General features: G+C 37.1%; 9 protein-coding genes and 1 long non-coding RNA gene across 14 annotated transcripts; 6 read left to right on the top strand and 4 right to left on the bottom strand.

Moving 5' to 3' along the window:
* The first annotated feature begins 25642 nt into the window (after nucleotides 1-25642).
* LOC149621112 (uncharacterized) lies at nucleotides 25643-32619 on the top strand. Its single transcript, XM_089854702.1, has 6 exons — nucleotides 25643-25689; nucleotides 26018-26069; nucleotides 26162-26266; nucleotides 26621-26752; nucleotides 27412-28291; nucleotides 30206-32619. Exons 1-6 carry the CDS (start codon nucleotides 25643-25645, stop codon nucleotides 31066-31068), a joined length of 2079 nt encoding a protein of 692 aa, XP_089710828.1. The 3' UTR covers nucleotides 31069-32619.
* A 3948-nt stretch (nucleotides 32620-36567) lies between these two features.
* On the top strand, nucleotides 36568-46639 carry LOC149621111 (uncharacterized). The gene is made up of 4 exons (XM_089855862.1): nucleotides 36568-37068; nucleotides 37402-37483; nucleotides 37553-38355; nucleotides 45137-46639. Exons 3-4 carry the CDS (start codon nucleotides 37629-37631, stop codon nucleotides 46147-46149), a joined length of 1740 nt encoding a protein of 579 aa, XP_089711988.1. The 5' UTR covers nucleotides 36568-37068; nucleotides 37402-37483; nucleotides 37553-37628; the 3' UTR covers nucleotides 46150-46639.
* A 1680-nt stretch (nucleotides 46640-48319) lies between these two features.
* LOC149621109 (uncharacterized) lies at nucleotides 48320-85533 on the top strand. The gene is made up of 14 exons (XM_089854701.1): nucleotides 48320-48748; nucleotides 48817-48888; nucleotides 52000-52131; nucleotides 52222-52358; nucleotides 53560-53648; nucleotides 53744-54400; nucleotides 69735-70668; nucleotides 73598-74304; nucleotides 75060-75064; nucleotides 76017-76133; nucleotides 79078-79975; nucleotides 80985-81021; nucleotides 81078-81114; nucleotides 84153-85533. The coding sequence occupies exons 1-14, from the start codon at nucleotides 48710-48712 to the stop codon at nucleotides 84732-84734; spliced, it is 4443 nt and encodes a 1480-aa protein (XP_089710827.1). The 5' UTR covers nucleotides 48320-48709; the 3' UTR covers nucleotides 84735-85533.
* Nucleotides 50189-50923, bottom strand: LOC149621110 (uncharacterized). 2 transcript variants are annotated; one of them, XR_016375563.1, is made up of 2 exons: nucleotides 50675-50923; nucleotides 50189-50570 (listed from the first exon to the last, which is right to left on the bottom strand). It is a non-coding gene; the product is annotated as an uncharacterized LOC149621110 (long non-coding RNA). The 2 variants fall into 2 exon arrangements; XR_016375562.1 differs by having other exon boundaries at nucleotides 50189-50566.
* LOC149621108 (uncharacterized) lies at nucleotides 85298-87457 on the top strand. The gene is made up of 2 exons (XM_089854700.1): nucleotides 85298-85305; nucleotides 86389-87457. The coding sequence occupies exons 1-2, from the start codon at nucleotides 85298-85300 to the stop codon at nucleotides 87038-87040; spliced, it is 660 nt and encodes a 219-aa protein (XP_089710826.1). The 3' UTR covers nucleotides 87041-87457.
* Nucleotides 87458-87572: 115 nt separating this feature from the next.
* Nucleotides 87573-92277, bottom strand: LOC149621107 (uncharacterized). The gene is made up of 3 exons (XM_089854699.1): nucleotides 90820-92277; nucleotides 88716-90747; nucleotides 87573-87870 (listed from the first exon to the last, which is right to left on the bottom strand). Exons 1-3 carry the CDS (start codon nucleotides 90983-90985, stop codon nucleotides 87573-87575), a joined length of 2496 nt encoding a protein of 831 aa, XP_089710825.1. The 5' UTR covers nucleotides 90986-92277.
* A 22248-nt stretch (nucleotides 92278-114525) lies between these two features.
* On the top strand, nucleotides 114526-120373 carry LOC149621106 (uncharacterized). 3 transcript variants are annotated; one of them, XM_089855650.1, is made up of 7 exons: nucleotides 114526-114553; nucleotides 116735-116816; nucleotides 116884-116946; nucleotides 117075-117206; nucleotides 117270-117406; nucleotides 117479-117522; nucleotides 118918-120373. In XM_089855650.1, exons 2-7 carry the CDS (start codon nucleotides 116742-116744, stop codon nucleotides 119853-119855), a joined length of 1389 nt encoding a protein of 462 aa, XP_089711776.1. In that variant the 5' UTR covers nucleotides 114526-114553; nucleotides 116735-116741; the 3' UTR covers nucleotides 119856-120373. The 3 variants fall into 3 exon arrangements, with proteins under 3 accessions (XP_089711776.1, XP_089711774.1, XP_089711775.1); XM_089855648.1 differs by lacking the exon at nucleotides 114526-114553 and adding an exon at nucleotides 114714-115396 and having other exon boundaries at nucleotides 115436-116816; XM_089855649.1 differs by lacking the exon at nucleotides 114526-114553 and adding an exon at nucleotides 115416-116607.
* A 4820-nt stretch (nucleotides 120374-125193) lies between these two features.
* On the top strand, nucleotides 125194-127674 carry LOC149621105 (uncharacterized). 2 transcript variants are annotated; one of them, XM_089854174.1, is made up of 2 exons: nucleotides 125194-125455; nucleotides 125539-127674. In XM_089854174.1, the coding sequence occupies exon 2, from the start codon at nucleotides 125766-125768 to the stop codon at nucleotides 126876-126878; it is 1113 nt and encodes a 370-aa protein (XP_089710300.1). In that variant the 5' UTR covers nucleotides 125194-125455; nucleotides 125539-125765; the 3' UTR covers nucleotides 126879-127674. The 2 variants fall into 2 exon arrangements, with proteins under 2 accessions (XP_089710300.1, XP_089710301.1); XM_089854175.1 differs by having other exon boundaries at nucleotides 125194-125467.
* A 1527-nt stretch (nucleotides 127675-129201) lies between these two features.
* LOC149621104 (uncharacterized) lies at nucleotides 129202-130198 on the bottom strand. The gene is made up of 3 exons (XM_089854698.1): nucleotides 130055-130198; nucleotides 129290-129844; nucleotides 129202-129213 (listed from the first exon to the last, which is right to left on the bottom strand). Exons 1-3 carry the CDS (start codon nucleotides 130196-130198, stop codon nucleotides 129202-129204), a joined length of 711 nt encoding a protein of 236 aa, XP_089710824.1.
* Nucleotides 130199-135426: 5228 nt separating this feature from the next.
* Nucleotides 135427-137333, bottom strand: LOC149621103 (uncharacterized). The gene is made up of 2 exons (XM_089854697.1): nucleotides 136725-137333; nucleotides 135427-136677 (listed from the first exon to the last, which is right to left on the bottom strand). Exons 1-2 carry the CDS (start codon nucleotides 137331-137333, stop codon nucleotides 135427-135429), a joined length of 1860 nt encoding a protein of 619 aa, XP_089710823.1.
* Nucleotides 137334-144179: the final 6846 nt, after the last annotated feature.

Here is a 144179-nt window from a genome sequence, read left to right as displayed (position 1 = left end):
ACCCCCTTCCTTGCTTATCGCGCCATCTATTTATCCACATGCATACTAATATTTTGTTACAACAATTGTGATTATGCAAGTACGCGGAAGTGTCATTTGATCCCACATCAACGCATTCACAGTGGTAAAAAACCCTTCAAATGCAATCAGTGTGATTATGTTAGTACCCGTAAGAGTACTTTAACCGCACATCAACGCATTCACAGTGGGGAAAAACCCTTCAATTGTGATCGGTGTGACTATAAAGGTACGCAGAAGGTTCATTTGATCAAACATCGACGCATTCATAGCGGTGAAAAACCCTTCAAGTGTGATCATTGTTGTTATGTTTGTTCTTGATGAGATTGACTTAACACGTAATTAAAGAAACTTAATTTGAGCTTTAATGTGAACTTCAATATGGTTACATTGACAGAGGTGATTCGTGAACCGCGCCCGTCTTTCTACCGAGCTCTCTCTTTTTTTTCCGCTCTTTCTTATTGTCCTTTTTCTCAGAATCAAGAATTTATGGTTGTATGGTATGAGAATGGGAAACAGAGTAAATATATATTTTTCGGAGTGAATGTACAACGAGTAGAATGTATACATGACAATATCCCCGTGTAAAAAAAAAACAAAAAAAAAGTTCAATGGTTACATGAGTGCCAAGAGACGTTGTGGTGCGTGACGTATGCGCGTTGAGCGGCGCAGCGGTGGAATAACCTGAGGAGACGCAGGGCGCTGAACAGGTGGTGGTGCGGCGGTGATGGGCGGGGACGCAGGAGTGTCGAAAAACGACCAATGAAGTGGAACCGTTGAGGCGGTAGTGTGGTCAGTGGAAACGGCGGGGTTGTGGGAGCGGTGACTTGGTAAGCGTTGGCGAAGTTGATTGAGGTGTCGACGAATACGGCCGAAAGGGGTGTCAATCTCGAACATCAGATTCCCGACGATACGCACAATGTGACCTTCGAGCCATTTAGGGCCTTTACCGAAATTGGCAGCATAAACAAAGTCGTTGAGCTGGAAATGACGCGAAGGGGTGTGAATTGATGACTCCATCAGAGGTAGACGATGGTCGGGATGAAGTAAATCCAAGCTGGTGATAAGCGGTCGACCAAACATCATTTCGGCCGGTGTTTTACCGTTAGCAGTGGGGCTGCGTCGGTGGTTGATTAATATGCGAGTGAGACGTGTCTCCAGAGGGCCGGCTGGGAACATGCGTAGGCCTGAATTCAGAAGGTCAACTTCTGGAGATAATCCACCCGAAAGCTTTTTCAATAGCGATTTCACCGAGCGGACGCTACGTTCGGCCTGACCGTTGCTAGCCGGGTGATATGGTGCCGTGCGAATATGATTGATCCCTTGACTTCCGACGAATTCTTGAAATGCGGCGCTGGTGAAACATGGGCCGTTGTCAGTAACCAATACAGCCATTAGACCATAACGCGCTATGTTCTCACGGATGATAGGAATGATCGTGTCGGTGGACGTGGACGACGTAACTTTTAGTTCAATCCATTTGGAGTAAGAATCGACCATTAGAAAAATGAATTTGTTCTCGATCGGGCCAGCAAAATTGGCATGCACACGGTACCAAGGTTTATTGACGACTGGCCATGGTTGATATTGTCGTGCGGGCATGGGCATGTTCTCTTGGCAAATCTTGCAAAGTCGGGAAACGTTTTCGATATCAGAATCGATGTTTGGCCACCAAATTTTGGCACGAGCAATTGCCTTCATTGGAACTATTCCTTGATGGGAGCTATGTAAGTCTTCCAATATTGGCTTTCGATATATAGTTGGTATAATGACGCGATTGCCTCTTAAAAGAATGCCACGTAGGTTTGAGAGTTCATCTTTGCTGTTTTTGTAAGGTGTCAGTTCAGGCTTAACTTTGGCAGGCCATCTGGTTATTAAATAGCGTTTGACCGTCGCCAACAGAGGATCATCTACGGTTGCCCGTTCGATGTGATGGGCCGTGAGAGGGCCTTTGTTTAGCTCGGATAGTAGGAGAACGTATTCTGTAGGAATTGGAGTTTTTGTTGTATCTGATATTGATAAAGGAAGACGACTGAGGGCGTCTGCATTTGAATTGTCGCAACCTTTTTTAAATTTAATGGTGTAGGAGTATGCCGCCAATGTTAAAGCCCAGCGCTGTAATCGTGCGGCTGCCATTTGTGGCACTGGTTTCTGTTCCGAAAAGATTGACACCAGTGGTTGGTGGTCTGTTATAAGCGTGAAATGCCTGCCCAGAAGGTATTCACGAAATTTGGTAACTCCAAAAATTATGGCCAATGCTTCTTTTTCTATTTGCGAATAATTTCGTTCTGGTTTGGTTAAACTTCGCGAAGCAAAGCAAATGGGCTGTTCCACGCCCTGGTGATAGTGTGACAACACGGCGCCCACGCCGACAGGCGAAGCGTCGCATGCCAAATACACTTCCTTGTTGACATCATAGTGGGCCAAAATATTCGATTCGGTTAAGGTGTCTTTTGCGTCTTGGAATGCTAGACTTTCCCGTTCTGTCCATCTCCATGGTACGTCTTTATGTAATAACTGATGTAGGGGGTCGAGCCTAGTCGAGTTGTTTGGAAGGAATCTGCCATAGTAATTGAGCAGGCCTAAAAATGCTCTGAGTTCTTCGACATTGTTTGGCGGAGGTGCTTCTTTGATCGCGGCTAATTTGGAAGGGTGTGGGTGTAACCCTTCAGCGTCCAACAAAAAACCCAAAAAATGGATAGATTTTTGAAGAAAGGCGCATTTTTCTTTCCGTAATTTCAGTCCGTTCTCTTGAAAGATGCTCAATACTTTATCGAGACGGTGTAGATTATGATCAACATCTTTTCCGCCAATGAGCGTGTCATCTTGAAAAGGGGTAACATCAGGTAGTCCTCTCAAAATGGTTTCCATCGCTCGTTGAAAAATCGCCGAGGCTGAAGAAACGCCGTAGGGTAAACGGTTATATTGATACAGGCCTTTTGGCGTATTGATTACAGTGAGTTTGCGAGATGCTTCATCTAGTTCAATTTGATTATAAGCTTCTTTCAAGTCTATTTTTGAGAAGTATTTACAGCCAGCAAGTGTGGTAAAAATGTCCTCGGCTTTTGGTAGCGGATATGTATCGATCTTGATAGCAGGATTGATGGTAGTTTTGTAATCGCCACAGATGCGAATCGAACCGTCAGGTTTCACTACTGGTACTATGGGTGAGGCATAATCGGAATGCGCAACACTTGAGATAATGCCGTTAGCCTCTAAACGATCCAATTCTTGCTCTACTTTGCTTTTCAGGGAGTAAGGTATGGAACGTGCCTTGCAAAATTTAGGCTCAGCGTCTGGTTTGAGGCTGATATGAGCTTGAAATCCTTTTAAATGTCCTAACCCCGGTGCAAAGACTTCCGCGTGTTTTCCCAATAGTCGATTTATTTTTGACGCTGCATCCTTTGGTTCTAACGTGTTGATTGATGTAGTTGCCTGAGGGTTCGGAAGGATATTCAATGTGGAGTAGATCCACGTGCGACCGCAAAGATCTGGTCCCCTACCATGGTAGACCAGTACTGGTAATTTGCAGGACATTCCGTTATATGTAACCGTTACTTTGGTTTCACCCAAAATGTTAAGAACTTTATGACCCGTGAAGGAATTCAAGTTAACGGAAAATGGCTTCAAGTCGTTAAGGTCGATTATCCCGTGAGCAGTCTGCTCTGATAAAAGCGTGGTTGCTGAACCAGTGTCTAATTGAAGGGATACGTCAAATCCATTAATTTTGCACTGGACCTTGATTGCCGGTGGCAAACTCTGATGACAGTTGCTAGGAGGATTTTCATTCTGGGTTCCATGATTTGCCTCCAGAGCATCTAGACTAGCAATTAAATTATATTCGGCTAGGAAGTCATCGTGAGATGCTCCTCGTTCGATTTCCGATGGGGCTTCTAAATGATTGACTCGTGAATTGTTTTGTTGATGTGTTGACCTTGACCCTTTGTTATCAAATTGTTTTTTGAGACAAGCTCTTTCTAAATGGCCTCTCTTACCACAATACTGACATGTGGCATGAATGTGTGCACATTGGTATTCTAAATGACCAAAATTGTTGCATCTTATACATGGTGAAATTCGTTGGTAAGAAGGTAAACGCTGTTCACGTGTTGAAGATATCCTGGTTGAATCAGATACATTGTTCGTCATAGGTTGTCTTGTGTAATTTCGAAATTGATGCGTGTTATTGTTTGTAGAACTAGGATGTCGCGGTTGATTATTGAAGCGAATTGGTTGACCTCTTGATTGATAGTTTGTGGGATTCCCTTGATGGAATGATTGATGTGGGTATTGGTTGTGGTTATGTTGTTGATAACTTTGTCCATTCCGGGTTTGATTATTATTTTGTGGACGTCGCGTGTTTTTTGAGCGGTTTATCTCATTAGCTCCTTTTTGTGTTGATACATAGTTGATTGTTGGTGCCTCTGGTTTGTGACCCTTCAGCTCTAATTGATTGCGCGTAGCTGCCTCCATGTTAGTTAAGATTTCCACGGCCTTAACATAGGTAAGGTTTGGTTCCGCAAACAAACGTTGCTGCATTGTGTCATTATTGACACCGCAAACGGGTCTATCCTTTAACCGATCTTCTAAATTTTGATTGAATTGACAAAATTCGCTTAAACGTTTTAGTTCGGCAATATATTCTCCAATCGTTTCATTGGGTTTTCTATTTCTTGAATCAAATTTACTTCTTTCCACAGTTACCGCGGGTTTTGGTTGATAATGTTGAGTTAAGGCGTCGATAAGTTCATCATACGTTTTGGAAGTTAATTTGCTAGGGCTGACAATGTTTCTTAATAACATATACGTTTTCGCGCTTAATACCGTTAGGAGAACAGCTCTCTTTTTATTTTGCGTTGTAATTTGATTTGCTTCAAAATATAGTTCTAATCGTTCAGCATAAATTGGCCAAGAATCACTTTGTTCATCAAATATATCACATCGCCCAAAAGTACCTACTATTTGGGGCGCGGCTTCCTCTCCGGCGTCAGCCATGCTTCCTTCAGTGCCTGTATTGCAAAGTCTGATTGACTCGTTGATAGTCTTGCTTGATTATGGATGCGAAGTTGATTAATTGCGGCTGTATCCCATCTCCGTCGCCATTTATGTTATGTTTGTTCTTGATGAGATTGACTTAACACGTAATTAAAGAAACTTAATTTGAGCTTTAATGTGAACTTCAATATGGTTACATTGACAGAGGTGATTCGTGAACCGCGCCCGTCTTTCTACCGAGCTCTCTCTTTTTTTTTCCGCTCTTTCTTATTGTCCTTTTTCTCAGAATCAAGAATTTATGGTTGTATGGTATGAGAATGGGAAACAGAGTAAATATATATTTTTCGGAGTGAATGTACAACGAGTAGAATGTATACATGACAATTGTGACTATGTTAGTACCCGTAAGAGTACTTTAATCGCACATCAACGCATTCACAGAGGTGAAAAATCTTTCAAATGCGATCAGTGTGATTATGGCAGCACTAATAAGAATGATTTGATCAAACATCAACGCATTCATAGCGGTGAAAAACCCTTCAAATGTGATCAGTGTGACTATGCAAGTACGCGGAAGTATGATTTGATCAGACATCGTTTCATTCATAGTGGTGAAAAGTCCCTCAAATGCGATCAGTGTGATTATGGCAGCACGTATAAGAAAGAATTGATTAAACATCAACGCATTCATAGCGGTGAAAAACCCTTCAAATGTGATCAGTGTGACTATGGATTCACGCAGAAGAGTAATTTGATCAGACATCAACGTAATAGTCACTTGGACTAATAAAATGGATTGTATTCAAGCATACTCACTAATTTAAAACTTGGCAGGGTTCGTTCGGAACCTGGATAACCTGGAAAACCTGGATAAGTCAGGGATATGGAAAATAGGGGAAAAAGTCGGGGATTTAAAACATTTTCCTAAAAAGTCAGGGATATGTCAGGGATTTCGTTTGGTATATCAAACCATGCTTCGAGCAATGCTAAATATGAGCCAGGTGTGAAAAGTGGGCTCTGGTAAATACCTTAAAATGGTCAGCGATATTGCGAAATTTTGGTCAGGGATAACCTGGAAAAGTCAGGGATTTTGAATGTAAAAATTTCGTACGAACCCTGCTTGGAAAGAACCATTTCAAAATGTGTTAATTCGCAACGTGTTTTCATTTTAGTTTCACATATTACTGTTTTTGACAACTGTAGTAGATGCTCACTAACAAAATGTTTTCGTTCATAGAAAAATTATAAAAAACTAAAAAGCTATCGCGACGGAATAGTCACAGGGCAGGCCACATGGTTTTACAAAATTGTGGAATGTAACAAGCCTAACGTCTTAACGGAAAACTGGTAGTAATACGATGTTTGTGTTAGTTATTTATAAAACCTTCACGACAATATTTAATGTAACCTTTTTTTTAAAACTATAATTCACAATATTTTATATGACAAATAGTTTATCCTGTCAGTAATTATATCTTTGCTATTAAAGAATGATATTTTTACCATAATAATTGATTAATGATAATTTGCTTCTTTCCTTATTTACTTCGTCATCACTTCTTATCGTATTATAAAATTGTGAAATGTAACTAGCCTAACGTCTTAACGGGAAACTAGTAGTAATACTATGTTTGTGTTAGTTATTTATAAATCCTTCACCAAAAATATTGAATATAGCCCTTTATTTGACTATAATTAACAATATTTATATTAAAAATGGAATATCATCTTCGCTATTAAAGAATAAAAATGTTACCCTAATAATTGATTAATATGTTATTGCATTGAATCTTAATTTGCTTCTTTAATAACTTCATCTTTGTCATCACTTCTGATGCTAGTTGGTTTCAGCAGAAACATCAGGAGAGACAGCAAAATTGTCGATAATTTTAACTTTACCTTTGAATTCGTACTTGTGTTTTTTCACTAGTTTGTAGGTGTTATCATGCACCTACAGAGGTTTAATGGCAGAATATGGCTGTTCATATTGTCACGTATATTTTATTATACGTTTATTACGGGGAAGTTTGCATTCTGTATTACACAAGTGTCTAACGTGGGATCAAGTTTGAATCTTCCACGTTCTCAACGCGTATATTAGGTTTGGTAAGGTCAAATCTTTGAAAACCGCTATTTCGACTCGGACATCGATTATTGTTTCTGAACTAGTTTTGTTTGCCTTAGTGTCTTTTTAAGCCTAAGCATAACCTGTTATATCAATTGCCTTTGAACATTGAAATGTTTGTGATTCGAGGTGTTTGATATCATATGAAGTTTTAATTTATTTCCTTTCTGTAGGAAAATCCAAGAAAAAATGTTCAACTCGATACAAATGTTCACCTGAAAATGAAAGGGAGCTCGAACTTGACATTCGAAAGGATATCAAAGAAAAACGCTTCAAATGTGATCAGTGTGACTATGCTAGTACGCGGAAGGATGATTTGATCAGACATCAACGCATTCATTGTGGTGAAACACCCTTCAAGTGTGAACAGTGTTACTATGGTAGCAAGAACAAGAGTAATTTGATCAAACACAAACGCATTCACAGCGGCGAAAGACCCTTCAAATGTGATCAGTGTGATTATGCCTTCACGCAGAAGATTAATTTGATCACACATCAACTCATTCACAGTGGTGACAAACCCTTCAAATGTGATCAGTGTGACTATGCAAGTACGACGAAGAATGATTTGACCAGACATCAATGCATTCATACTGGTGAAAAACCCTTTCAATGCGATCAGTGTGATTATTCTTACACACGGAATAGTGATTTGTTCAGACATCAACGCATTCACAGAGGTGAAAACCCTTCAAATGTGATCAGTGTGACTATGCAAGTACGTGGAAGAATGCTTTGAAAAGACATCAACTCATTCACAGTGGTGAAAGTCAAATGTGATCATTGTGAATATGGCAGCGCACGGAAGAGCCATTTAATCCGACATCAACGTAGTAATCACTAGGAATAATAAAATGGAGTATAGTTAAGGATACTCAGCAAACTTGGAAAGAACATTTACTAAATGTGTTGTACTACAAAATGTTTTTATTTTCTGAATAAATATTGTTCTTTACAATTGTATTAGGTAATCTCTAAGAAAACTTTCCATTCTTAGAAATGATGTAAGCACCCTTAATAACCGAATAATTGCCATACGGCTCTATGGTTGTGTGCTTTAAATATACTGCAGTATATTAAAATGGCGGCCGGAACTAACCAAATGTCTTAACGGTCAACGCCGACCCTTTTTTCTAAAAGTAGTAATAATAATATGATTTTGCTAGTTATTCATAAAACCATTGCGAACTGATAGTAAAATTTATTAGTAACAATATTGTCTCAAAGGCTTTATTTAACATCAATTAATATTACAACTGAAATTACAGTAATTATATCTTCCCTTACCGTAATAATTGACTAATTTTATTGTTCATCTCCCTTTTAAATTTCTCCAAGGTATTATTTAGTTTCGTTGCTTCCACGGCAAAACTGACAGAGAGTAAGGACGGCCTTATAACCCAGGTTTTACCCCCTTCTTTCCCCCCCTTCAGGGGGGGGGGGTAAAACCCGGGTTATAAAGCCATCCCTGGGGTGGGGGGTTGGGGGGGGGAATTGATGACGTCACGTGATGGTGTTGGAGGGGGGGGGGAAGATGGGGGAGGGAAATTGATGACGTCACGTGATGGTGTTGGCGGGAAATTTGAATTTTGAGCCACCTGGTGGTGGTTTTCTTGATGACGTCACGGCTAAATTTTTGATGACGTCACGTGGCTGGTACCTGTAGGGATAGGCTTATGCTAGGCTTATGCTATGGTAGATCCTGAAAAACATAGGCTTATGCTAGGTTATTCTAGGCTTATTATTATTATTAAGAATCGAATTTTAGTCAAAAACTTTTAATGAACACAATCAATTCCAATTAATTCGCGAATGTACGCGTCGTTATTTAAGCAAATGTAGAATAAATTATATAATTGTAGTTTACGCGTCAAGTTTTTGTCACGAACCAAGTTACAAAAATCTTCGAAAATGCTCGAAGGAACTATACACGCCGCTAGGAAATTTTTTACACGGTCGTAATCATTGTGAGACATAGTACCGCGACTTACATAATATTTTTGATATATATCATTCATGCGTTTTACAATAGCTTCGTACATGCATTTAATAACTTCGGCTTGATCGTTTAAGAGCTTGAAGTGAAATCTCATAAAACTAAATTTCTCGTTCAGTTTCCCTGCCTCGGCCTTTGTTAGAGTGAATACGCTGCCATCGTCGAATACTATACTCCCCTCCATAACGGTTATTTTTATTTTCAAGTTCAAGTAACGATAATTACCCAGGTCGCCAGTCTCCAAAGCTGAATAGATCTCCGTCCACTCCTCCATAAATTCCTTCAAAACGTCTTCCGATATTATAACAATAGCACCGTCCTTCTTTGTGAGAAGTAAGCTTGGCTCGAATCCATTTACACCGAAAACGGCATAGCAATCAGCCCCAAGTCTAACACGGGCGTTCACGCGGTAATCTATGATCTTGGTGGGCATTCTTACGGCAGGTCCTTACGGTTTAAAAGCTGACGACTGAATGATTTTTATTGCGTGATTTTCTTGAGTGCGTACTTGATAATTAGCCTGAGGGTATATTGACTGGTGCTTTTCTTTTTTTATTGCCCTTTATGGGCTACATACCACCCCCTAAAGTCGCGATGGTTTAGTACCTTAAAGGGGGGGGGCGAGGGTAAACCTTTTGTATATCAATGGAATCTGAGTGATTTATGACTCACACAAACGTGTTAAGACATTCCATCGGCTTTTTATTTATACGTAATATTTATACGTAACCATGGTCAGACGGGTCTATGGCCATAAAAAGGGGCAGAACTTGAACAAAAGAATTTATCCCCATCCGTTTTTATTTTTACTATAAAGACGTGTTTTAATGGGTTTAGGGGTATGGTCGAATCAGTTGTATTGTTATGAATTCAATCTATTTTCGGATTTATTGCTTTGTTAGTCGGTGACTCTTCCTACCACGAAACATTTAATTGTTTCCAGGTGTTTGCCCCTAAGGCATCTTGACAAGCCTCAACATGTTATGTCTTTGTTGCGTTACCCGAAATTAAAGTAATATTTTTAAAATACCAAAATGCAAATTCAACTAGGAATACAGTTACGAGGATGAAAGTAACGGCCACTATTTTCCCTGGCTTTGAAAGAGCTTCGCGAATTAACGTCTGCTTAGTAACAGCATCCATTACAATCTAACCTTTCATCCCCTTATTTGGGATATAAATAGCGTCTGATTTGGTCCGGACCTCATTTGATTGTTAGACACCGCCAGGATAAGATGAATCGTGAAATTACCCGTCTAGAAACGTTTGGCGCATTTGCGAGTACGTTTGTAAAACCGTCAGAACTAGCCCGTCATGGGTTTTACTATTTAAGTTCGGGGACGGACGCTGTTAAATGCCATTTTTGTGACTTAACGCTACGAGGATGGGAACCTAACGACAATGTTTTCGTAGAGCATCAGAAATTCAAGGCAGACTGTCCACTACTTCAAGGATTACCAACTAATAACATGCCTATATTCATCCAAAACCCATTGTCTGAAGATATACCACCAAACAGAAAGTACAGAGATGTCCCTCAAGAAGAGTGGGAGAAAGAAAAAGTCATTCCGCCAACTCAACCCATACCAACAACACTTACTACGAATGACGATATTGTACTAAGAATTAAACGCGCGAATCTCGAGAAAGCTATAATTGAAATGTTTATTCAAGAACTTTTGCGACATGAAAGTTAGATCCTATTATTGTAATATATTCCATACCTTATTACGTTTCTAAATTATAAAAGAACCAATCAAAAAACTTGAAATGTAACTTGAAATAAATATAATTTTTTCCTTAATTTGTTCTTTGTATTGCTATTATACCTACTACAGTCTTGACAAAACCTTTTCAGTGGTGATAGTGTAGGGTGTTACTTAGCTTTTATCAACACATTTCGTGTTAAAAGTAAAACGTTTTTGAACATTTACATTGCCAAAGACCAAAGCGAAACGCGTCATTTAAAATTTCTAAAATCCCATAGGAATACATGGGGAATTGAATAGACCATCTGAACGAAAACAGTCGTATACATTACATTTTAACAACACGAAACGCGTCATTTGAAAAAAAACCATTTCAAATGTTTAAAGCGTTGAAAGAAATTCTAACTAAATTTATCAAAATCATTCCTATTTTCAGTCTTGAGAGTTCCTCAAAATTATTTATGGCTTTTAGGGATGGGGGGGGGAATGACCTCGGGTCCCTGAGATGCGTGGGAATTTATTTTTCTTTGATTGGGCCACCCCACAGGTTGGTTTATGACCTTGAAAAGGGGGGCTGAACTTGAACAAAAGCATCTATTCCCTTTGTCTTTCTGGGTCATTTCAAGACTTCTATGGCCTTTAAAAGGGGCTGAACTTGAACAAAAGAATTTATTTTGTCAATTCTTTAATTGGACCCCACACCAGGTGCTTTAGTACCTTAAAAGGGGGCGTGGTCGAAACAGTTGTATTGTTATCAATGGAATTTATATTTAGAGTGTTTTATGACTAGCCCAAACGTGTTAAGACATGTTTATGACATTGAGGGGGATCTATTTTTTTTCTTATTGTATCACGAAAGTATAAAAGGGCGGATCAGTCTAGGCTACTTATCAGTTTACTTCTGACCGCTGTTGATGCAAGCCAAGAAATCTTCTGCTCCCAAACAAAACTTGTGAGTTATTCCGTGCCCATATCCTAGTGCTTTAGTATTTTTAACTGTTAGTATTGGTATTTGACTCTTAGTATTTTAACTTAGTTTTCACAAGTGTTTTCAATTTAACTTAAATTTTTCACAAGTATTTTTTATAAGTATTTTCATTTTTTTTTATATTTTTTACAAGTGTTTTAGTATTTTTTTATAAGTATTTTCAATTTTTTATATTTTTTACAAGTGTTTTAGTATTTTCATTTAGTTTTACAAGTATTTTCAATTTTTTTACAAGTGTTTTAGTATTTTTAACTTAGTATTTTACAAGTACTTCAATTTTTTATAAGTACTTTAAATTTTTTTATAAATACTTTCATTTTAACTTAGTATTTGACTTTTATAAGTACATTACTGTTTTAGTATTTTAGTATATTTTTGTGTTTTAGTATTATTATTTAGGCCTATTCAGATTTATTATTAGTATTTTGTGGTATTTGTATTTTTAAATTATCGCAATGGCCAACTCTAATGTAGAAATTGAACTCCCTGTTGAAGATGATAGTTTTTTAGTCGACTTTCCAGACTCGTTAGAAATAGCCTTTTTAAATGCCGATGACACGTTTATGGCAAACTATTCTACACCCCCGTCTATGTTTAACATTACCCCCGGGCAGTCTAGGGCTAACAATAGCCCTTCTCCTCCTCCTTTATCGCCTCTGGAAGAGGCGTTTCAAAACGACGATGTTTCTTTTTTAGACGGCTATTGTACTCCCCCCATATCTCCATCTCAGAATGAGTCAATGGATCAAGGGGAAGGACAGGTAGGGGGTGGGGCTCTTACTCCTCCACCTCCACCCCCATCTCCGCTAGTTGCACCACCAGGTGTAAACGTACTTTCTAGCGGGGTAGTGTCCTTCCCCAATTTTAATCTTGATGGATGGGAAATGGAGGTACAATTCAACAACAACATCGTCGAATCTGTAAGCGACTTCCTAGAGTACGTTTTGGACGATTGTTTACCCGATGACATGATTGCAATTTCGATGACAAGCATTAATAATCCAGGCATTCAAACCGCGGACTTTAGTTTTAGAAGAAGGGATCAAATAGATATTGGATTTATATTAGAAGTAGTGGCTGATAAAGCCTATAATTCTGAAGGGGGTTCAAAGTTTTTTCTCGGTCCTATAGGAATAAACATACAGCGCGTGAGGTTGCCCCAAGGCGCTCGCCGAGGAAAGGCTATTGGAATCTGTAGTTTCGAGACTTTTGCCAGGGAGAAGAAATGCATTATACAAATCAAAAATAACGATCGGCTATGTCTCCCTTATTCTCTAATTTTTGCTAGAATACATAGGGATCATACAATGCATCCCCTTGACAAAAGCCTCGAGGCGGATTTCAAAACACTATGTCGCACCGATATTAGTAAAAAATCAGGAGAGAGGCTTAGGAAGATGGCAGAGGAATTAGTCGTGGCGGCGGAAATACCATTGGACGAATGCGCGGGGGCGGGTGCTCTACCTCGATTTCAAGCGTATTTGTCTGATTACCAAATAATAGTATTTACAGTTAGAGCAAACGTCCCCCACCGTATTTTCGGGGAAGCAGATTTCATTGTCGGTGCCGATGGTAATCCAAAGCCGCGGCTATACCTTTTCAACTATCAAAATCATTTTGACGTCATCACTAAACCTAAACCTCTCTTCCATTTTGATTTTTTCTGCGAGAGGTGCCTTGTGGGGTACAACAACTTAGATTTTAACCACGCTTGCAACAAGTATTGTTATTCCTGCCAAAGGGCCGAGGAATGTGAGGGGGGAGAAATTAGATGCGGTACTTGTCATCGCGACTTTAGGGGGCAAGAATGCTTTGACGCCCATAAGGCTAGTGGAAGCAAAACCCTATCAGTCTGCCAAAGGGTTTTTAAATGCCCCCGTTGCGCAAAAACAATAGATATGGGGAAACGCAAGTCACTTCACAACTGCGGGGAAGTCTATTGCGTAATCTGCAATAAATTCAACCCACACCCCCACTATTGTTTCATGCAGGTTACCGACTCTAAAGCCCACCCTGCGGCTAAAAAAGCTAAGACCCATCCTTCGGTTACTATCTTTTATGATCTCGAATGTGTTCAAAATACCCCAGACCCTTCAAACCCTAATGCTTTCCTACACACTCCTATCTTATGTATTTCTCAAAAAATCTGTGATCAATGCATTCTCGAGAAATCCGATCAATTTACTTGCGCCACCTGCGGGCCTCGAGAACGGGTGTTTCTCGGGAATGATCCTGTTCTGGATTTTTTAAATTATCTTCAAGAATTCCACAATTCTCCCAAAATAACCGTTATAGCACATAATGCGAAGGGTTACGATTTACAATTTCTGTACAAAGCCATGTTAGCCATCAAAGCGTGGCGCCCTCAAGTGATAATGACGGGAACGAAGATTATGCAAATTCGATATGAGAATTTGACATTTATAGATAGTTTAAATTTCATCCCATCCCCCTTATCTAGCTTTGTTTCCACTTTTGGCTTAGACCCTAGTTTAAATAAGGGATATTTCCCGCACTTGCTCTTCAACTTTGTTCCCGAACACGTGTTTGATCCAAAAGATCCTACGAGTACAAATTATGTCTTGAGGGAAAGCATGCCTCTTTTAGAATCTTACGCGCCAGACAGGCTAACCGAAAAACAACGCTCGGTTTTAATTTCATGGTACAACGAACAAGTTGAAGCCAAAAAAGGTTTCAACTACGTTGAAGAATTGATACATTATTGTCGTTTGGACGTTAGGATTTTAAGAGAGGGGTGCTTAAAGTACAGGGAGATTTTTGAGAAGATTGCGGACGTTAACCCTTTTAACACTGCCGTGACAATTGCCGGGCTTTGCAACGCCGTTTTCAGGAAGGACCACCTAGCGCCAAATTCAATTGGAATTGTTCCACCTCACGGCTATAGAATGAAAGACCCTCAATCTAAAGTAGCCATCGAGTGGCTGAGGTGGGAAGCCCATAAGCGCGGGGTCATAATTAAGTCGGCTTTTAACGGTTCCGAACCTAAAATTTTGAACATTAAAGTCGACGGGCTTCTAGTAGACGATCTTGGCGCAGATCAAAAGGTCGTCTACCAATTCCAAGGTTGTTTTTGGCACGGGTGTAGAGCCTGTTTCCCGGTAAACAGAGACCTGGTTTTGCACGGTGACGTCACCCAAACTTTACACTCCCGCTATACTGATACTTTGAACTGTAATAAGAGGCTTAGGGAGCTGGGGTATAAGGTAATCGAAATGTGGGAATGCGAATTCCACAAATTGAGGGAGCAAAAGCCCGAAATTAACACCTTTCTATCTTCCATCCATATCCAAATCGACGCGTGGGAACCACTTAATCCCCGTAACGCATTTTTCGGGGGGCGTACTTCCGCTCTTTGTCTTCATCACAAGGTTAAGCCGGGAGAGGAGATTCGATATGTTGACGTCACTAGTCTATATCCATGGTGTAACAAATACGGTAAACTACCTTACGGCCACCCTACGATCTTGACAGACAACTTCCCACCCATTAACGAGATTGAAGGTTTTATTAAACTGGATATCCTGCCCCCTCGTAACCTCTTCCACCCCGTTTTACCCCAAAAGATCGGGGGGAAATTGTGCTTTGCCCTATGTCAGCTGTGCGCTGAAAACAAATATCAGGGGGATTGCACACATTCCGACGAGGAAAGAGTTATTAGGGGGACGTTTGTGGCGGACGAAGTCCATTTAGCAGTTAGAAAGGGTTACGTGGTTGTTAAAATCCACGAAGCCTGGTCGTACAAAATATCTCAGTACGACCCCTTAACAAAAAGTGGCGGGCTTTTTAACAATTACGTCAACTGCTTTCTGAAGCTAAAACAGGAAAGTAGCGGCTGGCCTTCTGACGTAGTAACCCAAGCGCAGAAAGATCAATACGTAGCCGAGTACTACGAAAAGGAAGGGGTAAAACTTGATCATAGCTGTATCGAGAAGAACGCTGGAAAGCGTACCATCGCCAAACTGTGTTTGAATTCGTTTTGGGGCAAATTTGGTGAGAGGACTCGCCTTGACAAGGTAGAAGTCTTTGATGATCCACAGAAGTTCTTTAACTTGTTCTATGACCCAGCAATTGAGGTCAAGACGTTGATACCAGTTAGCGACGACATTTGCGTTGCTAAGTGGTGTTATATCAACGAGATTGACCCAATTCATAAAAATGTCAGTGTTCCGATCGCGGCGTACACCACGGCCATAGCTCGGATTAAGCTTTATTCCTACTTAGACCGCTTGGGTGAGTCTGTTTTATATACAGACACTGATTCGATACTGTACGTTTACACACCAGGGGGCGTAGAAATCGAAACTGGGAATTTCCTCGGTGAAATGACCAATGAGCTTGAAAAGTACGGACCCCAGGCCTACATCGAAGAATATGCGAGTGGTGGATGTAAGAACTACGCATACCGAGTTGTGAACCCTGATACCGGATCGACAGCCGTCGAGATGAAGGTTAAGGGGTTCCGACTTAACCATACCACCAAAGATTTGGTTAACATGGATAGGTTAATGGGGCTTATAGGCATTTACGAACCGCCGGCGGAACCAATCCAAGTACCAATCCCCAAGCAAATACGCCGAAAGGCTGATCACACTGTTATAAGTGTCGACCAGTCCAAGGTTTACAGAACTGTGGTGGATAAGGTCAGATTGATTGAAGATTTCCGCACGCTACCTTACGGTTATCGAGTTTGAGCACATTCGACAGTATCTGTTTCTGTGAGGGGTCTCTTCTTTTTTTATTTATTTATTTATTTATTTATTTATTTATTTATTTATTTATTTATTTATTTATTTATTTATTTATTTATTTATTTATTTATTTATTTATTTATTTATTTATCTAGTCAGTCCCGGTGATATTTATTTATATATTTATTTATCTAGTCGGCATGTATATAAAGTCTAGCCATATTGTTTTTTTTATCAATATTATCAATTAGTCATTTTCGTCTCGGTGAAATGTCCTGTGATTAACTAATTTTTTCGTCAATGCTTCCTTAAATATCCCATGTATTTTCGAAATTGCAATTGTTCATTTTCGTGTCGATCTCTTCTATATATATATATATATATACAAACACTTTACAATCTTTATCTCATTAGTTCGTTGAAAGTCAAAGTGTAAGGTCATGTATCCTTTCTACCATCCTTTTAACATGGTGATAGCAGGCCCGTCTCAAAGCGGGAAAACTCAATTAGTTTTAAAAATATTAGAGAACAGGGAAGCCATGTTTGCCCCTAATATAAGCGAAATACATTGGTTCTACGGTGAATGGCAACCTTTTTTCGAAAGTTTGAGAAAATTTGTGGTTTTCAAACAAGGTATGCCAGATTTATCAGAATATACCGGCGGTAAGCCTTGCCTTTTAATCATTGATGACTTGATGACCGAGAACAAAGGAGAAGTTGGTTCTCTTTTTACCAAGGGAACGCATCATCGCAACTTGAGTGTAATTTATATCGTCCAAAACGTATTCCATCGATCCAAAGACTCTAGAGATGTTTCTTTGAACGCTCATTATCTTATTCTTATGAAATCCCCTAGAGACAAATTGCAAAGTTCAATAATAGCTAGACAAATGTTTGCCGATAAATGGCGTTTCGCTGTCGACGCCTACCGTGACGCTACTAGTTTACCTTTCGGATATTTATTATTCGATCTACACCAAAGATGCCCCGAGAATCATAGACTTAGGACAGGAATATTTCCCGACAACCCTTGCGAAGTTTACATCCCCAAATAATTATAATAGTAGATGGGTGTTTAGCCATCTCTTCATTTAGTCACTATGCCTTATGCCGTTCGGTCACAAAGAAATTTGCTCTCCGTTATTGCCAAATCCCCTCGAAAACAACGTAGAATCATTTTACGTAACGCCAAGAAGCCCTTAATTGACGCAATCGCAGAGTGTGTTGAAAATACTTTACACGGTAACGTTAAATTAAATAAAAGTCAAAAAGCTAGATTAGCTAGGCATTCCGCAAAACTTAGAAAAATTGCTAATAAGAGAATATCTTGGAAAACAAAACGTGATATATTAGTTCAGGAAGGTGGTAGTTTCTTTTCTTTCCTTTTCCCTCTAGTTTCCTCTATTATCGGCGCTATAACAGGAGGTAGTCAGTAAAATATGCAGTACGCTCAGAAAATGCTCCTTGTCCCTAGCTCTACCTTTAAAAGCGACCCCTTTCCACACCCCCAACAACAGGTAGTTTCGAAATTGGACAATGAAATGAATGTTATTTTAGCTCGTAAAGATTTAGACGAAGCTTCAAAATGGCGCTTATACGAACAGACTGTACAGAGATATAATAATTTACATAATATCGCTAGGCAACCTATACCCACGGCCCCCCAACCGACATCCAACTATTTTAACTTGGCTTGGTTAGACGATATCCCCCTTAAATATATAGGGCATGTACATAGTATCGTTGATCAGATTTCAACTAACCCTGAAAAGCTTAGGTGGACAGATAGTGGGGAAGTTATAGTTAATGATTCATTAATACCCGGCTCGAATATTAGAGATATAGCTTTAGAATTTGTCAAGCCTTCCTCTAACAAAGACCCAAAACCTAGAGGTTTTTATGCATTTACAAACCTACTTTCTAGTTTTTCCCCTCTAACTTCGTATACAATACCCCAACAAATTAAAATCAAAAGAACTAGAGCTCCCAAAGTTAGTGTCAAGGTAGCAGCTAAAAAACTTAAATCTGAGAATAGTCTTGAGGCATCAGCTAAAAAACTTAAATCTGAGAAAAGTCTTAAGACAGCAGCTAAAAAACTTAAAACTGAGTCTCCGAAATGGGTAGCGTACGTAAAATCTCCAAAATTTTAGAAGGTATCTACTTTAACCCTTCCCACCCTGCCAGTTTCGGGGGTGCTGAAAAATTATATTTAGCAGTGAAATTAAAGGGTATTAGTAAGAAACAGGTACTAGATTGGTTAAAGGGAAAAAGACGCGTACACTCTACATAAGAGAGTTTTTAGAAAGTTTAAAAGAAACAAGGTGGTTGTAACTAACATAGGAGATCAATATCAGGCGGATTTGAACGATATGCGTTCTTTGAGTCAGTACAACGACGGGTACAAATACATATTAACCGTAATAGATTGCTTTAGCAGAAGAGCCTGGGCCGTACCTTTAAAATCCAAAAGCGGTGTTGAAACGGTTGAGGCTTTTAAGTCTGTCTTTAGAGAGAGGGTTCCTAGGAAATTACAAACGGATAAGGGTACCGAATTTAGAAATTCCCAATTACAAGGATACTTGAAGGAGAAAGGGGTTATATTTTTTACAACTGAGAATGACGATATAAAAGCGTGTATGGTAGAAAGATTAAATCAAACTTTAAAGTCACGCATGTACAGGTATTTTACAGAAAAGAATACCAATAGATATATAGATGTTTTAGATGACCTGGTAAATGCTTACAATAACTCGGTGCATTCCGCGATAAAAATGACTCCTTTGGAAGTTACTGGCACCAATGTCCTTCAGGTTTTTAAAAATGTATACGGAAAGTACTTTAGCGAAAGGAAAGTTTACGGGAAAAAATTAAAGGTGGGCGAATACGTCCGAGTAAGTAGGAATAAGATGATTTTTGAAAAAGGGTACGAGCGAACTTACACAATAGAGATTTTTAAAATAGTGGGAAAAATTGACAGACGCCCTCCTGTATTCAAACTAGAAGATTTAAACGGGGAACCAATAAAGGGGGTGTTTTACGGGATGGAACTTCAGTCGGTAGTTAGACCCGAGACGTACAAGATCGAGAAAGTAATTCGCAAGCGCACTAGTAGAGGACAAAAGGAGCTCTTTGTAAAGTGGCTAGGCTATCCCCCTTCTATGAATTCTTGGATTCCGGCTAAAGATGCAGTCTCCCTTTTACCTAACGCTCCCCAGCAACGCTAGCATGAAAATTTATGACAACAACAAGACGTCTTCGTACACTACCAAGTTGCCCCAGGCTATAGAGCTGATCGGGGATGACTGGGAGGTTGCTCTTGTAGAAGTTTTGTACCCAATGTCCTTTTTTAACATACCCAATGAGGAAGGTCACGTGCAGGTGGTCTCGCATGAAAATAAAAAAGGTCGGGACGGAAAATCACAGCCTATTGTTAAAGCCGAGGCCTTTATAGTTCCCGGGGGTTATTACAAATCATTAGAAGCCCTACTTAAACAAATAGCTTCAGGGTTAAACGGCTTTCAATACGGTTCAAAGTTTAAATTTGATTCGGATCCCCTCTCTGATTACATTTCTTTAACTATTCAACCTAACGGTATCTTGGCTCTTTCTCCCACTTTGAAAAGGATATTAGGATATAAAACCCCAAAAGGCCAAAGTACGTCTTTCTCTTGCCCTTCAGATAAAACCAGCCAATCGTATAGAAGCTCTGTTCCCGCTAATTTAAATTATTATATTCCCGACCAATTGTTTATTTATTCCGATATAGTAGCTAATGAATTTATAGGCGATACGGTAGCCCCGCTACTTCGTATAGTAGGCGTAGACAGCGAAAAACCTCACGGTTCGACTATAACTAAATCATTTAACTCTCCCCATTACGTTAAAGTTGCTAAACGTTACTTTGATACTATAGACATTGATATAAGGAATAGTTTAGGCCAAGCCGCGTCATTCGAGTTTGGAACGTCGACCTGTAAACTACACTTTAGACCATGCCAAAACCCCAAACATTAGAGTCTCGTTGCGAGTATAGGAGGTATTATTTAGATCAGGTAGGGGGTGGAGGGGTGTCAAAAGTATTTGTCGGGACACCACACCAAAAAGGACACGGAATAGGAAGCGCCCTGAAAGGGTTATTTAGATGGGCACGCCCCTTATTAATTAGAGGTGCAAAGTATCTGGCACCTAGAGCCATTAGTACGGGACAAAAGATTCTTGGTGACGTAATGCAAGGTCAGAATGTGAAAAGTGCAGCGAAAAAGAGATTGCAGGAAACTTATGAGAACATGACTGCTGCTCAGCAAGGTTCAGGATTAAAGATAAAGAGACGCAAAGTTAAACGCCTGTCAGTTTATCACCGTCATTCAAAGCAGACGCCACGCGATATATTTAGCTCCTGAAAAAATCATGTTTTCTCTCCAAGCTCTTAAGAGTGAATTGGACATTTTTGCCCCTGTGCCGATTCAAACTAGTGTCGAACATGCTCAAGGTGTATGGGCCAAACCCTTGGCGGCCATTGGTGATAGCTCTACCCTCGAATACCTCATCTCGGGCAATGGAGATAACTACATCGATGTAGCCCACACCATGCATTACAACAAAGTCAAAATCACCAACGAAGATGGAAGTGATCTTCCTGATGCCGCCGTGGTAGCTTTCGTGAACAACGCTGGCCACGCATTGTGGAGAACTTGCGATGTTTTCTTGAACAATACCCGAGTTTCTTCAGCCGCTCAAAACTACGCCTTCACTTCTTTTATCGAAACTGTCTCAAATTACGGACCCGCGGCTAAAAAATCTCACCTCATGATGGCCGGATGGGAAAAGGACGAAGCCGGAAAGTTCGACGACTTTTCAAATAAAGGTTTCGTCGCCCGAATGGCTAAAACTGCTAAATCGGCCGTGATTGAATTTTTTACACCAGTGTTTAGTGACGTGTTTAATATTCCCGAATATCTCTTAAACGGGGTGGACCTTAAAGTCGTGTTTACTCGCAACAAGGACGAGTTTGCCTTAATGTGCCAAGAAACAGCCACTCTCAAAAACTGTAAAGTCAAGATACTAGACGCAGCACTAGCGGTACGTAAAGTTAAGCTCAGTCCTAAAATATTGTTAGCGCATGAAGCCGCGCTTAATAACGGTACTGCCAAATATAATTTTACGCGCACCGAACTTAAAACTAAAACTATCTCTACCGGAAGTAGCACCGAGAGTTTTAACAATATATATCTAGGCCCTCAGCCTAATCGCGTCATTATTGGAATAGTTTCCAACGCGGCGTTCAAGGGCAGTTACGCTCTGAATCCCTTTAACTTTAAAACTTGGGATTTAAATTTTTTGTCTCTGTACCTCGATAACGAACAAATACCCTCGAAACCGTTGACTCCTGATTTCGGTAAAAACTTGTATATACAAGCTTATCAAACGTTGTTCGCGGGCACGGGTATTCATTATAAAGACGACGGTAACGATATTACTCCCAACGAGTTTGCCAACGGCTTAACTCTGTACGCTTTTGATCTGACACCGGACCTATCTGCTAGCGAAACAAACCACTGGAACCCCGTTAAGCAAGGACAATTAAGATTGGACATGGGATTCGCTAAACCTTTGTCGGAAGCCGCAGTCTGCATTGTATACGCCGAATTTCAAAGCATGATTCAAATCGATAAAAATAGAAACGTAATTGTAGATTATTAAAATGTCAGCAACCACCACCGTAGACTTGATTCTCGCTTTATCAGATACGCCCAACTTTTTGGGTGTTTTCGCGTCAAATAGGTTACCTAAGGTTACCAGATATCCCGCATCGTTAATTATAAATTTAGATCAGCACTATGAAAAGGGGTCTCACTGGGTATCGGTCTTTATAGACGGAGCTCGTGTAGGCTATTATTTCGATAGCTACGGTTTGCCACCATTTCTGCCTAGTATAAGAAGATTTTTATCTTTAAACTGCAGAAAATGGACTTTTGGTAAACGACAACTTCAGAGGTTAGAAAGTAGCGTATGTGGGCAGTATAGCGCCCTCTATCTTATTCATAGAAGTAAGAAGAAAAGTCCGAAAGCTTTCCTAAAAGGTTTTACCGCAAATCGAAAAATTAACGATATGAAAATTGCTAAACAATTTCAAAATCATGTACGGCGACTAAAAAAAGTGTAAAAGGAGCTTATTAACAAACCGTGTGGTTGCCTGGTGGTAATGCGTCCAGCTCTGTGTTGTTTCAACAACATTTGAGTTTCCATTCCAGGGTTCGACTTCCTACCAACGGCGCTTTATTAGTCCGGTATAGAAAAAAAAAAAAAACATCTTCAGATACGGCTTGAATCAAGTTTAAGGAGGAGGTTTTTTTAAATATTTAACTAATTTATTATTAATTTAACTTAATTATGTATGTTATTATCACGCTAATTAAATGCTTTTTGATTTAAAATCCGATTCATAATAATAATAAGCCTAGAATAACCTAGCATAAGCCTATCCTTTTCAGGATCTACAATAGCATAAGCCTACAATAGCATAAGCCTATCCCTACAGGTATCAGCCACGTGAATCATAAAAAAATTAGCCATGACGTCATCAAGAAAACCACCACCAGGTGGCTCAAAATTCAAATTTCCCGCCAACACCATCACGTGACGTCATCAATTCCCCCCCCCATCTCCCCCCCCTCCAACACCATCACGTGACGTCATCAATTCCCCCCCATCCCCCCCCACCCCAGGGATGGCTTTATAACCCGGGTTTTACCCCCCCCCCCTGAAGGGGGGGAAAGAAGGGGGGTAAAACCTGGGTTATAAGGCCGTCCTTACTCTCTACTGACCCTCATACCGGAAAGTTGTTTCAAATTACGTTCAATATTTTTCTCAATTCTTATCAATCTCTTCTCAAATTTTTTCATAACCTTTTCCTGGCGATTTTGGATACGTTTTTCGAATAGTTCCAAGCGCTTTTCCAAACGTTTGAGCTTTTCTTCTTTCGAACGAGTTCCATTTTTGCCACCAGACTCCTCGGAACTTTCATTACCACTGTCTGAAGTTTCTTCAGGTTTTGGCGTAGTACTTGCTAAAGGTCCTGGATCGTCATTTGCGTCTTTAATTACTTTAACTTCGTCATCAGCTCTGGTAGTAGATGATTTCAAAAGAAACAAGAGAGACAGGAAAATTGTCGCTAATCAGAAAACCATTGAATTCATGCTCTTGCTTTTTCAGTACTTAGTAGGTGTATCACCAATCACGTATAGAGGTTTAATGGCTGAATATTACTGTTTGTCACGTATATTTTATCATACGTTTATTAGGATAAGTTTGCATTCTGTATAATGTCTTAGTACCGTTTCAGTGATGATTCTGATGAAATTTTAATCTAAATATATTGGCTGCCTGGTTTGATTGAGTTCTTCTATAGACTGGTAATACAGTGAACCCGTAGCCTTTAAGCCTGTTAAGAACGTCCTATTCTGGGCCCGTAACAATTTAGTTTTATGATTAACCACTCTTTAAGTATTGTTACACTGAATTTGAAAGTTGTAAAAAAATTTAAACAATATCACGAAGATATTTCATAGAGGTGGTCTGCAAGTCTATTTAGTGTTTATTGTCTACACAGATACAGGAAAATTGTCGCTAACTTTACCGTTGAATTCATGCTCACTTTTTTTTAGTACTTAGTAGGTGTATTCACGTATAGAGGTTTAATGGCTGAATACTACTGTTTGTTCATATTGTCAAGTTTATTTTATCATACGTTTATTGGGTTAAGTTTGCAATCTGATGATTCTGTATATAAACTAAACAATGAAAGCTTTTTTGTACCTTAAAAAACATGTTTAGAATTAGAATGACCGAGTTGCAATTAACGAGACAAGGATAATTCGAATGTGGAGCTCAATTAGTATCTTTATGCTAAATTTCAAGGTAATTCACCGTTGGGGGGGGGGGAGATTTAAGGTTTTTTCCGCTCAAAAACCTGTATTTTAGTTAGCTCTGTATTGTAATTAGTTCTTTATTGGAACGAGTGATTTGTGAGTGATAACATATGAATTGATTTCATCGCAAAATACCTACTTTTACAAAAATATTTAGTTTGCTTTTGAAAATTGTCATAGATAGTTTTTGCGGTCCAAGTCTGGCAGAATCTCCGATATTTTCTCGACATGATACTGCTACTTCTAGAGAACCACAGTTCACTCCACAGCAGTGACAGCAGTCTTCAGCACACTTCCTCTGGTTCAAAACCAGTTTATTAATTGCTTGGACTAGTTTTAAAATTTAAGAAGTGAGGGTTACTGGTCCTCAGGACCAGTTTATTAAGAACAAAGGTGGGGGCCAGTCCAGAAACCAGTTTATTATTTCGGACATTAGGGGGGTCACTAGTCCCAAGCAGCGTGGGATATAAGGCGGCGGCATAGGGCGAATGACCAGTTTAAAAATTGCTTGGGCCCGTTTAAAAATTAAATCGGAGGGGGGTCAGTGGTGTACTTGACCACTAATAAAATTCAAGGGTAACTGGGTAACCAGAGTCCAGTTGTTATCTCAACTATTTTAATTATCCACTGCTTCATTTTAGCAGACGACTCGTACTGGTCAATGGTTATTGTTCAATTTATTTATTCCAGACCAGGGGGTGGCTGGCCCAATGTCCAGTTTAAAAAATCCTTATTTCCCACCCTGTACTCCAAGGACTAGTTTAAAAAATATCCTTATTTCCCAGACTGATTGACGGCGGTTAGGAAAAAAGCTGTCTGCTAGACGTTCTCTTTTTTTGGCGTTTGTACTTTGTTGTGAATTCCTTTGTTACGGTAACGGCTCCTCCTTTAAAGGCTTTAATGTATTTTTATTGATTATTAAAAAGAGTATCTATATACAAGAAAAGCTCTTAATAAAAGTTGAAGCTTTTTCTCTTTTTTAACCCCAAAAACAGAACAGTGTGAGTAACTGTGAAAGCAAAACAACGTTAATATAAGCCTTGCCTTGTAAGAATGTATATTAAACTGAGGGGAAACGCCCTTGGTAACATTAAATCTTTGTTTATGGCCATACTTTTTATTATTATTAAAATATTACGTATATTATGTTAACAGGGAAACTGTACAAAAAGTGATGGAATTTGTTAAAGAATGTCGTGTTATGGTGGAACGTTTAAGCTGGTAAGTGATGAATAAAATGCAACTTGGATCATGTCAACCAGGCATAACGGATCCAAACCTATTGAAACTATTGTACCTTGAAAAGAAATAGATCTTTCTTGCTATTTAAAAAATAAAAAATGCTAGCAGAATAAAAATTTATACGAAGCTAGTTGTAGTTGTATTCAGAAAATGTGCTTGAGAAAATCCCTAGTCTTGAACAAAAGTGTCACAATTTAAGCATTGCTATGTTTTTCTTAGCTTTTTATAGCGAAAGCTACAATGTATGGGGAAACTTTCCTTGTCCGTTTTTGATTTACCTTCAGTTTGAAAAATTATTTTATTTTAGGGAAGATTTACAATCTCACCAACTCTCGTTACAAAATTCCGAAATGAGTTTAGTAAATCTTCAAAGGTTGGCGATTAAAGAGGTATTTTGCGAAATTATTATTTATTTAAGACAAACTGAAGATGACGAAAACTTTGTTTTTAGGAAATGGACTACGAGGAAGAATGTAACTATGATCACTTGAGCAAAGCTGATCTAATCAATGAATTAAAAGCTAGAGATGATCGAGTTAGGAAACTGGAAGCCAAGGTATTTTCAAAGCATAGGGGTTTTTTAGCAGTGTGAAATTAAGTACAGAGATATGAGAAACTTTAAATGGATCAGTTGTTGAATCAGGTGTCCCTTAAAATAGAACCAAACTCTATGAGTGGGTTAATTAATTAAGGTTATTGGTGAAAACACCTATCAGGATTGGCACAAAGCTAAGGGGATTGGCAACACGTCCTTCGTTTCTTTATTAACAAAGAAACCCGACGAGGGCCTTTGTTGCTGATCCCTTCTTGCGTGTCATTATCTTCCCCTTTTTCTCGCTTGCCCCTTTAAAATACGTTTAGCCAAAGTAACTCCGAAGATTGTTTTGTAATGGAATCTCTTTTTGTTTAGTGTAATGTTTTAATTTCAAAAATGGCAAAAGAGAGAGTGAAAACATCATTAACGATAAATAAGCAAATAGACGAAATTGAAAGACTCAATAGGGTCATTAAAGACTTGGAAAATAGAATCAAAGATCTGATGGTATGGGCTGCGTTCAGTAACACTCATCAGGAAAAACATCGATGTTTGGGAAAATGAAATCGGTGTTCTTTTGACGTCATGATGACGTTGAAGTTGTTGAACGGGAAAATTTTAAGTAATCGATGCTTTTCAAAATGGCGACTATATTATAATAACGTTAAACCGAACTATTTACAAATATATTATACTTCAATTTATCAATTAAATCAAAACGCCTAGCTCTTAAAATTCTGACATAATCCTTTTTTAACGAAATAATACGTTACTTTTTAGTATTATCATACCACTTCTGGTATTATTATCCATAAATATAATATTTGCCAATTCTTCATTATTAAAAATTGCGGAAGATAGGGATGAAGTTCCCTACTATTTTTTTGTCGCGGCGCAAAATGACGAAAATTACGTCATGAATCCGATGCTCATCAAAAAAACCTCCTATCACAGCTGATTTTTCTGATGGGCATCCGATGAGCATCATGACGTCACGCCCAAAGACGCGAAAAACCGTTCAGTAAGACATCGATGTCATCATTTAGCCATCGATGTTTTTGATGCCGGTTACTGAACGCAGCCATGGAACATTCTTCACTTTCATACTCGATTGGAAAGATAATTACTTTTAGAATGAAAGTTATTGTTAATTGTTTAAAAAATAGGAGAAAAGTGGAATAATTCAATTTCCTAACGATGAATACGTGAAAACTGAACCCGTTGAAGATGATTTGGGAAATAATGGCCAGGAGTTAACCCTTCCAGTTGCGATGCACAGTGTCCAAGCTGTCAATGTCCAAGGCATTCTGTCTAAAGAAAATATTAGTCAAGAATCACCTGGTTCTGAGGTTGGCTATTCAAACCCTGAAACTACCTTGAAAAATACTGAAAATATGGGGTTTATAACACGAATTACGAATCCATGTGTCCCTAAACCGAACTACAGTGACAGTTTGCCTCAAAGTGCGCCTTCACCTAAAATTAAGGTTGAAAACCCATTCGAAATGACTCCTGACACTAACACGGAGAGCGATTCTCCACGAGAACCTTTTGAAAACAATATTAACAGTAACGATTCTTATCGTAAATCGCCAAGTGTCTCGACAGAGGGGGACACTGAGGATAATTCAACTCCATCGAAGAAATTTCGTGTTCCTGAATTGAATGTTGAATCCGAAAAACATTTAGATCTTTCTCTTGATGCAAATGTCGAAGGCGATTCATTAGAAGGAGCCCCAGAAAACGAACTTGATGAAAATCAATCCGAAATCGCCGTGACAGATGCAAAGAAAAGTGATGGACGAAATCAAAGTGTGGAACTGTTTGTCGATCCGAGTTCATTGAGTGTTCCAGTGTTTGTTCCTGAAGTAGAACGCAACCCAATTGAACTATCAGAATTGACCCCCGTCTCTATGGAAAGCGATTTGCCCGAAGTTGCAATTGCAGTTCAACATAATAGTTCGGTGTCCAACTCGGAGACATTAGAAGATGTCGCTCCAAAGAATCCAGAAGGTAAAACCTCATCGCCTCGTTCGGAAATTGCAGGTAAGTCATTTTAAGCTTTTATAGTTTTGAGTGCCTAGATTGAGATATCATATTTCTAAGCAACTATTTCCGCCTTCTCGGTATAAAGTCTAGTCGCGTATTTCTTTTAACTGCTCGTAATACAATCCGAATGTATTTTTTCCCCCTCCGAAAAACGCGAATGATGGAGACACGGCCTCCCTAATCCCGCTTTAAACTTAGATGAAAACTAATCTTGGGTCGAAAGCCCCCTAAGCGATGCTCATCTTCAATCGTTGTGGTTGTAAATACTTAATAACAGTGGCATGACGCCATATTCTTGCGCACTTTTGTGTAGTTATACTGCTTTTATTATTGAAGCGTACGCTGATTCACGTGATCAAAGCCTTTACTTTTCTTCGACATTGCTTCTTCGTACAACTTGGCATTCTGTTCTTTTCAAATGCGTCTACATAATTCTACGTATTTAATGCCTTTTTTGCAATCTTTATGTGATGAGTACATCGTTAAATCTACCGTGAAAGGTTTTTCTTCATCCAGGCTAAATTAATTAGTAAGGATGAAATTTATAACGTCCCGTTAAAACGCGAACCAGAAAAACCCCTCAAATGAGATTACTGTTAATTTGGAAGCACGCAAGAAATTAATTTGATGAAAATCAATGCATTTACAAATTACACTAAGAAGCTTCACATTTCTAGCCGCCATTTTTCAAGATGTGCGCGGATTAAAACCAATTTCTTTAACGTCCCTACAACATTTATTCGGGGACGGTTAGGCCGGGGCATTGAGTATCAATCAGGTACGACTTTTACTTAACAACACCAGGGTGCCTATTCTGTAAGCTTCGAAAGAGAGTTGTCGGTCTCGAAGATCACAAAAATGGTATTCTGTCAGAAGTTGTCGAACTAGATATCGACAGGGTTTCGTTTCGAGTAACCCCTCTTGCATGTGTTTTAATCTGAGAGTGAATAGCTGCCCTTCTACATTTATCTCGCTTTGAGTTAAATAATCTGGCTAGGGAAATTATTCGGTGAGTTTTACGAAGACAACGTTCTATCAGAAGTAGAAGAAGAAGATGTAGTTTTACTCAGGGTGCCTTTTGCTAGGCAGAGAAACAAAGTGCATACTATATGTGACAACAGAGAGTGGGTGCCAGAACGAAAGAAAATGGTAGCTTGTCTGCACGCAGCTAGAATTTGATTCTCCGAACACCCGTTGAATTTGAAAATACGTCCTTTCGAGCCAAAGTTTCTCTTGCAATTCAATTTATGTTCATCCCCTTTTTACCTCTCCGTTTGACGATGTCGTCACGGAGAGGTATTACAGTGGACAGTCTGTCGCCGCGTTCACGCACTTGCGGGTTTTCTTATTATTTATTGTGAATCAATAGCCTTATATACCCAGGGTTCGTACGGAACCTGGATAACTCGTTCACAGTTCCATTATCGTTGTTAGGGTAAAGATGTACGCGGCGATCACCTACGAGAAATGTCTAGCCCCCAATGAATGGCTTCCACCAAAGGTTCACGCAATTTCGGGTTTTCTTATTATTTATTGTTAATCAATCGCCTTATAAACCCTAAATTTCCTAAAAATTGTCAAAGAGGCATACGCTTGAATTCAAACGTCAACAATAGCTATGTTTAAAATGATTTTAGGAATAACGTTTCTTAGAATGCCTAAACTAATATTAAGCTAAATTACTGACGATAAAAATAATCAATATAAATTATATTTAATTAAGAACAACGTCTTGAGTCGTAGAGGTCTATTTTGGTTTCCCAACTTGTTGTTTTTAAGGTCGTTTACTCATACTTTAATAAAAAAACAATGAGTTTTCGTAGTGCGCTTGAATGCTACTGTATTTTTGATACTATATTGTAAATGACGTTGTGTCGTTTTTATATTTCATTATATAATAAATTTCTGTAGGGAAATGCAGGAAGAAACGTGCAACTCGGATCAAATATTCTGCTGAATATAAAAGGGGTCCACAACGTCACATTAAGAAGGGTAACGAAGAAAAACGCTTCAAATGTGATCGGTGTGACTATGCAAGTACGTGGAAGATTTCATTAATCAGACATGAACGCATTCACAGAGGTGAAAAACCCTTCGTATGTGATCAGTGTGACTATGCAAGTACGTGGAAGATTAATTTGATCAAACACCAACGCATTCACAGTGGTGAAAAACCCTTCAAATGTGATCAGTGTGACTATGCAAGCACGCAGAAGGTTCAATTGATCGCACATCAACGCATTCACAGAGGTGAAAAACCCTTCGTATGTGATCAGTGTGACTATGCAAGTGCGTGGAAGAATGCTTTGATCAATCATCAACGCATTCACAGAGGTGAAAAACCCTTCAAATGTCATCAGTGTGACTATGCAAGTACGTGGAAGAATGCTTTGATAAATCATCAGCGCATTCACAGAGGTGAAAAACCCTTCGTGTGTGATCAGTGTGACTATGCAAGTACGTGGAAGAATGCTTTGATCAATCATCAACGCATTCACAGTGGTGAAAAACCCTTCAAATGTGATCAGTGCGACTTTTCAAGCACGCAGAAGGGTAATTTGATCGCGCATCAACGCATTCACAGAGGTGAAAAACCCTTCAAATGTGATCAGTGTGACTATGCAAGTGCGTGGAAGACTCATTTGAAAAGACATCAACTCATTCACAGTGGTGAAAAACCCTTCAAATGTGATCAGTGTGACTATGCAAGCACGCAGAAGAATGCTTTGAAAAGACATCAATTTATTCACAGTGGTGAAAAACCCACAATTTAATTAGTGCGAATATGCTAGTAATCGTTTGAGTAATTTGATGATACAATGGCGAAAAACGCCTCAAGTGTGATCGGTGGGACTATATATATGCAGACAGAAGTGTCATTTGATAGTACATAAACTTAGAAGTCACATGAATGAATAGATGAATTTACATTTTAAATGTGTAGGACAATAACCAAATTTCATCGTTTTGTGTAATGAATGGGCCGAAACTGTGTATGTAACAATCCATTAAATTTCTCTATTATAAATTGTATTAACGGAAGTGCGGCTCATTTTCAGCGGAGCCTCCGAGATGAACTAGGCCCATGCTTGTCGCATAGCGAGAATATTTTTTTAACCAATTTAGTTCGCCGTGGTTTTACGCTTGGGGCGCTTATATTACCGTAAAATAAACAAAGTTTAACCCCGTGACCCTGTCGACTGCTTAAAGGAAAGCGCGGCTCCATGATCACCCCTAGCATTCTGGCTAATCTTCTGGACACGAATTTTACCTTGCCAAAGGCAGGAACCAATCAGACCTAATGCACGAGGTCCCATTGGTTCCTGCCTTTTGCTTAACTAGCCTTCAGCAAGCTTAGCCACTGTGTAGCAGAAAAGCCATCTATAAGGGGCATCAACGGAGCCGCGCTTCCCTTTAAGTATTTGGGCCAAGGTCGCGGTTTGTAAATATACGTTTTTATTACTCTTACTGAATTATTTTAATTGAAATAATTTATTTTGTTGTCATCAATACAATCTAACCGAAAGATTCAATAAAAAGTGAATAGCCCCAAAAACATTTACGTAAATTTTAGGATGAAACTTTTCTCTATCATAAAAATTTTATGACTGACCCCTAAAATATCAACGATAATTTAAGGAAGACCCCTGTCACAACGGTAATATAAGCGCCATCTCGTACACATATATGGTGAAAATATTTTCCTTAACAAACTGGAAATTTCCCCACATAAAATTTGACATGCATGGGCCTAGTTCATCTCGGAGGCTCCGATTTTCAGAGACAAGACTCTTGGGCACTATACCCAGTTGTAACACCGCCATTTTCGGAACTAATTTTATATTAAATGGAATAAAATTCACATAGACGATGCTAAAATAAGCCATGATAAATTTTGGATACAATGTAAAATTTCTTTTTAATCTTAAAATGAACATTTTAAATTTGTTGTGCAAAAACCATCTTTCACCCTCTTTTGTAATGAATTTGACGAAACTGTTCACGTAAGAATCCATTAAATTTCTCCTTTCTGAATTGTATTAACGGAAACTTTGCGCATTGTCAAGGACAGGACTCTTGGTTCACTAACCGCCGTTTTCAGAATTAATTTTAAATTAAATGACGTTACTAAAATAAAAAATAAAGAGACGCCTCTTCATTTTGTTTTGGGTGCTTCTCTCCAGGCTAGAAAATTGCCAAACGGGCAATCGAGAGCGAATAAATATTTGTAACTTGTCTTCTCCAACCTTTTTTTTTGTTGCAATTAATTCCAAGAATATCTGTTAAACATTTTGAGTGAAAAATTAAACGACCGTTTGACCAAAGGTATGTACTTCCTTTTTATTTAATGTTCATCACGTTTATATCCATAACGTTTATTCGCCGGGAACGTTATGCTATTGAGAGTACTGTCAGGGACGTTTCTGTGTCTGGCTTTCTGTGCTTTGTTACAATAGAGCGCGTTCACAGGTTTTACATGGATGTAAACGCGTTACCCATTTCTGAACCGCGTACGCTTTTTCCCCTAATTGGGGGAAGTTATATTTCGCTATGTTAACTATTTTACTCGTGTACCGATCCACCCTTTAAGTGGCCACTATTCCTTTATTTGCCTATAGTCTCTCGTCCATTCCACATAAACCGAATCTGTCGCATTGGCTTCTAACTCCACCACCTTCTGTTATCTATCTATTCCTTATAAAAAAATCTTTCAGATTACCTTCTACTTCAGAAAAATCGTTAGGGGTACGACATGTAACGAGTAACGTATAGCCTCCAAATGGCGGGGCATTCACCAAATGTTCACGCTATTGATTTGGGTTAATTTAAAATTATCGTTCAGTAATAGACACCCATTATCCGTAAAATAGGAAACATTTGAGGCTGTAAGAACACCAGGCTAAATTGAAGAATAGCCCCTGCTCTTCCAAACTTAATAAATCATATACCAAAAGAAAGCTTACGTCTTCCTCTATCCATTGCATATCATTAAAAGTTGCGCAAACAATAATTAATGCGAATAATTAATAATATTTATTTAGCCTCGTCGAAGGCACGGCTTTATTGAATGGAGGGTTAAATAAAAAAACCTTGATATAGGAGCAAGTTTTGAATGGCCGAAATTTTGGCTTAATTGCATATGGTTTTTTTGGAAAAGGAAATAACAAAAACATGTGAAAATGGTTTTCAACCAAGAAAACCATAAACTACCTCCTTTTCCAGAAATTTGCCTTATTTATTTCGTTGTCTAGGTTAGATTAGGTTAGGTTAGGTTTGGTTAGGTTCGTATTTTTGAAACTCCGACTCTAAAAATCAATTTTTTTTAAACTTCCCTTTATTTGCGCCGAAAAATTTTAGCACCATATTTTTTCTCACATCAAACTCCTCTTTAACATCTTAATAAACTCAATGCCATCAGTAGTCCAAAATTCTTCTCTGATCCTCTTTGCCGATGACGCGAAACTTTATCGTCGGGTTAGTGTTCCGGCTGATCGCGATGCCCTCCAGGCTGACCTTGATGCTATCGTTAGGTGGGGCTCATCTCATGGGCTCAGTTTTAATATTGGCAAGTGTAAGACACTCCACCTTGGCCGCAGGAACCCCTCTTTCGATTACTCCATTAATTCGGCTCCCTTAACTAAGTCTCTTTGCGAACGTGATCTAGGCATCCTAATAGACCCCCTTCTCAAAATGTCGACCCAGTGTTCAAAAGTCGCCAAGCGCGTGCGTAGCATCACGGGTATGATCCGCCGCAACCTTAATTTCCGGTCCTTACCCCTTATCAAAACATTATACAATTCTCTGGTCCTCCCCATATTCGATTTTTGCTCCCCAATATGGTCTCCCAATCTTAAATTGGATCTTAATGCCTTACAAAGGGCACAAAACGCTTACACTAAGCTTCCCAACAAACACAGTTCTTCTCCAGCATCCCACCGCCTCTCTTTACTCAATATTGACCCGGTCCACATCCGACATAAAATTAACAACTTATGCCTTGTCCATAACCTTGACATTGACTTCTCCCTCTTTTTCACCAGAAATACGAGCGCGAATACCCGTGGTCACTCTCAAAAATTGGTCAAACCACGAGCCCTAACCACCTTTCGACAGACCCATGTTTCTAATACTGTAATTAACGATTGGAACTCCTTGCCCCCTAGCATTATTGCCATTACCAACAAATCTCTGTTTCGAATTAAACTCTCTGAACATTTTAACGACCTAATTTAAACCCTGATGCATCCCCGTATTTAGTTATTTTTTTTTTTTTTTCAATTATTTTTTCACTCAAGTATTCTCATTGATATTTTAGTCCTCCTAGTCATTATATACTTTCTTGTCACGGCCCCCTCGCTATTACCGCCGTCTGCTCCTAAGACACCAAGTTGTCTTTGCGGATGTTGTATCAAATAAATAAATAAACTACATCGGAAAAAAAACAACAATAAAAAAAAAACACGAGCAGGGGCTATTCTTCAATTTTGCCGAACACCATGTAAAGTTTACTTTTACAGATATATTAAGTTTGCTTTTGAAAAGTGTTATAGATACTTTTTGCGGTCCACGGACCACGTCTGGTAGAATCTATATCTATATAAATCAAAGTCCTGACTGACTGACAGACTGACTGATAATCAACGCCCAGCCCAAACCGCTTGCCCTAGAAGGCTGAAAATTTGCAGGAACGTTACTCATACGTAGTAAGCGCGTACTAAGAAAGATTTTTCCAATCCGCCGCCATCTTAAAAAATGGCGACCAGAAATGTAAAAAATCTTCTCTATGCAACAGAGTCCGCGCGTTTCAAACGATTTCGCAAGTATTTAGTACACTGGTTTTCTTTGACCTATAGGCGGGTTGAATGGTCTTTCGTGTTCGATTTGTTGCCATCTTTTTAAATGGCGGCCAAAAACTTAAAACCGTTCTTTATAGAATAATGTCCGCGTGAAAAATAATAAAAAATGTCCCGACGAGCTGACGGGCAACGCCGATTGCCCTCGCTCCTAGGGTGCTACAAAAATATCAGTCATCAGTAAAATCTACCCATTTTTCATATCATTTTGATGGAAGTTCTTATTACACGCGAGCGACGCCGCGGGTAACAGCTAGTCTCCGATATTTTCTCGACATGATACTTATGATTTAATCGCGAAATACCTACCAACTTTTACAGATATATTTAGTTTGCTTTTGAAAATTGTTATAGATACTTTTTGCGGTCCAAGTCTGGCAGAATCTCCGATATTTTCTCGACATGATACTTCTAGAACCACAGTTCACTCAAGTCCACACTCCACAGCAGTCTTCAGCACACTTCCTTTGGTTCAAAACCAGTTTACTAGTAGCTTGGACTAGTTTTAAAATTCGAGGGTTACTGGTCCTCGGGACCAGTTTATAAATTAAGAACAAAGGTGGGCGACTGGGGGCCAGTCCGGAGACCAGTTTATTATTTCGGACACTAGGAGGGGTCACTGGTCCCAAGCAGCGTGGGAAATAAGGCGGTGGCATATGGCGAATGACCGGTTTAAAAATTGCCTGGACCAGTTTTAAATTAAATCAGAGGGGGGTCAGTGATCCACTTGACCATTAATAAAATTCAAGGGTAACCGGAGTCCAGACGTTATCTCAACTATTTTAATTATCCACTAAGTGGATTCCACTTCTTCATTTTAGCAGACGACGCGTCCTGGTCAATGGTCATAGACCAGTTTATTTATTCCAGGGGTACGTTCAGTAACGAAAATCTCAAAGAAATCGCTGTTTTCTTGATGTTTGGTTGATGGGCTCGAGACGTCACAGTGACGTAAAAGGTTGTTGAACGGAAAAGTCACATTTTGAAGTTAGCTCTGTTTTCGAAAATGGGGTTGGGGAAATGTCTTACTGGCCCTCAAAACGTTACGAAGCACAAATGGTTCTTGTCCACTATTAACGAACTCGCAAATAATGAAATTTTTTAAGAAAAGTATGTCCATTTGAATGGTAGAAGTATTTTTGTAAAGAAAACTAATACAATTACTGTTGGAATAGCATTATTGGAATTTAATTTTTAAATCCCGCGCCAACAACAGTCAAGCACTACGTCACGCCATCAAAAAAACCATATCGATTAGATGGTTTTTCTGATGAGCAAGCGCTGAGCATCATGACGTCAAAACCGGAAACGCGAAAAAGCGTACAGTAGTGAAAATCTGACATCGCTTAGTAAGCGCTGTCATCAAAGAGGGTTACTGAACGTACCCCAGACCAGGGGGTGGCAGGCCCAATGTCCAGTTTTAAAAAATCCTTATTTCCCATTCCCACCCTGTACTCCCAAGGACTAGTTTAAAAAAATATCCTTATTTCCCAGACTGATTGGTTAGGAAAAAGCTGTCTGCTAGACGTTCTCTTTTTTTGGCGTTTGTAACTGTACTTTGTTGTGAATTCCTTTGTTACGGTAACGGCTCCTCCTTTAAAGGCTTTAATGTATTTTTATTGATTATTAAAAAGAGTATCTATATACAAGAAAAGCTGTTAATAAAAGTTGAAGCTTTTTTAACCCCAAAAACAGAATAGTGTGAGTAACTGTGAAAGAAAAACAACGTTAATATAAGCCTTGCCTGGTAAGAATGTATATTAAACTGAGGGAAACGCCCTTGGTAACGCTAAATCTTTGTTTATGGCCATACTTTTTATTATTATTAAAATGTTACGTATATAATCTTAACAGGGAAACTGTACAAAAAGTGATGGAATTTGTTAAAGAATGTCGTGTTATGGTCGAACGTTTAAGCTGGTAAGTGATGAATAAAATGCAACTTGGATCATGTAAACTAGGCATAACGGATCCAAACCTATTGAAACTATTATACCTTGAAAAAAAAAAATAGATCTTTCTTGCTGTTTAAAAAATAAAAAATGCTAGCAGAATAAATAATTTATACGAAGCTAGTTGTAGTTGTATTCAGAAAATGTGCTTGAGAAAATCCCTAGTCTTGAACAAAAGTGTCACAATTTAAGCATCGCTATGTTTTTCTTAGCTTTTTATAGCGAAAGCTACAATAAATGGGGGAAACTTTCCTTGTCCGTTTTTGATTTACCTTCAATTTGAATAATTATTTTATTTTAGGGAAGATTTACAATCTCACCAACTCTCTTTTCAAAATTCCGAAATGAGTTTAGTAAATCTTCAAAGGGTGGCAATTAAAGAGGTATTTGCGCAATTATTGCAATATTCCTTGTTTTAGGCAATCTGGAAGTTATTGAAACTTTGTTTTTAGGAAATGGACTACGAGGAAGAATGTAACTATGATCACTTGAGCAAAGATGATCTAATCAATGAAGTAAAAGCTAGAGATGATCGAATTAGGAAATAGAAACACCGAAACTACCTTGAAAAAAACTGAAAATATGGGGTTTATAAAGCGAATTACGAATCCATGTGTCCCTAAACCGAACTGCAGTGACAGTTTGCCTCAAAGTGCGCCTTCACCTAAAATTAAGGTTGAAAACCAATTCGAAATGACTCCTGACACGAACACGGAGAGTGATTCTCCACGAGAACCTCTTGAAAACAATATTACCATTAATGATTCTTATCGTAAATCGCCAAGTGTCTCGACAGAGGGGGACACTGAGGATAATTCAACTCCATCGAAGAAATTTCGTGTTCCTGAATTGAATGTTGAATCCGAAAAACAATTGGATCTTTCTCTTGACGCAAATGTCGAAAGCGATCCGCTAGAAGAAGCCCGTGAAAACGATCTTGATGATAACCAATCCACGATCATCTTGACAGATACAAAGAAAACTTATAATAAGCAAAATCAAACTATGAGACTGTGCTTGCCAAAACTGAAGCGTGTTGATCCGAAGTCATTGAGTGTGCCAGTGTGTGTTCCTCAACTTGAACGCAACCCAAATGAACTATCAGAATTGACCCCCGTCTCTATGGAAAGCGATTTGCCCGAAGTTCCAATTGCAGGTCAACATAATAGTTCGGTGTCCAGCTCGGAGACATTAGAAGATGTCGCTCCAAAGAATCCAGAAGGTAAAACCTCATCGCCTCGTTCGGAAATTGCACGTAAGTCATTTCATTCTTTAATAGTCTTGAGTGCCTAGATTGAGATATCGTATTTCTAAGCAACTATTTCCGACTCTTCGGTATAAAGTCTAGTGGCGTATTCCATTTGAATACTTTAAGATCGCTCTCGATTTGCTCAATAAAATCCGAATGTATTTTTTTTTTCTTTTCATCTTTCAAAAACATATATAAATGTGTTGGACAAAACGTTCACACTTTTTATGTTATTTTTAAGATTCTACGTAACGTATATTTGAATTGTAGCACTTAACGACCTTTCAGCCTCTTGAATAATGAGACTTTCCCAAGGGTGTTCACTCTTTTCTTATCATCGCTGGTACTTATTTCAGCCAAAAATACTTTGACAATAGAGAGTGGGTGCGATGACGAATTAAAGGGGTAACTTGTCATCATGCAGCGTCACCTAGCACTTGATTCCCTAAAAATCCGTTGAATATTTTGAGAGCAAAGCAGTAGCGTCGCTAGGGTTTGAAATTTGGGAAGGGGGGGCTAAATCTGGGCAAACTAGTTATTATAAGAACTTAATATAAAAAATTTAATAATGGGTTCATTGGAAAATGTGTAGACCTTTAAAACTCTTAGTAAATTTTTGTGAACGTGAAATTATTCGTATTTTAAAGATATACAACCTTTTATATATAAAGACTACGGAATCGATTATGTAGGATTTTCACTCGTCTTAGGTTTATTTTTAGTTGTGGTTAGCTTTTAGAACACACTACTGGGACTCCCTTCGAAAGAACATGAAACATTTTTCTTGTCTCCATCTGTTTTTTTTCTTCAAAATTTTGCTGTTTGATGTTTAAAAATATTTATATATTGCTACAGAATTTTACGTTGCTAACAGCAATTTTTTGGTAGGGTTGGGTTTACGGATTATTTTGTGGGGGGGGGCTTAGTTTGGAATTTGGGGGTTATAGCCCCTCCCCCCCCCCCAAAAAAAAGGCCTAGCTTATAAAACCTGATTATAAAAGGGGTGTACAAAGTCATATTTCAAAGGGTAACGAAGAAAAATGGTTCAAATGGGATCAGTGCGAATATAGATTCAAGCGCAAGTTTCATTTAATCGCGCATAAACACATTCATAGCGCTGAAAAACTCTTTACATATGATCAGTGTGACTATCAGTGTTTTTAACTTTTTCCCTCGGTAAACATTAATCAACGCTACTATTTACCTCTCCAAGTGACATATGTCATAGAGAGTTACTGTCTGGGACGTTTCAGTGTCTGTCTGTCTTTTGTTACCATAGAGCGCGTTCACAGGTTGCGTATGGAAGTAGAAGTGTTCACGTTTTCCGATGGTCGATAAAAATTGTATATCACTATGTTAATTTTTCTATTGAGTACCAATCCACACTATTCCTTCATCTGCCTAGTCTGTCGTCCATTCCACATAAACCGAATCTGTTGCATTGGTTTCAGACTCCACCGCCTTCTAGTGTCCATGTACTAAGTATATTAGAGATTAGCTTCTACTTCATTGCCATCGTTAGATTTAACGAGGAACGTCTAGCCTCCAAGGGGCGGGGCTTACGCAAAATGTTCACGGAATTTCGCTATTCATCATCAAATGATTGCCTGCAAGTCTGCAACTCCATTATAATCGTTAGGGTAAGATTACGGGAACTGTCTAACCACCACACGGAGGAACTTACGACAAATGTCATAACAATTATGAACCTCTTATTTTAGTAATTAAATCAGTCCTACATTCTTAAACATAAGTTAGATCTGGCAATAAGTTGAAAGGATTGAACAAAAATTATTTTGAGAGCAAAGAAATGTTAAAAGTACAACCTTTCGGGTTTCGAGCCAAGGTGATGTTTATGGTTTATATTTTTTGTAGGGAAATTGAAGAAGAAACGTAAAAAGGGCTTCAAATATTCAACTGAATATAAAAAGGCTCTACAACGTCGCATTAGAATGGGTAAAGAAGAAAAGGGCTTCAAATGTGAACAATGTGACTATTCTTGCAAGTATAAGTACGATTTCATCAAACATAAACGCATTCATGGCGGTGAAAAACTGTTCAAGTGTGATCAGTGTGACTTCGCAAGTACGCGGAAGATTGATTTGATCAGACACGAACGCATTCACAGTGGTGAAAAACCCTTCAAATGTGATCAGTGTGACTATGCAAGTGCGTGGAAGAATGATTTCAAAAGACATCAACTCATTCACAGTGGTGAAAAACCCTTCAAATGTGGTCAGTGTGATTATGCCGGTAGAGATAATAGCAATTTGATCGCACATCAACGCATTCACAGTGGTGAAAAACCCTTCGTATGTGATCAGTGTGACTATGGATGCACTCAGAAGAGTAATTTGATCAGACATAAACGTAGAAAACACATGTATGAATAGGTGGATGTATTGGACAAAAACCATATTTGCTCGTCTTCTGTAATTAATGGGCCGAAACTGTGGATGTATCAATTCATTAAATTTCTTCATTCTAAATTGTATTAACGGCAGCGCCTCTCATTTTCAGATAAAATAATCTTGGGGCACTATACCCAGTTGTAACAACTCCATTTTCAGAAGTAATTTTATATTAAATGTAATAAAATTCACGTAGAGGATGTTAAAATAAACCAGGTACTTTTTTCGAATTGATCCAAACGTATGAGCTTTTCTTCTTTCGAACCATTTTCATTTCTGTTACCAGCCCACTCGGAACTTTCATTAATTTAGAATAAAAACTATCAATATAATATCTTTTTTGAATTTTGGTAAATTACGGTGTAATTTACCATTTTTCTAAATTACCGTTATTTTTGATGGATCTTCGTTTGCGTCTTTAATTACTTTAACTTCTTGATCAGCTTTCAATAGAAACAACACAGACACGAAAATTGTCGAATTATAAACTTGTTTTTCCAGTACTGAGTAGGCGTAGTTGTTTGTTTGAATTTATCTTCTTTCCGAATATGACCAAGCCGCCTGGTTTATATCGGTAACACTATTGGGAAGTTTTAAAACTGGTTTGATTGAGTTCTTCTCTACACTGGTAATGCGACGAACCCCTAGCCTGGACCCGTAACGTATTTAACAAAACGTTCACACTTTTTTATGTTGCTTTTAAAATTGTGCATAACGTATATTTGAACTGTAGCACTTATGACTTTTCATCCTCTTGAATAATGACAAGTTGGGAAAGCCAAAATATTACCTCTCCGAGTGGAGATGACTATCACTACCCCTTAAACAACCTAAATATATGCATCTTTCGCTTTTTTTAATTCTTTGCAAGTGCAGGAATTCAATTTTAAAATAGTCAATTGTTCAAGCCTTTTCAATATCTCTCAATTGCTGTGGAAACTCTACTCTCTCGCTATAGCTCAACCGTATTCTTAGTCTACCAGTATGATTTGTAACATTTGTCCATATCAAAGCTGAATCATACCTCGCCACACAAAAAGCAAATGTCCCCAAAACATGGAAGGCACAACCCAATAACACATAAGCTAGGCTCCCACTTAACCAAAATAATTATTAAACAGTTAAATACTCACAAAGATTGGCAAAATCAATCTCCTTCAGTAATACGTAGCGCTTAAATATATTATTTTCCGAACAAAATTAATCGAACAAATTTAACGCTTAACTTCTTCTCTTGAAATTCAATCGAAGAGTGATTCAACTGTTTAAAAAAAGGTTTTTTTCGCAAATACGGCGCTATCATATCAACCGCAATTCCGTCATATTTAAAAAATATACATTGCCAGCACTTTTTTAGACACAATAGTGGAAGTTTTAGTCTCATTTAAAACATGTAAAACAATTATCTCATCTACAAATAGCTTACACATGTCTTTTTTACCAATACCTAGCCGTTTGGATTTTTCTAAAGCAATCTTAGCACCGAAATATTTTTTGATACAAAATAAATGTTCTATATTCTTCATTTTTGAAAATATATTTTTAAGCGTTTATAATGATTACTCTCTACACCTACACTAATCTTACACAAACAAGGAGTATAAATCCACTAGTGGAAGCTGTGTTTTTATTGAAAATATATATTTTTAAGCGTTTATCATGATTACGCTCTACAGCTACACTAATCTTACACAAACAAGGAGTACTATAAACCCACTACTGGAAGCAGTATTTTTATTCAAACGTAAAACAATTTCGCTTAAGTTTATCATCTCTAGACATCGGTAAAAATGTCTCAATCACTCCTAGGTAACTGTATGCAGAGGATTTTACGGCATTGTAACTCAAATTCATCTGATTATGTTTTAACAAGGTTAAATCTAACTGGGAGTAAGATGAAAGGAGTAGAAGCTTATCTGTCTTAGGAAATATGAAATTTTATCTTCTCAGTTCGTTAAATCATAAGTTTATAACGAAAAAACGCGGAAGGGGAAACCGAGCAGACAAATACGATTTTTGGGGGTAGACGGTCAAGAGCGCCATCTGTCGTCCGTGCCAAAGTTGAACTTCCTCTCGAAACGCAATGAGAAAGTGCATAAAATTATGCCATCAGCTATTTAACTGCGTCGATATATTTAACGACTTGACCCATGACATGCCCTTAACACTGGCTTCTATGAATCCTATTTATTCTTGGATGCTAGGAAACTTGGTAGACGTAATAGTCTGTACCAAGTACCCAAGCATCCTTCAATAAACGCCTGGCAACATTGCGGTACGCATGGTACAACTAAAATATAGGATGTGTATTTATCTTTCGACTCACTCAATCGCTTCAACACTTACAGAGAGACGAAGTATTGAAATCCATATTATGTACCCTATATATAAATGTAGTAAAGCTGAATTAAAAAGTAAACACCAAATTTTAAATGTTAATATCAAAAGATGTTCTTGGAATATTGAGATGAAACAGAGCTTTATAGCTACACAACTACTAAAAGAATCGTAATGCCGAAAATTATTTAAAATATTTCCATTTAATATTCTGCAAAAAGGAAATGTTATCGTTTTGTAAGAGATCTTATCATCCTACTCGCTTTATATTAACTTTGATATGCGTGTAGTGTTTCGATTCAGATGTAATCTTCATTACTCGTTCTATATAAACTCTCACTTGTGTCACTTCAAAGAAATAAGTTTATCTTAAATAATTAATTAAATATAAATGATATTAATTATTTTAATCGCCAGTAAATAACTTTAAAAATAGTTAAATCGTTTAAAATAAAGTTGTTCTTTTTATCTTTCGAAACTTTGCTAATATTGACGTTCAAAGAGTAGGGTACCCCTCTTGCCCGCTTTCTTCAAATTTCGGGGTATATATACGATTCGTTTCCATTATAATAATAGATAAAAACGCATTCGCGTGAACCGATGGTGGAAGCCCTGCCATTGGGAGGCTAGACGTTTCTCGTAACCCTAGCCGATCGCCGCGTATATCTTGAAACCAATAATAGATAAAAACGCATTCGCGTGAACCGATGGTGGAAGCCCTGCCATTGGGAGGCTAGACGTTTCTCGTAACCCTAGCCGATCGCCGCGTATATCTTGAAACCAAACGATGACGAAGGAAAAGAAGCCGGAATGGACAAAGACCTGAAGATGGTGGTGCGTAGAAGCTGGTGTCAATGTGGAATTGACGAAGAACAGAAGATGATAGTGTATAGAAGCTGGTGTCAATGTGGAATTGACGAAGAACAGAAGATGGTGGTGCATAGAAGCTGGAGTCAAGGTGAATTTGACGAAGAACAGAAGTTGGTGGTGCTTGGAAGCAAGCACGTACAGACTAGTGTCCATGTGGGATGGACAAAGACTGGCAGATTGTGGTCCTTAGAAGCCAGTTAGTAAAGACTGGTGTTGGTAGATGAATGACCAAATTTCCGTGAACCGCGAACGCGTTCCGGAAATCGGGTATTTGTTTGCTCCGATTTGGAAACTGCGAACGCGGTCACGTGGGGTCTGACAGACAGACAGACACACACACACACAGACAGACACGGCCGGTGTAATACCTCTCACGTGACATACGTCACTCGGAGAGGTAAAAATTATAAAATGGCCCTCTTTCCCAAGGGTCTTTACTCATTTCTTATTATCGCTGGTAATTATTTCGACCAAAACTAACAGAACGCGATAAATTGGTAACTTGTCTTTAAGCGGCGTTACCTACCATTTGATTCACTGAAAATCCGTTGAATATGGTTAGAGCAAAGAGAAGCTTAAAATACGGCCGTTCGATTTTTGAGCCAAGGTTTCTTCTCCGTTTAAGTTGATGTTCATCCCCTTCTAATTGATATGCTCGTTTATTTATCAGTTAACGTATTTTATGAACGACGCTTCTTTTCATAAACACTGTGTTTTCGTTTTATAATCGTTAGGGGTAAGATTAGGGGAACTGTCTAACCTCCACATGGCTAGACTTACGACAAATGTTCGCGCATCTATTCTTATCCCGCTCCCTAATGATTCATAACTACTATGAACCTCCTATTTTTGAATTTAAACAAGTCCTACATACTTTAGAATTAGTTTCATCGCGCAGAAAGTTCTAATGAACCTATCTTAAAACGATTTAACGAAAATTAATTTGCGAGCAAAGAAAAGTTAAAAGTACAACCTTTCGGATTTGCATTTATTTAAGTTTATCTTCATCCCCCTTTTTGTTGATATGCTCGTTTACTCTAGGCTAACGCCTCAACTGATCAACTCACCTTTTTTCTGCGTTTTCGTGCGCATTACCTTTTTTTATGAAATTCGCTTGAATGGAAATGTATTTTTTGATACTAAATTTGTGTTTTTTATATTTTCTGTAGGTAAATTCGAGAAGAAACGTATAACGGGGACCAAATTTTCAACTGAATATGAAAGGGGTCTGCAACGAAAGGGTAAAGAAGAAAAACGCTTCAAATCTGAGCAGTGTAACTATGGATACTCGCAGAAGAGTTCTTTGAACATTAACCAACGCATTCACAGTGGTGAAAAACCCTTCAAATGTGATCGGTGTGAATATAAATGTACACAGAAGAGTACTTTGATCAGACACGAACGCATGCATAGTCGTGAAAAACGCTTCAAATGTGATCAGTGTGACTATGCCAGCACAATGAAGTATAATTTGATCATCCATCAACGCGTTCACAGTGGTGAAAAACCGTTCAAATGTGATCAGTGTGGCTATGCATTCACGCAGACGAGTTCTTTGTACGCTCATCAACGCATTCACAGTGGGGTAAAACCCCACAAATGTGATCAGTGTAAATATGCCAGCACTAAGAAGAATAGTTTAATCATACATCAACGCATGCATAGCGGTGAAAAACCCTTCAAATGTGATCGGTGTGAATATAGATGCAGTCGGAAGAGTCATTTGATCGCACATCAACGCATTTACAGTGGTGAAAAACCCTTCAAATGTGATCAGTGTGAATATAGATGCAGTCGGAAGAGTCATTTGATCGAACATCAACACATTCACACTGGAGAAAAACCCCACAAGTGTGATCAGTGTAAATATGCCAGCACTAACAAGAATACTTTAATCATACATCAACGGAGGCATAGCGGTGAAAAACCCTTCAAATGTGATCAGTGTGAATATAGATGCAGTCGGAAGAGTCATTTGATCGAACATCAACACATTCACAGTGGTGAAAAACCCCACAAGTGTGATCAGTGTAAATATGCCAGCACTAACAAGAATACTTTAATCATACATCAACGGAGGCATAGCGGTGAAAAACCCTTCAAATGTGATCAGTGTGACTATGCGTGCGCGCGGAAGTATCATTTGACCTTACATAAACGTTACAGACACGTGTATGAATAGATGGATTTACATTTTAAATATGTTGGACAATAACCACATTTGATCCTCTGAATGGGCCAAAACTGTGTATGTAACAATCCATTAAATTTCTCCATTCTAAATTGTATTAACGGAAGCGCCGCTCATTTTCGGAGAAAATACTCTTTGGGTACTATATACTGTTGTAACACCGCGTAATTTACCATTTTCCTAAATTACCGCAATTTTCTTACCCTAGTCCTGGATCTTCATTTGCGTCTTTCATTACTTTAACTTCGTCATCGGCTTTAAACAACAGAGATAGGAAAACGGTCCAATGCAAACTTGTTGTTTTTCCAGTACTTAGTAGGTATATGACGTAAAGAGGTTTAATTGGCTGAATTTTACTGTTCAATCATATTGCAACGTATATTTTATCATCCGACTCATAGCCCAGCATAGACCCCTCCCTCCAACACGTAACGAAAATTTTAAATTGTTCTGTTGGTTCACTTAAACTACGTTTTGATGACGTTGCTGATGGGGGCGTCGAAAAATACGTAATTCCTTTTTACCTCTATCTTCGGGGCTTTGACGCGCGCCCACATTACTCTGTTCTCCATTCCTACTTCTAAAATTAAATCTATCCCTGATATGGCAAAATAGAATGTATTGCAACACATGTCTCAATGAAATTTCTGGTCATTCGAATCAACAGAATCGTCCGTGGGCGTATGATCGAGTGGGCTATGACTTTCCTACTTGGAGAAGAGAGTGGGATGGGGACCTCATCTCTTTACCTATAAAGTAGCCTCTATATTCACATCTATGGCAACTACGTTCTCCGAGCATCCTCGATTCCTCGCTGTATCGGTATGGGCACAAGTAGCATAATCTTACACCAAGTTCCTATGTAAGAGTTTTTGCCGTAGCCTCTGTGTCTGAAAGTTCTGACGTTAAGCTTTTTAAAGTTTCCAACGGAGCTCGCGTGAATGAAGAGATAAAATTTCTAAAATATCGGCCACGACCGAAAACGAGCTTTTGAAGCAGCGCTCCACAGCGGTGGAGAGTGAAGTAAAACAGGCGGGGTTAATTTTTTTATCCGAGTAAGTTCAAGCATGGAGGGTTCATCCAAGTGCACTGTGTTTGCGTTTTTTATGGCGTGTGGTGTGCAAACGTTTTTAGAGAAAGCCGACGGAATTATATTTTTCTGGCGCGGAAATACTCTGAGTTTATTTTGAGAGCCTTTTATCCATTTCTAAATTAATACATTTACACCTAACTTGCTCCGCCATAACGTAAACTCCGATCGCCTTAGATCTACGCGAGCGGATCTACGTCTCTCTATTGGCCGAAAAGCTCATCACAAGCGGACCCATCCTCCCATCGAAAAATTGAAGTTTCGTATATTTTTAAGGGGGGTGGAATTTTTTTAGCGAGACCCAGCTTTCCGCGGCTGATGTTAGTTGGCGCCGAGAAAAAATGTTAGTAGAGAAAAACTTTGGGTGTTCAACTACCATTTACTCTACAGTAAATACATTCGGCCTAGCCTTGGGATATCACGTTTTAGGAACACTCGAGATGAGACGTTCGTTAGAGATAACCTGACACACATTACCCTCATTCCTAGGCTGGAAAGCTATGTCCTTTGGATCATCTCCTTTTGGTATGGGGTAATACGATACGAAAACGTCAAAGATGCCCATTATGTCTTAAAAATAGAAACTACTCTCATACAAATACAATGGTGCTACACGTCATCAACTATGGAAGGGTAGTGGCGTCCGCAAGGTACTCCTGGAGACTTCCATTGCCGCACATGTTCCACCAACATTTTACTCCAGCCCACTAACTCCTCCAGCCCCAGGGCCGGAAATAAGCACAGGACACTGGACATTGTCCAATAAAATTTTAAAATGTCCCATAACTTTTTAAAAAACTAAGGGGGTCACTGGACATTTTGACCAATAAATTTTCCGAAGTTTTGATAGCTTGACTATGAAGATGCGACACTATTTTTGCACACTCCAGTGGACAATGTCCAATAAATTTTCCAGTCAAATGGGGGGTCACTGGACACATGTCCTATAAGATTTTTTTCTTATTTCCGGCCCTGCTCCAGCCCACTGTCTCCTCCAAGTTAACTCATTGAGCTTCCATGGAGCAATGAAAATGGGAGAAGTATTTGAGGCCATCAGTTAAAGACCGTTTCTGCAGAATCAAGGTCTGCAATTTTTATTGTTCCTTGATAGCGCTCATTCGCCTTGAAAAGTTCATATTTAGAATTGAATAATTCTCTCTTTGAAGCACTTTATTTAAAATTTCAAAAGGGAAATTAGGGAATGCTGGCAGCGTGCCGCCCTTATACCGTCGTCTGCTACCGTGACTGCTACACAATTTAAACCGAAATTGGCCCCAACATGAAGGGGTTCTGAATTTTCGCATTAAATTTTAGTATTCTATAACTTATAGCCTTTCTGTCTTCTCTCTCTATTTATTTGGCAACATTGGGGGAATGATTTTCGTAAAAGATTTGTTGTTTGTATTTGATAAAATAGCTCGTGTTTGAAAAGTTACGTCTTTAGAGTCAGACATTTCGGAAATGAGTTTAAAAAGTCTTCAAAGTGTGGCGCTTAAAGAGGTACTTGAGAAATTATCCGTGGTTTGCACAGGAATTTTAAATTTCAAAAAACTGGACTTTGTTTATAGGAAATGGAGGCGAATGATTGTAACTGTGATCACTTAAGCAAAGATGATGAAATAAAGCAACTAAAAGCCAAGGTGAGTTTCAAAGCCTATAGCGTTTTGGCCAGTACAGCATGAGCCATCCAATCTAGTATCCCTTTAAAGCGAGTCTCGGCTGTGACTGTGGTTTAGTATAAAAAAAACGGCACCAGATGCTCCCATAGTCGAGGGGTGGAGTTGACTGACCCAATAAGCTTATCAAAGCTAGGTCTAGCTCCGCCCTTGAGGACGATTTCTGATTGGTTCCTGCCTTTGGCTACATAAAATTGGTGTGTAGTAGAAGGTTAATCAGTGTGTTACGCCATGGCCAACTTAGATACTCGACAAGCTCGCCAATGAGGCCAGCCAAGTTTGATCGCCCTCTATGTTAACGAGCATATGAGAAAAAACCTGAAAAAAATATGAAGCCGGGACAAAAAGAGACGAGCTAAAAATTTTTTATAATGTTAATCCTATGGGGCATGGTCCCGAGAGTGGATTCTATCAGCAATTAAGAGTCCTTTTTAAAATGTTTCCAATTTTTGACAACTCTGGGTATTTTATGAGGCGTGAAGTAAGTTTTGAGCTTCATTTTGAACCTAATTTCATAATTTTACATAAATTATTTCGCTTTCAATAAATTATTGTTCCTAAGCCTTGGTCATGTTTTTGTTTAAGCAAGCCGGGACAACTCGGGACGAGCTAAAATAAGATTCTAATGCTATTCCTATGGAAAATGGTTTCGAAACTGGATTCTACCTTTAATTAGGAGTCGTTTTCAAAATGTTCCCGATTTTTATCAACTCTGGGGGTTTTATAAGGCGTGAATCATATTTTGGGCTTCATTTTGAACCTAATTTAAAAAATTTATATCCATTGTTTCACTCCCAATAATTTTCTAAACTTGAACTTCAATTTGAAGGCAAGTAATTATGAAGCCTGGCTTCATTTCCCGGGCCGCGAAATTTGAATTTGTAAATATTGCAATGTCAAAACTCAATAAATTTGAAAAATAATTTTTTTGCCGTTTTATTTTATCACAAAAATTCATCTTATGTGTAATTTAATAATATAAATACTTGTCAAGCTTCTAAAGGAAATCTTCGGTACCCAAGCAGAACTTTTGTAGCGAACCTTCGAAATTATGTTGAAGCTACAATACCAGACTTGTCAAAATAAGAATCCTGCCAAAAGTAAAGTCTCTGTTACTTCTCAAGCTTGAAGACTGCGGCAATCAGCAACACATCCAGAAAATGGCATAACATTTCCCAAAAAATTTAAATGTTACCAAAGACCTCACGAATAAACACATTAGTCGTAAAGTTTTGAAATTCTAACTACAGTCATATGACAAACATTCAGTTTAAACATTGTTTATTTAAATGCAATGCACTATTTAACATCCACTGTTCCACAATACATACATTTAATATAATATTAAATCTTATTCCATAAAACAAACAATTCCGTAGTGTAATATTTTAAAATAACACAGAGACGAGCCAAGGTCCAAGTTTGGAAAATTATTGGGAGTGAAACAATGGATATAAATTTTTTAAATTAGGTTCAAAATGAAGCCCAAAATATGATTCACGCCTTATAAAATCCCCAGAGTTGATAAAAATCGGGAACATTTTGAAAACGACTCCTAATTAAAGGTAGAATCCAGTTTCGAAACCATTTTCCATAGGAATAGCATTAGAATCTTATTTTAGCTCGTCCCGAGTTGTCCCGGCTTGCTTAAACAAAAACATGACCAAGGCTTAGGAACAATAATTTATTGAAAGCGAAATAATTTATGTAAAATTATGAAATTAGGTTCAAAATGAAGCTCAAAACTTACTTCACGCCTCATAAAATACCCAGAGTTGTCAAAAATTGGAAACATTTTAAAAAGGACTCTTAATTGCTGATAGAATCCACTCTCGGGACCATGCCCCATAGGATTAACATTATAAAAAATTTTTAGCTCGTCTCTTTTTGTCCCGGCTTCATATTTTTTTCAGGTTTTTTCTCATACGCTCGTTAACATAGAGGGCGATCAAACTTGGCTGGCCTCATTGGCGAGCTTGTCGAGTATCTAAGTTGGCCATGGTTACGCGCGCCACAGTAGCTGATATTTGCTTTAAAGCATAAATCGCAGTAGAAAAACCTTAAGTAAACCAATGTTCATTGGTGGGTGATTAGAAACACCATAAGCCTATGGTGATAGGCTTATGGAAACACATCCCTCGACCATGGACGAACCAATACTGAAGGACCGATGGCAGCCCATAGAGTCCCATACTAAGCGACTAAACAACCAACATTAAGCTTACTTCCCCCCTTTTCAGCCCCAAAATGTTGGAGGGTTATGAAAAATACTGAGTCAAATCCCAGAAAAAGCTAGCGCCATCTAGACAAAATAAGACGTTAGCTGCTTCCCTCTCTAGAACGTTGATTCCCCCATAAGCCCCCCACTATCCGGTTTGCTACTATCTGCCGCTAGAAGGTGAATTAACAAGTATTTTCAACTTTCTCCCTCTGCCATCCGTCCTTCAGTATTGGTTCGTCCATGCCTCGACCATTTATAGCGTTATTAAAGGGCACCACAAGAGCCTTGTGGGAGCTGTATGCCCACACACACAAACTGCAGCCTTGCTTATAGTTCTTGCAAAGCTACCGCGCCCCAAACCATGGATTAACTAACGCTAGGGATTGTTCACTAACTTAGTTTTCCATGTAATGCTATCGCCAACTACATGTTCTGAATCATTCCTTGATTCCCCTCTTCATTCCCCCAATTTATTGAACCAAAACGGATGTAGATAGCGCCATCTCTCGGCAAAATAAATCGTTTTTTTCCCCAATTTAGGCAGTATTTCAATTTTGACGTCATGGACCACGTGATATTTGGTCCAATTTTCTTATATAACATCCTGTTAAGGATAGTAGTTGCTGCTAGGGGGCGTTTGGAACATGCATGCGTTATCTTTTTGGGGGAGCGACATATCCCTAGCATTAGTTAATCCATGCCCAAACCTCTGGTGGCGCCCTTGACGAAATAACCCCTTCTGATCCCCCCGCTTGTTGACGTCACTGGTTTCTCTGTTTTCTTTCTGGACACTTTAAAAGACATTCTGCAAATAAGAAAGTCCTATTTTGTAACGCAGACTATTTCCTTTTCAGTGTAATGGTTTAATATCAAACATGAAAGAAGTGAGAATGACAATTTTATTTGCGATAAATAAGAAACTGGACGAAATTGAAAGGGTCAATGGGGTCATTAAGGAGTTGGAAAGTGAAATCAAGGATCTGATGGTATGGAACATTCTTCATTTTCAAAGTTGATGTGAAAGAGAATCGGGTTAAAAGTATTAGTTCAATTATTGTTAACTGTTTATAACGTAGGAGGAAAGTGGAATACACGAAAGAGCCAACATTGAACGCGTGAAATCAGAACCTGTTGAAAATGATTTAGGACTAAATGAACAAGAATTACCTCATCCTGTTCTGATAAATCAACAAACAGAAGAGCAAATACAAAGGTATATAAAGCAAAAAACCAATGAGAACTTGTCAACGAGGGCGGAGCTAAAACTAGCCTTTGCTAAGCTCAGCGGGGCTGTCAACTCCACCCCTCGACTATGGGAGCATCTAGTGTCATTTGTTTGAACTAAACCATAGCCAAGTCTCGGCTATGGTTAAGTTTAAGCTCAAGTATAATATTTTATTTGACTGACTAATTCGCGTCCATAAAACTTGATTCGTTAAGCCTTGCCCTGAGAATCGTGAATAAAATCAGAAGTATGCAATACTTCGAGGGAGAAGTGGGGTAATTGTAACATGATTCTTCCCAACATCATTTTATATTTGGAGCAAGGTTACTATTAAACCAAATCACACGCGTTAAATAGTTCCCTCATCATTACTCAATTAGTGCTTAACTATTTGCCAAGGCGCATGCGCTTGTGGTCATTTTTGTCCCACGTCAAGACAATCACGGTTTGTGCAGGGTTCATTGCTGAGGATTTAGCAAATTCCAAACAGTTATAGAATTCACCCCACGTTGTGATGGCCAGGGTTGTTTGATTTAAATCACTGATTTAAATCATGATTTAAATCAAGAATATATTTTTATTTTTAAAAAATGTTTTCTAAGATTCCAAGAAGTAGTTTAAGAAACTCGAAACTAAACTTAACTAGAAAAGACCTAAAATTAAAAATAATCATGGTTTTGGTATATTTCAATGTAAGTTTTTCCCAGAACTCCAGTTTGTCTTGCTGGAAAGGCTAGGAAATGAAATAGCGGTCAAGCTAGACTTTTTATACAAGCATTTGAATAGTAACAATATCCAATAGCTGCTGAAATGTCATGATTATTTTGCTTTTGGTTAATTTTGACTCAAAAGTTTTAATCTTGGTAATTTACTATCTATTAGTTCAATAAAAATCAAAAAAATCAAATAAATCAATTAAAATCAAAAAAATCCGATTTAAATCAAAAAAATCGATTTTTTTGATTTTTTTGAAAAAATCAAAAAAATCAACAACCCTGTGTGATGCCCATCTGAAGTTTGTTGAGCAGGACAGCAAATGTTCAAAAAGGGGTCCTTCGCCTGGGAAGAATCATGTTACATGATATAACTAAAGAGTGTCATCCTTTTTCTATTATCCCCTTCTGATAAAATGGATTAATCTTTTATTGCTGTTGCTATATCAGTTTTTAACGATTTTTTATTTGGATAGTTCGCAAAGTATACCAGCTGAGATTACCAACAACATTTACCAAAGTCTGCTTAAAGTGGAAGCCACGAACCTCGAGCAATTTGGGATAGGTATGGTGTCACATTATTGTGATTCTGACACGCAACCTGATGTAGTTCCAGTTTGATGAAACTATTTGGGTTATTTTTTCGTTTTGATCATCAAGGTTCGTTGGTAAAAGCCGAAGGTGCTTGCAATATCGAAGGCACGCTGACTGAAGAAGACATTAAGGAAGAATCACCTGAATGTGATGCGGAGATTGGCAAAGGAAACACGTCCCAAACTAAGACTACCTCAAAAAATGCGCGTTTTACAACGCGAATTATGAAACTATGTATTCCTAAACTCAAATGCCGTGACGGTGTTCCTTTACTTAACCTTGAAGGCGAAGCGCAGTTCGAAATGTCTCCTGTCCCAACGACAGATTCGCCTCCCGAGAACAATCTTAGCGTTAACAATTCTTATCCCAAATCACAAATTTCTTCGACCAAGAGAGGAAATGAGAGAATAGCAACTCGATCCAAGAAATTGTGTCTTGAAAAACATGGGGAATTGTCGTCGCTTGACGCGAATAAGGAAGGCGATTCTCAGGAAGAAGCCCTTGAGGAGAATCTTGATGATGACCAGTCCAAAATCACCTTGACCGATTCAAAGAAAACTGATAATAGACAAAATGAAACTATGAAACTGTGCTTGCCAAGCGATTTAGCAAAAGAACTGATTGAAGTTGAAGATAATACTTCAGTGTCCGGCTCTGATACATCCGAAAGTTGCTCGTCAAGTAGTTCCGAAAGTAATACAACTTCTGCCAGTTCGGAAATTGGTAAGTCATTTTACGCTTAGGGTCAGCAACGATTTTTGGGACTGGAACATAAGACTCAAAAATCGTCAAAATTGAGCCACTTACAGTAGAATTTAGAAACCTCACCAAAAACAGAGGATGTTTCGAAATTTTCTAGTGGTAGTTCCCCTAACCATGCATTAACTACCGCTAGGGATTGTTCACTAACCCTGTTTCCCATGTAATACTGTCGCCAACTACATGTTCCGAATCATTCCTTGATTCCCCTCTTCATTCCAGGGCCGGATTAACCACTAGGCAAGTTAGGCAATTGCCTAGGGCCCGGATAGAAGAGGGTCCCGTAATCAGCTATTTTTCAAAAATTGATAAAATGAAAAACCAAAAATATATATTTCTCCCCCCCCTCACTTTACGGAAACATAACGTCACTTCACTGACACCATGGAAAAGCCCGGTGAGATATAAGGGCAGGCTAATGTTGAAAAACCCGTTACCCAAAAACATTATGGCCACCTATAATCAGATAAGTGCCAATTTATAAAGGAAGAAAGGAAAAGACTAAAAGAAACTTAGAGATTCAATGGAAATGTATCTTCAGAAGTTGCAATCCTCTTACAAAGAAATTTCATTTTGAATTCGTGTTGTTACTGACCGTCATTAAACACTGGAGTTGCATTGTATGATTCCTTGATAAGCTTTATTCAGGGTGTTCGTGATAATTTGAAAAATTTTAAATAATGGCTCAGCTCACAAAAGACATAATGGCAAAATTTAAGAATAGCCCCTGCTCTTCCAAACTTAATGAATCATATACCAAATGAAAGCTCACGCCTTCCTCTATTCATTGCACACCATTATAGTGAGCGCAAACAATAATTAACATTAAAAAACTAATCATATATAGAGCAGTGCCAAAGGCTTTGTCGGGACTCGCTGTGATACGAATGGCTAAAAGCGCGCCTCTTTTTAGGGTAGAAAAAAACTAAAAATAATAATTTTTGGGAAAAGGTGGCAATAAACAAGCTAATTAGCCATAATTCGGAAAGGTACCAATAATTAGGGGTAAAAACATATTCTATTTAGTAAAATTTTGGAAAAGGGGAAATTTATTCAGTTGATAAAACTTGATAATAACAAAACAGGCGCACATTTAGCCGCTCATGCTGTGATGATACACGCACGTCCGTTACAAAAAAATGAATATAAATATAGCTTCAAACATTCGAGGTTTCAGTGATCAAAGAATCGCATTTTTAAAAATACAAAACGCACCTAACCAAACCTAACCTTAAATTTATGATTTAAGGTAATTTTTTACTAATTTGAACAAAATTCATTAAGCGTAAATTATTTTATTTTTACATAATTTACAAGTTATTTTAGGTTAGGTTTGGTTTGGTTAAGTGCGGCGTCGCTGCGTGTATCATCACAGCGAGTCCCGGCAAAGCCCACGATGAGCATTCTTTAACAGTGGTTAAACGAAATACCCGTAAATGCTCATTAAAAGAAGTACAGAAAATGAGATGCCCTAACAAAAATTATAACCCTTAATCCTTACTTAAATTTACTTACGTTATAATTGTAATATCCGGGGCCACAAGCTAGTACTTTCTTTTATAATTATTCTCGATTTTTGAAGAAATACACGTAACTTCTAATAATAAACATCTAATCAAGACCATTCTTAATATAATGTCGGAGTATACTTCCTATTGCTTTTTAAAAATTCCCCTCGATTTCTTTGAATTTTGAAATAGGGGAGCGGGATTGAAAGCGTGAAACCCTTAAAGCAAAGGGCGGCTCCGTTGATGCCCCTGAAAGATGCCTTTTCTGCTACACGTTGGCTAAGCTTGGCAAAGGCTAGTTAAACCAAAGGCAGGAACCAATGGGACCTAGTGCATTAGGTCTGATTGGTTCCTGCCTTTGGCAAGGTAAAATTCGTGTCCAGAAGATTAGCCAGCATGCTAGGGGTGATAATGGAGCCGCCTGCTACTTTAAGGCTCGTTTTCAATCAAGCAAAAAGTTTACGCTTTTTGCTTACGATTGAGGTGGCAAAAAAGCGTATTTTCAATCAGCGCGCTACCGCGTGAGAAAAAAGCAAACTGCAAAACTACTAATCGTTTTCAAACTGGCTTGCGTTTTTGATCAAAAAAGCTTGATTGAAAACGGGGCTTTATTGTCAACGGGTGACAGGAGTTTTAAAGGGAGTATTAAACCTTCCATTTTAATTAAGGTAACACCATAATCCTCTATCTCGCTTTAAATAGGGTCAGTGTGCCTAACTTTGGACACTTTTTGCATAACCTTGAATAACTTCCGTTGCTTATATGTTAGACTCAAAATTAAAAAAGCAATGGAGAGAAGCATTCTTAAGACACATTCTCACAAGTTTTCAACTTTTTAAATGGAATACATTTTTCACAAAGTAGAGTTCCCCAAAGGCCGAATTCGTGCTCAACTTTGGACACTTCTATGTAACTTTGGACGCCCCCTTCCTAACTTTGGACACCCCTTCCTAACTTTGGACAGCGAAAAAAAGGGTGACTTGGGGACGCATTAGGCGAATCACAATTTCAAAAGTAAAAATATAGGCTTAGGCCGACCTAGACGTATGCCTAAAATAGGCCTATATAAAAATCAGAAATTTCTTTAAAACAAACTTTATTAAATATGGGGCTACTTATGTAGGTTTTTAGGTATACAGGGCCTAGGCCTATTTTGGCGCGCTGTTTGCCGCGTAACAATTTTAACAAACTGAGGACGTGTCCCTTATTGTTTTAAACTCTAAAAAAGGCTAATATCGCGAGTTAATTAGTGTTAACAAACGGAGAAATCGGCCAGCATGAAAGTGTCCAAAGTTAGAAATTTGCCAAGGTGTTTTTAAAGCTGAATATTTCGTCGAATTTCCCGCGTAAGACAGTGTTTAAAATACGGATTAAGAAGCCAAAAAGTTGCTCTTTCGAATGGTTTCTAGTTTGTTCAGGTATGATTTCTCTAATTTTCGTCAAACCTTATTTCCCGGGACCAAAGGGTTGACCCCCGTCAAATTTGGCTGTAATTTAAATGGACGAGTTTGGGGAGTGGGCTAATTTGGCTCGTAACGTAGTCGGATGTTATTCTACGACTTTGAAGTATTTTTTTCTAAATTCCTCACATTCTAAGCTTTAAAATAAGCTATTTCATTATCAATTTGATGCATCCAGTAATTAAATATGATTTTTATAATAAAAGTGTCTAAAGTTGCAGCTGTCCAAAGTTAGGCACACTGACCCTATATCGAACAATCGTAAAACACAATTCAAAATGCTTAACCTTACTGGTACAATTAAATGCAATGCTTAGAGTTACTATTATAATCTCCGTTCTCTTAAAATAGACGAAGGTAAAAATCACCTCACCTCAATTCTGTCCCATTCACTCTCCCTTAAAGCAAAGCGCGGGTCCAGTGGATCCCCTACAAGGCGACTTTCCTCCTGTACTCCCGTTTTGGCTTGGCAAAGCCTAGTGGGCGGGATTTATATGGGCACTTATAAATCCCGCCCACAAATGCCTCCTGCCTTCGCCAAGCCAAAACTGGAGTTCGTAAGGAAAGTCAACTTGTAGGGGATCCACTGGACCCGCGCTTTGCTTTAAAATGACGAACGAAAAATTTTATACTGCCAAAGGCGCTACTCTTTCACCGTCTACTAGTATACGAGTACGAATACAACAAGGCAGGTGAAACTAAGAGTCTCATCGTAGATGTACATCATACGATGTGGCTAAAAACGATGATAACACACTGACTGGACGGAACGCTTTCAAAATAAAAGTGTTTTACGTCTTGTGTGACAATCTAATGACAAATACTAAAAAAAGATCTGAAGTTAACAAGGTCACTGATGAAAAGTTCAAACCTATTTTAAACATTAATGCCCCCGATGAATCTTTCTCTGGAGCTTTCCAAGAATTGGCTGAAATGTATTGCAATGATTTAAATTTTGAAGAGCTTGAAAACGAACTGCTACAATTTAAACATTTCGTGAAAAATGAAGAAAGCAAAAACCCAGAATTCTTTCATTCCTTCATTCATAACAATAATATTTGGAAATTATTTTGAGAAGTTACTTGTGTTTGCCTATCAGCAATGCAAGTGGCGAAAGATCCTTTTCAGCTTTAAAAAGAGTGAAAAACTACTTAAGAACCACATTAGCCCAGGAAAAATTAAGTTCTTTAGCTTTGATATATATTGAAAAGGATTTACTAAACGACTTCATAGACTATGAAGAGATAACTGATAAATTTCTTGAGTTAGAAAGAAATTTAATTATTGAGTTAAAAAAGAAATTTAAATATGCTGTTAAGGATTAAGTCAATTAAAGGTATAAAAAATAGTATGTCTCTTAGATTCTTTTAAACTGTGGTCTGTTGGGGGCTGGGGGCACGGAACTAGGACCCAAAAAATTGTTAATCCGGCCCTGCTTCATTCCCTCAATTTATCGGAGCAAAACGGATGTAGATATAGCGCCATCTCTAGGTAAAATAAATCGTTTTTGCGGATTTTAAAGATGGCGGCGCCCAATTTTAGGCGGGATTTCAATTTTTGACGTCATAGGACACGTGACATTTGGTCCAATTTTCTTATAACTTCCTGTTAGGGATAGTAGTTGCGGCTAGGGGGCGTTTGGAACATGTATACTTTATCTTTTAGAGGGAACGAACAATCCCTAGGGTTAGTTAATCCATACCCTAACAGGTTTTTTAACCCCGTCCTTTCTAACCCTGATTACTTTCTGTCTTCCCTGGGATTTTTCAACCTAATCCTCAATCCTTAGCATGTTAAATCTTAAGTTTCTAAAAATTTTGTCTCATTTAAATTAATACGTTTTTAACTTTAAATTTAAACGGAAAATTGTCCCTGCGAATAATATTAAGCCCAAAACTTGGTTACCTAAATTCAGCGGTTGAGCCTGAGCTCCGTGGCCACCGGACGAGAAAAAAATTCCGTTTTAAAAATGCAGGTACCCGGCCGTCCTTGGTGTCTTAAGGAGCCCAAGCAAACGTTGCTCAGATTGATAAGACCTTAGTGCTTTACTCCCAATGGTCTTTGAAACTGTGAATAATTTCATCTGAAGAATATTTTTGAGACCCTATTCCGTCTCTATAGCAGTTCTCGAATATTTGTAAGTGGTTAATCGGTTCTTGAGGTAGTGTCGAAGGAACCGCGTCATCGAATAATTGTCCTTCGCGTGCTAGGAGGTTCTATACGAGGCGTTTCGAATATATCGTGTATCTCACCTATGGCCCAAGATGCATACTTTGTGTGTGAAGCCTTACCGCTTTTGGTCTTACTGATAATGAAATATGCAACGATCTATTATTGAAAATGTAATGGACACAATTTGTAATGCATTGAAAATTACTTAATGTATGGGGAAACAAGGATTTTAAAGAGAAAATGGTGTTAAGGTAAACATCCTTGAGATTTGGGTTGAGCCTTTCGGAAAAATAATGTTTTAGTCGTTGCAAACTATCCAAGACGATTTCATGTGACTCAAGTAAATCACGATTTTGTCACATACACCGCTTATGCTAAGTGTCTACCTTCCTAGGAGAAGTGGCCATCATATCCTAAAATTATGATATCCGACTTATCGAAAATTTTCCACTTTCTCCACCATCATATTCTGCTCAAAAGGGGAACGCCAGTCCAAGTGCTTAATTTGGTGTTACTTGTTAACCAACTGCAGTTACTTGCATTTTATTTTAAACTCGATCACCTAGAAACAAAAAAGAAGAGAGGACATTATAACGCCTTTCAATAACGGCAGTCGTATCATTTTCCCTTCCAAGTTATTTTATAAGCATATTTATATTGCAATAGACTAAAACCTTAAATATTTTCTTAATAATAATTAATAACCATTAGTTTCCACTCTCTGATGGGTAAAATCTTCGGAGGTAGTCATCTCGATTCGGAGCGGTATTAATTTTGTTTTCCGAACTTTGTTTTCTTTAACTTTGTGCCATTTTTGTCCTCGGCATGACCGGTTTTATCAAGTGCTATTGAACAGTGCTGTGTGTTTGATTCAAATTGTGACAAATTTCAGTTTGTTTGCTTTCTGAAGGAAAATCCGAGAAGCAGCGTTCAACTCTTTGCAAATATCTCCTGAATATAAAAGTGATCTTGAACGTCACATTAAAAATGGTACTGAAGAAAAACGCTTCAAACTTGATTAGTGTGACTATACTAGCTCTGAGAACGGTTCTTTGATCAGACACGAACATGATTTAACTGCTATGAGATTGACGTTGTTTTCCTTAATAAAAATCCGAATATATTTTTTTTATCTTCCAAAAATCTCCAATGTGGGAGACACGTCACGGAGTCCCTACCGGAAAATTAGTGTGTTCAGCTTCTGAACCTAATTCCGCTTTAAACTTAGATGAAAACTAATCTTGGTCAAAATCAAGCTATTCATAATTGGAATGATTTTGATATTTAAAAGAAAAAAAATAACCGTAAAGTATATAGGCCGGGAACCCGGGGTCACCTTACAATAAATTTAGCTAGCCCAGGCAAAACGTTAATATGGCCGGGGCCATCTTGTTTAATGAAGTTCGCTTGAATATTTTATATTCTTGATACTAAATTGTAAATGATGTTTGTGGTTTCTATGTTTTCTATAGAAAAATTGAAGAAGAAACGAACAACGGGGCGCAAATATTCGACTAAATATAAAAGGGGCCTACAACGTCGCGTAAGAAAGGGTAACGATGAAAAACGCTTCAAATGTGATCAGTGTGACTATACATGCAAGCATAAGGGCTGTTTGAACGTCCATCAGCGCATTCACAGTGGTGAAAAACCGTTCAAGTGTCATCAGTGTGACTATGCTACTGTCCGTAAGTGTACTTTAATCGCACATCAACGCATTCATAGCGGTGAAAAACCCTTCAAATGTGATCAGTGTGATTATGCCAGCACAACGAAGAAACGTTTGAGAATACATCGACGCATTCACAGCGGTGAAAAGCCCTTCAAGTGTGATCAATGTGAATATGCCAGCTCGCAGAGCTGTCATTTGAAAGTCCATCAGCGCATTCACCGTGGTGAAAAACCTTTCAAATGTGATCAGTGTGATTATGCCTGCACGCACAAGAGTAGTTTGACCAGACACAAACGCATTCACAATCGTATTGAAAGTGCTGAAAAACCCTTCAAATGTGGTCAGTGTGACTATGCAAGTGCGGGGAAGAGTGATTTCAACAGACATCAACGCATTCACAGTGGTGAAAAATTCTTCAAATGCGATCAGTGTGATTATATAGGTTCGCAGAAGACTCTATTGAACAGACATCAGCGCATTCACAGTGGTGAAAAACCCTTCAAATGTCATCAGTGTGACTATGGTAGCAAGAACAAGAGTAATTTGATCAGACATCAATGCATTCACAGTGGCGAAAAACCCTTCAAATGTGATCAGTGTGACTTTGGAAGCACTCGGAAGAGTAGCTTGATTGCACATAAACACATTCATAGCGGTGATAAGTCCTAAATGGGTACATATCGGGCTGTTTAACAAAGTTTCTTCAGATAATGTAATGTGCTTTAAGCACATTAATGTTTAATTACAATTATCTCTGCAAAGATTTAACGGCTCGGGATGGATCGAAATTAAAATTCACACGAGCTAAACATCTGAAGGTATAAAGCAGATTGTGCGTTGTCAGTAAATAGAGACTCGGACAGTTCTATAAGTTTAACTAATCGAATCAGGGGGAAAGCTTCCATTCCCCCTCCCTGATCGAACCCGGTGACATCACTGCAAATATATTCAACAGTCATAGATTTGTGCACCTCCTAGGTTCACTTGGAATATCATTCAAACAAATAATATAGAATGTTTTGGATATTTTTATTACCCTACAATTTTTTCTTTTCAAGTTTCCACAATCTCAAAGCATATATTGGGTTAGGTAAGATCAAGTCTTTGGAGACCGCTGTTTCGACTCGGACACATGGGTTATTTCTGTTTCCAAACTCGTTTTTTTTTATGATAATACATTCAGTGTGTGATCAGTACCCGTAAGAGTACTATAATCGCACATCAAGGCATTCATAGCAGTGAAAAACCCTTCAAACGTGATCAGTGAGATTTTCCAGCACATTGAAGAATAATTTGATCAAACAACGACGCATTCATAGTGGCGAAAGACCATTCAAATGTGATCAGTTTGATTATGTCAGCACCCAAAAGAATATTTTGATCAGATATCAACGTAACAATCACAATATATATAATATTGTATATAACCCTTTATTTAACTATAATAAACCATATTTGATATAACAAATGGTATATAAGTAATTATATCTTCGCTATTAAAGAATAAAAATTTTACCATAATAATTGATTAATATGTTTTTGCTTTGAATCTTAATTTGCTTCTTTAATAACTTCATCGTTGTCATCACTTCTTGTGCTAGTTGGTTTCAACAGAAACAGGAAAGACTGCAAAATTGTCTCTAATTTTACCCTTGACTTCATACTTGTTTTTTTCACTACATTGTACGTGTTATCATGCACCTACGGAGCTTTAATGGCAGAATATGGCTGTTCATATTGTCACGTGTATTTTATTATACGTTGATCTTGCGAAAGTTTGCGTTCAGTCTTTCCCAAATTTCTAACGTGGGATCAAGTTTGAAATTTGAATCATATATACAGGGTGTTTCTGATAAGTCTGCCATAAATCAAGGGGCGTGTTCTTTGGGTCAAACTGAGTGGAAAGTGTCAAAGAACATGGGGTGTACAAGAATTTGCAACGAAGATATGGCCCCCCAAACATTGGCCCCTAAAACAAGAAAATATTCGAATATGTAGACTAAAACAAATTCAGCCTTATCAACTTGTTTAGAAATAATGAGACAATTTCAATAGTTTCCCTCCAGGTTATTGAACTTTCACCTGGCAGAAGTGTATTAAATGAGTAGAAGTATGCCTACTCTAGTAAAGTAAATTCAAAGTATCATGGTACCTTTCGGTTGGTATTACTTTTATTCTTAACAAGTTAACATGGACGTTACAGGTATTGTTCAAAATGTCCACCAACGGCGTTAAGACAAACATGAACCCGTCTTTCGAAAGATTCTTGGACATGTTGGAAGATTCCTGGCATGTTCCTGATTGTTTGACAACCTTCAATAATTCGACTTCGCAAGTCTTCCTCATCACGGACTTCATTCTTGTACACGATGTCTTTGAGATGACCCCAAAGATAGAAATCGCACGGATTTAAATCCGGAGATCTGGCTGGCCACGCAACTGGTCCTCCACGCCCAATCCACCTCGAATTAAACGTAGCATTAAGATGTTCTCTAACTGCACGGCTGAAATGTGGGGGTGCCCCGTCGTGCATAAACCACATGTCACGAAGTAATGCTAACGGTATGTCCTCGAGTAGTTCAGGTAAAGTGTCTCTTAAGAACGTGAGATATGCTTCACCATTTAGTCTGGGTGGAAGAAAATGCGGACCTAGTAAATGATTACCGACAATGCCGCACCATACGTTTAAAGAAAATTGCTGTTGGTGACTTCTAACACTAGTTGCGTGTGGGTTTAATTGGCGCCATTCGTGGTGGTTGTGATAGTTCAGAATTCCATCCCGGGAAAAATGTGCCTCGTCGGTTACTAAAAGGACCCGTGGAAATTGATTGTCCTCTACTCTGGCCAAAAACCACTCGCAAAAGTCGATGCGTCTTGGATAATCTGCCGGGTTAAGAGCTTGCACCTTTTGAATATGATACGGGTGAAACTGATGTCCGCGGAGAATTCGCCAGACCAAAACGTGATTAACATGTAATTGTCGTCCAACTTGTCTGGTACTTGTCGAGGGGTCCTCATTGAACATGGCAAGGACGTCTTCCTCGATTTCCTCCATGTCTTCTGGAATGTCTCGCTCTCGAACGTTGTTGGGTTGTACTTGTCCGATGTCCCTCAAGCGCCTGTCAACAGCCTCGAACGTACGACGATTTGGTATGCGTCGTTGCGGAAATTGTTCCTGGTATCGCCGCTGTGCTTCCACTGAATTGCCCTGCGCCAGTCCATACATGAGATGCATGTCTGCATATTCTGCATTGGTATACGCCATACTGTACTACCACACGTTCGTTCGAAGTGATACTGTGACGTAACATCGCGTTACTTTATAGCAAACCACCGTTTAGTTTTTACGTTTGCGTCATGACTGTCAGCATTGTTTTTTATTCACGGACTTCATTCTTGTACACGAGGCCAAAGAATCTTTGAGATGACCCCAAAGACTTTTTAGCAAACCACCGTTTATTGTTTACGTTTGTGAATAAAAAACAATGCTGACAGTCATGACGCAAACGTAAAAACTAAACGGTGGTTTGCTATAAAGTAACGCGATGTTGTTGATAACGTCACAGTATCACTTCGAACGAACGTGTGGTAGTACAGTATGGCGTATACCAATGCAGAATATGCAGACATGCATCTCATGTATGGACTGGCGCAGGGCAATTCAGTGGAAGCACAGCGGCGATACCAGGAACAATTTCCGCAACGACGCATACCAAATCGTCGTACGTTCGAGGCTGTTGACAGGCGCTTGAGGGACATCGGACAAGTACAACCCAACAACGTTCGAGAGCGAGACATTCCAGAAGACATGGAGGAAATCGAGGAAGACGTCCTTGCCATGTTCGATGAGGACCCCTCGACAAGTACCAGACAAGTTGGACGACAATTACATGTTAATCACGTTTTGGTCTGGCGAATTCTCCGCGGACATCAGTTTCACCCGTATCATATTCAAAAGGTGCAAGCTCTTAACCCGGCAGATTATCCAAGACGCATCGACTTTTGCGAGTGGTTTTTGGCCAGAGTAGAGGACAATCAATTTCCACAGGTCCTTTTAGTAACCGACGAGGCACATTTTTCCCGGGATGGAATTCTGAACTATCACAACCACCACGAATGGCGCCAATTAAACCCACACGCAACTAGTGTTAGAAGTCACCAACAGCAATTTTCTTTAAACGTATGGTGCGGCATTGTCGGTAATCATTTACTAGGTCCTCATTTTCTTCCACCCAGACTAAATGGTGAAGCATATCTCACGTTCTTAAGAGACACTTTACCTGAACTACTCGAGGACATACCGTTAGCATTACTTCGTGACATGTGGTTTATGCACGACGGGGCACCCCCACATTTCAGCCGTGCAGTTAGAGAACATCTTAATGCTACGTTTAATTTGAGGTGGATTGGGCGTGGAGGACCAGTTGCGTGGCCAGCCAGATCTCCGGATTTAAATCCGTGCGATTTCTATCTTTGGGGTCATCTCAAAGACATCGTGTACAAGAATGAAGTCCGTGATGAGGAAGACTTGCGAAGTCGAATTATTGAAGGTTGTCAAACAATCAGGAACATGCCAGGAATCTTCCAACATGTCCAAGAATCTTTCGAAAGACGGGTTCATGTTTGTCTTAACTCCGTTGGTGGACATTTTGAACAATACCTGTAACGTCCATGTTAACTTGTTAAGAATAAAAGTAATACCAACCGAAAGGTACCATGATACTTTGAATTTACTTTACTAGAGTAGGCATACTTCTACTCATTTAATACACTTCTGCCAGGTGAAAGTTCAATAACCTGGAGGGAAACTATTGAAATTGTCTCATTATTTCTAAACAAGTTGATAAGGCTGAATTTGTTTTAGTCTACATATTCGAATATTTTCTTGTTTTAGGGGCCAATGTTTGGGGGGCCATATCTTCGTTGCAAATTCTTGTACACCCCATGTTCTTTGACACTTTCCACTCAGTTTGACCCAAAGAACACGCCCCTTGATTTATGGCAGACTTATCAGAAACACCCTGTATATATATTTGAGAAAGTTGTTTGTTAGTTTTTTATGACACACGCAGTCACAATTAGTTAATTTCCAAATTCGACCAAGCTGCGGGGTTGATATCAGTGATACCAGGAATTAAACAAGTTGGGAAAACCAAAATATTACCTCTCCGTGTCGAGAAGATTATATAAACAAAATTATCCAATGAAAACACTTTTGCCCTCATCCTTTATATATATAGGAGGCAATGAATGAAATATAACACAATTCACGGGCCTTGATAGATATAGGAGGCAATGAAGGAAATATATCGCATGCACGGGCCTTGGTAGATATAGGAGGCAATGAAGGAAATATATCGCATGCACGGGCCTTGGTTGATACAGGAGGCAGTGATAATCTCTCTTTGTACGAGAGGTTTATCTTTAATATTTAAATAAATATAATTATTTTTAATTATTTTAATCTTCAATAATTAACATTAATAATATTTAAATCGTTTAAAATAAAGTTATACCTATTATCATCTCAAACTTTGCTAATATTGACGTTTAAAGTGAAGGGTACCCCTCTTGCCCGCTTTCTTCAAATTTTGGGGTATATATACGATTCGTTTCCATTATAATAGTAAGGAAAAAGCGCAATTGCGAAAACCTTTGGTGGCGATCCCACCTTAGGGAGGCTAGACGTTTCTCGTAACCCTAGCTGATCGCCGCGTATATATCCTAAAACTAAACGATGATAGTGGAGTAGAAGCCAATGATACAGATTGGTGTCTATGTGGAATAGACGGCAGACTAGTGGATGGTGGTGTTAGAAGCCAGTGTATGTGCAGACTGGTGTCAATGTGGGATTGACAAAGAACAGAAGATGATGGTGTTGGAAGCCAGATTAGTACCAGACTGGTGTTCATGTGGGATGGACAAAGATCAGAAGATGGTGGTGTGAGAACTCAAGTAGAGGAGCCATTTCCGTGACTGTGAAAACAGTTCGGAAATGGCGAACACGTTTGCTCCGATACGCAAACTGCGAACGCGGTCACGTGGGTGTAACAACGGACAGACAGACACACACACAGACAGACAGACAGACAGACACGGCCGTTACAGAACCTCTCCTGGACTACGTCACACGGAGAGGTAAAAATCTTTCACGTTCCCATGTTATCCCAAAGCGTAAGGTCAAACCTTTGGAAACCTCTGTTTCGACTCGGACATCGATTATTGTTTCTGAACTTGTTTTCTTTGCCTTTGTGTCTTTTTAAGCCTGTTATAACAGTTGCCTTTGAACATTGAAATGTTTGTGACGCGAGTTGTTTGATATCATAAGAAGTTTTGATTTATTTCCTTTCTGTAGGAAAATCCAAGAAAAAATGTTCAACTCGGCACAAATGTTCACCTGAAAATGAAAGGGAGCTTGAAATTGACAACCGAAAGGATACCAAGGAAAAACGCTTCAAATGTGATCAGTGTGGCTATGGTAGCAAGAACAAGAGTAATTTGATCACACATCAACGCATTCACACTGGAGAAAAACCCTTCAAATGTGATCAGTGTGACTATTCATGCAAGTATGAGTACGATTTGATCAGCCATCAACGCATTAACAGTGGTGAAAAACCGTTCAAATGTCATCAGTGTGACTTTGCAAGTACGCAGAAGAGTACATTGATCACACATGAACTTCTTCACAGTGATGAAAAACCCTTCGTATGTGATCAGTGTGACTTTGCAAGTACGCGGAAGAACGATTTGAACGTCCATCAGCACATTCACACTGGAGAAAAACCCTTCAAATGTGATCAGTGTGACTATTCAAGTGCGACCAAGAATGGTTTGATCATACATCAACGCATTCACACTGGTGAAAAACCCTTCAAATGTGATCAGTGTGACTATGCAAGTACGCAGAAGTATCATTTGATCAGACATCAACGCATTCACACTGGTGATAAACCCTTCAAATGTGATCAGTGTGACTATGGATCCACGCAGAAGGGTAATTTGATCGCTCATCAACGAATTCATAGCGGCGAAAAACCCTTCAAATGTGCTCGGTGTGACTATAAATCTACACGGAAGATCAGTTTGATTACACATCAACGCGTTCATAGCGGTGAAAAGCCCTTCAAGTGTGAACAGCGTGACTATGATAGCAAGAACAGGAGTACTTTGATCAAACACAAGCGAATTCACAGTCGTGAAACACCCTTCAAGTGTGATCAGTGTGACTATGCAAGTGCGCGGAAGAGTAATTTGATCACACATCAACGTATTCACACTGGAGAAAAACCCTTCAAATGTGATCAGTGCGACTATAAATGTACACAGAAGCATAATTTGATCAAACATCGACGAATCCATAGCGGCGAAAAACCCTTCCAATGTGCTCGGTGTGACTGTAAATGTACACAGAAGATTAGTTTGATCGCACATCAACGCATTCATAGCGTTGAAAAAACTCTTCATAAGTGATCAGTGTGATTATGGCAGTACGCGGAAGATTAGTTTGATCAGACATCGACGTTATAATCACATGGACTAATTAAAGGATTGTAGTTAAGCATACTCAGCAATTTAAAACTTGGAAAGAACCATTTCAAAAAGTGTTAATTGCGCAACGTGTTTTCATTTTCATTTCACACATTACCGTTCTTGACAACTGTAGTAGATGCTCACTAACAAAATGTTTTCGATCATAGAAAAATTATTAAAAACTAAAAGAACCTATCCTGACGGAATAGTCAGAGGGCAGGCCACATGGTTTTACAAAATTGTGGAATGTAACAAGCCTAACGTCTTAACGGGAAACTGGTAGTAATACGATGTTTGTGTTAGTTATTTATAAAACCTTCACGACAATATTTAATGTAACCCTTTTTTTAAACTATAATGAACAATATTTAATATGACAAATGGTGTATCAGTAATTATATCTTCGCTATTAAAGAATGATATTTTTACCATAATAATTGATTAATCATAATTTGCTTCTTTCCTTTCTTTAACTTCGTCATCACTTCTTGTACTAGTTGATTTCGGCGGACACAGGAGAGACAGCAAAATTGTCGCTAAGCTTAACTTTACCGTTGAATTCATGCTTGTGTTTTTTCACTTCTTAGTAGGTGTTATCATGCACCTACAGAGGTTTAATGGCAGAACATGGCTGTTCATATTGTCACGTATATTTTATTGTACGTTTATAATGGGAAAGTTTCCATTCTGCATTACGCAAGTGTCTAAAGTGGGATCAAGTTTGAATCTTCCACGTTCTCAAGGCGTATATTAGATTTGTTAAGGTCTAACCTTTGGAAACCGCTGTTTGACTCGGACATGGATTATTATTGTTTCTGAGCTTGTTTTGTTTGCCTTTGTGTCTTTTTAAGCCTAAGCATAACCGGTTATATCAATTGCCTTTGAACATTGAAATGTTTGTGACTCGAGTTGTTTGATATCATATGAGATTTTAATCAATTTCCTTTCTGTAGGAAAATCCAAGAAAAAATGTTCCACTCGATACAAATGTTCACCTGAAAATGAAAGGGAGCTTAAACTTGGCATTCGAAGGGATACCAAGGAAAAACGCTTCAAATTTGATCAGTGTGGCTATGCAAGTACGTGGAAGAATCGCTTGATCAGACATCAACGCATTCACAGTGGTGAAAAACCTTTCAAATGTGATCGGTGTGACTATGCAAGTGCGTGGAAGAGCGATTTGATCAGACATAAACTCATTCACAGTGGTGAAAAATTCTTCAAATGCGATCAGTGTGATTATAGATTTACGCAGAAGTCTCATTTGATCACTCATCAACGAAGCCATAGCGGTGAAAAACCCTTCAAATGTGATCAGTGTGACTATGCAAGTGCGCGGAAGAGCGATTTGATCAGACACAAACGCATTCACAGTGGTGAAAAATTCTTCAAATGCGATCAGTGTGATTATAGAGGTACGCAGAAGTCTCATTTGATCGAACACCAACGCATTCACAGTGGTGAAAAACCCTTCAAATGCGATCAGTGTGACTATGCAAGTGCGTGGAAGAGGGATTTGATCGCTCATCAACGAAGCCATAGCGGTGAAAAACCCTTCAAATGTGATCAGTGTGACTATGTAAGTACGCGGAAGACTGATTTTATCAGACATCAACGCATTCACAGTGGTGAAAAACCCTTCAAATGTGATCGGTGTGACTATGCCAGCACAATCAAGTGTAATTTGATCACTCATCAACGCATTCACAGTGGTGAAAAACCCTTCAAATGTGATCAGTGCGACCATGGATTCCCGCAGAAGAGTGATTTGATCAAACATCAACGCATTCATAGCGGTGAAAAACCCTTCAAATGTGATCAGTGCGACTATGGATTCACGCAGAAGAGTAATTTGATCAGACATCAACGTAATAATCACTTGGACTAATAAAATGGATTGTATTTAAGCATACTCAGCAAATTTAAAACTTGGAAAGAACCATTTCAAAATGTGTTAGTTGCGGAACATGTTTTCATTTTCGTTTCACACTTTGCTGTTCTTGACAACTGTAGTAGATGCTCACTAAGAAAAAGTTTTCGTTCGTGGGAAAATTGTACAAGCCTATCGTTACGGATTAATCACCGGACAGGCTATATCGTATTATAAAATTGTGAAATGTAACTAGCCTAACGTCTTAACGGGAAACTGGTAGTAATACTATGTTTGTGTTAGTTATTTATAAATCCTTCACGAACAATATTGAATATAGCCTTTTATTTGACTATAATTAACAATATTTTATATTAAAAATGGAATATCATCTTCTCTATTAAAGAATAAAAATTTTACCATAATAATTGATTTATATGTTATTGCATTGAATCTTAATTTGCTTCTTTAATAACTTCATCTTTGTCATCACTTCTGGTGCTTTGGTTTCAGCAGAAACAAGAGAGACTGCAAAATTGTCACTAAGCTTAAAGGGGCTGTCCAACCCCTCTCCTTTTTACCCACCCGCTATGTTAAGCTCTATGAGCAAGATCGTCGTTTGTCCCACTGTCCGAACAGCCCCTTTAACTTTACCCTTGACTTCATACTTGTGTTTACCTCTCCGAGTGACGTATGTCACAGAGAGGTATTACACCGGCCGTGTCTGTCTGTCTGTGTGTCTGTGTGTCTGTCTGTCTGTCTGTCAGACCCCACGTGACCGCGTTCGCAGTTTACAAATCGGAGCAAACAAATACCCGATTTCCGGAACGCGTTCGCGGTTCACGGAAATTTGGCCATTCATCTACCAACACCAGTCTTTACTAACTGGCTTCTAAGGACCACAATCTGCTAGTCTTTGTCCATCCCTCATGGACACTAGTCTGTACTTGTTAGCTTCCAAGCACAACCATCTTCTGTTCTTCGTCAATTTCACCTTGACACCAGCTTCTATGCACCACCATCTTCTGTTCTTCGTCAATTCCACATTGACATTAGCTTCTATGCACCACCATCTTCTGTTCTTCGTCAATTCCATATTGACACCAGCTTCTATGCACCACCATCTTCAGGTCTTTGTCCATTCCACATGGACGCCAGTCAGTCCATTCTGGCTTCTTTTCCTTCGTCATCGTTTGGTTTCAAGATATACGCGGCGATCGGCTAGGGTTACGAGAAACGTCTAGCCTCCCAATGGCAGGGCTTCCACCATCGGTTCACGCGAATGCGTTTTTATCTATTATTGGTTTCAAGATATACGCGGCGATCGGCTAGGGTTACGAGAAAACGTCTAGCCTCCCAATGGCAGGGCTTCCACCATCGGTTCACGCGAATGCGTTTTAATCTATTATTATAATGGAAACGAATCGTATATATACCCCAAAATTTGAAGAAAGCGGGCAAGAGGGGTACCCTTCACTTTAAACGTCAATATTAGGAAAGTTTCGAAAGATAATAGGAACAACTTTATTTTAAACTATTTAACTATTTTTAAAGTTATTTACTGGCGATTAAAATAATTAATATCATTTATATTTAATTAATTATTTAAGATAAACTTATTGCTTTGAAGTGACACAAGCGAGAGTTTATATAGAACGAGTAATGAAGATTGCATCTGAATCGAAACACTACACGCATATCAAAGTTAATATAAAGCGAGTAGGATGATAAGATCTCTTTCAAAACGATAACATTTCCTTTTTGCAGAATATTAAATGGAAATATTTTAAATAATTTTCGGCATTACGATTCTTTTAGTAGTTGTGTAGCTATAAAGCTCTGTTTCATCTCATTATTCCAAGAACATCTTTTGATATTAACATTTCAAATTTGGTGTTTACTTTTTAATTCAGCTTTACTACATTTATATATAGTGTAAACGCAACTTTTGATTTCACTACATAATAAGGATTTCAATACTTCGTCTCTCTGTAAGTGTTGATGCGATTGAGCCTATGAAACAAGATACCCTAGAATTAAACTAGAATTGAACTTGTTTCGTGTCCTCTTACAAGAGGTGTTAACAGTTCAGAGTGAGCCGAAAGTTAAATACACACTTAAGTGATAGATATTAGGTCCTCATTAGACTTATGAGAATACACAGGGAAATGTTAAACGATTAATCCTTTACGAATGGTCTTCGCGATATCCCGCCAATTTGAGCTACGTATTTCCGGTTTTCTCATTGGCTGGTGGACCCATGGACGAAGTAATACTGAAAAACCAATGGCAGCCCATTACTAAGCGACAAAACAACCAATGTAAAGCTTACAGCTCCAAAATGGAGGGGTTATGAAAATGCGGAGTCAAATCCCGGAAAACGCTAGCGCCATCTAGACAAAATAAGACGTTAGCTGCTTCCCTCGTTAGAACGTTGATTCCCCCACTATCCGGTTTGCTACTATCTGCCGCTAGAAGGCGAATCAACAAGTATTTTTCAACTTTCTCCATCTGCCATCCGTCCTTCAGTATTAGTTCGTCCATGGTGGACCTGTGTTTGGAAAGTAAATTCGTCTCGACTCGGAGAGGTTTATTTTGGTTTCCCAACTTGTTTCACTATTTTTTAGGTGTTATCATGTACCTACAGAGGTTTAATGGCAGAATATGACTGTTCATATTGTCACGTATATTTCATTATACGTTTGTTATGGGAAAGTTTGCATTCTGTATACACAAGTGTCTAACGTGGGATCAAGTTTGAATCCTCCACGTTTTCAACGCATATAATAGATTTGGTAAGGTCAGGTCTTTGGAAACGGCTGTTTCGACTCGGACATGGATTATTATTGTTTCTGAACTTGTTTCGTTTGCCTTTGTGTCTTTTTAAGTCTAAGCATAACTTGTTATATCAATTGCCTTTGAACAGTGAGATGTTTGTGACGCGAGTTTTATGATATCATATGAGGTTTTAATTTATTTCCTTTCTCTAGGAAAATCCAAGAAAAAATGTTCAACTCGATACAAATGTGCACCTGAATATGAAAGGGATCTTGACCTTGACATTCGAAAGGATACCAAAGAAAAACGCTTCAAATGTGATCAGTGTGACTATGCTAGTACGCGGAAGTATCATTTGATCACACATCAACGAATTCACAATGGTGAAAAACCCTTCAAATGTGATCAGTGTGATTATGCAAGTGCGTGGAAGACTGATTTGATCAGACATCAACGAATTCACAGTAGTGAAAAACCCTTCAAATGTGATCAGTGTGACTATGCATGTTCGTGGAAGGCTAATTTGATCAGACATCACCGAATTCACAATGGTGAAAAACCCTTCAAATGTGATCAGTGTGATTATGCAAGTGCGTGGAAGACTGATTTGATCAGACATCAACGAATTCACAGTAGTGAAAAACCCTTCAAATGTGATCAGTGTGATTATGCATGTAAGCGGAAGTATGTTTTTATCACACATCAACGCATTCATAGCGGTGAAAAACCCTTCAAATGTGATCAGTGTGATTATGCCAGCACAATGAAGTATAATTTGATCAAACATCAACGCAGTCACAGCGGAGAAAAACCCTTCAAATGTGATCAGTGTGATTATGCCAGCAATATGAAACATAATTTGATCAGACATCGACGTTATATTCACATGGACTAATTAAAGGATTGTAGTTAAGCATACTCAGCAATTTAAAACTTGGAAAGAACCATTTCAAAAAGTGTTAATTGCGCAACGTGTTTTCATTTTCATTTCACACATTACCGTTCTTGACAACTGTAGTAGATGCTCACTAAGAAAAGGTTTTCGTTCATAGAAAGATTGTAAAAACTAAAGTCCTAACGTCACGGAATAGTCACCGGAAAGGCTATATGGTTTTATAAAATTGTGGAAAATAACAAGCGTAACGTCTTAACGGGAAACTGGTAGTAATACGATGTTTGTGTTAGTTATTTATGAAACCTTCACGACAATATTTAATGTAACCCTTTTTCTAAACTATAATTAACAATATTTAATATAACAAATGGTATATTAATAATTATATCTTCGCTATTAAAGAGAAATATTTTTACCATAATAATTCATTAATCATAATTTGCTTCTTTACTTTAACTTCGTCATCACTTCTGGTGCTAGTTGGTTTCAGCAGAAACGAGAGACTGCAAAATTGTCGCTAAGCTTAACTTTACCGTTGAATTCATGATTGTGTTTTTTTCACTTCTTAGTAGGTGTTATCATGCACCTACAGAGGTTTAATGGCAGAATATGGCTGTTCATATTGTCTCGTATATTATGTTAGACTATATTATGGGGAACTTTGCATTCTGTTTTACACAAGTGTCTAACGTGGGATCAAGTTTGAATCTTCCACGTTCTCAACGCATGTGTTAGATTTGGTAAGGTCAAACCTTTGGAAACCGCTGTTTCGACTCGGACATGGATTATTAGAGAGTTTAAGCATCCCGTAAACGCGTACGTGTAGCTACCCTCCACAGTGCATTAGACCAATGCATTGTCAAAGGTGGCTACACGTACGCGTAAAGGGGATGCTTAAACTCTCTATTATTGTTTCTGAACTTGTTTTGTTTGCCTTTGTGTCTTTTTAAGCCTAAGCATAACCTGTTATTCAATTGACTTTGAACATTGAAATGTTTGTGATGCGAGTTGTTTGATATCATATGAGATTTTAATCTATTTCCTTTCTGTAGGAAAATCCAAGAAAAAATGTTCAACTCGATACAAATGTTCACCTGAAAATGAAAGGGAGCTTGAACTTGACATTCGAAAGGATATCAAAGAAAAACGCTTCAAATGTGATCAGTGTGGGTACGCTAGTACGTGGAAGTCTCATTTGATCGAACATCAGGACATTCACAGTGGTGAAAAACCCTTCAAATGTGATCGGTGTGACTATGCAAGTGCGTGGAAGAGTGATTTGATCACTCATCAGCGCATTCACAGTGGTGAAAAACCCTTCAAATGCGTTCAGTGTGATTATAAAGGCACACGGAAGAGTAATTTGATCACTCATCAACGCATTCACAGAGGTGAAAAACCCTTCAAATGTGAACAGTGTGACTATGCAAGTGCGTGGAAGAGTGGTTTGATCAGACATCAACGCATTCACAGTGGTGAAAAATTCTTCAAATGCGATCAGTGTGACTATGCAAGTGCGACGAAGAGTAGTTTGATCAGACATCAACGCATTCACAGTGGTGCAAATTCTTCAAATGCGATCAATGTGATTATAAAGGCACACGGAAGAGTAATTTGATCACTCATCAACGCATTCACGGTGGTGAAAAACTCTTCAAATGTGATCAATGTGACTATGTAAGCACGCGGAAGAAAGATTTGAACAAACATCAACGCATTCATAGCGGCGAAAAACCCTTCAAATGTGCTCGGTGTGACTATGCTAGTACCCGTAAGTGTACTTTAATCGCGCATCAACGCATTCATAGCGTTGAAAAAACCCTTCATATGTGATCAGTGTGATTATGGCAGCACGCAGAAGATTAGTTTGATCAAACATCGACGTTATAATCACATGGACTAATAAAATGGATTGTAGTTAAGCATACTCAGCAATTTAAAACTTGGAAAGAACCATTTCAAAAGTGTTAATTGCGCAACGTGTTTTCATTTTCGTTTCACACATTACCGTTCTTGACAACTGTAGTAGATGCTCACTAACAAAATGTTTTCGATCATAGAAAAATTATTAAAAACTAAAAAAACCTATCCTGACGGAATAGTCACAGGGCAGGCCACATGGTTTTACAAAATTGTGGAATGTAACAAGCCTAACGTCTTAACGGAGAAATACGATGTTTGTGTTAGTTATTTATAAAACCTTCACGACAATATTTAATAAAACCCTTTTTACCTCTCCGAGTGACGTATGTCACGGAGAGGTTCTGTAACGATCGTGTCTGTGTGTCTGTCTGTTGTTACACCCACGTGACCGCGTTCGCAGTTTCCAAATCCGAGCAAACGTGTTCGCCATTTTCGAACTGCTTTCACAGTCACGGAAATGGCTCCTCTACTTGAGTTCTCACACCACCATCTTCTGGTCTTTGTCCATCCCACACGGACACCAGTCTGTACTTACTGGCTTCTAATCACCACCATCTTCTGGTCTTCGTCCATTCCACTTGGACACCAGTCTGTACATACTGGCTACTAATCACCACCATCTTCTGGTCTTTGTCCATGCCACTTGGACATCAGTCTATACATTCTGGCTTCTAAACACCACCATCTACTGGTCTTCCGTCTATTCCACATAGACACCAATCTGTCTCATTGGCTTCTACTCCATTATCATCGTTTGGTTTTAGGATATACGCGGCGATCAGCTAGGGTTACGAGAAACGTCTAGCCTCCCTAAGGTGGGATCGCCACCAAAGGTTTTCGCAATTGCGCTTTTTCCTTACTATTATAATGGAAACGAATCGTATATATACCCCAAAATTTGAAGAAAGCGGGCAAGAGGGGTACCCTTCACTTTAAACGTCAATATTAGCAAAGTTTGAGATGATAATAGGTATAACTTTATTTTAAACGATTTAACTATTATTAATGTTAATTATTGAAGATTAAAATAATTAAAAATAATTATATTTATTTAAATATTAAAGATAATCTTGTTTCTCAACTCAAAATTAATACGGAAAGAGTTAAAAAGCAGTCTATGTTTTTGTCTGTGTGTGTCCGTCCATTGTAACACTAGTGCGTTGCGTTAGCAGTTAGCCTTGTGTTGATGTGTTAAGAAATCATACAGAACCTTAATATTCCCTTTTTCCATAATATAAAGTGAATATGTGGAAGTATTTTTCGTAATTATGATGCATTTAGTACTTTTGTAGCTTTAAAGCTGTTTCATTTTGATATTCCAAAGAGTTTTTTTAATATTGTTATTTGAAATAGCTGTTTATATGTTACTTAAGCTATACTACATCTGTATATAGAATAATCCTTGGTTTAGTGATTTCATGAAGAATACTAAGACCTAGACTCCGGCGGGTATATCAAGTATTATCCGCAATAGGCTTAGTGAAACAAAGAGTAAATAATTGAGGCCTGTAGTGAAGTAAACTTTGGGCTTTGATGTCTAAAATGAAGAGACATCAACGGTTCAGAGTGAGCCGAAAGTTAAATACACTATTAAATAATCAGGTTAAGGTTTTATAATAGAAGAAAAGATCATGGTGGCAATTAGAATAGTAAAAGGGCTAATGGTAAACGGGTAGTAGCTACAGACTTTTTAATCTCTTTATGGTGCGCATTGACTATTAGTTCGTCTAGCTACAATTTAGCTTTGGTGTTATTTAACGTTAACATTCATGTTGGCAAACTAAGAATATTGTTGAGGTGAGACGAGACGATAGTGTTTACACTGCAAACCAGTTGTGAATGTATCTATCAGAATATACGGTAAACAGCTGAAGCGTAGAATTCATTTCCTGATCTTTTCCCCATTGACTGATTTCCATGTGTCGAAGATTTATCCTTATTGGATGTAAAATGTCGACTGCTTTACTGTATATTCGCTATGCTTGGAATACTGCTTCAACATTTCGTAAATTTTTACTTCAAAAAAGAGAAATAATTCCATATCTAGGTAAATAAGTTTGTCGTAGTAGACCTCTTGACTCGGAGAGGTAATAATTTGGTTTTCCCAACTTGTTTAAAGTATAATTAACAATATTTAATATGACAAATGGTATATAAGTAATTATATCTTCACTATGAAAGAATGATATTTTTACCATAATAATTGATTAATCATAATTTGCTTCTTTCCTTACTTTAGCTTCGTCATCACTTCTTGTTCTAGTTGATTTCGGCAGAAACAGGAGAGACAGCAAAATTGTCGCTAAGCTTAACTTTACCGTTGAATTCATGGTTGTGTTTTTTCACTTCTTAGTAGGTGTTATCATGCACCTACAGAGGTTTAATGGCAGAACATGGCTGTTCATATTGTCACGTATATTTTATTGTACGTTTATTATGGGGAAGTTTGCATTCTGTATTACGCGAGTGTCTAACGTGGGATCAAGTTTGAATCTTCCACGGTCTCAACGCATATATTAGGTTTGGTAAGGTCAAACCTTTGGAAACCGCTGTTTCGACTCGGACATCGGTTATTGTTTCTGAGCTTGTTTTGTTTTCCTTTGTGTCTTTTTAAGCCTAAGCATAACCGGTTATATCAATTGCCTTTGAACATTGAAATGTGTGTGATGAGAGTTGTTTGATATCATATGAAGTTTTAATCTATTTCCTTTCTGTAGGAAAATCCAAGAAAAAATGTTCAACTCGATACAAATGTTCACCTGAAAATGAAAGGGAGCTTGAACTTGACATTCGAAAGGATATCAAAGAAAAACGCTTCAAATGTGATCAGTGTGATTATGCCAGCACAATAAGGAAAAGTTTGATCATACATCGACGCATTCACAGCGGCGAAAAACCCTTCAAGTGTGATCAATGTGATTATGCCTGCACGCACAAGAGTAGTTTAATAATACATCAACGCGTTCACAGTGGTGAAAAACCCTTCAAATGTGATCAGTGCGACTATGGTAGTAATCGTATGAGTAATTTTATCTGTCATGAACGCATTCACACTGGCGAAAAACCCTTCAAATGTGATCAGTGTGTTTATGCCAGCACAATGAAAAATCATTTGATCCGTCATCAACGCATTCACAGTGGTGAAACACCCTTCAAGTGTGAACAGTGTGACTATGGTAGCAAGAACAGTAGTAATTTAATCAGACATCAACGCATTCACAGTGGTGAAAAACCCTTCAAATGTGATCAGTGTGAGTATGGTAGCAAGAACAGGAGTAATTTGATCAAACAGCAACTCATTCACAGTAGTGAAAAACCCTTCAAATGTGATCAGTGTGACTATGCAAGTACGCGGAAGTATGATTTAATAATACATCTACGCATTCATAGCGGTGAAAAACCCTTCAAATGTGATCAGTGTGATTATGCCAGCACAATAAGGAAAAGTTTGATCATACATCGACGCATTCACAGCGGCGAAAAACCCTTCAAGTGTGATCAATGTGAATATGCCAGCTCGCAGCGCTGTCATTTGAACGTCCATCAGCGTATTCACCGTGGTGAAAAACCCTTCAAATGTGATCAGTGTGATTATGCCTGCACGCACAAGAGTAGTTTAATAATACATCAACGCGTTCACAGTGGTGAAAAACCCTTCAAATGTGATCAGTGCGACTATGGTAGTAATCGTATGAGTAATTTTATCTGTCATCAACGCATTCACACTGGCGAAAAACCCTTCAAATGCGATCAGTGTGATTATGCCAGCACAATGAAAAATCATTTGATCCGTCATCAACGCATTCACACTGGCGAAAAACCCTTCAAATGCGATCAGTGTGATTATGCCAGCACAATGAAAAATCATTTGATCCGTCATCAACGCATTCACACTGGCGAAAAATTCTTCAAATGCGATCAGTGTGATTATAAAGGTTCGCAGAAGACTCTATTGAACAAACATCAGCGCATTCACAGTAGTGAAAAACCCTTCAAATGTCATCAGTGTGACTATGGTAGCAAGAACAAGAGTAATTTGATCAGACATCAACGCATTCACAGTAGTGAAAGACCCTTCAAATGTGATCAGTGTAACTTTGGAAGCACTCAGAAGAGTAGTTTGATTGCACATAAACACATTCATATCGGTGATAAGTCCTAAATGGGTACATATCGGGCTGTTTAACAAAGTTTCTTCAGATAATGTAATGTGCTTTAAGCACATTAATGTTTAATTTCAATTATCTCTGCAAAGATTTAACGGCTCGGGATGGATCGAAATTAAAATTCACACGAGCTAAATATCTGAAGGCATAAAGCAGACTGTGCGTTATCTCTAAATAGAGACTCAGACGGTTCTATAAGTTTAACTAATCGAATCAGGGGGAAAGCTTCCATTCCCCCTTCCCCCTCCCTGATCGAACTCGGTTACATCACTGCAAATATATTCAACAGTCATAGATTTGTGCACCTCCTAGGTTCACGTGGAATATCATTCAAACAAATAATATAGAATGTTTTGTATATTTTTATTACCCTACAATTTTTTCTTTTCAAGTTTCCACAATCTCAAAGCATATATTGGTTTACGTAAGATCAAGTCTTTTGAGACCGCTGTTTCGACTCGGACACATGGATTATTTCTGTTTCCAAACTCCTTTTCTTTGATAATACATTCAGTGTGTGATCGGTGTGATTATGCTAGTACCCGTAACAGTACTTTAATCGCACATTAAGGCATTCATAGCGGTGAAAAACCCTTCAAACGTGATCAGTGTGATTTTCCAGCACATTGAAGAATAATTTGATCAAACATCGACTCATTCGTAGTGGTGAAAGACCATTCAAATGTGATCAGTTTGATTATGTCAGCACCCAAAAGAATATTTTGATCAGATATCAACGTAACAATCACAATATATATAATATTGTGTTGTATAACCCTTTATTTAACTATAATAAACAATATTTGATATAACAAATGGTATATAAGTAATTTTATCTTCGCTATTAAAGAATAACAAGTTGGGAAAACCAAAATATTACCTCTCCGAGTCAAGAGGTCTACTACTACAAACTTATTTACCTAGATATGGAATTATTTCACTTTTTTGAAGTAAACGTTTACGAAATATTGAAGCAGTATTCCAAACATAGTGAATGTACAGTAAAGCAGACGACATTTTACATCCAAATCTTGGACACATGGAAATCAGTCAATGGGGAAAAGAACAGGAAATGAAGTCTACGCTTCAGCTGTTTACCGTATATTCTGATAGCTACATTCACAACTGGTTTGCAGTGTAAACACTATCGTCTCGTCTCACCTCAACAATATTCTTAATTTGCCAACATGAATGTTAACGTTAAATAACACCAAAGCTGAATTGTAGCTAAACGCTCTAATAGTCAATACGCACCATAAAGGGAATAATAAGTCTGTACCTACTACCCGTTTACCACAAGCCCTTTTACTAATCTAATTGCCACCATCTTTTCTTCTATTTTAAAATCTTAACCTGATTATTTAAGAGTGTATTTAACTTTCGGCTCACTCTGAACCGTTAATGTCTCTTCATTTCAGAGACGAAAATCAAAGCCAAAAGTTTACTTCACCTCAGGCCTCAATTAATTACTCTTTGTTTCACTAAGCCTATTGCGGATAATGCGCGCTTGTTATACCCGCCGGAGTCTAGGTCTTAGTTTTCTTCATGAAATCACTAAACCAAGGATTATTCTATATACAGTTGTAGTATAGCTTAAGTAATATATAAACATTCATTTCAAATAACAATATTAAAAAAAATCTTTGGAATATCAAAATGAAACAGAGCTTTAAAGCTACAAAAGTACTAAATGCATCATAATTACGAAAAATACTTCCACATATTCACTTTATATTATGGAAAAAGGGAATATTAAGGTTCTGTATGATTTCTTAACACATCAACACAAGGCTAACTGCTAACGCGACGCACTAGTGTAACAATGGACGGACACACACACAGACAAAAACATAGACTGCTTTTTAACTCTTTCCGTATTAATTTTGAGTTGAGAAAAGAGATTATCTTAAATATTAAAATAAATATAATTAATATTAAATATTTTCTTCGTCAGTTGTTTGCCTTATTGAGCGTTACATCGTTTTGATAAAGAACAATTAAACATTCTTGAGAGACCTGACTAATATTGGCGTTTGAAATGAAGCATACGCCCGTTGCGTCGCCTTACTCAAATAGGTAGTATATAAGGGTGTCGAACTACACTTTAAAGCAAGAACAACCGCAATTGCGAAAACCTTTGGTGGACAACCCACCTTAGGGAGGCTAGACGTTTCTCGTAACCCTAGCTGATCGCCGCGAATGTCTTAATTCAAACGATGACGATGGAGTAGAAGCCAGGTGTGCAGACTGGTGTCCATGTGGGATGGACAAAAACAAAGACTAGCAGATGGTGGTGTAGAAGCCAGGTGTACAGACTGGTATCCATGTGAGATGGACAAAAACAAAGACCAGAAGATGGTGGTGTTAGAAGCCAGTGTGTACAGACTGGTGTCCATGTGGGATGGACAATGACCAGAAGATGGTGGTGTTAGAAGCCAGTAAGTACAGACTGGTGTCCATGTGGGATGGACAAAAACAAAGACCAGAAGATGGTGGTGTTAGAAGCCAGTGTGTTCAGACTGGTGTCCATGTGGGGTGGACAATGACCAGAAGATGGTGGTGTTAGAAGCCAGTAAGTACAGACTGGTGTCCGTGTGGGATGGACAAAGACCAGAAGATGGTGGTGTGAGAACTCAAGTAGAGTAGCCATTTCCGTGACTGTGAAAGCAGTTCGGAAATGGCGAACACGTTTGCTCCGATTTGGAAACTGCGAACGCGGTCACGTGGGTGTAACAACAGACACACACACAGACAGACAGACAGACAGACACACACGATCGTTACAGAACCTCTCCGTGACATACGTCACTCGGAGAGGTAAAAATTTTACCATAATAATTGATTAATATATCGAGAATATACGGAGATTTAATGGCATTATATGGCTGTTCATATTGTCACTTGTATTTTATTATACGTTGATCATGCGAAAGTTTGCTATCAGTTTTACCAGAAGTATATAATACTTCTCTTCGAGAGAAGTGTACCACAAAGCGGGGTGAGTGTAACGTCACTCTTCCCAACATCGGAACACTTAGAGCAAGGTTACTAAACCGAATCACATACACGATAAATAGTTCCCTCATCTTACTCTATTAGCGTTTAAATATTTGGCAAGACTCGCTTGTGCATTTTGTCCCACGTCAAGACGAGGTTTGTGGGATGATTGCTGGGGATTTAGTGCCAAGCAACTATTGAATTCACCTTACGGTGCGATGCCCATTTGCAGTTTGATGAGCGGGAAAGCAAACTAAAAGGGGGAGCCTGGGAAGAATGACGTTACATAACTATAGCATTAAGAGGATACAGAGTGTCATCCTTCCTCTATTATCCCCTTCTGGTTTTACCCAAATTTCTAACGTGGGATCAAGTTTGAAATTTGAATATATATATATATATAATATATATATTGAGAAAGTTGTTTGTTAGTTCTTTATGACATACATAGTCACGATTAGTTAATTTCCAAATTCGACCAATTGGGGTTGATATCAGTGATACCAGGAATTAAAAAATCTTCCACGTTCCCATGTTATCCCAAAGCGTAAGGCCAAACCTTTGGAAACCGCTGTTTCGACTCAGACATCGGTTATTGTTTCTGAACTTTCGTTTGCCTTTGTGTCTTTTTAAGCCTAAGCATAACCTGTTATATCACTTGCCTTTGAACATTGAAATGTTTGTGACGCGAGTTGTTTGATATCATATGAAGTTTTAATTTATTTCCTTTCTGTAGGAAAATCCAAGAAAAAATGTTCAACTCGATATAAATGTTCAAAGGGAGCTTGAACTTGACATTCGAAAGGATACCAGAGAAAAACGCTTCAAATGTGATCAGTGCGACTATGGTAGCAAGCGCAAGAGTACTTTGATCACACATCAACGCATTCACACTGGAGAAAAACCCTTCAAATGTGATCAGTGTGACTATGGTAGCAAGCGCAAGAGTACTTTGATCACACATCAACGCATTCACACTGGAGAAAAACCCTTCAAATGTGATAAGTGTGGCTATGCTAGTGCGTGGAAGAGTGATTTGATCAGCCATCAGCGCATTCACAGTGGTGAAAAACCTTTCAAGTGTGGACAGTGTGATTATGCCAGCGCGTGGAAGACTAGTTTGATCAGACATCAAGGCTTTCACAGTAGTGAAAAACCCTTCAAATGCGATCAGTGTGATTATGCTTGCCCGCGGAATTGTGATTTGTTCAGACATCAACGCATTCACTGTGGTGAAAATCTCTTCAAATGTGATCAGTGTGACTATGGATTCACGCAGAAGAGTAATTTGATCAGACATCAATGTAATAGTCACTTGGACTAATAAAATGGATTGTATTTAAGCATACTCACTAATTTAAAACTTGGCAGGGTTCGTACGGAACCTGGATAACCTTGAAAACCTGGATAAGTCAGGGATATGGAAAATAGCGGAAAAAGTCAGGGATTTAAAACATTTTCCTAAAAAGTCAGGGATATGTCAGGGATTTCGTTTGGTATATCAAACCATGCTTCGAGCAATGCTAAATATGAGCCAGGTGTGAAAAGTGGACTCTGGTAAATACCTTAAAATGGTCAGGGATATTGCGAAAATTTGGTCAGGGATAACCTGGAAACGTCAGGGATTTTGAATGTAAAAATTTCGTATGAACCCCAATGGAAAGAACCATTTCAAAATGTGTTAATTCTCAACGTGTTTTCATTTTAGTTTCACATATTACTGTTTTTGACAACTGTACTAGATGCTCTCTAACAAAATATTTTCGTTCATAGAAAAATTATAAAAAACTAAAAAACCTATCGTGACGGAATAGTCACAGGGCAGGCTACACGGTTTTACAAAATTGTGGAATGTAACAAGCCTAACGGAAAACTGGTAGTAATACGATGTTTGTGTTAGTTATTTATAAAACCTTCACGACAATATTTAATGTAACCCTTTTTTTAAACTATAACTAACAATATTTAATATAACAAATGGTTTATCAGTAATTATATCTTCGCTATTAAAGAATGATATTTTACCATAATAATTGATTAATGATAATTTGCTTCTTTCCTTACTTACTTCGTCATCACTTCTTATCGTATTATAAAATTGTGAAATGTAACTAGCCTAACGTCTTAACGGGAAACTGGTACTATGTTTGTGTGTTATTTATAAATCCTTCACCAACAATATTGAATATAGCCCTTTATTTGACTATAATTAACAATATTTATATTAAAAATGGAATATCATCTTCGCTATTAAAGAATAAAAATGTTACCATAATAATTGATTAAAGGAAAGCGCGGCTCTGTTGATGCCCCTTATAGATGGCTTTTCTGCTAAACAGTGGCTAAGCTTGCTAAAGGCTACTTAAGCCAAAGGCAGGAACCAATGGGAACTAGTGCATTAGGTCTGATTGGTTCCTGCCTTTGGCAAGGTAAAATTCGTGTCCAGAAGGTTAGCCAGAATGCTAGGGGTGATCATGGAGCCGCGCTTTCCTTTAATATGTTATTGCATTGAATCTTAATTTGCTTCTTTAATAACTTCATCTTTGTCATCACTTCTTGTGCTAGTTGGTTTCAGCAGAAACAGGAGAGACAGCAAAATTGTCGCTAAGCTTAACTTTACCGTTGAATTCATGATTGTGTTTTTTCACTTCTTATTAGTAGGTGTTATCATGCACCTACAGAGGTTTAATGGCAGAATATGGCTGTTCATATTGTCACGTATATTTTATTGTACGTTTATTATGGGGAAGTTTGCATTCTGTATTACACAAGTGTCTAACGTGGGATCAAGTTTGAATCTTCCACGTTCTCAAGGCGTATATTAGGTTTGGTAAGGTCAAATCTTTGGAAACCGCTATTTCGACTCGGATATCGATTATTGTTTCTGAACTTGTTTTGTTTGCCTTTGTGTTTTTTTAAGCCTAAGCATAACCTGTTATATCAATTGCCTTTGAACATTGAAATGTTTGTGATGCGAGTTGTTTGATATCGTATGAAGTTTTAATTTATTTCCTTTCTGTAGGAAAATCGAAGAAAAAATGTTCAACTCGATACAAATGTTCACCTGAAAATGAAAGGGAGCTCGAACTTGACATTCGAAAGGATATCAAAGAAAAACGCTTCAAATGTGATCAGTGTGACTATGCTAGTACGCGGAAGGATGATTTGATCAGACATCAACGCATTCACAGTGGTGAAACACCCTTCAAGTGTGAACAGTGTGACTATGGTAGCAAGAACAAGAGTAATTTGATCAAACACAAACGCATTCACAGCGGCGAAAGACCCTTCAAATGTGATCAGTGTGATTATGCCTTCACGCAGAAGATTAATTTGATCACACATCAACTCATTCACAGTGGTGACAAACCTTTCAAATGTGGTCAGTGTGACTATGCAAGTACGACGAAGAATGGTTTGATCAGACATCAACGCATTCACAGTGGTGACAAACCCTTCAAATGTGATCAGTGTGACTATGCAGGTGCGCGGAAGGATGATTTGACCAGACATCAATGCATTCACACTGGTGAAAAACCCTTCAAATGTGATCATTGTGACTATGCAAGTACGTGGAAGAATGCTTTGAAAAGACATCAACTCATTCACAGTGGTGAGAGTCAAATGTGATCATTGTGATTATGGCAGCGCACGGAAGAGCCATTTAATCAGAAGTAAATAGATTATTTGATTTAATCCGACATCAACGTAGCAATCACTAGGAATAATAAAATGGATTATAGTTAAGGATACTCAGCAAACTTGGAAAGAACATTTACTAAATGTATTGTACTACAAAATGTTTTCATTTTCTGAATAAATATTACTGTTCTTTACATTTGTATTAGGAAATCTCTAAGAAAACTTTCCAATCTTAGAAATAATGTAAGCACCCTTAATTACCATACCGGCTCTAAGGTTGTGTGCTTTAAATATACCGCAGTATATATTACAATGGCGGCCGGAACTAACCAAATGTCTTAACGGGCACCGCCGAACCTGTTTTCTACAAGTAATAATAATAATAATATGATTTTTGTAGTTATTCATAAAACCGTTTCGAACGAACAGTAAAATTTATTTGTAACAATATGATCGTGTCAAATGCTTTATTTAACATCATTTAATATTACAACTGAAATTACAGTAATTATATCTTCGCTTACCGTAATAATTGACTAATTTTACTGGTCATCTCCCTTTTAAATTTCTCCAAGGTATTATTTAGTTTCGTTGCTTCCATGGCAAAACTGACCCTCATACTGGAAAGTTGTTTCAAATTACGTTCAATATTTTTCTCAATTCTTGCCAATCTCTTCTCAAATTGTTTCATAAGCTTTTCCTGGCGATTTTGGATACGGTTTTCGAATTGTTCCAAGCGCTTTTCCAAACGTTTGAGCTTTTCTTCTTTCGAACGAGTTCCATTTTTGCCACCAGACTCCTCGGAACTTTCATTACCACTGTCTCAAGTTTCTTCAGGTTTTGGCGTAGTACTTGCTAAAGTTCCTGGGTCGTCATTTGCGTCTTTAATTACTTTAACTTCGTCATCAGCTCTGGTAGTAGATGGTTTCAAAAGAAACAAGAGAGACAGGAAAATTGTCGCTAACCCTAACTTTGCCGTTGAATTCATGCTCTTTCTTTTTCAGTACTTAGTAGGTGTATATATTGTCACGTATATTTTATCATACGTTTATTGGGTTAAGTTTGCATTCTGTATACTGGGTCATTCTTTGACAAATCAACCAAAAATTTGGAAATTTTGATCCCGATGTTTTCTGATTTTAATAATTCTTCGTATTTAGAGTTTTTTGGGCTCCTAAAAACGATTCTGAAATTTTCAGCGCGATCAGTTGATGGATTCTGGATATACAGCATAGGTCATATTTTGAATAATTGGCGATTGCGACTAATAATTTTTAAATAAATCTCAACTACTAAATATCGAAACATATTGGGTGAAAGCTTATTATTAATGCTTTTTTGACGCTAAAACCGATTATCAATACCGTTTAAATAAATAAATAGCAGATCATTAATATTTTCACTATTTAATTGGGAAAACCTAGATTTTCACCACCCACTTCACTCCAATTTCAGAAATTTTGCCATTTTCAAAATTCTCGCTCATTTTAACATAAGAAACATTCAAAACCACAAGGTAATATTTTTAGTTTCAGAGATATTGATTTTTGAATTTTATTGAAAAAAATTTTTATTGAAAAAAAAAAGAAATTGAAATTTTAGGTTTTTCATTTATCATTTAGAAAGTTGTTCCAACTAGGAGTTGTGCTTTGACAACACATACAATAATCTTATTTTGTCGTCATTTTTGACTTTGTAACAATCAATGTTGGGCAACTTAGTTGGGACATCAATTTTAATAGAAATACTCTCGCCGGGTATCCAACAGTGATCATTTCTGCGCGGCCATGAGTATGTCTCGGATATACCAGATGGACGCATAAATTTAACGTAGTAGTCTCCAAATTCATCTGATACATCCTCAATCATTCCAATGTAGCTTAAATTTTTGTAAAAACATGCCACAAAATCTCCGACATTGAAGTTTTCAACATCTTCAGTGGTTGCTTCTGCGCTGGATACTTTGACTGTTTTAAGGTCAACGTCGGCCGACAAAGGTGCAACCAGCATCTCATTGATCGATTTTGGGATAAATTTATGGAAGCGTTGCGTGCCTTTTATTGTTATGGCCTTGGAAAACCGTTCTTCTAATAGGTCAGAGGCCCTTGAAACTTCATTATTATCCACGTATATAAATTTGATATTTTGAAACGCTGAAGAACAGAAGTTAAACATATCAACTGGGGTTAATATTTGACCGAAGAGTGGTCTTTGTAGACTTGTTTTGGCCGTTTTGCGTTTAACTGTTCCCCCAATTCCATCACAAGGACCCTTTCCATGTGATGTAGCAAAAAAGTGCCACTCTACATCCAAACTGATGTCATTTTTGTGGCGGCAAACATTGACGAAATTGTATTTGTTTTTGTATTGTCCAGCACATCCGTCAGTAAAATAGTAAAGCTTATTTACTCGAGGTACGTAAGAACTAATGAGTGGTATTAATTTGGAGATAAATGTGTAGACAGTTGCGGTTGAATTGACTCTGGTATTACTAATAATACAGAAATTTATGTGTTCAAGTTCACCATTCTCAACTAATTTGTAGTAAATCACAAATGGATGAACTGTGGCCTGCGAATTGTCCCAATGGAATCCTTGAGCCTCATCTTGAATGACAAAAGAATAATTTTCAGCGAAATCACCAAGAACTATAACATTTTCAGGTGTTAGAGATCCTTTAAGGGATTTTAGGTATAGGGCCTGTGATTTCGCGGTATAATGATGTCTTGTTAATTGAAGAAGTTTGGTAGCCAAAGAATTTAGAAAGTCCTCACTACTTTCAGTCAAAGTGACAAGTCTGGTACTATCAGTGGACACCCATTGCATAAATTTAATTTCATCGTGATCTTCCAGAAGCACGTTCAAATGTTCATTTTCAAGTAGTCCCTTTTTTCCAGGACAATCTTGACAGGCTCTCATCATACAGTCTCTGTTTTGCATATCGCAAACTGTCAATCCCATAAAATCAGTCTCGTTTGTCATTAGGCAATTCGCAGGTAATGCCGAAATAATCAATTTGACATTTTGGTGGTAAGTGCAAACGCAAACTGAATGAGTTCCTTTTGGACCGGCTAAGATGCACCAAGATGGTCGAAGTGAACAAAAAGTAGAAAATCCCACCGACTCATTGCACTCTTCCTTAAACTTCTGGTACAGTTCTTTCAAATTTATTAAAAGAAGTCTCTTTTGGCGATGTTCTTTTTCTAAAGTTGTAGGGTTTCTCACCGAAACAAACTCCTTCTGACCTGGTGTCATGCGACTGTTGTCATCGTTTTCGTAAAAGTCAACAATTTGCTTTTTAATTTCTTCATAAAGTACTCGTCCTTTGGATTGTTTTTCGGGTAGCGACAGAATACCCTTTTCAAGTTTGAGCTTTCTGCTGCGTTTGACTATGTGCTGAGTCGCTGAAAATTCTCTCATTGTGCGTTGGATACCAAATGGTGAAACAGTCAAAATTTGTAGTTTTTCACCATACGATGTATTTGGATTGTTATACTTTTCTTTAAGTTCGCCTAAAACCTTTTCGTACAATTTATGTTCTTTTGTGATTTTCTTCATGTTCTGATCAGATTGGTCGTCATAATTATTATCAAGAGCTATATCAAATGATTCTTCCAATTTTCGTTTAAGGAATGCCTGTCCGGAATGAAATTTCTTCTTTGCCAGGTTTGTCTTATGAATTGAAGAGAGCCCTTCTGTTTTAAGAATTAAAAGAGGTTTACTCCATTTTCATAAATCTAACTCTAAGATATAAATAAGTCTCTTACTTGTTTTGATTGGAGACTCATTGAGATGTCTTAATGCTTCGTTCACTACAAGCAAAGCGGTTTCTTTGTCAACTTGGCTTCCAGTTCCTGATGAACAAGGCTCTTCACTTAATATGTCACTTAACGGAGTTGAAGTTCCACTATTTTTAGCGGTGTTCATTTCCATAGATGCTTGAGACTCATTGTTTTGTGATTCTGAAGTTTCACATTTGAGCTTATTGTCAATATCAACAGTGAGCACAAAAATAGAGGAGAGCCGGAGAGACCAAATTCTCCGTCAGCCCCCCTTTCAAAAACGTTACCAGTGCCACTGGCTCTCTAGGAGCGTGGCGCACATGCGCAATCGGCGCAAGCGAGAGAGAAAAAAATCAGAGAAGTTTGTTTACGTTATTACGGCCGAGACTTAAGTTTTACGGCGATACTCCGATACTCGTGCCGCGTGCGTGCTAATTCCCCCCCTCTCTCTTTCTCTCTAACCGTATTTTCGGGTATACCCTTTTTGAATTTCCCTCTCAAAGGATCACGTGTGCGCGAGGTAGGTGCGCGTGAGAACCATGGTGCCCGGCCGTTATAAAGTACCTTCCCCCTTCTAACTTTGACTCTCCTTTGGATTTGTGCTCCCTGATATCAATTTGGCATTGGATACACAATTTTTGTCCAACAACAACATGCACATTTATCATCATTAGTTTTTTATACTGGTCCAATGAAATTAATTTGAGAGATTTCTTTCTGTCCGCTTCATGTAATTTAAATGGGTTTGCACACTTAAATTGTCTTTGAGAATACCTTTTCATGTACACTTCGTTGTGATGGAAACAAATGTTTCTAATTTTAGTTATAGGAACATTAGTTCTAGAGTTTAAAATAACTTTGTCATCTTCGGAAAGATGATTTATAATTCCTACGGTTTGGATTAAAGTTTTCAAATGGCACCTTGGATGAAGAATAGTTACACTTGGATATATCAGTCGACAAATTTTTGGACCACAAATGGCTTACGCGACCTTCGCGCCGCGTAGTGTGAAAATCTTGAAACTCCCGTAACAAACAAGAAACACGTGTTTAGTTTAGCCAAGGCCTAGGGCTATTTAAACATCAACTTTACTGGTTTCTTTTATTATAGTAGGTAATTATATTTAAAGAATAAAGTCACCTACTATAATAATTAGAAGAATAATAGTTCATCTTTAAAACTTACATAATCATAAATCACCGCATAAACAAAAGCCACTGAAAACGATCTTAACCCTAACCGCCGTTTATTTTTCAAATTCAAACGGAATCAGAGCAGACGACGTAACAAACGGAAACCAAAAAATAATCATTTCCAGTAAAAACAGCTTGTCGCGTTACCAAATTTAGAACCCCTCTAATGCGCATCCGCGACCGCGGCCAGAAGCACACGTTATACTACGAGTGATATATCCAAGTGTAACTATTCTTCATCCAAGATGGCACACGCTTTCCGCCGTCCAAAAGGCACATTTGCGATGGGGAACACTATTTTACCCCGAAATTATTTTTGCCGAACTTTTGCCGAATTACCCCGAATTCTAAAATAGTAGAAAACTCCCATGCGTCGTCTGCTAAAACATCTTAAATGACTTCTGGCTTCGCCTTCGGCTTTTCGGGGTAAATTAGTGACCGTTTCGGCACTTTTCGGCACAAAAGAGTGGGGTAAAATATAAAAATACGGCCCCCATACTAAAAGTCGCAATTAAATCAAGCAATCATTCAAATCCATTTCAGAAACTAAATAAGCTTAACTAAACTACCCTCTCTCGCCCCAACGACTATTAATTTCAACTTAATTAAGTTTAATTAACGTAAAATTCGACCAAAAACGTACATTTTTGGGACAAAAATTAAAATAACTTTTAATTAAACTTCATAATTAAGATTAAAACTAAGCTATAAGCTGGTAAATCCCCGTTTTTCCCATTTAACACTGAAATTAAATTATATTATCTCTATAATACATTAATATTCAGGAAATTACAAAGTTTGGGGTAAAATAGGGTTTGTTCGGCAAAATATTATGGGCGTGAAATGAAAAAAATATGCCGAGTCTTTGAAGAAGCGCGAAATTCCAAAGTTTGGGGTAAAATAGGGTTTTTTCGGCAAGGATTGAATTTTCAATTAAACATTGATATTAATGTGAATTATTTATTGAATCTCAATTTATAAGCTAAATATAATCTTCCGAACCACAATCCAACGTAAATTTCAACTTAATTAAGTTTAATTAACGTAAAATTCGACGAAAACGTACATTTTTGGGACAAAAATTAAAATAACTTTTAATTAAACTACATAATTAAGATTAAATCTAAGCTATAAGGTGGTAAATCCCCTTTTTTCCCATTTAACACTGAAATTAATTGATATTATCTTTATAATACATTAATATTCAGAAAATTCAAAAGTTTGGGGTAAAATAAGGTTTTTTCGGCAAGGATTGAATTTTCAATTAAACATTGATATTAATGTGAATTATTTATTGAATCTCAATTTATAAGCTAAATCTACTCTGCCGAACCACAATCCAACGTTAATTTCACTTAATTAAGTTAAATTAACGTAAAATTCGACCAAAAAGGTACATTTTTGGGACAAAAATTAAAATAACTTTTAATTAAACTACATAATTAAGATTAAAACTAAGCTATAAGCTGGTAAATCCCCTTTTTTCCCATTTAACACTGAAATTAAATTATATTATCTCTATAATACATTAATATTCAGGAAATTACAAAGTTTGGGGTAAAATAGGGTTTGTTCGGCAAAATATTATGGGCGTGAAATGAAAAAAATATGCCGAGTCTTTGAAGAAGCGCGAAATTCCAAAGTTTGGGGTAAAATAGGGTTTTTTCGGCAAGGATTGAATTTTCAATTAAACATTGATATTAATGTGAATTATTTATTGAATCTCAATTTATAAGCTAAATATAATCTTCCGAACCACAATCCAACGTAAATTTCAACTTAATTAAGTTTAATTAACGTAAAATTCGACGAAAACGTACATTTTTGGGACAAAAATTAAAATAACTTTTAATTAAACTACATAATTAAGATTAAATCTAAGCTATAAGGTGGTAAATCCCCTTTTTTCCCATTTAACACTGAAATTAATTGATATTATCTTTATAATACATTAATATTCAGAAAATTCAAAAGTTTGGGGTAAAATAAGGTTTTTTCGGCAAGGATTGAATTTTCAATTAAACATTGATATTAATGTGAATTATTTATTGAATCTCAATTTATAAGCTAAATCTACTCTGCCGAACCACAATCCAACGTTAATTTCACTTAATTAAGTTAAATTAACGTAAAATTCGACCAAAAAGGTACATTTTTGGGACAAAAATTAAAATAACTTTTAATTAAACTACATAATTAAGATTAAAACTAAGCTATAAGCTGGTAAATCCCCTTTTTTCCCATTTAACACTGAAATTAAATTATATTATCTCTATAATACATTAATATTCAGGAAATTACAAAGTTTGGGGTAAAATAGGGTTTGTTCGGCAAAATATTATGGGCGTGAAATGAAAAAAATATGCCGAGTCTTTGAAGAAGCGCGAAATTCCAAAGTTTGGGGTAAAATAGGGTTTTTTCGGCAAGGATTGAATTTTCAATTAAACATTGATATTAATGTGAATTATTTATTGAATCTCAATTTATAAGCTAAATATAATCTTCCGAACCACAATCCAACGTAAATTTCAACTTAATTAAGTTTAATTAACGTAAAATTCGACGAAAACGTACATTTTTGGGACAAAAATTAAAATAACTTTTAATTAAACTACATAATTAAGATTAAATCTAAGCTATAAGGTGGTAAATCCCCTTTTTTCCCATTTAACACTGAAATTAATTGATATTATCTTTATAATACATTAATATTCAGAAAATTCAAAAGTTTGGGGTAAAATAAGGTTTTTTCGGCAAGGATTGAATTTTCAATTAAACATTGATATTAATGTGAATTATTTATTGAATCTCAATTTATAAGCTAAATCTACTCTGCCGAACCACAATCCAACGTTAATTTCACTTAATTAAGTTAAATTAACGTAAAATTCGACCAAAAAGGTACATTTTTGGGACAAAAATTAAAATAACTTTTAATTAAACTACATAATTAAGATTAAAACTAAGCTATAAGCTGGTAAATCCCCTTTTTTCCCATTTAACACTGAAATTAAATTATATTATCTCTATAATACATTAATATTCAGGAAATTACAAAGTTTGGGGTAAAATAGGGTTTGTTCGGCAAAATATTATGGGCGTGAAATGAAAAAAATATGCCGAGTCTTTGAAGAAGCGCGAAATTCCAAAGTTTGGGGTAAAATAGGGTTTTTTCGGCAAGGATTGAATTTTCAATTAAACATTGATATTAATGTGAATTATTTATTGAATCTCAATTTATAAGCTAAATATAATCTTCCGAACCACAATCCAACGTAAATTTCAACTTAATTAAGTTTAATTAACGTAAAATTCGACGAAAACGTACATTTTTGGGACAAAAATTAAAATAACTTTTAATTAAACTACATAATTAAGATTAAATCTAAGCTATAAGGTGGTAAATCCCCTTTTTTCCCATTTAACACTGAAATTAATTGATATTATCTTTATAATACATTAATATTCAGAAAATTCAAAAGTTTGGGGTAAAATAAGGTTTTTTCGGCAAGGATTGAATTTTCAATTAAACATTGATATTAATGTGAATTATTTATTGAATCTCAATTTATAAGCTAAATCTACTCTGCCGAACCACAATCCAACGTTAATTTCACTTAATTAAGTTAAATTAACGTAAAATTCGACCAAAAAGGTACATTTTTGGGACAAAAATTAAAATAACTTTTAATTAAACTACATAATTAAGATTAAAACTAAGCTATAAGCTGGTAAATCCCCTTTTTTCCCATTTAACACTGAAATTAAATTATATTATCTCTATAATACATTAATATTCAGGAAATTACAAAGTTTGGGGTAAAATAGGGTTTGTTCGGCAAAATATTATGGGCGTGAAATGAAAAAAATATGCCGAGTCTTTGAAGAAGCGCGAAATTCCAAAGTTTGGGGTAAAATAGGGTTTTTTCGGCAAGGATTGAATTTTCAATTAAACATTGATATTAATGTGAATTATTTATTGAATCTCAATTTATAAGCTAAATATAATCTTCCGAACCACAATCCAACGTAAATTTCAACTTAATTAAGTTTAATTAACGTAAAATTCGACGAAAACGTACATTTTTGGGACAAAAATTAAAATAACTTTTAATTAAACTACATAATTAAGATTAAATCTAAGCTATAAGGTGGTAAATCCCCTTTTTTCCCATTTAACACTGAAATTAATTGATATTATCTTTATAATACATTAATATTCAGAAAATTCAAAAGTTTGGGGTAAAATAAGGTTTTTTCGGCAAGGATTGAATTTTCAATTAAACATTGATATTAATGTGAATTATTTATTGAATCTCAATTTATAAGCTAAATCTACTCTGCCGAACCACAATCCAACGTTAATTTCACTTAATTAAGTTTAATTAACGTAAAATTCGACCAAAAAGGTACATTTTTGAGACAAAAATTAAAATAACTTTTAATTAAACTACATAATTAAGATTAAAACTAAGATATAAGCTGGTAAATCCCCTTTTTTCCCATTTAACACTGAAATTAATTTATATTATCTTTATAATAAATTAATATTCAGGAAATTCCAAAGTTTGGGGTAAAATAGGGTTTGTTCGGCAAAATATTATGGGCGTGAAATGAAAAAATATGCCGAGTCTTTGAAGAAGCGCGAAATTCAAAAGTTTGGGGTAAAATAGGGTTTTTTCGGCAAGGATTGAATTTTCAATTAAACATTGATATTAATGTGAATAATTTATTCAATCTCAATTTATAAGCTAAATCTACTCTGCCGAACCACAATCCAACGTTAATTTCAACCTTATTAAGTATAATTAATGAGATATTAAAGCAAAACAACCATATTTTCTGAAAAAACACGAATAACTTTTATTGAAACTAAATAATTCATAATATAATTACACGAGTTGTTCGTCCAACCAATTTTTTCATTTAAAACTTAAATAAATTTACATTATCATTGAATAACATGGAAGGCACGAATGTTCGGCAAAAGATAATTAGGGAAAAGTATTTATTGAAACTCATTTTATAAGCTAAAACAATACTGCGGAACCACATTTAAGTGTTAATTTCATATTCATTTGGCGTAATTAAAGAAGAATGAACCGAAAACAACCTTTTTCGGGTAAAATTCATGGATAACTTTTAGTTAGGGTAAAAGACTAAAATTATAACTACACGAGTAGTTCGTCTAATCTCAAATTGCCTATTTCACACTTAGCACTTCAATAAATTTACACTATCATCTAAATTCATGAAAAGGCGCGAAATTCCAAAATTCAGGTAGTTCGGCGAAAACTAAACTATACACTATAAATTAAACTAACACAATTGCGCTACACTACAACCTTAATTTTAGCTTTACTGAGCAAATTTAAGGTAAAATTCACCTTCAACGTCCATTTCCTGGCAAAAGAAAATATATACTGATGTTATTTTTAGTATGGTCTTAGTATATTACAATCATTGGGTGTTTTACAGAATTCTTTCTCTTTCAAACGCTTCTGGCCAAAAGTTCATGTTAGAAATTTATAAGATGCGATAAGTATGCGAAGGAATAAGTTGTAAACTAAAACTTCTGTAGGTGTATTAATTGAACGTTAAGTACGTAATCATTTTAGCACTGTTAAAGGTAACTCGATCATCGAGGGATAATCACTAACACTTTCTGTTATTCTATTAAGGGTTATAATACTTGTGAGTAATCAGTTTAGCATTGTTAAAGCTAAAACCTCGTTTTTAGAATGGTCTTACGGGTAATCATTTTAGCAATGTTAAGGGTAGCGCATCGAGGGGCTACTCACTCAATCTTTCTCTTTGCGTCGCACTATTACAATTATAACATAAATAAATTTATTGAAATACTAGTCGTTACCCGCTCGCGTGTAATAAAAACCTCCATCAAAAGGATATAAAGAACGGGTAGATTTTACTGATGACTAATATTTTTGAAGCACCGTAGGAGCGAAGGCACTCGGCGTTGCCCGTCAGCCCGTGGGAACATTTTTTCTTACTTTTCACGCGGACATTATTCTATGAAGAAGGGTTTTTAAGTTTTTAGCCGCCATTTAAAACGATGGCAACAAATCGAACCCAAAAGACCATTCAGCCCATCTATAGGTTAAAGGAAACCAATGTACTAAATATTTTTGAAATCGGTTGAAACGCGCAGACTTTGTTGCATGGAGAAAAGTTTTTACATTTCTGGGCGCCATTTTTTAAGATGGCGGCGGATTGGAAAAATATTTCTTAGTACGCGCCTACTACTTACGAGTAACGTTCCTGCAAATTTTCAGCCTTCTGGGGCAGGCGGTTTTGGGCTGGGCGTTGATTATCAGTCAGTCAGGACTTTGATTTATATAGATATAGATATGGATTGCGGGTAATCATTTTAGCAGAGTTAAAAGTAGCCCATCGAGGGGCTATTCACATAAATTTTATGTACGCCTGTTAAGTACGGTACGATGTGGCTACTATTATGAGCCCAGCCCAAGGGCCATCTTGTTGTATTTTTAAAAGAGAGACAACTCCTCCCCGCGCAACTGTCCTCGTCGGAATCCCGACAGAGACTTAACCCCTTGACCAAAAGTCAAAGGGGGTAGGAACCCTTAGACCCGATTCAAGACCCTGTGTCTATAAAAGGAGGGACCGAGGGGACGAGAGATATCTTTTGGCTCCAGCAAAGAGAGTATGGGGGAGGAGTGGAAGCTCCCCCGCTCCACAAGGCTAAATTACAATGTTGCCTCTACATTATACTAGTGGTACGAGGGAGTTTCCGGCTCAGTCGCGCCACCTACGATACTATTTAATGTCTCAAACGGAAATGCCTCGGTACTGCGCATTGAAGATGCGCGGTAGAAAAGAGCAACAAGATTTTCCCCTCTTTCCACTCCTCCCCTATACTCTCTTTGGCTCCAGCGACGAAGGAGGAAGGCCCGAGCACCTTTTTGTTTATTTAAAGAAAGTTTTTACTTTGTAATATTTTTGAGAGATGGCTGAGTGAGTCAATAATAAATTTTGATTATAAAAGTACTTGTATTCACTCTAGGTAAGCCTACCAGTTTTGTGGGGCTTACAGTTGTTAGGCCCCGGAACAGTTAGCTATGCCTTCGTCGACCGGATACAAACTCATTAAGTTAAAAATGAAAAGCCGTGGGGGTAAATAATCCATAAGAACTTTATTTCATGGTCCAGAAAAATGTCAGCGTGGAGAGAGTTGTCTCTCTTTTAAAAATACAACAAGATGGCCCATGGGCTGGGCTCATAATAGTAGCCACATCGTACCGTACTTAACAGGTGTACATAAAGTTTATGTGAATAGCCCCTCGATGGGCTACTTTTAACTCTGCTAAAATGATTACCCGCAATCCATATCTATATCTATATAAATCAAAGTCCTGACTGACGGATAATCAACGCCCAGCCCAAAACCGCTTGCCCCAGAAGGCTGAAAATTTGCAGGAACGTTACTCGTAAGTAGTAGGCGCGTACTAAGAAATATTTTTCCAATCCGCCGTCATCTTAAAAAATGGCGCCCAGAAATGTAAAAACTTTTCTCCATGCAACAAAGTCTGCGCGTTTCAACCGATTTCAAAAATATTTAGTACATTGGTTTCCTTTAACCTATAGATTGGCTGAATGGTCTTTTGGGTTCGATTTGTTGCCATCGTTTTAAATGGCTGCTAAAAATTTAAAAACCCTTCTTCATAGAATAATGTCCGCGTGAAAAGTAAGAAAAAATGTTCCCACGGGCTGACGGGCAACGCCGAGTGCCTTCGCTCCTACGGTGCTTCAAAAAATGATTACCCGTAAGGCCATTCTAAAAACGAGGTTTTAGCTTTAACAATGCTAAACTGATTACACACAAGTATTATAACCCTTAATAGAATAACAGAAAGTGTTAGTGATTATCCCTCGATGATCGAGTTACCTTTAACAGTGCTAAAATGATTACATACTTAACGTTCAATTAATAAAAATAACATCAGTATATATTTTCTTTTGCCAGGAAATGGACGTTGAGGGTGAATTTTACCTTAAATTTGCTCAGTAAAGCTAAAATTAAGGTTGTAGTGTAGCGCAATTGTGTTAGTTTAATTTATAGTGTATAGTTTAGTTTTCGCCGAACTTCCTGAATTTTGGAATTTCGCGCCTTTTCATGAATTTAGATGATAGTGTAAATTTATTGAAGTGCTAAGTGTGAAATAGACAATTTGAGATTAAACGAACTACTCGTGTAGTTATAATTTTAGTCTTTTACCCTAACTAAAAGTTATCCATGAATTTTACCCGAAAAAGGTTGTTTTCGGTTCATTCTTCTTTAATTACGCCAAATGAATATGAAATTAACACTTAAATGTGGTTCCGCAGTATTGTTTTAGCTTATAAAATGAGTTTCAATAAATACTTTTCCCTAATTATCTTTTGCCGAACATTCGCGCCTTCCATGTTATTCAATGATAATGTAAATTTATTTAAGCTTTAAATGAAAAAATTGGTTGGACGAACAACTCGTGTAATTATATTATGAATTATTTAGTTTCCATAAAAGTTATTCGTGTTTTTTTCAGAAAATATGGTTGTTTTGCTTTAATATCTCATTAATTATACTTAATTAAGTTGAAATTAACGTTGGATTGTGGTTCGGCAGAGTAGATTTAGCTTATAAATTGAGATTGAATAAATTGTTCACATTAATATCAATGTTTAATTGAAAATTCAATCCTTGCCGAAAAAACCCTATTTTACCCCAAACTTTGGAATTTCCTGAATATTAATTTATTATAAGATAATATAAATTAATTTCAGTGTTAAATGGGAAAAAAGGGGATTTACCAGCTTATAGCTTAGTTTTAATCTTAATTATGTAGTTTAATTAAAAGTAATTTTAATTTTTGTCACAAAAATGTACCTTTTTGGTCGAATTTTACGTTAATGAAACTTAATTAAGTGAAATTAACGTTGGATTGTGGTTCGGCAGAGTAGATTTAGGTTATAAATTGAGATTCAATAAATAATTCACATTAATATCAATGTTTAATTGAAAATTCAATCCTTGCCGAAAAAACCCTATTTTACCCCAAACTTTTGAATTTTCTGAATATTAATGTATTATAAAGATAATATCAATTAATTTCAGTGTTAAATGGGAAAAAAGAGGATTTACCACCTTATAGCTTAGTTTTAATCTTAATTATGTAGTTTAATTAAAAGTTATTTTAATTTTTGTCCCAAAAATGTACGTTTTCGTCGAAATTTACGTTAATTAAACTCAATTAAGTTGAAATTTACGTTGGATTGTGGTTCGGAAGAGTAGATATAGCTTATAAATTGAGATTCAATAAATAATTCACATTAATATCAATGTTTAATTGAAAACTCAATCCTTGCCGAATAAAACGTATTTTACCCCAAACTTTGGAATTTCCTGAATATCAATGTATTATAAAGATAATGTAAATTAATTTCAGTGTTAAATAGGGAAAAAGGGGATTTACCAGCTTATAGCTTAGTTTTAATCTTAATTATGTAGTTTAATTAAAGGTTATTTTAATTTTTGTCCCAAAAATGTACGTTTTTGGTCGAATTTTAAGTTAATTAAACTTAATTATGTTGAAATTAACGTTGTATTGTGGTCGGCCATAGTAGATTTATTTTATAAATTGAGATTCAATAAATAATTCACATTGATATCAATGTTTAATTGAAAATTCAATCCTTGCCGAAAAAACCCTATTTTACCCCAAACTTTTGAATTTCGCGCTTCTTCAAAGACTCGGCATATTATTTCATTTCACGCCCATAATATTTTGCCGAACAAACCCTATTTTACCCCAAACTTTGGAATTTCCTGAATATTAATTTATTATAAAGATAATATAAATTAATTTCAGTGTTAAATAGGAAAAAAGGGGATTTACCAGCTTATAGCTTAGTTTTAATCTTAATTATGTAGTTTAATTAAAAGTTATTTTAATTTTTGTCCCAAAAATGTACCTTTTTGGTCGAATTTTACGTTAATTAAACTTAATTAAGTGAAATTAACGTTGGATTGTGGTTCGGCAGAGTAGATTTAGCTTATAAATTGAGATTCAATAAATAATTCACATTAATATCAATGTTTAATTGAAAATTCAATCCTTGCCGAAAAAACCCTATTTTACCCCAAACTTTTGAATTTTCTGAATATTAATCTATATCTATATAAATCAAAGTCCTGACTGACTGACTGACTGACTGACTGACAGACTGACTGATAATCAACGCCCAGCCCAAACCGCTTGCCCTAGAAGGCTGAAAATTTGCAGGAACGTTACTCATAAGTAGTAGGCGCGTACTAAGAAAGATTTTTCCAATCCGCCGCCATCTTAAAAAATGGCGCCCAGAAATGTAAAAAATCTTCTCTATGCAATTAAGTACGCGCGTTTCAACCGATTTCACAAATATTTAGTGCACTGGTTTGCTTTAACCTTAAGACGGGCTGAATGGTCTTTCGGGTTCGATTTTTCGCCATCTTTTAAAATGGCGCCCAGAAATGTAAGAAAATATTCTCTATGCAATAAAGTCCGCGCGTTTCAACCGATTTCACAAATAATTAGTACAATGGTTTCCTTTAACCTATAGACGGGCTGAATGGTCTTTTAGGTTCGATTTGTTGCCATCTTTTTAAATGGCGGCCAAAAACTTAAAAACCCTTCTTTATGGAATAATGTCCGCGTGAAAAGTAATAAAAAAATATCCCGACGGGCTGACGGACTGTGCCGAGTGCCTTCGCTCCTAGGGTGCTACAAAAATATTAGTCATCAGTAAAATCTACACATTCTTTGTATCATTTTAGATGGAAGTTCTTATTACACGCGAGCGACGCCGCGGGTAACGGCTAGTGTATTATAAAGATAATATCAATTAATTTCAGTGTTAAATGGGAAAAAAAGGGATTTACCACCTTATAGCTTAGTTTTAATCTTAATTATGTAGTTTAATTAAAAGTTATTTTAATTTTTGTCCCAAAAATGTACGTTTTCGTCGAATTTTACGTTAATTAAACTTAATTAAGTTGAAATTTACGTTGGATTGTGGTTCGGAAGAGTATATTTAGCTTATAAATTGAGATTCAATAAATAATTCACATTAATATCAATGTTTAATTGAAAATTCAATCCTTGCCGAAAAAACCCTATTTTACCCCAAACTTTTGAATTTCGCGCTTCTTCAAAGACTCGGCATATTTTTCATTTCACGCCCATAATATTTTGCCGAACAAACCCTATTTTACCCCAAACTTTGGAATTTCCTGAATATAAATTTATTATAAAGATAATATAAATTAATTTCAGTGTTAAATGGGAAAAAAGGGGATTTACCAGCTTATATCTTAGTTTTAATCTTAATTATGTAGTTTAATTAAAAGTTATTTTAATTTTTGTCCCAAAAATGTACCTTTTTGGTCGAATTTTACGTTAATTAAACTTAATTAAGTGAAATTAACGTTGGATTGTGGTTCGGCAGAGTAGATTTAGCTTATAAATTGAGATTCAATAAATAATTCACATTAATATCAATGTTTAATTGAAAATTCAATCCTTGCCGAAAAAACCTTATTTTACCCCAAACTTTTGAATTTTCTGAATATTAATGTATTATAAAGATAATATCAATTAATTTCAGTGTTAAATGGGAAAAAAGGGGATTTACCAGCTTATAGCTTAGTTTTAATCTTAATTATGTAGTTTAATTAAAAGTAATTTTAATTTTTGTCACAAAAATGTACCTTTTTGGTCGAATTTTACGTTAATTAAACTTAATTAAGTGAAATTAACGTTGGATTGTGGTTCGGCAGAGTAGATTTAGGTTATAAATTGAGATTCAATAAATAATTCACATTAATATCAATGTTTAATTGAAAATTCAATCCTTGCCGAAAAAACCCTATTTTACCCCAAACTTTTGAATTTCCTGAATATTACTGTTAATACATAATATCAATTAATTTCAGTGTTAAATGGGAAAAAAGGGGATTTACCACCTTATAGCTTAGTTTTAATCTTAATTATGTAGTTTAATTAAAAGTTATTTTAATTTTTGTCCCAAAAATGTACGTTTTCGTCGAATTTTACGTTAATTAAACTTAATTAAGTTGAAATTTACGTTGGATTGTGGTTCGGAAGAGTAGATTTAGCTTATAAATTGAGATTCAATAAATAATTCACATTAATATCAATGTTTAATTGAAAACTCAATCCTTGCCGAAAAAAACGTATTTTACCCCAAACTTTGGAATTTCCTGAATATCAATGTATTATAAAGATAATGTAAATTAATTTCAGTGTTAAATAGGGAAAAAGGGGATTTACCAGCTTATAGCTTAGTTTTAATCTTAATTATGTAGTTTAATTAAAGGTTATTTTAATTTTTGTCCCAAAAATGTACGTTTTTGGTCGAATTTTAAGTTAATTAAACTTAATTATGTTGAAATTAACGTTGTATTGTGGTCGGCCATAGTAGATTTATTTTATAAATTGAGATTCAATAAATAATTCACATTGATATCAATGTTTAATTGAAAATTCAATCCTTGCCGAAAAAACCCTATTTTACCCCAAACTTTTGAATTTCGCGCTTCTTCAAAGATTTGGCATATTTTTTCATTTCACCCCATAATATTTTGCCGAAAAAACCCTATTTTACCCCAAACTTTGTAATTTCCTGAATATGAATGTATTATAGAGATAATATAATTTAATTTCAGTGTTAAATGGGAAAAAAGGGGATTTACCAGCTTATAGCTTAGTTTTAATCTTATTTATGTAGTTTAATTAAAAGTTATTTTAATTTTTGTCCCAAAAATGTACGTTTTTGGTCGAATTTTACGTTAATTAAACTTAATTAAGTTGAAATTAATAGTCGTTGGGGCGAGAGAGGGTAGTTTAGTTAAGCTTATTTAGTTTCTGAAATGGATTTTAATGATTGCTTGATTTAATTGCGACTTTTAGTGTGGGGGCCGTATTTTTATATTTTACCCCACTCTTTTGTTCCGAAAAGTGCCGAAACGGTCACTAATTTACCCCGAAAAGCCGAAGGCGAAGCCAGAAGTCATTTAGGATGTTTTAGCAGACGACGCATGGGAGTTTTCTACTATTTTAGAATTCGGGGTAATTCGGCAAAAGTTTGGCAAAAATAATTTCGGGGTAAAATAGTGTTCCCCATTTGGGATCCATTTTGAATCTCACAACAACATTCAACAACAGGGTGAGAAATAAGGCGGTGGCACTGGGCAAATGACCAGTTTAAAAATTGCTTTGACCAGTTTATTTATTAAATGCCTGGGGGTCTAGTGGTCACCGTGACCACTTTTTAAATTCCCCTTCTTTAGTAAAAAATAAATTCCCAGTAGTGGGTTATAGAAATTAATACATATAAAACAAATAGACAGTATATAAAACCTAGAACCATTTCAGCGCAGTTCTGACAGTATGTAGAAATATTAAGTGGTCATTGACCAGTTTTTTAATTAAAACCCTTGGGCTCCACTGGTCAAATGACCAGTTTAAAAAATTTCCTTATTTCTCACCCTGTTCAACAACCTACGTTGAAGCAGACGACAGTGTAATGAAATCAACGGGCTGAAAATAAGGACTTTTCCTGCTCTTTCAGAATATTTGAAAAATTAATATCTTTGTAAATAAAAATATTACCTTGGCGTTTTTGGTGATTCTTATGTAAAAAAGAGCGGGAAATTCGAAAAAGACCATACTTTTGAAATTGGAGTGAGGTGGGTGGTTTAAATATTAGGTTTCATTATATTAAGTGCAAAAACTGAATAATTTAATTATTTTTCTAGAAAATAGAATTCATATTATTTTTTGGCTTGTAAAATACTTGAAAATGAGCTATCATTCAACATTTTGCGATAGTTAGTTGCTGAGATAAAGTTAAAAACATTTAGGGGTAGGTGGTAAAATTTTAAAAATTATCGAAATTGTATCTCCACAACCATTGGACAAATCGTGATAAAACTTTCAGAATCGTTTTCAGGAGGTCAAAAAACCATAAATACCAAGAATGAATAAAATCGGATCATGTGGGGTTCAAAGAGCTGGTTGAACTCTCACAGAATGACCCTACTGTCTTAGGACCGTTTCAGAGATGAAATTTTAATCTAAATATATTAGCTGCCTGGTTAATTAGAGTGGTTTGATTGAGTTCTTCTATAGACTGGTAATGCAGTGAACCCCTAGCCTTTAAGCCTGTTAAGAACGTCCTATTCTGGGCCAGTAACATTTTAGTTTTATGATTACCACTATTTAAGTATCGTTGAATTTGAAAGTTGTAAAAATTTTTAAGTATTATCACGAAGATATTTCATAGAGGTGGTCTCCAAGTCTATTTAGTGTTTATTGTCTACATAGATGCAGGAAAATTGTCGCTAACTTTACCGTTGAATTCATGCTCTCTTTTTTTTTTAGTACTTAGTAGGTGTATTCACGTATAGAGGTTTAATGGCTGAATATTACTGTTTGTTCATATTGTCAAGTTTATTTTATCATACGTTTATTGGGTTAAGTTTGCATTCTGATGATTCTGTATATAAACTAAACAATGAAAGCTTTTTGTACCTTAAAAAACATGTTTTTAATTAATTTCAATTAGAATGACAGAGTTGCAATTAACGAGACCGGGATAATTCGAAAGTGGAGCTCAATTAGTATCTTTATGCTAAATTTCAACGTAATTCACCGTGGGGGGGGGGGGGAGATTCAAGGTTTTTGTTTTTCCGCGCAAAAACCTGTATTTTAATTAGCTCTGTATTGTAATTATTTTTATTAGAACGAGCGATTTGTGAGTGAAGACATGAATTGATTTCATCGCAAAATACCTACTTTTACAAAAATATTTAGTTTGCTTTTGAAAATTGTTATAGATAGTTTTTGCGGTGCAAGTCTGGCAGCATCTCCGATATTTTCTCGAAATGATACTTCTAGAACCACAGTTCACTCCACACCAGTCTTCAGCACACTTCCTCTGGTTCAAAACCAGTTTATTAATTGCTTGGACTAGTTTTAAAATTCGAGAAGTGAGGGTTACTGGTCCTTGGGACCAGTTTATTAATTAAAAACAATGGTGGGGGCCAGTCCGGAAACCAGTTTATTATTTCGGACACTAGGGGGGGGTAACTGGTCCCAATCAGCGTGGGAATTAAGGCGGTGGCATAGAGCGAATGACCAGTTTAAAAATTGACAGGATCAGTTTAAAAATTGCCAGGACCAGTTTAAAAATTGCCTGGACCCGTTTAAAAATTAAATCGGAGGGGGGTCAGTGGTGTACTTGACCACTAATAAAATTCAAGGGTAACTGGGTAACCAGAGTCCAGCTGTTATCTCAACTATTTTAATTATCCACTGCTTCATTTTAGCAGACGACGCGTCCTGGTCAATGGTCATGGATCAATTTATTTATTCCAGACCAGGGGGTTGGCCGAGGGGGGCGTCGCTCCTTCAAATCTCGTACACCTGGTTTTTTAAATCATTCAAATCACATAAATCACTTCCCAAATCTAGAAAATCACTAAAATCGCTATGAAATCAATCAAATCCTTCAAATCGCTGCACAAATCCGTGAAATCGCTAGTAAATCATTCAAATCAGTGAAATCAATCGTAAATCAGTCAAATCACTATACAGAGCAGTCAAATCAAGAAATCATCAAATCAATCAAATCATTGAAATCACTATGAAATGAACACCAAATCACTCGAATCACTACCAAATCATTCGAATCACTAGCAAATCATTCAAATCGCATCAAATCATTGAAATCCTCGACAAATCATTCAAATCGCACCAAATCATTCAAATCACTACCAAAACGTGCAAATCGCACCAAATCATTCAAATCACTACCAAATCATGCAAATCGCACCAAATCATTCAAATCCTCGTTAAGTCACCAGTCATTCAAATCGTACAAATCGTTCAAATCATTTCCAAATCCTTCAAATCACATAAATCGAATCGAAATCATCGTTAAATCGTGAAAATCACTCCCAAATCATTCAAATCGGCTCCAAATCAGCAAATCAGTCAAATCATTCTTAAATCTTTGAAATCATCAAAATCTAGAAAGATTTCAAATCTCGTACGCTCTCATGAGTAATGACGGCCTCCTCGGGGGTGGCTGCCCCAATGAGATAGAATATATATATCAAACCTAGAGTCACAACGTGAGATCTCGAGATCGACGTTTCGCGATACACCTTTTGTCGAGCATGAATCTTTATCAAATACGGGTGGCGCCACCCTAAGAACTTTTTTATTACCGTCTGCTGCTATAATCTGTGTAACAAGCTGTCAAGATAGTTTTTAAACGTGTTAAATAAAATACGCGAGTTAAATAATAACAAGTTGGTAAAACCAAAATATTACCTCTCCGTGTCAAGAAGATTATATAAACTTAAGTATCCAATGAAAACGTTATTATGTTCTTGAGTTGGGGTTTCCCATTTTTGTTGTTGTTTTGAAAAATATATCGCAATGCACGGGCCTTGATAGATATAGGAGGCAATGAATGAAATATATCACAATGCACGGGCCTTGATAGATATAGGAGGCAATGAATGAAATATATCACAATGCACGGGCCTTGATAGATATAGGAGGCAATGAAGGAAATATATCACATGCACGGGCCTTGGTAGATATAGGAGGCAATGATAACCTCTCTCTTTGCACGAGAGGTTTATCTTTAATATTTAAATAAATATAATTATTTTTAATTATTTTAATCTTCAATAATTAACATTAATAATAGTTAAATCGTTTAAAATAAAGTTATACCTATTATCTTCTCAAACTTTGCTAATATTGACGTTTAAAGTGAAGGGTACCCCTCTTGCCCGCTTTTTTCAAATTTGGGGTATATATACGATTCGTTTCCATTATAATAGTAAGGAAAAAACGCAATTGCGAAAACCTTTGGTGGCGATCCCACCTTAGGGAGGCTAGACGTTTCTCGTAACCCTAGCTGATCGCCGCGTATATCCTAAAACCAAACGATGATAATGGAGTAGAAGCCAATGATACAGATTGGTGTCTATGTGGAATAGACGGATGACCAGTGGATGGTGGTGTTAGAAGCCAGTGTAAGTGCAGACTGGTGTCAATGTGGGATTGACAAAGAACAGAAGATGGTGGTGATTAGAAGCCAGTAAGAACAGACTGGTGTCCGTGTGGGATGGACAAAGACCAGAAGATGGTGGTGTGAGAACTCAAGTAGAGGAGCCATTTCCGTGACTGTGAAAGCAGTTCGGAAATGGCGAACACGTTTGCTCCGATACGCAAACTGCGAACGCGGTCACGTGGGTGTAACAACGGACAGACACACAGACACACACACAGACACGGCCGTTACAGAACCTCTCCTGGACTACGTCACACGGAGAGGTAAAAATCATAACGATGTTTCTGATTGCAAATAAACAAGTAAAAGTTGTGATTAGTTCCGCTAGAGGCTCACAGATGGCGCTGTCATGTTTTGATAAACTTGCTTGTTAAAAGCAATGTGTTTCGCGGTAAGCCGATTTGAATTGGAACTCTCTCATTGGGCTACCCCAATGTCCAGTTTTAAAAATCCTTATTTCGCACCCTGTACTCCCAAGGACTAGTTTAAAAAATTTCCTTATTTCCCAGACTGATTGTCGGCGGTTAGGAAAAAGTTAAAGTTGTCTGCTAGATGTTTCCTTTTTTTGGCGTTCGTACTTTGTAGTGATTAGTGAATTCCTTTGTTACGGTAACGGTTGCTCCTTTAAAGGCTTTAATGTATTTTTATTGATTATTAAAAAGAGTATCTATATAGAAGAAAAGCTCTTAATAAAAGTTGAAGCTTTTTCTCTTTTTTTTTAACCCCAAAAACAGAACAGTGTGAGTAACTGTGAAACCAAAACAACGTTAATATAAGCCTTGCCTGGTAAGAATGTACAGTACATTAAACTGAGGGGAAACGCCCTTGGTAACACTAAATCGGTAAGATTTTACTTTACCTACCTAACCCAACCAACACTTGATTCTGACTAATTAGGCCACGGGGAGTTCGGAAAAAATAGTGAAAAAATTCTTAACCCGCCGCAAGTTGGTCAAAAAAATTTTTGAAAATTTGAAAATTGCATGTACTTACCGCCATTAAGACCGCTACGCGCCTAAACGCATTCTGCCCTCGATCTTGAAAAACTACCCGGGGGGGGGTAAATATAATAATAAGGACTCGCGACGGAAATCAAGGAGCACATACTGCGGAAATATAGCTATGAAATTTTAAACACCCACTGAAACATTTAGAATTCTCATACCAGGATAGAAAAATATTTGAAGCGAGCTCCAATTTTAAAAATAAACAACGATATTTTGCTAAATTGCGTAGATTATTTCGGAAGTAAATAAAGATAAACAATAATATTTTGGAAAAGGTGTAACATTATTTGGGAAGTAAATGAAGATAAACCACAATATTTTGGAAAAGGCGTAACATTATTTGGGAAATAAATGAAGATAAACAACAATATTTTGGAAAAGGCGTAACATTATTTGGGAAATAAATGAAGATAAACAACAATATTTTGGAAAAGGCGTAACATTATTTGGGAAGTAAATGAAGATAAACCACAATATTTTGGAAAAGGCGTAACATTATTTGGGATGATAAACAACATATTTTGGAAAGGCGGTCACTTATTTGGAAAATTATATAATATTTGCTTAAAATGTGGCACTTAGCGTTACCCGAGAAACACCACATGGAGGTGGCCACACGTCGTTTCTCATGGGGAGTTTTGTTTAGGCAGGTCCCCTTGCCTACTGCCGTATATATTTACTGAAATTCCACCAAATCTCGTGAAAATCGGTAAATAATAAATTAATTAAGATGACTCAATTCGAGAACCTAAATATCTAGTAGCCCCATCCAAATATTTTATAAGTCCTGAATGAATATCATATGAATAATATCTACCCTGATTTTCCGGTTTTTTCATGTAAATGAAAAGATCTGCAACCTTACGTTCGTCCTGCCTTGAACAATCTTTCCAACGAATGATTCGCCAAAAATTGTATTCCGATATTCCATTCAATATGCAGAATGCTACAACTTGCATTCTTTTTACGTATGTGCATTTTACTGGAGTGGCCGAGTGGACGCTCCATGAGCAGCCTAAGTTTGGGTTGGTGCGTAATATAGTGCTGCCATCTGTGTACTAAAATTTGTACTAAAATATTTCAAAGTTTCTTTGAATATTTTTAAATTATTTTCACCATAGAAGGCGCTATAGTCGTACGCACCAACCTTAACATGTAGCGCCTCTGGTGGATTCTGTGCTACACATCGGTACAACATACGCGTGTTGTAGGCATTGTATCGGCCACTCCAGTAACACCTTTCTTTCTCTATGGTGCATTCGTCAAAAAAAGCACACACAATATGTTCAGGAACGCTGCTAAAATCAGATACATCCTTTCCATTTAGCAACCTTCGCATCGCTGCAACGCGATTGCTTTTGAAAGCCATAATTATCAACTTTATCTCAAATAATTTTTATTTTTACAAACCGTTAATCCTTTTCAATAAATGGTTTGAAAAAAAAAGATCTAAATCTACCTTTTATTGTGGGCAGAAGCAGGTTCGGTTAGGTTTTTGGTTCGGATAGCTTAGGATTTCACTTCACGTGGAGAAAATGAATTTTTGTTCTAGATTTAAAACATCCAAACCCACCGCCGGCACAATGGTTGTCATGGTAACGTGGCAACCTTCTTCTTTGCCATGGCAACGGTTCGCGCATGCGCGAACCGTTTTTAAGTAACAGGTGACCTTTTAAGACAATTCTTTATTACTCATCAGACGCGTTTGAGCGAGCTAAGCGAGAGGTTTAATAAAACTCAATTTTGTGGCATTATTTTGTTGGGAAGAGATATTTTTGTTGGGAAGAGATATTTTTGGTGGGAAGAGACATTTCTGGTGGGAAGAAACACATTTTTGGTGGGAAGCATTTGGTTTTGTGGCTGGCCTATTTTCAAAAATGGAAAATCCAACTTTTGAAAACCCTAATTTTGAAACTGCGGAACAGTTTTTCCACAGTATTTCGTTAAAAAATTGGGGTGGATTTTTTCCATGTATGAACGAAGAGTTAAGGGCCAAATCTGAAAGGGACGCTAAAACTCTGGTGATTTCATTGGACTTGGTTCCAAGCGTTACTTCTTTCAATGAAAGAAAGATCGCTTGTACTTGCGGAAATAAATCCGACGATGGAATTATCGATGGATTTCTTGTGGGGGTGTTTAACAACCAAAGTCGGTTTGGATACGTAATCCGATGTTCCACTGGGCAATCTCGAGCCAACAAGCGAAAGGCTTTAAGGGCATTGAAGAAAAAGGTTCCCGATCATTTGGTTTCCGAGTGTGTGAAGGCTTTCGTCCCCTCCAAAAACACATGGTTTTATAATCAAAATTTGTCGGTTACCGACAATCTTTTCCTCGTTTTCCTTTGGGTTTGTAAAATGAGCGTCACTGACGCTACAACCCATAGTGAATGTTCCTCACGAACAGTTGTGGATTATTTTTCCATGTGTCGTGAGGTAACGGAGATTGTCATTTCTAATAGGGCCGACAAAGTTCAGATTGGAGGACCAGGACTGTTTGTGGAGGTGGACGAAACCTACCTTCATACTCGCAAATACAACCGAGGGGCGGAGTTAGCCGGGGAAACCATTTGTATCTTTGGAATTTATTGCCGGGATACAAAAGATGGTCTATTTTTGAAAGTGAAAAATAAGTCCCGTGCTGTTCTGTGGACGCAAATGGCAAAATATATAGCCCCTGGGTCCATCATCGTGTCTGACGGAGCCCCTATGTACATGAATTGTACGTTAATGGGCTTTCGGGAGCACCTTACCGTGCTTCATAAGTACGAGTTTGTCAACTCGGAAGATTCTCGCGCCCATACGAACAACATCGAGAACCGAAATAGACACGTGAAGGATGCCATTAAGTCCCACAGAACAGACAGGTCATTAAGTAGCTATATGGCTTCTTATTGGTACCGATGCCTATTTTTCAAGGACCAGGATGGAAACTGGCTTCCTCCTGGAACCAATTTTGCTCGGTTCTTGGAAGACGTAAAGGCTTGCTACCCTGGACCGGGCAAAAAAGGCCTTGAATTAATTGAAATCGGGGTCTCGGAGGAAGAGCTGGCTACTCTCGATCCCGAGACAGAACCAGCATTTTTAATTGCTGGCCAAAACGAAGAAAACACTGCCGAATTCACTGACGAATAAGGCAACGTTTTCTTAGTTTTTGGCAGTAGGCAAGGGGCCTGCCTTATCAAAACTCCCCGGTTGGATTATAGCGGCATTAGGCAAGGGGCCTGCCTTATAAAAACTCCCGGTTGGATTATAGCGGCAGTAGGCAAGGGGCCTGCCTTATCAAAACTCCCGGTTGGATTATAGCGGCAGTAGGCAAGGGGCCTGCCTTATCAAAACTCCCGGTTGGATTGTAGCGGCAGTAGGCAAGGGGGCCTGCCTTATCAAAACTCCTCATGAGAAACGACGTGTGGCCACCTCCAAGTGGTGTTTCTCGGGTAACGCTAAGTGCCACACTTTACTGCATAGCCATCGGTATAAACAGTTTTGCAGTTAGTAGTGTATAATTTTTAACATACACTTTCTTCCAACATATTGAAGCCTTTTTAAAATATTGTTGATCACCACCATTTGCTTCCCAATAATTGGCCGCCTTTTCAAAAATATTGCTAATTATCTTCATTTACTTAACAAACAATATTATGCCTTTTCCAAAATATTGTGCTTTACCTTCATTTACTTCCCAAATAATGTTACGCCTTTTCCAAAATATTATTGTTTATCTTCATTTACTTCCCAAATAATGTTACGCCTTTTCCAAAATATTATTGTTTATCTATATTTACTTCCCAAATAATATTACGCCTTTTCCAAAATATTGCGGTTTATCTTCATTTACTTCCCAAATAATGTTACGTCTTTTCCAAAATATCATTCTATGCCTTCATTTATTTCCCAAAAAATATTATGCCTTTTCCAAAATATTGTGGTTTATCTTCATTTATTTCCCAAATAATGTTACGCCTTTTCCAAAATATTGTGGTTTATCTTCATTTACTTCCCAAATAATGTTACACCTTTTCCAAAATATTATTGTTTATCTTTATTTACTTCCCAAATAATGTTACACCTTTTCCAAAATATTATTGTTTATCTTTATTTACTTCCGAAATAATCTACGCAATTTAGCAAAATATCGTTGTTTATTTTTAAAATTGGAGCTCGCTTCAAATATTTTTCTATCCTGGTATGAGAATTCTAAATGTTTCAGTGGGTGTTTAAAATTTCATAGCTATATTTCCGCAGTATGTGCTCCTTGATTTCCGTCGCGAGTCCTTATTATTACCCCCCCGGGTAGTTTTTCAAGATCGAGGGCAGAATGCGTTTAGGCGCGTAGCGGTCTTAATGGCGGTAAGTACTTGCAATTTTCAAATTTTCAAAAATTTTTTTCACCAACTTGCGGCGGGTTTAGAATTTTTTCACTATTTTTTTCGAACTCCCCGTGGCCTAATTAGTCAGAATCAAGTGTTGGTTGGGTTAGGTAGGTAAAGTAAAATCCTACCTACAGCGTCAACAATTATAACACATGGAACAGCCATCCATAAGATACACCTTCCCCATTCTTGAAATGACGCGGCGAAATATTTATTTTTTGATGGGGTAATCATTGCGTGGAATAACTTGCCAGAGCATTTTGTCTCCTCAGGCTAGCGATATTCAAACATTAACTCAGGACCACATAATTTTACGAAACTACATGGCTATGGCTCAAAATCCTCTACCTGTTCCAGATGGGCTAGTGAAGTTTTATTAGCCTCTCATATTTAAAGTAAAAGGCCGGGTAACATAACATTAAACCGGCAATTTTACAGAATAGCTTCTGGTAGCAGATCACTTTTGTTTTTATGTTTATTATGTGTAATATTGGATGAAAAAAATTATGGCCCAAAAATTTTTCGGCGCAAATGATTATTGAAAAAGTTACAAGCTTTTAATTCTTTGGCGTGCGCAAAGGCTTAGGGATCCATGTCATTGGCTAAAAGCCTAAAAAAGCAATTATAAGTGGAAAAAGGACCATACACGTATAGGAGTCACGAGTTAAGATCTCTGCAGACGAAAATACCAAAACCAAACCTAAAATAACCTAACCAAGAATAATATATAAATATTTTGGAAAAGGTGGCAGCTAATTAATAGGAGAATATTTTGGAAAAGGTGGCAGCTAATTAATAGGTGAATATAATTTTGGTAAAGGTGGCAGCTAATTAATAGGTGAATATAATTTTGGTAAAGGTGGCAGCTAATTAATTGGTTATTTTCGTCTGCAGAGATCTTAATTCGTGACCTCTAAGCCTTTGCGTAAGCCAAAGACTTAAACGGTTGTAACTTTTTAAATAATCATTTGCGCTGGAAAATTTTTGCACCATAATTTTTTTCATGCAATTTTACATATAATAAACATAGAAAGAAAAGTGAACGACCTCTACCAGGAGCTATTCTGAAATATGTCCCATTATACCTTATAAGAACGGCCTTTTCGAGGGCCTTTTTCTAAATATAAAACGGAAACTTATGAAAAAAAAATAATAATCTCTTATTACAAAAAAATTGTGTTATTTCGGAATTCATTTAAATTTTTTCGCCATTTGTAATTTACTCTTCGATTCTGATTTCACGAGAACTGCAAGACATTTCATGCGTATAAAGGCAGGCCCCTTAAAGGGGCTGTCCGACCCCCTTTCCTTTTTTACCCACCCGCTATGTTAAGCTCTATGAGGAAGATCGTCGTTTGTCCCACTGTTCGAACAGCCCCTTTAATTTGCAGTTAGAATTAGGCGCCCCAAATAGTGACATTTTTTTCAATCAACTCAAGATTTAGAAATATTTGGCAAGTATAAAATGAACCAATTTGATACATTTTCACATAATTGGTATTTAACTATTAAATTTTGAATTTGTGTAAAATAATGTATCTACAGTACAACCCAAACCTTTTCTTGATTCATTTTTGAAGGAAAAGGTCGGAAAACAACATTTTACCTCAATACAAAAGAAAAAAATAATAATAAAAAAGATCTCTTATTACAAAATAATTAGCATTTAATTAATCATAAAAATTAGGGCTACTACGCCGCCATTGGTTTAGTAGCTTCTGCTAATTCGAACCTGATAAGCTCGTGATAGAGCGCACTATGCCCCACCTTACCCTTACGTCTCTCAGCCTGTGAGGATTAAACCAATCCCTCTAAACCAATAGCGGCGCAGTAGTCCTCGTTTTTAAGACTAATCAAATGCCCAAAACAGCTAAATTGAACAGAAATCACGAAAACTTTTCAATTTTCGTGTCGGACACAATCCAGATCGAGATATGATCAGTTTTAATATGCATCAATTGAATCGGATTTTGTAACTACACTCTCCCACTAATCAAGCATTTCAGCCTTGAGCAACTTTGTCTCACAAAGGTCCTGGCAACACTGTAAACTCTTAGTAGTTTAAAATATTAACATTTTTCTCCATTCCTTAATTTGCTTGTTCTTCGAAAAATGTTCCATGTTTCGAAACACGTCTTCATTCAAAGTTTAATTTTAGGAAAGAAATGTGTCTTCACAAACTGTCTTTACGCAAAGCCTACATGAATTTGGTCAATTCTCAAAGAGTTGTTCTCGGAGAGGTATTTGCGATATTTTTGAACTATTCCTCGTTCTACTATGAAGTTAAAAATTGCAAAATTGATTTAGGAAATGGATAAGGAAGATTGTTACTTAAGCAAAGATGACAAAATGAAGAAACTGAGGAACAAGGTAATAATTGATAAAATAGTTGACGTCATTGGTTTCTCATCTTTCTTGCTCGTCTCTTTAAAAGGCATTCTGCCTGAAGGTCCCAGGGAAATCTGCTGTAGTAATGGAATCTTATTTGAATTTTTCAGTTTGACGTTTTAATTTCAAACGTGAGGAAAGAGCGAATGGGAAATGAATTAACTATTAATGAGCAACGAGAGAATATTGACCTTCTCAATAAGGTCAGAGAAGAATTGAAAAACAAAGTCAAAGATCTGAAGGTAACCTATGAGGTTAGATATTAGCAATATTCTTTTATCATTGTTAATTGTCTAAAACATTAGGAGAAAAATGGAGCAATTCAAAAGGCTAACGATGTATCAGTGAAAGTTGAACCAGTTGATTATGATTCAGAGCCAGATAGCCAAGCATTATCCCTTCCAGTTGCGGAACAGCAACAACCTCAATCTCAAAAGGAAAGGTATTGCGAGAGAAAAAAGGTGTATTCATTTTATTGTTTCCACGGACTATTTATCACAATTTATTTGTATAGTTCGGAAGGACTCTCTACTGAGGCCAGGAACCGCAAGCAGCCTGGTGTGTAGATTTTCATTTTTAATGAAATAATGAAATACTGAAAGTCTCCCACAAGTCACTCGCTGGGTGCAAAGTTCATTGAACCAAACGCTGATGAGCTTGAACCAAAGCCCCGAAAAGTTTTACGGCAAATTTTAAAAGCCTTATTAGTCAGTGGTGATAGTATGAAGTTGGGCAAGCTAGTTTTTGGAATCCTTAATGAATGTAGATTATACGGCAATGCAATGAACTGCTTCGAACAATTTTATGGCTTAACATACAAGAATGAACTCTACTCGACCCATGTTGGCGAAAGTAGCGAATCTGATTTTATTTCGAAACTACTGCTGATGCCAATCGAAAAGATTAAGGCATCGGCCCAAAATAGAAAATATTTCGAATTTCCCAACAGTCTTTTGATGATCGACAGAGCATGCTGGGATATAACTTAGATAATCTGATAATCTAACCCATGTTCCAACCTGGACGTACTTTTAGACTCAACTATAACCTGTTTCAGACTAATTGTTAATGGATCAATTTGGTTGACTTTTAACCTGTTGTTACCCACGTATATCGTCATTTGAACCACGCATTAACTTATTTTTTATTTATAACTTTAACTTTCTGCTTTCGGTAAGGTTTAGCACAAAAATTCACCCCTATGTCAAAAAATTTGGTTCTCTTAAGCCTTTATCAGTTTTAAGGAACAATAATAAACTACATACAAGACATTTTCCATCAGTGCTAAGGAGAAATAGTTTAAGCGAAATTACTCTTGTAAAAATATAGTTTAATGAGACGGGAAGATTTTACACTCGTTCTGCTCTGTGGCTTGGTTTGGCGCAAACACAGGGGCTACACCCCAGACTATTTCTTTCGGGGGTTTCTAGAATTTACAAGGATTAATATAGTGGCGTTACTTGGTCCAAGTTTATATTCAGTGAGTGATAGAATGCAACCCTTGTGTATTATTTCTATTTTGTACATTTTGTATGGAACTATTAGTTATTACAATAGGTGATTGATAAGATATAACACCAACAACAAGCCTCGCATTGGTTTAGAGAGAAAGAAACTACTTCTTTTCTTTAATGTTGTGTCTTCACACGCCTAATTGGCATTCCTTATTTTATCAAGCGCCCTTACAGAATTCTATATACAATATAGATAATGTTAATTTGTAAACTACGCGTGAATATAACTAGGAAAAAGTAGACGCGACTCTGGGAATCTTTCGCGCGCTCCCCGTCCCCACAGTGTAACGATAATAAGTGGGCGGATACATAAAAAATGGTATGATACAAGTTAAGACCACATCCTATAGTATCATCGCGATTTCCTCGTGTCGTATCTATATTTTCCGGATGTTACGTGATTATTTCCTTAATGAAATATAGTTTTTGCTTTTTGTAGATAAATCCAAGGAAAAACATAATCCTGAAGACAAAAGAGGTCCAAACCATCACATAAAAATTCTTACTAGAGAAAAAATCTTCAAATGTGATCAGTGTGAATTTTTGAGCACACAGAAATGTAATTTGACCAGACATGAACGCATACACAGTGGTGAAAAACCTTTCCAATGTGATCAGTGTGATTTTATGTGCGCTGACAAGAGTAGTTTTATCAGACATCAACGCGTTCACAGTGGAGAAAAACCTTTCCAATGTGATCAGTGTGGCTTCGCTACCAAGTGGAAGTCCGTATTGATCACACATCAACAACTTCACAGTGGAGAAAAACCTTTCCAATGTGATCAGTGTGACTACGCATGCGCGTGGAAGTCTATATTGATCACACATCAAAGCGTTCACAGTAGAGAAAAACCTTTCCATTGTGATCAGTGTGATTTTAGATGCGCTGTCAAGGGTAATTTTATCAGACATCAACGTGTTCACAGTGCTGAAAAACCTTTCCAATGTGATCAGTGTGACTACGCTAGCGCATGGAAGTCTGTATTGATCTCACATCAACGCGTTCACAGTGGAGAAAAACCTTTCCAATGTGATCAGTGTGACTACGCTAGCGCGCGGAAGTTCGGATTGATCACACATAAACGTAATCACTCTGTAGAAAAACCTTTCCAATGTGATCAGTGTGATTTTGGTTGCGCTGTCAAACGTAGTTTTATCAGACATCAACGCGTTCACAGTGACGAAAAACGCTTCAAATGTAACCAGTGTGAATATTCCAGCACTCACAAGAATAGTTTAATCATACATCAACGCATTCACAGTGGTGAAAAACCTTTCAAATGTGATAAGTGTGACTATTCCAGCGTACAGAAGCCTAATTTGACCAAACATCAACGCATACACAATGGTGGAAAACCCTTCAAATGCCATCAGTAAGACTTTAGGTGCACTGGCAAGAGTACTTTCATCAGGCATCAACGCGTTCAAAGTGGGGGAAAGCCCTTTAAATGTGCTCATTGTGACTTTACTAGCGCATGAAAGTTCGTTTTGATCACACATAATACCCTTCATAATAGAGAAAAACCCTTCAGACGTACATGACTGTTGTGAATTTGTTAGTAAATATAAGAGTTTTTTTTTGGGACATGTCCGCATTCACAGCGGTGAAATACCATTGAAATTTGATTGCACGACAGACATACATTCACGGTGGAGAAAAACCCTTCAAATGTGATCGTTGTAAATATTCAAAATTTTTCAAAATGAAGGTATCAAGTAGTAATAGTGGAATGTCCATTATTCATTATACGTTAATACTGCTTTTTGAAATAATGTAAATATTTTACTTAATATGCTGATTTTACTGTAACATAATTTTAATTGTTTGAGTTGTCCCATTTGTAGAAAGAAAATGTTGTTCAAGAATTAAACATTCTAACTAATATTAAAATTCATTAATCGTGTTTAAATTAAATCAATTTTCAGAAGGTAATTTCAATTGAAGTAAGTTACCTTACCTTGGAACATTCTGAAAAATATAGTCAATTCATGGGGCAACATCATACTCCGCCATTTCTTTCATATGAGCTGAAATTAATCATATAACCCTTGCTTGTATTGTGAATGAAAGATCTATATATGTTGAAACGTCTTCAATAATATGTTTTTGGGTCTTCGGGAGCCTTTTGAATATATTAGAGCCCCTTAAGAGACCTTGTATTAGACATATCAAAAAGATATCTAGAAACAGAGCGCCGTGAGAAGTCTGGTGTTAGACATCACTAGATATCTAGAAATACAACGCCCTAAGAGAAGCCTAAAAAGTAGGTTATTAAGCAAAGACCATTTCTCAGAAGTCTTAGAAGTAGAGCGCCCCATCTCAGAGGTCCGACATTCCCGAAAAACGTGCGGGATTTCGTGATTTTGCCAATGATTACGATAAAGATTTCGTGATTTTGCCAATGATTACGAGAAAGATTTCGTGATTTTGCCAATGATTACGAGAAAGATTTCGTGATTTTTGCCAAAGATTTCGTGATTTCACGATTTCACAAGGATTAAAGCAGGAATCAGGGAGGAGAGACTTGAGAGGGAGTGTCAGTGGCGTCGCTAGGCCTTTTTTGGAGGGGCTATAGCCCCCCCCAAATTCCAAACTTAGCCCCCCCCCCCAAAATAATCCGTAAACCCTACCAAAAATTTGCTGTTAGCAACCTAAAATTCTGTAGCAATATATAAAAAATTTTCAATATCAAACTGTAAAATTTTGAAGAAAAAAACAGATGAAGACAAGTAAAATGTTTCATGTTCTTTCAAAGGGAGTCCCAATAGTGTGGACTAAAAGCTAACCAAAACTAAAAGAAACTAAAGACGAGTGAAAATCCTTCATAATCGGTTCCGTAGTCCTTATCAATAAAAGGTTGTACATCTTTAAAATACGAATAATTTCACGTTGACACAAATTTGCGGATAGTTTTAAAGGTCTACACATTTTCCAAAGAACCCATTATGCAATTTTTAGCCACATCGTAGTAGTACTGGCCGGGGTTTTCGCTTTCGTTATCGTCAGATTTTAGCTTAAATGGAAACAATAGTGGTAGCTGAGCTCAGTTAGAGGTTTTATTTTAATTAAAAAAAATTTCATACCGCACCCGGGAATTGAACCCGGCTGGCTGGCGCAGCAGCAAGAGACGCTACCACTGTGAGGTCGGACACTTCTGATTTTTGTTTAGGGTCTTTGAATTTTTTTCTTTTTATTTATGTGCTAATTAAATAGATAACGATGTGGCTACTATTAAGTCCCAGCCCTTGGGCCATCTTGTTTATATTAAGTTCTTATAATAACTTTAAAATAGTTTGCCCAGATTTAGCCCCCCCAAATTTCAAACCCTAGCGACGCTATTGGGGAGTGGTAAAGTGAATAGGCGCCTTCGTTCGCTTCGTGGCTAAAATCGTCTCTCTCTGGCGCTGACTCGGGGCCTCATCGGGGTGTCCGCGCGCATGCGTCAAATTTAAAAACCGGCTTTGAACTAGTAGGGGAAGGTCGTGTTTGAATTTCTGCCATGGTATGATGGTTAACTATAAGAAGTGTTGTTTTTTAATTGTTCAAGTAACCCTAAGTATTTAACAAGACCCGACATGGTAAATATCGTTTACAAACCATTTCACAAACCAAAAACAAAGCTTGAAATTTATTGAAAGTGAATAGAAGCTACTGGAAATCGGTCTTCCACAAGCTAATATCCATCTTTTACATTTTTCTATCTGGGTTTTTGGCTTTGGAAACGCGTGGAAGGATATTCCTTTCATATATTTTTAAGCGAATACCTTGAATCATTCCTACAACCGTTTCAAAAACAATTTGGCATTTTCATTAAGCCTCGGTTTCCTCCCAACAGACGTTGATTGTTGGTTGAACAGAGTGAGTGGGGCAGCAGTCAATGGAAGCGGAAGCAGGCGGCAAATTCTCTCTGCTGGCGGTAGTAAACGACGTTACTCGCGCCTGCGCCTTAGCTAAAATTGTGGAACGGAGATAAAAATTCCTACCCCCACTTTCTTTCCCATTTGCCACTGTATGTCGGTTTTTTTAGCATTAGATCAACACTCCCTCTAACGTTCCATACTCCCTGCTATAACCAGGCGGCACCTAAGGTTTATGCCGTCCCACCGTCTCCCCTCAGTTCGAATAGGGCGAACGGGAGCGTGGGTAATAAGGCGGTGGCACAGGGCAAATGACCAGTTTAAAAATCGCCTGGACCAGTTTAAAAATGAAATCGGAGGGGGTTCAGTTAAATTCAATTGGTATGCCCTACACTAGTTGCAATTAAGGAGATGAGAATCATTCAAAAGAGGAGTTCAATTAGAATCTATGTGCTTAATTTGAAGGATATTGACCGTTTTCATGATTTTTCCCCGCAAAACCCCGTATTTTAATTAATAATTTCGATTATTTTTGATTAGAGTAAGTCATTTGTAATTGATGAGGTATATTTTATTGATAAAATATGGATTGATTTATTTGATAAAATATGGATTGATTTTATTGATAAAATATGGATTGATTTTATTGATAAAATATGGATTGATTTAATTGATAAAATATGGATTGATTTAATTGATAAAATATGGATTGATTTAATTGATAAAATATGGATTGATTTAATTGATAAAATATGGATTGATTTAATTGAGAAAATATGGATTGATTTAATTGGGAAATATCTACTTTTACATAGCTTATCCGTAAAATTATTAGTTTGCTCTGAAAATGGTTATAGGTATTTTTGTGGGTTAATTAAGTCTTGAAGAATCTCTGATATTTTACAGACATGCTACTGCTAGAACATAGACTCTAGGACAGGGTTGGAAATAAGGTGAATTTTGTTAGTGGTCCTCGGGACTAGCGACCCCTCATGTTGGAATTATTAAACTGGTCCTTGGGACCAGTGACCCTCGCATTAATTATTATTTTACCGGTCCCACTATAAATTAAATTTCCAAAATGGTGAGAATAAAAAGCACGTAAAGACACAAAAGTAAAGAAGCTGAAAATTCTAATTTATTTTGAATTTTTTTACTGTAGGAAAAAGTAGCGTATCAAAATTAAAAACAGTTAACTTTTACTTCTTACTACACTAACTTCATCAGGCCATACTCCTTCGTCCACATTGTCGGCAACGTTGATGCGAACAATAGCATCACTACCCAGACTCTGAGAAATGGAAGTGTTAAAAAGGTGTTAAAACGGTGTAAACACCGTAAAAACACCCAAAAGAGAGTTTTATTACCTTGAGTTTTTAGGGGCCAATTTAAAGTGTAAATTCGGTGTAAAATAACACTATTAAAACACCGTTCGAAATTAAACATGAAAAATTATATTACTGCTTGTTTCTTGAATAAGGTCTTTCATTTATTTTTCATTAATGTTTTAATATTAAAGTCAATACAAACAGTAAAAAATTATTGAAAAACGTACTTGTTAAACCTTTTTTTAAAGATGATAATCATGAAAGAAAACAGTTTTATCCTTTAAATAAAATTAACAAAGAAATTGGTAATCTGGCGGTGTTGTACCTTCATAAAACTATGCTAAACGTGTTAGGCGACACTCTTACAGGTGCTAAGCGATACTCTTAAAAAACGAGACTAGGTTAGATACTGGCCTCACAGTAGGGACAGCTTGAGAAGCAAAGCTCTTGCTTTTGTGACATGTTTTATCATTATTTTGAGAAAAATTACAGTATTAAATGGATTTTTTTTTTGTAAAATCTGTAGTGCAAATTAGATTGAACGCGTTTCTGGTGCACGAAAAACTCTTAGTGAAAAGAGAATATTAAATTTAACTAGAACGTCTATATCTACTGCTTGAATATTATAGCCTCCAAAACTAATTTAATACCCTATGCATTTGTACGAATTGAAAACTTTCTGCCTTTTTCAGAAGTTTATAAACCCGTAAAAATTACTTTATACGCAACAACCCTCGCTTAAAGAGGTATAGTTCTGCATGTGAGAACTTTCCTCCTTATAGGTGATGAAGTTCTCTCAAGATGGAACCCTGCTATGAATATAGCATTAATTGCTAATAATACTGCAGAATGGCGGATAATCAAAATTTAATTAAACAGGAAAACCATCCTCGATATTTGAGTTATGCGTCATGAGTGGTCAAAATGTAGCTACTATAGTGTTTTTACGTCATCGGTTTTGCTCTTAAGTCTAGGAAAAGTACTAGAATTTCTACTATTATCCTACCAAATAATCTCCCACTCTTAAAGGTGTGAAGCGACACCCTGAAAGGTGCTATGCCGCACCCTTTAAGGATTTGCACAACACTAATATGAGAGTAAAAATTCACTTTCAGTGCGATAAAAGAGTTAAAAAGGTGTTAAACTGCACCTCTGTTGCACAATTTTATACTTATCTTTGCTCAAATAAGTGTTATTAAATCCCTTCAGGGGTGTAAATGTACACCTGTAACGGTGTCAAATTTGGACCCATATAAAGTACTTATAAAGGTGTTAAATCACACTCCAATTTCTTAGAGTGCACCACAACGCCATCGCTTCCTGCAATAAACACAATCAACTCACCAGCTTCGACATCGATTCCTGCTACGACTATAACGCACTCAAACGCTACTCCACCGCTTTCAACAACAACAACCTACTCAACAGCTTCGACACCTCCCCTTGGGACAACTCTAAATCAACTTAAATAGCTCCAGTACAAACCCAACCTAGTGAAACAACACTGAGTACCTTACCATTACACCAACCAGGGGTAAATGACGAAAGGAGTTAAAGACGCTAGCTTCCGTAGTGTAGAATACAGTGGGACTTTCAAACGTAGACACAGAAAAGAGAAAACGCCTCGGTCGCGCCGTCTATAATTCAAAATAAGTATGATATTTTCTAACCAATAGCGTGGCAGCAAAGTTTCGAAAGTCATGCTGGGATATCCATTTTCTCCTGTCTGCTAGTGTTCGTCTGCTTACTACTGAGTGACAACTAGGCTTAGAGTAAAGTTTATTCATTAAGGTGAACTATAAAGTTGGTAAATTAATTATTCGTTAATGAAATGGAATTAAATGGACTCATAAAGTTTACAAATGATCAAATAGAAAAAGAAAACCCAAGTGAAAGGCGTTTGTTTATAATCAACAAGTTAAAAAATGGCCCTGCTCCAAATATCTCGGAATTTCTGTTGGAATTGGTTGATGTTTACAAAAAGTTGGAAGTAAAAGTATATGATGAATTTCTCAAGCCTAAATCTGCCCCTAAAAAGAAAAACAGTAGTAAAAACCCAAATGAAAATGAACCTGAGTGTCGTAAACAAACTAAATATGCAATGGCAAAGTTCATGTTTGATTACCATAACGAAGCGGCTTTGGTGAGAGAGACATATTTAGACCACTTCAAAAATTTAGTCTCAAATGATAAAACGTCTGAGTTAGAATCAGTTACTTCATTTTATATGAGTAAAGTGTTCGAATATGGTCAAGTAGTTAATCTGAGACAAAATTGGGCTGACAGTGCTGATGGCAACAGTGCTAAGATGAAAGAAGAAAGCTTAAGTGGAATACTTAAACTTGGAGGTGGTGGTTTGGCTGGAATTAGAAAAGTTGCAGTGAAAGGAAAGAAGAAAACTCTTTCAGTAAAACAAACAATAGAGCAACATCAGTTTTACAAGATGACTGTTCAGTTTAAAATGACGAGTGTGGAAAAAGAGAAAAATCTTCCGTTGGATCTAAAAGTTCTCGACCAAGGAGGCCTACTTTTTCCAAAAAAAGGGTTCCTTCCTTTCATTAGAAAAGTTAATGACGTAACCAGAAGCTACGCAAACTCTAGAAATTACAATAAGTATGGAGTCAATTTGATTAAAAAAACAACTGAGCAAATTTTCAGCCTGAAAAAAGAACTAAGGGATTTATATAATGATGGAATATTAAAGGAGAACATTAAAGTTATAAGTGAGGAAGTTTCTAATAAATTTTTTGAAACCTGGTTGAGGAAGATGGTGCATTGTCGTATTCAAGAGTTTGTGGGTAGCTATTGCAAAATGCAAAAATCAAAGAAAACTGACGTTAGTTTAAGGGATAATTTATTAGCACTATCTAGTCGGGGATCGAAGGATGCCAATAAAACAGTGAAGTCAAAAGCTACAAAAAAGAAACGAATCACACCTGAAACTAGTCAAATAAATACTGTCTACAAAGCTACCTTAACAGGAAAACCTAAAGGTGTCACTAGACTGAAAACTGTCAATGTAAGACAAGCTGCTGGTCCATCAAACTATTATGAGCAAGATAGTCCAAACTCAATTAATAACCTATCCCCTGGCCTGTCTGGTTCCGAAAATTCCGGGAAAACAAGTGAGCAATTAAAAACTAAAACTGTGAAAATTAGCAAGCTTCGAAGAAGCAGACGAATTGCTGGTAGAGTTCTCCTAAAGGATTACTAACCCCTGCTAAACTGTGATACAACTAGTCAACAATTAAATGATTCCTAATTCTGAGATCATACAAACGCAAATCAATAAATAATTCCATAGAATAAAAATAATGTGATAATAAATGCTCTAGATCCCTGGTTCCTATTAAAGATTAAATTCAGATTTAAATGGCTTTAATCAGATATAAATAGCTTTAATCAGACTTAAGTGACATTTGGCGCTGATAAAATCAATGTTCCTTGTTTATTTAAAATAAAATGTGGGTCAAATATTTTAAATATTGTTTTTATTATAAAAAATCCAATTTTAAATTTAAGAGAAACAGTGAAAAAGGTATCATATTATCGGGATCCGTGGTTCCAGGATTAAAATCATATTTAAATGACATTTACTCCTGATAAAATCAACGTTCTTAGTTTCTTTAAAATTAAATTTGGGTTAATTATTTTTAAAATATATTTTTATAATATATTTAAAAAACATTTAAGGGAAATATGGTTCATTTATAGAAAAAATATAGAAGATACACGTGATTCAACTTGTTAAACTCCCGCTTAATTATGATTTTCATAAACTGATTTTTACAAGTCCCCAGATCTAATATATAGAGGTGCATCTCTGTAGTCTTTGTTTGAAGAGTGTCTACCCGTAATATTTGCTCGTACTGTCACAGCTTTACGGGCGTGGCTGTAGTTTACGCTTGAAAGTTTACTTCCTGTTGAATATTTGAACTGCGCGAATAAGCTTTCAACAGCGCTACCATTTATTCGCGAAGGTGAAATAAAATATCCTCGATTCCTTGAAAGAAAGTCCAAAGCTAACCCTTCCATTCCAAATACGCAAATTCTAAGGAGGTCCCATGTTTGCCAGGAGATATATTCAGTTTGTGTCGCTTTGTTTGGTTGGAATGTAGAATTTTCATTTAATAATTCACTGGCCCACTCCTCAAAAAACGTATATCCCTCCCTAATTGATTTCAAAATTAATGAATCTTTACAGTCGATTTTTCCCTTATTTAGTAAACCATTTTCAAAAAGCTTATTACAGGCTTGCAAGTACAAATAACATTGCATAGCTCCAGAACGGCTATCTTTAGTTGCGCTGCTGTCTTGTGAATGCGTGTACAATTCTGATAACACTTGAGGTTGCTGCATGATTTTAGACGGCTTTACATTTAGTTTTGTCCACGCATCTCTAATAATGTAGCTTTTTAAAAGCCTTGGTACAAAACGCATTTGGCCGTTCTTTGCCCTTTCCTCCTCCCTTTTATAAAGATCTTCTATTTGCTTCCATCCAAATTTAACTCCTTTTCTGGTAAAATCTTTTGGCCCATCTTCTCTAGATGCGTATAGTTGGCCAATGAAATTCTTTAAATCATGAGTAGGGCAAGTTATCCAATAAATATATCTATCTATAGCAAACGGGTGCTTAAATTTAGGGGATACATCGAAGTTGTATTTGCCATTTTCTTTTTTATATCCAAACGCCCCTTTAGTGTTCATTGTCAACTTCATAAGAGAAAGATTGGAGCTAGCTCCATCGCAAACCAAGCCGATAACTTTGAAATTAAACTGTTCAAATATTCTTATAACTTCGTAAAGGTTTGTCATCATAAAAAATATATTAACTGAGTAGCTTGAAGAGTAATAAGGGCCTATTACGTCAAAATTTGAGGACATGTCTCTCCATAAAAATTGCAAAATATACTGAGCCGCGGTTGGTGTTTTTTTGTGAGCATTAGAAAAGACGTCATGCAAGCTTGGAAATTCCTCTTCTGTCATGGCCAATCCCATAAACGCGTGAGATTTTGAATTCCATATGACTTGGTCTATAACTTTCACTTCGTCGAATATGAGAACACCTTCACCAAGGGGCTCTTTTTCTCCTTTACTTATTTTTTCATTTCTGAAGGAAGAATATTTTTCAGATTGATCCTTCATGTATTTAAAATCAATTCCAGGTTCACTGTCGTACTTTTTAGCTTTGGCTCTCACAGTGTCAAGACTAGGAAGTTGAAGAATCCCAAAGTCACGTATTGCTTCAAATGCTGCTTTACTCCTGGTGTAAATGGCCAAGGCAATTCTGTAGGTTATTATATTCCAGCGATTTTGTTTAGAACCAGACTTGTTTTTAATTTGGTCCTGAAAAAAATTCTTTACATCTTCGTGATGACGTTTTTCTGAATCCCTTTTCCAAATTGTTTTCAATACTTCAGCGCTGGATGGCAGTTCATTACATGTTTCATTAATGATATCGTCAACCTTTTCTGGGTGGTCTGAATTTATAAGCTTTACAAGATGGCTTAGCTCGTTTGACTGATTATCATTCAAGTTTATGTCTTTTTCTTTAATTAGAGCTTGAAGTTTATTTAGTTTTTCTTGAATAAATCTTCTTGCACTTTGGGCACGATTTAATCTTACTTTTCTACTTTTTGGTGACAAAAACGATAATGGATAATTGCTACTTATTCGCGTTCGTTTCAAATTTCTTGTTGGTGTTTCAACAATTTTTCGTTTCAATACTCTTGACAAGTTTCTTTGCAATAATCTACAGTTTTGACATTTTTCCAAATATTTTTCACCCCGTACTGGTTGTGTCTTTGAAAAAATTACCGGACAATCACTAGATTGGTACCGCAGTGTTGGAGTTATTATTTTTAAAATTTTTGGATTGTTAATGACACGAGTTAATGGAAGTTCATTAATTTTGTTTTTGTCAACGCCAGTACAAAACACTTTATTATTGACTTCTGGCTTAAAGAGCAAAAGTTGAATATATTCTTGAAGTTTTCCTTCATCCAAAGAACTCAAATTGAGAATGTTGTCAATACGATCTTCTTTGAATAGTATTGATAAACAAATTTTCCCACTCTCGGTGACAGTAACAGATATGGGATCACGTTCATCGTTGAAGATTCCAGTAACTTTACTTGAAGTTATTTCTATAGCAAACTCGCCTCTTATAAGCTTTTTCACCTAAAATAAAAGTAGAGAGCCTCATGTTGATATCCAAAAACCATTGGCTTAACCAGGGGTAAATAATGTTATTTACCCCTGGCTTAACGAGAAATATTGATGAAGTTAGGGGGTAAAGTCTCTTTCTAATAAGTCAGGCTAAGAAACCTAATTTCACCAAAGTATGTCTTGAATCTTAGGGTTATACTAGTATGGAAATATAAATCAAACCTTGTATCTTAAAGACGAGTATTCTTGACAATGCAGAATTTTCATTATTTTATGGATGAGGCTTTTATCCGTTGGTAGGTCCATTGAATCATCACCAGACACAGTTTGCACAGCACAGTTAGACACACTTCTATAAGCTGCCATAATATTAGTTTGAATCACCTTGTCTTCAAATTTTGGAAGCTGTGATTGATTTTGTTCCGGTGTTTCTAGTTTTTCTTTTAGTGAAAAGTTACATTGTGTTCCTATGGATTTGGATTCGTTTGCCGATTTTTGGGCCGCGCTATCCAACGATGGTAAAATGTAGCATTGCGTTTTTGCATCCTTCAATACAGTTTTACTTGTTTTAATTTCTTTGGTCACAGATACAGTTGATCCTGATCCCACAGTTCCCACTGGCACTGACTCGGAAAAATAACTAAGCCTTGGCTCACTGGGCCGACTCTGTAACAGCGCACTTACGGCAAAACAAGTTTGAACACATTTTGAGGATTTTCCCGGCTTCAAATTGCAAATTGTTGACTTATCTTTCTTCTTTAAATCACTGTTCACTCGCGATTGAATATAATAATTATATTGGGTTGATTTATGAGACGTCTTGACAACATCGACACCCGCCATTTTACTTTACCCAGAATACCTTGCGGCGCGAGATTTTAAGGGAAAATTTTCAAGGTTGTGGTCTTATTTACAATACGGTTCCAAAGATGGCACTACGTTAGTTACAAATTCTATGACGTTTCAAGGTCCCACTGTATTCTACACTACGGAAGCTAGCGTCTCTAACTCCTTTCGTCATTTACCCCTGGTAATTTTAGTTTACCACTTGACGGTCCATAAGAAGAATGCCTAGCAGACGTAAAAGTTTGCAAAACCTCGAACTTGGAGGCGGTATTATTTTAGTACTGGAGTGGTATTAAGATAAGAAAATAATGCGTGTGGCACGTCTGCGGGGTGGGAAATAAGGATTTTTTAAACTGGACATTAGGCCAGCGATCCCCCTGACCTTGACGTGCCCTGGTCATTGGTCTTGGACACGAGCGACTAAAGCCCCGACACTTTTGGGGGCCGAAAGAGGGGTGCCTTGTGGGCGGGAGAATCTCGTCTGGCCTTCATTGGACGCTTTTCGCAGGTCTTTTTGCGTTTTCTCCTTAAACTGTCGCGATAATAGCGTACAAAGGCTCAAAATGTCAGTCCAACATTGATATTCAGTCAATTCCTCTTCCATTTCTTTATCACTGCGACAAGAAGTATGTATCTTACTACTGGAGAAGAACGTGTTTCATTATTTTCAAAGCTCATGCTTTTAAAACGTAACTAATGTCAATTATTTAAACTAATTACAAAATATTACTGATAATTATGTTTCACTTATTAAAATATGTGTATTGGATGGAATGCTTTTCTTTACGAGTTTCTGTCTGCGTTTTTTCTCGGCTTTTAAGCAGGGCCGGAAATAAGAAAAAATTCTTATAGGACATGTGTCCAGTGACCAGGGCCGGAAATAAGAAAAAAATCTTATAGGACATGTGTCCAGTGACCCCCCATTTGACTGGAAAATTTATTGGACATTGTCCACTGGAGTGTGCAAAAATAGTGTCGCATCTTCATAGTCAAGCTATCAAAACTTCGGAAAATTTATTGGTCAAAATGTCCAGTGACCCCCTTAGTTTTTTAAAAAGTTATGGGACATTTTAAAATTTTATTGGACAATGTCCAGTGTCCTGTGCTTATTTCCGGCCCTGCCAGTGACCCCTCCTTTGACTGGAAAATTTATGGGACATTGTCCACTGCAGTGTGCAAAAATAGTGTTGCATCTTCATAGTCAAGCTATTAAAACATCGGAAAATTTATGGGTCAAAATGTCCAGTGACCCCCTTAGTTTTTAAAAAAATTATGGGACATTTTAAAATTTTATTGGACATTGTCCAGTGTCCTGTGCTTATTTCCGGCCCTGCTTTTAAGTGAAAGAAGCATGGAGTTATTAAAGGGGATATGAAATATATGTAATATTAATAACGGAGATTGAACCCGCCAAATTCAGTTTGCAGTATAGGGACCGTCCATAAACTACGTCACACTCATATGGGGGGAGGGGGTTTCTAAATTTGTGACGGTCCATGTCAAGGGGGAGAGAGGGGTTCTTCGATGCGTGACGTCACATTTAGCATTGATTTTGTTACGAAGTCAGTAAGAGGGCGATTGGCTCTCTTATGTTATAGAAGAAGAAAGACAACATTCCATAGTCCACCGTTACAATAATTTTCCAAAATTGTTATTCCATCATCGCTTAAATAGTAGAAAATTTAAGCAATTATCTACTATTTACACCTTTATATATAGCCAATTTAAATAGCGCATTTAAAATAAACAGCGTAAACTCTCCTATGTCTCTGTTTATTCGCCCCTATTATTTGTGAGGATGAATCAAATCCCCCTGCCGATTGAAATGGTTTCGATTCTTTGGCAAATTTTCTAAATCTCAAGCTTGATAAGTCTGTTTTCGGTGACAGTGTCGAAACCTAAAAAGTGTGCCCCTTTAACTAAGCTTTTTGGAACTTTTTTGAAGCTTATAAAAAGCTCATCCAGACACTAAAATTCTAAAGGTCAATCAGAGGGAAAAAGCTTAAAACGGAAAAGAACTTGAATTTTCAGCCGAGCAAAATATTTCTGAGAAGGCGGCATATCACTCAAGAAATTAATCAAATTAAATTTGTAAATTAACTCAAATCATAGTTCGGAGGGGGTTAAAGAAATGTGACGTGGTTTTTAGGGGAGGGGTCTGAGAAAGGCGTGACGAAGCGTGATCTGGGGGGACGGGGGGGGTCAGAAAATGTTTTTTTTTCGCGTCACGTATTTTATGGACGGTCCCAATTTAAACATACAACATTACGAAAATTTCAAAGACTTGGAAAACTAAATTTTTACTGAAAAACAATTATTTAATTGCCGGTGCATTTTTTTACAAAAAAAAAGCTTTATCAATGTCTGCTTCCTTAAAGAGAGCGCACGCTCAATGGTACCAGACTTTGCAGGATTCGCATTCAACCATATTCACATTAGAGTTTATTTTGGGACACAATCCACATTTCCAGTTTTCACGTTTCATTTGAATGATTTGATCAACCGCAACTGCGGAGTCGCTTGTAAGATAAGATTTTGAGAACTGTACAATTTCTTCAGTTTCGTAAATTACATCGTCCGAAATTTTTTCAGGATCAGCTTCAATCTCTTCCTCTTGGATCTTTCCTGACCCAGAAATTGCTTGCGTAACTTTGTCTTTATCGACGAAATACGACAGAAATCTTTCAATATTTTTTTTCTTTTGTATGCTAAAATTTCTTGCAAGTTTGGTCATTTTCTTTCGTTTTTCCGTTGGGTTTTCAACTAAAATTTCACGAGAAATTGGAGAAGCGGTATAAGAGTGATCATTTTTATCATGCACATCTTTAATTCGACCATCTTGCGTTAAATGACTGATTAAAGATGCTTTCTCTACGATGCTTGGTTTACAGTATCTGACATTGGCATTATTTCTCGTCTTGACAGTGGAAAAGAACCTATTTTGTTTCTCAATATTCTTGTTATGTGGTGTACGTTTATTTGACGTGACAGTGTTCTCGCATGAAGATGTAGATCCAGGCAGTTCTGAAACTGCAGATAAACGCAAAGCTTCCTTAGACCTTGAAAAATTTATTTCCAGGAGAGCCTTCGTAGATTTTATCTGTTTTCTCACGGTTTCTATGATATCATCGTTCTGGCAATTTCTTGCAGCCCCACATATAAGCCTTTTCTTTTTAATCGCCTTTCTTCATTTGTTGTTTATGGGGGTGGGGTTGGGTGTTCGACGTCTTACTAGAGGGGTTAGGAAGATGCAAGACAAACACCTACCTCTTTTTTCACTAATGATTCAACCTCGCTAACGCTAGACAAGATGTTAGAATGCAGTCAGTTGTGGAGAGTTAAGGCCTTTTAACGGGAACGAGGGGCTCATAAAATTTCTGAATCAAAAGTGACCGTGTTTTTGATGGTATGTGTCAATTGAGAATCAAAATAGATTCTAATCCAAATTTTAATATTCAACATAATATTCAATCTTATTCATAAATTTCACACACTTTTATAGGGGTCAAATAAAAATTAAACAAAAAATCAAAAGTAATATCCTCTATGGAATGTCTCCTTTAAGTTTCAAATTTAAATTTTAGGGGTGTTTAGGTTCAAATCGTACAGTTATGCACTAAAATAATAATGTTCAAAAATAGAAAGTTAGGATTTTAAAAAATGAATCAATCCGTCAACCATAATCTCAGTTCTTTAACCATAGTTTCAAATCAGTTTATCAAAATAGTTTGAAGTTTTTAATTTCTTACGACAAGTTGATCCTCTTCCATATTCTTCTTAAGGGTTAAGGGTTCTTTTTTCTTCTTTCTTGTTACGCGATTTAAGGGTTTAATTATGTTTTTTTCTTTTCTTTCTCGATTTAAGGGTTTTACTTCAGGATCTTTTTTCAGGTTACACGATTTAAGGGTTAATTATTATTTTTCTTTTAATATTTCGCGCACTCGCGCTCCTTCTCTTCTTCAATTTAGATGTTTTAAAAAATGTTTCCGAGTTTCTCCAAAAAATTAAGGATTCAAATTGACGAAAAATAAAGGTATCAAAATGAATAAAAAATCTCTCCGATTCTCTTCCAAAACTTAGGGATTCAAATTGATGAAAAATAAAGGTATCAAAATGAATAAAAAATATCTCCGATATAAAATAATACTCCGGACTTTTAAGGGTTTCTTAAGGGTGAGCCGACAGGGTTTCATTAAGCAGTTCAGGAATCGACTGAGGGTGGGACAGGAGGGACTTCGTATATATAACTTCTAGTTTCTCGCAAGGATTTCTGGGACAATGACGTTTGTTGATTGACTTCGGTTTGGCGAATAGTGGACCATATTCATTACGTAGCCGGGCGGATTCATGTTATCAACGAATAGGCAAAACTTTTAAATCTGGGACCTAATGGGGATTGGTCAGTTTAAGGGTTAAAAAAAATGTTCTAGAAGTTTCTCGGGCCAGGTACCAGGATAGTGACTCAAGGTCTTGTTGCTTGGGGTCTAAATCAGCGTGACATTTCTCTGAGTTCTTGGAAAAAGTTTTCGTTGCTAAGTATTTCATTTTGTACTATGGATATAGGGGTATAGGATAGTTCTAGAACGTTCTGTGTCAACATTGAGGGGCTAGTTCCTTTTCTTTTGTACGAAAGAATTTCTTTTCAGTTTTTTAAAGGGATAGGTTTAAGTTTAAAGGGCTAGTAATATCTTTATAATGTTAATTTAAAGATTAATCAAAAATTTTATTTGATTTTTGGGTTAAGATGGTTACACACATAGAGACATTATATCTGCCATCAGATCTTCCTTTTCCTTTTCGAGAGTCTCTTTTTTATTCGATTCCGCTAAAAGATTCACTAGAAAATTCTTGTCAGTGGGTTGTTGTCTTTCATTTCGGGTTGCGTCTACCAACGTATCACTAAGTAGTTCGCCTGTTATTGCACTTGACGTAGGCTCTACGATTCCACTGGAACTTCCTTCAATTTCTGAAATTGGGGCTACTTCAGACAGCATGATGTTAACAAGGTGGATGTGTTTACATATGTTTGTGTTAATTTGACGGTCCGGGAAAGTGCAAGAGAAAGTGTGCACGCATATTTTGCAAACGCTGCAAGTAGAAAAGCATTTGCAGATGATGTCATCTTTTGTCACCGTGTACTTCAGATTATCAAATGCGTCGCTTTCCGTATTTTTCAAGCTTTCTTCACTCGTCACTTCCCAAATTGATCTTCCAGTTTCTTTGACCAGAGTCCTTGGTAGGTTCATAGCTTGATTGTGTCTCTTAAAACCTTCCGTCGATTTCTTTGTAATCTTTCCTTTCGTCAGTTTGATGAACCTTTGATGAGCTTGGCTTCGGTCGTAATCCAATAAGTTTGCGAGACATCGGTCTAGTCTCTTGTTTTGCTTTCCATCAAGGATATTGTATTTAAATAGCTTGTGGAACGCTTCTAAATACATATTTGTATTTATTTCGGAACCAATTCGATAACACGAAGCCCATTCTTCCTTGCAAGAAACCCATTCCTTTTCAAAATAGTTCCCAAGTGTTTCGGTTTTATCGTTTTCTTCCATTTCTCTTAAGCTCGTAGCAAGCATCTTCTCAAATTTTGACTGATCTAACTCGTCTATGAGTAGCGATAATCCTTTGAACAAATGAGAGGCTAATTCTTTGTCCGGAATTAGTGATAATTTTTTCCTGATGTCGTGATAGACGTGCCATTTGCATAGAAGTTTTTTAGTATTACCACCAAATACATTCATCCAACTGTTATAGTATTGAGGGGCTTTATCCGTCATTATGTATTTTGGAATGATTGAAGTAGTGTGTTTCTTGATTTCCGAAAAAAATATCTTCAATATTTCGCCATCTTCTCTGTTGGAAATTAGAAATGCGACAGGTGCGCCTTCTTTAAATTCGTCAATTACTAGTACTGTTATCAGTTTAAAATGATATCCATTTGTCCCATGTGTGGCATCCAAGCATACAATATTTTCTCCAAATTCTCTAAACATGTTCTTCTGAAATTTGGTCATAATGGCTAAAACAAAGTCCGATTTCGCCAAACCAAATACTTCATATTCGGGAATAATATTTCGGTTTTCGTGTTGTTTTTTGTAAAGAAGTATAATGCCACTTTTTTTTGAAGCTCTTCCTGGACGTAAGCATCTACACTGATATGGTCTTCTGGATGTTTTTCGACCGTATTAATTCCATAAGATTTGCATATATTATTCAAATCCTTTTTTTGTGCAATATGTTTTCGTTGAGTGACATCCATATTACTGTTGCGAATATCATCTAGGACCTTTTTCTTAGACACTCCTCCTGCCAACTTGGCAGCGATTATTTGCTTTTCATTTTTCGAAATTCTTAAATGGCATAGGTCATTTTCGTGACCATAATGTGATTTACATCCAACAAGTGAAACTGTACTATTGCAAGTAGATACTGAGACTTTGAGTGTCGCTGTACAGTTACCGTTTATTTTAGAGCTTCCCATTGATTTTGCTTGACGTTGGCCATTTGAATTAGATTGATACTGCCCTGATCTATTACAGTACCAATATTCTACCTTGCAATATTTTCTCTTGCCTGTTTTGTCTTTCAAATATTGTGAAGCCACTTTTCTTTCTTCCTCTTCCTTCCATATCAAAAAGTCTAACGGGAATACCATGCTTTGTTATGCACAAAAATTATGGCGTTGAAATTTTTGGCGCAAATGAATGGTTAATAAAAAAAAAAGGCGAGTGGGAAATTTGAACCTAACCTAACTTAACCTAATCGTTGTTTTTAGGGTAAAAAATATTCAAAAGTGTCGATATCTTCTTTCGGATCATCTTCAAAAAAACATTTACCCAGCCAAAAACTTTCACTACTATTTATTTTGTCATATAGTAATTTAGGTTAGGTTAGGTTCAAATTTCAAACTCGGTTTTTTTTATTATTAATAACCATTCATTTGCGCTAAAATATTTCAACGCCATAATTTTTTTCACACCGAGGGGCTTCGAAAAAAGCTACACAGGTGCTGTTTTTGAAATTGGCCTAAAAATCTTATTATAATGGATGTTTTCGAAAGTTCAGTCAAATATTATGGGTGGAGGGTGTCGAGCGGTCGGACGTTCGGCATTTTAAGCAAGTAGTCCACTAAGCCTTGTGAAACCGTATCGTTAACGTAACGTCACATATCCAAATACGAACAGAACGCCATCTGATAGCGTTTCTTAAACGATGCTTTTGGACATAGGTAATGGGCGCCCTCTTTCGGATGATTTACGGACTTAAAACGGTAACGATACGGTTTCGCAAGGCTAAGTGGACTACTTGCTTTAGTGTACGGGAATTTGAGATTTCAAAATTTTTACCAAGATTTTGAGACTTTCCCCAGATTTTGAGATTCTGACTGAGATTTTAGAAATCTTGAAATCTACTCCAAGATTTCGGGATTTTCAATGAGATTTTCAGATTTTGAACGCGATTTCCGGATTTTGAAGGAGGTTTCGGGATTTTGTTAAGGATTTTCAGATTTTGAAGGAGATTTCGGGATTTGGAACAAGATTTTCAGATTTCGAGGAGATTTTCGGATTTTTGATGGAATTTTGGGTATTTGCATGGGATATCAAGATTTACCATAGACCAATACGAATATTACATGAAGAGAAACAAACTTCCAGGGGCAAACCTCTATAGTGGATAATTTCAATCATGTCAGGAGACACCGCTAGAGGCATGACCGAGTTGGCTACCCTCTCAGATGCAGTGAGCTTGGACTGCCTCTAGTGTTGTCTTGTGGTGACAGGGAAATTATCCAGTATGTAGGCGTGCCCCTGGAAGTTTGTTTCACTTTAGGTAATCGTATTGGTCTATTAACCTCCGGTGTTCATAGGATATTTCGAGATTTTGAAATATAGGTTTAGGTTTTATCCCGCAGAAAAATCGACAAAAATAGTAATTTTGTAATACAGTACTCTTATATAGCGCAGGCGCCAAAAAGCGAGATGGAAGGCAGAGTTTTACCCTCGTGTCTTCCCCTCAAAAATAGATGCAAAACGTGTATTGTAAGCGTGGGGATTTTCAGACTTTAGGGTGAGATTTCGGGATTTCTAGATTTTAATGTGGGATTTCGGGATTTTCAGATTTTGAGATAGGGATTTTGGGATTTTCAGATTTTCACGTGAGATTTTGGGATTTTCAGATTTTCACGTGCGATTTTTGGGATTTTCAGTTTTTGACTCTGGTACTCCTGAGCCACAACTGTCGACAACAGCAGAATCCAGCAGCAACCAGTCAGAGTCATCACCTCCAATCGCAATTATTGACAGCCCACCAGCAGTAAGAACAAAGAGTGGCCGAGTGGTGAAAAAGATCCTCAAGCTTAATTTATGAAATCGATAAAATCCTAACGATATGTAAATTAACTTAAGAGAAAGTATGTTGTATAATTTAGATACTGAACTGAACTGAATTGTCTTAGCGAAGATCCTCAAGCTTAATTTATGAAATAGATAAAATTCTAACGATATGTAAATTAACTTAAGAGAAAGGATGTTGTATAATGTAGATACTGAACTGAACTGAATTGTTTTAGATGATTGAATTGGACCTTGTACATTGTGCAGGCCTATATAAGTATACGAGCTAACGAGGGGCTAGTTCAGAGTTGGGCACTCCTCCTTAGATAGATTTTTTTTCCTATCAAACTATCATAGATGTCGAAACTATCAATTCTTCTGGCTATATTTTAGAGTGGAACTCCTTCTTAGATAGATTTTTTTCCTCTCAAACCATCATAGATGGCGGAACTATCAACTCTTCTGACTATATTTTAGACTGACATTGCTGGTTAGATAGATATTTTTCCTCTCAAACTATCATAGATAGCGAAACTATAAACTCTTCTGACTATATTTTAGACTGACACTGCTGGTTAGATAGATATCTTTCCTCTCAAACTATCATATTTGGCGAAACTATCAATTCTTCTAGCTATATTTTAGACTGGCATTATTTGTTAGATAGATTTTTTCCCTCTCAACAAATCATAGATGGTGAAACTATCAAATCTTCCTTCAATATGTTAGATTGGCTCTCATTGTTAGATAGATTTTTTGCCTATCAAATCAAATTGAAATCTTTAGGAACGACTAAATTAATCGATCATTTAATCTCCGGACTTTAAATTTGATTGTTTTCGATCAAACTGATTTGGTCTCTACCTAATTTTACTCTGTTTAATCGATTCCTGATATTTCCTGATTTTGTAGAATTTCGAATATTTTCATATATTCATATAATTTCCATAATCTCATTTCTCAAGTTTGACTTTTAACTGTCTATAGTTAGCTACTATCCAAACTTTTTCAAATTATTCGCCCTCGATTTAATCTAAACCATCTACTATAAACGGTTAACTAATAATAATTAAAGGCAAAAATTGCAATTAATAACTGTGGGTAATAAAAATCAGAAAATCTACACTTTAATTTATCTACTTCTACGTTTGGATGATTTCGTGGAATCGTTCTTCCTCCTCGAGAAGTCGTTCACATCAGTGACAGCACGGAGCTTCTATTTACAAGAAGCTCCGTCTTCACAGTTTGAACTGTTGAACCATCGTTTATTTTATTTTTATTTATTTGTTTGAGAGGGTTATAACGACCACCAAATACAGAATCTTCTTATAGAATAAACCTACACTTGCTAACGTTCAAATATATTAAAAACTTCGATATCATTCAAAAAACGACTTATCTTTCCAGAAATTTTCATAACTATCAAAATTGCCTATCAAAGATTAGCTCATAATTCTTTTAAAATGAAATCAGAAAACAGATGTCGCCAAATAAAATCACTCAAAAAATCAATATATTTCTCAAGGAATAATGCCTATCATTTTTTATGATTTCTAAAAGATGGGGTTAGTAGTCAGATCACGTTGAGAATCGATATTTTTCTCTAGAAGATTTCAACGAATCAATGAATCATATCAACTTCGAGTGCACTTTTTAAGCTATCAAACTCAATCGATCATTATAATTCAAATTTTTTCGAAAATAACTATCAAAATTGATACTTTGATTGGGGCAGATTTAGTTTTCTATCGTATCAAGTGGAAAAACTATCAAATGATATGATAGTGCCCATCTATGTCCCCGATACCCACAAAGCAACGGCTTCATCGAGGTTTCGGTCAAAACAATCAAAGCCAGGTTGAAGAAATGTGACGACATACATCTGGGACTCTTGGCCTACAGGTCGACGCCACTGAGTAATGGCTTTAGCCCTGCAGAACTCCTGATGAACAGACGCCTCAGAACGACCATTCCCACAAACCCAACCTTACTCAAGTCAGCAGTTCCTCCAAGTACCATGATACGACAACGACATGAAGCCGACCAGGAAATACAAAAGCGCAATTACGACCGTCACCATGGAGTGAGGAGACTACCAGATATCAACATAAAAGACAGAGTCTGGATCATTGACTTAAGGAGAGAAGGTGTAGTCAAAGAAAAAGCCAGAGAGCCTCGTTCCTATGTCATTGAAACCTCGAAGGGAGACATCCGCAGAAACCGGTTCCATCTTGTAAAAATGCCGAACACAAAGCTTCAGACATCAGAGAACATAACTTTTGACAATTCGCCATCGATATCCTCACCACCAACACCAACCATCCCGGCAGTTCCGGACATAGAACTGAACAACCCGACTGATGCGAACACGGCACTAACAGCAACAACCAGCTCCAGCGTTCCGAATCATGACATGATTAGCCAGGAACTAACCAGCCTGACAGATGCGAACACGGCACTAACAGCAACGACCAGCTTCAGCGTTCCGAATCATGACATGATTAGCCAGGAACTAACCAGCCTGACAGATGCGAACACGGCACTAACAGCAACGACCAGCTCCAGCGTTCCGAATCATGACATAATCAGCCAGGAAATAGAGTCGCCAAGCACTTCGAAGAGCCACATCAGTTCAGGCTGCGAGACAAGTATGGAAGTACGAGTCCTAACTTTCAATCATGGAAGAGACTTAACAACGCGAGATCCAAACACAGCCATAACAGACCAAAGAGCACTAATAAGAACTAGAGCCGGAAGAAACATAAAACCGCCGTTTAGGATGAACTTATGAAAACGAACGTAGAAGGAAGAGAAAGAAGTATGACGTATAAACATATCACACCCTGTATATTATTAATATTAGAACTAGTGTAACACCCTGTATATATTCCATTGTTTTTTATACTACAAAGATAATGTATGTCACATGATATTTAGTCTACTGATATGAGTATAAAAGACCCATCGTTAATGAGTAACGGGGCAGTTCTTATCCTACACGTGACGATCAACATTATGTCCAAATAAACTTTAATTAAAACTATAACCGAGTGTGTCTTCATTCACAAACACAACATCTTGCCGTGTCGAGGAGGGTCTGGTTTGCTCTTTCCGCTACACCATTTTGTTGAGGAGTTCCAGGTATCGTCAATTGCCTGTCAATTCCGAGTTCGCTAAGCGTCGCCTTGAACGAATTTCCCATATATTTTCCCCCGTTATCACTTCTTAAAGTGCCTATCTTCGTTTCTTGAGCATTTTCTACTTTTCGTCTATACACGTCAAATTTCTCCTCAACTTCGCTCTTTTTTAGTAATCAAGTAAACCTCAGTGTATCGTGAATAGTCGTCTATAAAGGTCACGAAGTATTTCTTGCCTCCCTTCGATATTGGCGTGATAGGACCACAAACGTCCGTATGAACCAATCGTAAGGGTTTTTCTTCTCTAGTGAAACTTTTCTTCGGGAAAGGAGTAGCTTTTAATTTTCCTTCCATGCATGTTTCGCATTTGGAATAGATCTTCTCTTCCATGACGTCTACTTGTATATTACTTTTGTTTGACACTTCTTTAACAGCCGTAACATGTAAGTGACCCAAACGTTGGTGCCATAAGTCTAGTGTCTTTGACATGGCTTTGTTGGCAACCTTCTTCGGTTGTACTTCATGAAAGTAATAGAGACGTTGTTCTTTTCGTCCTATTGCTATTTGTGCTTCGTCTTTTCTTTCTATCGTCGCGGAATGTTTGTCGAGTAAGATGCTGGCGTCTTTATCAGTGATTTGGCTTGCTGGTAGCAAATTTCCCTCAAGCTCCGGGATGTACTAGCGTAAAAGTCGCTAGTTGACTTAGGCCCTTATAAAACGAATTTAATGTAATCATGAATTGGAAATAAACTAAACTTTGAATGAATGTAACCTCCATTTTCTGCCGATAACTCGATTTGCAAATCTCCAATTCCAGTTGCAGTTAATACTCCACCCCCTGCCACATCCACAGTTGCACTTTCTTCCTTGATGGTAATGAAACTTTTCCAGCTTGACGTCATATGATCAGTGCATCCACTGTCCAACATCCAACGACCATTGGACGAAGCATGTCCATGTCTTATGGCAGTGAGAGCCGCGTGTGATATAGTTGGGTTTGCTCTGTTAGAATTTTCTTGTCTCTTGCTTACATATGTCGCCTCATGTTTTACGGAAGTCGCTTTGTACTTTCCATTCTTTTCGTCTTCTTCTCGTGTGCAGTTTCTCGCTATATGTCCAAATTCTAGACAAGTATAACATCGCAGACTAGCGTGGGATTTTGTGTCGTCAACTATACTTTCCACGTTTTTTTCTGCTGCCGTTGGACCTATGCATTCTATTTTCACGTACTGTACTTCTGCCTCTGCTATATCGTCCTGTGTTCGAATGTCTGTAGTTACTTTGTGCAGCAGGAATACATAGATTTACTACTTGGAATCCTTAAGAGGCCATTTTATGGGCCTGGGTGTCTGACTGAAAGGGGAAGCCGTGTAGAAACCGTCACCGTTGACGTCATGCATAATTTATTTGACGTATTTTGCGACCTGCGCCGCGACTCCCACGACCTATGCGCGGTGAACCCGAATATAAACATGATCCGTCGTCTGAACAAGTAGACCAAGGATTACGTTTCTAAAAAAAGGGCGAGACTTGCTTTCCGTTAAAAACTCGATATTACTATTCTCACAGAATGGAGTAAAAATTTAATTCCTTCCACCTTTCACCAAAGTTATACAAAACCAAAACATCAGTATCCCTATTCAAAGGCTTAGGCTAGGAGGATATAGGGGTGAAGGAGTCTTCGACTGCCCAATTTCCCATTGAAACGCGCTTACAGATTATCGGCCGTGGTTTCCCCCCCGTTCTCTCTCGTTCTGGGAGATTCATAGCCGCGCAACTAGTTCTGCGCACATCGTCATCGGGCGTCGTCTTTTCTTCAGATTTCATTTTTGGTAAAGGCTGCATTTTTTAGTGCTTTAACGGAACATTTATCATTATTTCATTTTTTATTAATTGTAAATTATTTGTTCTTTGATAAAACTGTTGTAGAGGGTACGCTTTTTTACTCTATCCCTAAACCAAAAACTTAAGTAAAAAAGTGTTTAAGATGGATTAAAGCCTGTGGGAGAGTAGAGTTAACACCCGATAACA

The sequence above is a fragment of the Phalangium opilio genome, unplaced genomic scaffold (genome assembly GCF_054372755.1).
Source record: "Phalangium opilio isolate 3A_F unplaced genomic scaffold, DU_Popi_V2 ptg000209l_1, whole genome shotgun sequence".
NCBI lineage: Eukaryota > Metazoa > Arthropoda > Arachnida > Opiliones > Phalangiidae > Phalangium > Phalangium opilio.
The sequence above is the reverse complement of the archived record's forward strand: the minus strand, read 5'-3'. Positions and strand labels throughout refer to the sequence as shown.

Coding starts and splice junctions, on each gene's coding strand:
- LOC149621109 (XM_089854701.1), top strand. CDS start 48,710: ATGAGTTTAAAAAGTCTTCAAAGTGTGGCGCTTAAAGAG. Junction 53,649..53,743: donor CCTCGAGCAATTTGGGATAG/GTATGGTGTCAC, acceptor TTGATCATCAAG/GTTCGTTGGTAAAAGCCGAA. Junction 70,669..73,597: donor CGTAATAATCACTTGGACTA/ATAAAATGGATT, acceptor TTGTGACGCGAG/TTTTATGATATCATATGAGG.
- LOC149621106 (XM_089855650.1), top strand. CDS start 116,742: ATGTGTCTTCACAAACTGTCTTTACGCAAAGCCTACATGAATTTGGTC. Junction 116,817..116,883: donor AAAGAGTTGTTCTCGGAGAG/GTATTTGCGATA, acceptor AAATTGATTTAG/GAAATGGATAAGGAAGATTG. Junction 117,207..117,269: donor ACAAAGTCAAAGATCTGAAG/GTAACCTATGAG, acceptor CTAAAACATTAG/GAGAAAAATGGAGCAATTCA.
- LOC149621105 (XM_089854174.1), top strand. CDS start 125,766: ATGGCAAAGTTCATGTTTGATTACCATAACGAAGCGGCTTTGGTGAGA.
- LOC149621103 (XM_089854697.1), bottom strand. CDS start 137,333: ATGGTATTCCCGTTAGACTTTTTGATATGGAAGGAAGAGGAAGAAAGA. Junction 136,678..136,724: donor TCCCGAATATGAAGTATTTG/GTTTGGCGAAAT, acceptor ACCAAATTTCAG/AAGAACATGTTTAGAGAATT.
- LOC149621107 (XM_089854699.1), bottom strand. CDS start 90,985: ATGGAAATGAACACCGCTAAAAATAGTGGAACTTCAACTCCGTTAAGT. Junction 90,748..90,819: donor TGAGTCTCCAATCAAAACAA/GTAAGAGACTTA, acceptor TTCTTAAAACAG/AAGGGCTCTCTTCAATTCAT. Junction 87,871..88,715: donor GACGACAAAATAAGATTATT/GTATGTGTTGTC, acceptor AACTTGAGACAG/TGGTAATGAAAGTTCCGAGG.
- LOC149621112 (XM_089854702.1), top strand. CDS start 25,643: ATGGAATTTGTTAAAGAATGTCGTGTTATGGTGGAACGTTTAAGCTG. Junction 26,070..26,161: donor AAAATTCCGAAATGAGTTTA/GTAAATCTTCAA, acceptor CTTTGTTTTTAG/GAAATGGACTACGAGGAAGA. Junction 26,267..26,620: donor TTAGGAAACTGGAAGCCAAG/GTATTTTCAAAG, acceptor CTTTTTGTTTAG/TGTAATGTTTTAATTTCAAA.
- LOC149621111 (XM_089855862.1), top strand. CDS start 37,629: ATGATCGAATTAGGAAATAGAAACACCGAAACTACCTTGAAAAAAACT. Junction 38,356..45,136: donor GCCTCGTTCGGAAATTGCAC/GTAAGTCATTTC, acceptor TATTTTCTGTAG/GTAAATTCGAGAAGAAACGT.
- LOC149621104 (XM_089854698.1), bottom strand. CDS start 130,198: ATGGCAGCTTATAGAAGTGTGTCTAACTGTGCTGTGCAAACTGTGTCT. Junction 129,845..130,054: donor ACTCGTCTTTAAGATACAAG/GTTTGATTTATA, acceptor CTTTTATTTTAG/GTGAAAAAGCTTATAAGAGG.